Here is a 121,896-nt window from a genome sequence, read left to right as displayed (position 1 = left end):
TGTACTATAATATTATTTTGTGGCTGTAAATGGTCTGCCTGCATTTTCATATCAACAATTCAACATTATATCATACATAAAATTTGACAATTCTGAAAATAACATTGACAGAGGCATTTATTGTAGACTGGTTCTAATTAACATCAGTAGACTGATCCTACAGTATTTTTCAAATCCTGGACTGGTACTCATAAAAACATTGTCAATGATACAGAAAAAAAATATCAAGAAACAAACTGTTGGTGTGTAAAACAAACACTTCCCCTCAACAAAATTCAGACTTTTTTAGTAACCGGGCCAACTGTTTATATATAATATCACATAATTATGAACATTTTGTTCTAGTGCTGTGACCACTTTATCGTCTTCAAATCTATTCCTTCTTGAACCATCTCCCATAAAGGACTGAAATACAAAACAATGGGTTAAAAATTAACATTTAATAACAATGTTTATTAAAATATCAAAGGACCTAAATACAAAACAACAGGTTACAATTTAACATTTAATAACAATGATGTTTATTAAAATATTTCATGCCTTCAACACAAAACAACAGGTTAAACTTTAACATTTAATAACAATGTTTATTAAAATATCATGCCTTCAGCATTATATGCTCAATAAAGACTAAAGACATTTATTCTATTTTAGATAATATTTGCTTAATATTTTCTTGAAACATGTTGAATTTTTTTTTATTTATTGAACCATCTTTACTGCCTTCTCAGCAAATAGGTGTGCAACATTCTTCTTGCCAGTGATTTTTTCAACTTAATTGGGAGTGGCCTAAGACTCTTTGATTTTTGGACAAAATATCGCTAAAATTGCTAATTTGGGAAGTAAAAAAGCTGGAGTAAGTTAAGATTTTTTGTTATACTGCATGATTTTAAAGAAAATTTCTATTGGGAAGTGGCCTTTTATAGGTCTCTGATACATAAGGTGAAAAAATCTCTGGTTGCATATGTTACAGTCTAGAAATAAATTTACAAGTTGCCTGCAAAATGCATTTGAACTCTGAAAGCCGCTCCACAATGTATCAAAATCTGACAATTTCTGATTCCAGCCTCAAGTCTGGTTTTATATTTTCTTACCCTCTAACCCCCAACCTGCTGAATTTATTACAAAGACTTGTCCAGTTCCTATTTTGGAACTGTCCTTTATCAAATTTGGGGAAATCAAGATGAAAGTATAAAGTTGGTCAGTCAACAGTATAGGGCCTCGTCTGACTGCACAGATTTTCAGACTCGCCTGGCTCAATACTGGTGGCAAAGGTTAATTGCTCTTGGTTCCAGCAGCTTGAGGCCATCATGTTGAGGAATTAATCATGTTCAAATAAATATATAGAGGATATTCAAGTTTCTTCTGTAAAAATACAAGATTTATTTTCATAAAGTGGTATAAAAATAAACATTTTACGAGTGGCAGTAGCCACAATTGAAATATGATAATTTTCATACCACAAGATGAAAACAAGAGGGCCATGATGGCCCTGAAGTTGCTCACCTGTATATAGGCCCCCCGGAGCGGGGCCAGTTTAAACCCTAGGGCTTTTATTTGAACAATCTTTGTAGACACTTACTAAAAGATGTTTCATGCTTAATATCTAAACTCTAGCGATTCGGGTTTTTTCGAAGAAGACTTTTATGTTTTTGCTATACACATATAAGGCAAATCAATGTCCCCCGGGGCGGGCCAATTTTGACCCCAGGGCTCTTATTTGAACAAACTTGGTAGACATCCATTAGAACATATTTCATGCTAAATATCTTAGCTCTAGCTCTTTGGGTTCTTTAAAAGAAGATTTTTAAGTTTTTACTATATTCATATAGGGAAATCAATGACCCCCGGGGCGGGCTCATTTTGACACCAGGGCTCCTATTTGAACAAACTTGGTAGACATCCATTAGAACATGTTTCATGCTAAATATCTTAACTCTAGCTCTTTGGGTTCTTTAAAAGAAGATTTTTAAGTTTTTACTATATGCATATAGGAAAAATCAATGACCCCCTGTGGCGGGGCCAATTTTGACCCCAGGCCTTTTATTTGAACAAACTTGATTGACACCCATTAGAAGATGTTTCTTGCAAATATCTAAGCTCTAGCTCTTTGGGTTTTTTAGAAGAATGTATTAAAAGTTTTTTCTTTTGGTTGCCATGGCAACCAGAGTTCTGCATGGAATTAAATTCTTTGAAGAATTTTCAAAGGTGACCACCAAAGGAACATTCCTGTGAAGTTTGGATGAAATTGGCTTAGTGGTTTATGAGGAGATGTCATTTAAAGTAAAAGTTTACGAAGGCTGGACGAAAAGCGATCACAAAAGCTCACCCTGTCACTTTGTGACAGGTGAGCTAATAAATCCTGTATTTGAAGAAAAATCTTGAATTTTCTGATTATTTTAAACTTTTTTTTCTCTTTTGTTAACCTCATGAATAGGACGAATTTTCTTTCAATTTTGTGTATTGGTTAAATTTAAAAGAAAGTAGTCTGTCAAGACACCAGTGAAAATATGGAAAATATCTTTCACTGCAGTGAAAAATAAATTTTTACAATGAAAATATGGAAAATAAAAAATATGCATTTTATTTCATCAGTTTTTCTCAATATTTCATTTATAAGTATATACTATAAATACGAACCTCATTTCTCTTAATCTGGTCACATGTTCAATACATTTATCAGCTGTGTAGTCTATCTCTGCTTGGGTTGTAAATCTTCCAATACCAAATCTGAAATGGTTTTAAGAGTGACAATAAGTGCATGCACTATCCTATAGTTTCTTGCATCAACAAAAAAATAAAATAAAACTTTTTAAACAATATTTCATGTACCTATGATACTTCCTCTTTGAGCAAGTGTATAATGATATACAGTTCACACTTGACTGTAAGTTTTGGGCCACTGTTCTGTTTTCAGTATGAATAATATCTGTAGTACGGTACAGAAAGGCATTTATCTTATATGATAAACAGAGGTTTTGTTGAGTTTTACGTTGCACCAACACAGTATAGGTCATATGGTGACTTTCCAGCTTTACTGGTGGAGGAAGACCTAAAGTTTCCCCTTAATCTGTGCATTATTTCTGACACAAACAGGCAGCTGAGTAGAACCACTGACGTTCTGTAAGCTACCCTGAGAGCTCCATCACACGAAATAATCCAAATCTCTGCCGAAATTGCATGCTTATGTTCTCACCTGTTGCGATTAAGTAAAAAATATAATAATAACAAATTTGTGTCCAACTTAATTTAAAGCATCAAGCATGACTACCCTATATCATGTACATATTTTTCTATAATAAATAGCTCCTACACTCTTTTATATAGAAACTGTAAAGTAACTAAGTTGATAACCCTAAGACTTAAATTGGGGCAACTGAATATACTCATGCCACCAGTGCAGACCAAGATAGTCTGGCACATCTGTTTGTACTGAATATACTAATGCAACCAGTGTAGACCAAGATAGTCTGGCACATCTGTTTGTACTGAATATACTCATGCAACCAGTGTAGACCAAGATAGTCTGGCACATCTGTTTGTACTGAATATACTCATGCAACCAGTGTAGACGAGATAGTCTGGCACATCTGTTTGTACTGAATATACTCATGCGACCAGTGTAGACCAAGATAATCTGGCACATCTGTTTGTACTGAATATACTCATGCAACCAGTGTAGACGAGATAGTCTGGCACATCTGTTTGTACTGAATATACTCATGCAACCAGTGTAGACCAAGATAGTCTGGCACATCTGTTTGTACTGAATATACTCATGCAACCAGTGTAGACGAGATAGTCTGGCACATCTGTTTGTACTGAATATACTCATGCAACCAGTGTAGACGAGATAGTCTGGCACATCTGTTTGTACTGAATATACTAATGCAACCAGTGTAGACCAAGATAGTCTGGCACATCTGTTTGTACTGAATATACTCATGCAACCAGTGTAGACCAAGATAGTCTGGCACATCTGTTTGTACTGAATATACTAATGCAACCAGTGCAGACCAAGATAGTCTGACACATCTGTTTGTACTGAATATACTCATTTATTACATGCTGTTCGGTGGTTTATAGAAATATATCAGTGATATAAAACTGGTAATTTCACTGTTTGAAACAGTGAAATTACCACTTCGATAATTTCACTGTTTTGAATTTAAGCCCCTTACGTTGTTTCAGTGAAATACCAGCGTGCACAGTACTGGGTACCAACTTAATGACGTGACGTCGAAAATGACATCACGTTGTATTATTATTTGGCGCGCTTTTCATTCAGTATTAGGTTAAATGTCTTTTTAAAACGTTTCTTTGCATGTAATAAAAAGAAAATTTGGTTAGTTTAGTGTAAGATTGAAATATATTTCACCTTGTGAACACCAAAAGTTCATATTTCACTCGTGGCTGCGCCACTCGTGAAATATACCTTTTGGTGCTCACTCGGTGAAATATATTCCGATCTTACACTGAACTAAACAAATATCCTCTATGCAACCAGTGTAGACCAAGATAGTCTGGCACATCTGTTTGTACTGAATATACTCATGCAACCAGTGCAGACCTAGATAGTCTGGCACACCTGTTTGTACTGAATATACTCATGCGACCAGTGCTGACCAAGATAGTCTGGCACATCTGTTTGTACTGAATATACTCATGTGACCAGTGCAGACCAAGATAGTCTGGCACATCTGTTTGTACTGAATATACTCATGCAACCAGTGTAGACCAAGATAGTCTGGCACATCTGTTTGTACTGAATATACTCTTGTGACCAGTGCAGACCAAGATAGTCTGGCACATCTGTTTGTACTGAATATACTCATGCAACCAGTGCTTACCAAGATAGTCTGGCACATCTGTTTGTACTGAATATACTCATGTGACCAGTGCTGACCAAGACAGTCTGGCACATCTGTTTGTACTGAATATACTCATGTGACCAGTGCAGACCAAGATAGTCTGGCACATCTGTATGTACTGAATATACTCTTGTGACCAGTGCAGACCAAAATAGTCTAGCACATCTGTTTGTACTGAATATACTCATGAGACCAGTGCAGACCAAGAAAGTCTGGCACATCTGTTTGTACTGAATATACTCATGCGACCAGTGCAGACCAAGACAATCTGGCACATCTGTTTGTACTGATTATACTCATGTGTACAGTGTGGACCAAGATAGTCTGGCACATCTGTTTGTACTGCTTGATCATGGTCTGCACTGTTTGCTATTCAATATCTTAACATTTTGAAATTTTCAATAAAATCTATGGTTTTGTCCTGATTGAAAGATGGTAAAATCCATTATAGCTATTTAGTTTGATGAAAGTAAAGTAACAATAAAGTTTATACTCAGTACAGTATCATAAGCTTTTTGTTGAGGCACATATGACAAGTTTAGCATACAATTACACCCTTCCCTTGAAATACCTTACCCAAGGAAAGCAAAACAATGACAATATTTCAGTTTATTTGTGTATATTTGTAAAGAAAATAAAGAAATCTATTGTAACTACCTTATTGAGGAATGAGCCAAATCTTCGTCAGCTCCGATTGCACGTAAAACATAAGATGGTTCTAGAGATGCTGATGTACAAGCACTGAAAAACATTTATCCATAGGTGCTGGTTAGTTAACAATCAACATATATACAAACGTGCTTGTTAGTAAACAATCAACTTATATCCAAACGCCCTGGTTAGTAAACAATCAACATATATACAAACTGTCAAATGCTTTTTAAGATTGAGTCCACCCACCAGTAGCTCAATACAGAGAACATTAGATTTGTAGTCCAGAGGTTACTAGTTTGGTCCTGAGACAAGACAAAATGTCTCTGTGACAACTGATACCAGGCATCAAGTGTAATGGTCATTTGTCTCTAGCTACACCAACTATTAAGAAATAATTCTGGGATAAGTAGTTGATCACTTGGGGAGAAATTGTTAATTATATGTGATAAAATCTGTGTAAAAACCTGATAATCAAACAATCTTGTCTTAAGAAGTACCAGTACTGAATGTATAAACAAATATCATGGTTTTAACTTCGTGTTTTAAAGGGTATAAAGCTATAACTTATGAATAAATCATTTACATACATGTTTAACTTTAAGAAAATATACAATCATGATTTTTATACCATTATGGTGATTTTGTAAAAATAAAGAAATACTATATATGCTCAAATTTGATGTTAGAAAAATATTGATAATTGCTAAAACAGTCTCTTTGTTAATATAAAATAAACATGTTTTGACTGCACACAAAGTAGATATTTTATGTTAAAAACTCCACAAGCTGTAGGTGGTTACAATATAAATATATAGTGTCATTAAAAAAACTGGCATTTTTTTTTTTCAAAGGACCAACTTTACTTGACCTGTAATAGGGAAGTTTCTGTGATCAAAATATATTTCTCAAGGATGAGCATAGTATATCTTTAAACAAAAAGTATCTCTGTTATTTAACAAACATGATTACTATTTAAGTAATACAGAGTGGGTTAAATTTGCCCCCTACTTCACTTCAGTGTTGCTATCTTTTTCTGGTCCTTCGCGATCATTGATGCCAGCACTTTTAATTGAGTGTTGAGAATTGATATTGACCAATGTCAACTGTTGGTCAATCCCCCATTAAAACAGTCAATCTTTTGAAAGAAAATAAAACAAGAGGGCCATGATGGCCCTGAAGTCGCTCACCAGTATATAGGCCCCCAGAGCGGGGCCAGTTTCATCCCAGGGCTTTTGTTTAAACAAACTTGGTAGACACCCATTAGAAGATATTTCATGCTAAACATCTAAGGTTTGACTCGTTGAGTTTTTTAAAAAAAGATTTTTTTAGATTTAACTATACACATATAGTTAAAAGCAATGACACCCCTAGGGCGGGGCCAGTTTTGACCCCATTTACACATAAATAAAATCAATGACCCCCGGGGCGAGGCCAATTTTGGACCAAGGGCTTTTATATGAACAACAAAGGTGCCATAGTCACAAAATACGCCCGTTTACGAAAGCTTTAGATGGAGATGGGGGCATTATGGATAAGTGTTATCTAGCAAGCAAGTTTTTATTCTTGGCACTGTGTTGTTAAATGATATTTAAAACAAATCAGTAGGGAAGATATGCACAGGATGTGTGACCTTGACCTTGGTCGCAGGGACCTGAATTTTATGCACGGCACTCAGCCTCACAATGATGAACATTTGTGCCAAATTATATTGAAATCCCTCTATGCATGTAGAAGTTTTGCTCCAGACAAGCGTTTTTTCTATGAGCTCTAACTGTGACCTTCACCTTTGACCTAGAGACTTGGTTCATGTGCAGGGCACTACGTCTCATGGTGGTGAACAATTCTATAAAGTAACATTAAAATTCCTCCATGCATGTAGAAAATATGCTCCGGACAACATCTGGATATTTAATCATCTCCAGTGACCTTGACCTTGCAAATATTAACCTAAATTAAATGTGTCACACCTGTAGTCATAATAGTTACCATTTGTGCTACGATCCATCAATAAATGATGACTACATGGTCCCTATACACATCTTCAAATTTTTATCTGAACTTTGACCTCTATGTGTAACCTTGACTTTGGTCGCAGGGATCTGAATTTTGCATGCGACACTCAGCCTCACAATGGTGAACATTTGTGCCAAGTTATATTGAAATCCCCCTATGAATGTAGAAGTTTTGCTCCGGACAAGCGTTTTTCAATGAGCTCTAAGTGTGACCTTGACCTTTGACCTGGAGACCTGGATCAATACATATCATGGTGGTGAACATTTCCATAAAGTATTATAAAAATTCTTCCATACATGTAGGAGATATGCTCCAGACAAAATCTGGATATTTCACCATCTTTAGTGACCTTGACCTTGCATATATTGACCTAAAGTACATGTATCACAGCCGTAGTCATGATAATGACCATTTGTGTTACAATCCCTCAAAAAATGATGATTAAATCGTCCCTATCCACATCTTCATATTTTTATCTAAACTTTGACCTCTTTGTGTGACCTTGACCTTGGCTGCAGGGACTTGAATTTTGTGCGAGACACTCCGCCTCACAATGGTGAACATTTGTGCCAAGTTATATTGAAATCCCTCTATGCATGTGGAAGTTTTCCTCCCGACAAGCGTTTTTCAATGAGCTCTAAGTGTGACCTTGACCTTTGACCTAGAGACCTAGTTCATGTGCGTGACATGGCTTCTCATAATGGTGAACATTTCTATGAAATTTCATTAAAATCCCTCCATGCGTGTAGGAGATATGCTCCGGACAAAATCTGGATATTTCATCATCTTTAGTGACCTTGACCTTGTATATATTGACCTAAATTATATGTATCACAGCCATAGTCTTGAAAATGACCATTTGTATCCCTCAATAAATGATGACTAAATGGTCCATATACACATCTTCATATTTTTATCTGAACTTTGACCTCTATGTGTGACCTTGACCTTGGCCGCAAGGACCTGAATCTTGCGCTCGACACTCCGCCTCACAATGGTGAACATTTGTGCCAAGTAATATTGAAATCCTTCTATACATGTGGAAGTTTTGCTCCAGACAAGCATTTTTCAATGAGCTGTGTGACCTTGACCTTTGACCTAGAGACCTGGTTCATGTGCGCGACACTGCTCCTCATAGTGGTGAACATTTCTATGAAGTTTCATTAAAATCCCTCCATACATGTAGGAGATATGCTCCGGACAAAATTGGACGCCGCCCGCCCGCCCGCCAGGGGCGTTCCCATAATACGACCCGTTTTTCAAACGGGCGTATATAAATTGTAGACACTCACTAGAAGATGTTTCATGCTTAGTAACAAAAATCTAGCTATTTGTTTTTTTTTCAAAGAAGATTTTTTTTAAAGTTTTTGCCTTACACATATAAGGAAAATCAATGACCCCCCGGGGCAGGGCAAATTTTGACCCCAGGGCTCTTATTTGAACAAATTTGGTAGACACCCATTAGAACATGTTTCATGCTAAATATCTTAGCTCTAGCTCTTTGGGTTCTTTAAAAGAAGATTTTATAAGTTTTTACTATATGCATATAAGGAAAATCAATGACCCCCTGGGGCGGGGCCAATTTTAACCCCAGGGCTTTTATTTGAACAAACTTGATAGACACCCATTAGAAGATGTTTCATGCTAAATATCTTAGCTCTAGCTCTTTGGGTTCTTTAAAAGAAGATTTTATAAATTTTTACTATATGCATATAGGGAAAATCAATGACCCCCTTGGGGGGGGCCAATTTTGACCCCAGGGCTTTTATTTGAACAAACTTGTTAGACACCCATAAGAAGATGTTTCATGCTAAATATCTTAGCTCTAGCTCTTTGGGTTCTTTAAAAGAAGATTTTTTAAGTTTTTACTATATGCATATAGGGAAAATCAATGACCCCCAGGGGCGGGGCCGATTTAATTCTAGGAAGAAAATTTGAACAACTTTGGTTTTGGACCTATAGATGATACCATAGACCAAATATCAAAGCTCTAGGCCATTTACTTTCAGACCACAAGATTTTTCAAGTTTTCACTATATGTATATAAAGGGCGGGGCCAATTTTGACCTGAGGGCCATTATTTGAACAATTTTGATAGAGGTCTACTAAACAATATTTCATGCCAAATATCTAATCTGCGGCCTTTGCCAAATCAGAGAAGAAGATTTTTTTTAGATTTTACTATATACATATAAGGAAAAACCTATGACCCCCGGGCGAGCCAATTTTGACACGAGGGTCAAAATTTGAACAACTTTGGTAGAGGACCCATAGATGATACCATATACCAAAAATCAAAGCTCTGGCCCATGTACTTTCAGACAAGAAGATTTTTTAATTTTGTGTTTTTTGAAATCCTTTTCTGGCCCTATGACCTACATATGCAACAGACCGGAACCATTTGAACAACTTTGAAAGGGGACCACCCATAGATCATTTCTGTAAAGTTTGGTTGATGTGCAGTCATTGGTTTCAGAGGAGATGTTGTTAATGTTCAAAAGTTGACGACGCACGAAGACGGACGACAGACACAGGGCCATCACAATAGCTCACCCTGAGCATTGCTCAGGTGAGCTAAAAATGAGCGTAATGTAAATTAAAGCAATTGGTAATCACAATATCCCCATGAAATGATCATGGTTATCAACCTAATTGTGGAAAAGAACAAAAAAGTCTAATAATGAAAGAAAAGTATAATCATCACCTTCCTGATGAAAGAGCAATGTCTTTTAATGCCATCAGTAGACTCTCACCTTCCACAAACGCAAATGACAAATTCACACATCCTGAAAAAAAATCAATAAACTTTACTTTACCAGGACGATCACCAAAAATCTTAAGTTATAAATAAGCCATATACTAATATTTCTGCCCGAGCGCTTACCACTTCTATTACTCTTTCAAGAACTTTCAAACTTATTTCTAAATATACAATGTTTTAATAAGTGACTAGATGGCTTCACATAGAAATATCTTAGATCAAGTTGTCAGACAAATATTGACTTTTTAAATTGGGATTGAAAGTCTTTACACATGCCTTAAACAAATTGTCTCTATTAAACTCACAGAGTGGGCTAATTTTTAATCTTTCATGACAATTTACTTAAACCTTCATCTGCAGAATTTCTTAAATGAACTTATTCCAGAGGGGTAGAATGAAAATTTAAAGTTGGTCAGGCAACATTTCAGACTGGTCCAACTGGACAAAAGCGCCTACAGGTCTGGCTATACTTGTCAATAAGAGCTGATAACTTTTGTTTCCATTAGGTAATTTTGTTTTTTTTTGTTTGGATTTTACTGCGCAACAACACATTTTAGGTCATAAGGCACCGAAACAGGAAAGATGATTTTGGCTAACCTCTGGTGTTACAAACTTAAAGTAACACCATGCAGAGATACATAGACTTCAATATTTCGAACCCATTTACTCACCTCTTGCAATGATGCAGGGATAAACATGGTTGAAAATCTGGGCTGTGTTTCATAGAGAGTCTTAAGTCGGTCATAAATTGAGACAATTTTGCGTTTCAAAGAAAGTCTTAAAAAAAGGTCCTAACTTATGACTCCTATATTTATGACCAAAAACAGTCCTAAGTCTAGGAGTGTTTAAAAGGTATCTTAAGATTGTCCTAAGTCAAAACCACTCCAAAATCAAAGATTGCAGCATTCATGGTAGTGTTTTTAAAGACTGAGGCTGCGGGACAAAACCCTTCAAGACAACCCCATAGTTACAAGGGACTACAGCAGGGTAAAGCACTAGATGTTATAATAACATGTTCAAGCCCAGTCTTTTTATTTCACTGAAATTGAAATCCCTTAATCTTACGATGGCCCTTAAAACTGAAAAAAGTATCAGAGCATTATGCAACAATCCAACAGTTTAATGAAGGGACGGAATAAAATGTTTTTGTCTTAATTGATTATACATGTAGATTCACAGCATTTGTGTCTCCGTATAATGGTAGCATTTTGAATGCTCTCAATGTGCAAAACAGTTTTGCACAAGATGGTTGATTTATATGAGATGTGGTATTTGACCTTTACAAATTGTGGGAGAGAGAGATATAAAATTCTCAGAAAATAGAGATAAATGAACTTATAAATGAGCTTATCTTAATTAACCCTTACCACCCAAAATATCTTAAATGGACTTGTCCATATTTCAATCTGGACATCACCATTCATCATTTTAAGGGAAAATTTTCAAGTACTAACTGAATAGCAAACAGTGTAAAACATGATCACACAGCAGATATGGTTTGTATTAAACAGTCATGGATAGAACCTGTTGCCACCAGCAGACTATAGGTGACTGTATGCTATTGTATGTACTTAAGTCCATTTAAAATTTGAATTGACTGTATCCTATTGTACGTACTTAAGTCCATTTAAAATTTGAATTCAATATTTACATTACAAAATGAAAACCTGCAATTGTGAAAATATTATAAAAGTTTTCGATTTGTATATTGTTTAATGATTTACATAATTTGGTCATTTTATTTTCTCCTCTCAAAGAATTCACATTTCTTATTCTAAAATGTTGACTTTTTCAAGACTCTATCAATGAATTTCTAAAAACATTAAATTTTCCTTCATACACGATTTTTGATATAAAGAGGGAAAAATATGTTTTGAAGCGCCACACAGTGACACAGCTGTGTATATATATTTACACAATACATAATATAAAGTCATTTACAAACTGTTACAGGCCAATCAATGGTAACAAACAACAGAAAACAGATGTCTCTTCCCATACATGTATATACAGATTGTTAATTAATATTACTTTCCTCTGAAAAAGGCATTACCAATAATATCAAAAGGGAGTTAACTCTTGAGACTTTACTGTAACTATATTAAAATTTTGGTTCCTGGTTCAGAAGCTTCCTGGTTGACTCAGGACGGGGCCAGAATTTTTTACGAGTTATAAAAAGTCTTTCATATAGAAATAATGTTACATGTAAGGTAAAAATGAAAATATTAACTTGAAATTCATCTTTCCTTAATATCACTCATTAGGGTCCGAATCCAACCCCAAAATCAATAGAAGTCATCTACTAGTTATGACCAATCAGTATTTGAAGTATGAAGACTTCATGATAAATAGCTTTCAAAATAATTAGTGGAAACCATTTTGACAATTAAGGCCCCTGTGACCTTGACCATTGACCTAGTGACCCCAAAATCAATCTACTACTCGGTTATGACCAATCAATACATGAAATATGGAGACTTTGTGATAAATAGGTTTCAAGACAGTGAAGGCTAACCATTCTGTCATTTTAGGCCCCCATGACCTTGACCTTGAACTAGTGACCCAAAGTCAATACGGGTAATCTACTAGTTATAACAAATCAATATCTGAAATATGCAGACTTTGAAGATAATGAGCACTAACAATTATGACATTTTAGGCCCCTGCCACTTTGCGCTAGTGACCACATAGTCAATAGGGGTCATCTACTAGTTATGACAAATCAGTATTTTGAAATATGAGAATTTTGTGATATACAGCTTTCAAAATAATGAGCAAAATCATGTGGTACCGACAGACAGATAACTTTCGGTTCTTGGTATTGAAAATTCCCATAAATTTCCCATAAATTTTGTTGAATTTTAGCCAGTAGTTGCAAAGAAAAAGCACAGAAACAATTATTGCTAGTTTTTGGACTGAGAGACAATTGAGAAGTGATCCCTTTATGTCGCCGCTATTCTATAGCAAGCGACACAAAATTATTGTGATTATACCATAAATGTGTCACTCCTGAGTGAGGTAATACTTTGACATGTCACAAAGTTAACAAGACTGACAATACTGAGTGTGATAGACTGACTAACATTTTATGGACTAATGAATGCATCAAAGGCTGTAAGAGAGTATAAGGTTCCAAACCTGGGTAAGTCTTTTCTGGATCTCCATTCCGTATAACATGTGGAACTTTTTCTGTAACTCTGTCAATTAACCTCTTAGCAAGAGCTGATATACGTGTATGATCATACTGAAATAGATAGAAATAGATGTTTTTACTGTTTGTTTGATTAATTAATACAGATTTTAACACATTTTTGGTCATATTTCTATGGTCAGTCCACCTAACCAGCTTTCCTGGATAACTAACCAGTAAATACCAATATCTCCGCAAGTGACAGACTACTAATCTCACATGATTTCTAAACCAGAAATGAGAAATAAATGACCATAAGACTACTAATCTCACATGATTTCTAAACCAGAAATGAGAAATAAATGACCATAAGACTACTAATCTCACATGATTTCTAAACCAGAAATGAGAAATAAATGACCATAAGACTACTAATCTCACATGATTTCTAAACCAGAAATGAGAAATAAATGACCATAAGACTACTAATCTCACATGATTTCTAAATCAGAAATGAGAAATAAATGACCATAAGACTTCTAATCTCACATGATTTCTAAACCAGAAATGAGAAATAAATGACCATAAGACTTAATCACCAAAATCAGTTGTCATAGAGAAATTTCTCCTCGCCAATAAATTAAATCAACGACCCCTGGGTTACTAATCAAATGCTGCTCCCTATTGAGCTAAGCTTGCCGACATAAATAGATACATGAAAAATATCATAATTGATTAAATATAAAATAAGTTATCGTACAAAATATGATATAAAACAATTTGCTTCATGGTTATAATGTAAAATATAACATAAATAAATAAGTCTCATGACCACTGTTAGTCACATTTAAATACTGTGAAACATATGACGTAAATAAGTAAGTGGCTATTGTGAAAACATCTTTCAATTTCTTACTTGATTTATAGTGACATTATCAACATTTAATATCAACTCAGGGGCAATAACTCTTATAATGTAAGACAGTTTATTTATTCATTTGATTGAGCTTTAAGTCACATGGACACTGTATCAGCCTATTAGCCATCAGGGAAATTTAACCAGCTTTACTGGTGGAGGAAGACCTCAGGTGCTCCCATTTGTATTACTTGAGTGGAAACACCAACCCCTTGTAACCTTGCTGAATTCCTTCTTCACATGAAAGAATTTATAATCCCTTTAAGAATGCAAACTCACTGCCAAGGACATTTGCCACTACTCTTAAAATGCACAATTGGATATTTTCCCCAGTGAAAATATCACGTTGGACACTTGTCCCAGCCAACCCTCCCCTCCACTCCAAAATAGAAATATTGTCTTATCAAAAACTGAACACATTCACAGTAAAAATATTTCTTCAAGTTTGCCTATAGTCAAAATATTTAAATGTAACTAGAGCATTTTAAACAGATACTCTTTATTATATCTTAATATGTACTCTGGGATAAAAATATCTACCTTTGCATTTCTACTAAGGGACATTTAATTATATTCCTATGCTCAAAAATACATTCTTTTACTATGGGGCAAGTATCCCAGATTCCATGACAACAAATATTTCACAGACCATGTTTTCTTCAATTCATAAACATGATAACTAATATTTCACAGGCAATGTTTCCTTCAAGTGATAAACATGACAACAAATAATCCACAGACCATGCTTCCTTCAATTGATAACAGGAAAGGAAAGGCATTTAACTTGCAGTTATTTAGCATTGTTTTTCTGACCAGTTTTAACCATTTATTAAGCAGTTTTCCTTGACAAATGTGATTATGTAGAAAGCATTTAAAATGCAGTTAAAATGCATTTAAAATGCAGTTATTTAGCATTGAAAAAGCATTGAAATCAGCCGAAATATGTAAATGAGATGACATCATAAAACTGCCTCCAAATATGGAGATAGCATTTCCAACCATTTATATGACCTCATAAATAACTGCCAAAAAATTGTGTTTGCATTTTCAACCATTTATATGACATCATTAAAAAACTTTCAAAAAACTACTGAAGCCTTTATATGACCTCATAAATAACTGCAAAAAAACTTTCAAAAAACTGTTGCATTTATTTGAGCTAATATAATACTGTTAACAACTGTTCACATCTGAAAATAAATGTACATGTACATGGAATTTCTATTACATTGACACATATGTATGTACATAGATTTCTTACAAATCACCAAATCCCCTAACTTTTCATGAACTCAAAAGCATTGCCCTTTTAGTTTCATTAGGCAACCAGTTTGATTACTGTGTGGACTTATAGTTTTGGACACTTTTTAATGTATTTAACATTAGAAATTGTTAAGACGAACAACAGACATATTGAACTGTCAAAAATCTCACAATAAGCCTCTGGATCTTTTGAACTTTGAGATTAAAGGCCATATATGCGTTTGTAATGAGCAAAAATGTTAAGTACAAAAATCTTATCCAATGACATTGTTATGAACAAAAACGAAAAAGAAATCATAGTATTTCTCTTCTAAAATGGTCAAAATGTTGAAAAACACCATATAATTCTTGTAACGCCTACAAGACGTTACACCAAATAGTGCTTACATTTTAAAAGCATTAAAAGATTGGATAACATTTTAAAAAAGTTATTTTATTTCTTCTTTGATGGTGATATCTTTTATATTCTAAAGGCCTAGCTGTCTAGTGTACATCATTTACGTTATATTGCAATCCAGTGAATTGATGATCTCTGGTAATCAAATGAAATGTTGATCTTTGGTAATCCAACGACTTCTTTGCATTTTCACAGAATTATATACACACAACAGATAGGAAGCTCTAAAAATAGATAATAGTCAGATTCAGACCCACAATCCTTTGCAGGCTTCGGTGATAATTGGGTTTTCCCGATAGTCTCCAATTTTCGCATTCTCGTTAAACTTGGACGATATCCATGAATTATTGTTAACATACCCCTACATAGATTTTCATCAGAGAAATATTTGTATAGAAAAGTGTGTATAGTACCTTTTACAATAAATAACTATTGCTTCTTATTTAAGCAAAAAAATGTTTCATCTTCCTCCGGGAATTCAATATGACGGTGTTTTGGCTATTTTTACCCAGGATGCATCAAATCTCTGAAAATCCCCGACATATGATAACTTATAAGAACACAATTCTGCCACAATTCTGAACACAATACTGAATTTAACTGTGTGACATCACAGTTTCTTCTCCATGTATATTTAGCTCCATGGCATTTTGTACAACTTGCCCTCTTTCAATTAACTGAAGAATTTATGACAGTTTCTATATCAAAAGTTTTTGACCCGTTTTATAGATTTAAGCTCTCACTCTCCTCAGCTTTGAACATCATCCACGAGTAAGTTGAACTCCTCCCTTTGTGGCCTTGTGGTACCAATTCTTATCTGAAATCAAACAAATACATTTCTCTACATATGGAAATATACCAAGATATTTGAATACGAAATAAATACAAATCACTTGGCAGGACGTGAAGTGAATGCACACTTGGTTCAAGCGAGTAAAATCATTGCAAACTTGACAAAATGGTTTCTGTGTCTTAAATATTTACAAAACTCTCACATATATTTTCAGGTAAGTGGGTTTGTATGTTATTTGATTTTCTTTTTAAATGGCCATTCATGAAGGAAGTGTTTATGACACACTCTGTTCTGGGCCTCAGATTTGTAGCTTTTGGTTATACAAAGCTATTGAAGTTATAAACTGGTCATGTACATATTTTGAAATTTGATAAGTGAAAATCCAGGGCAGTTTTTATGCTCATTTATTCACATATGTGAGTTTTGAAGTTCACCAAAAAAGGCAAACTTATGAAAATATACTGTGTATTTTTTTATTATTATTTATTATCATTGTTATTCCTGTAATTTAGTGATGTTGATCATTATTTCTGTAAAGTTGGTTGATTCTAACTCAAGCACTCAAGGAACAAATAACACAACATAATGAAACGGTTTTTACAAAGTCAAGGGAAATAACTCTACAAATACGGGATAAATCCACAAGCGGAACCCAAGGTACACAACTAGTCATATGCTGACCGACCTTCCCGTAAGGCTTAATGACTAGGTCAAATCCTTTTTGATTTACATGCGACAAGTTGATAATTGCAAAAATTTTCTAAGTCAAGGTCAATAACTCTAAAAGATAATAAATCCACACGAAAATATCCAGTGCACAACTTCACATGCTGATCAACATTTCTGCAAAGTTTCATGACTCTATGTCAAACCCATTTTGAGTTACATGCGACACAAGTTGAAAATTGCAAAATTTTACTAAGTCAAGGGCAATAACTCTAAAAATACTATATAAATCCAGACAAAAATACCCAGGTGCACAACTACACATGCTAATCAACATTCCTGTAAAGTTTCATGACTCTAGGTCAAATACTTTTTGAGTTACATTCGACACAAAAGAGAACAGACGGACAAGGGTAAATCTAAATGTTCGCCACTAAAGTGGGGCCACAAAAATATCTTGTTCAAGCGTGTTCAACCACTACACGTCCTGCCCCCTAATACAATAACAGATTACAGTCATCGAATTAAGCACTGGCCCGGTGGCCCATGACCAGTGTAAATTTTAAGAGAATTAAATTAAATATATAGTAGAATAAATTCAAAACTGGAATTCGGACAAGTATATATTCAAAAATCTTAAATTCAATGACTGAGATTAAGGCAATGTATTCAGGTTAGTGCTTAAAGTATGACAGTCACTGTTTGTGCTATTTTTGTTCTTTGCAAATCATCATGTGGGATTTATTTTAATGGACCAGTATTCAGATTCTCTAGTATAGGCTTAGGCAGTGTCAAAGACAAACCATTTTAGCTAGGCTGTCACCTGGGACTGGACCACTGACCGATAAATTTTGGTGGCCTTGACAACTTTTTAGTGGTCCAATAATTCCTATACATGCACAGAAATCTAGAGATTAAATCACACTCAAACACACACATACAAATCAAAAACAAACAGAAAACATGATTTCTGTTTCAAATAAATTTTTGGAGGTATCTTATTGTGATTTAAAAATACAGTCAGTAATGTGTTATTTTAAAATACAGACATGATGTAGGCTTATTGAACATTATCTTTTCTTGTTGATCTTGTTTATCATATTCTAATATATAACTAGATCTACATAAATTAATGGTGATATAAAAATATTGTTTCTTTATGAAAAACTTTTTTTTCTAATACAAGTGCAAAATTTCTAAGGTAGTGAACTGTCTGCATACTAGGGTATTAAACTGTCTGGAAGTAAAAAAACTTGCTAACATGCATTTTTCAAAACAATATTTTAAACTTTTAGAGGGCATAAGCAAATAATTTCCTGCAGGGAAGCACAACCATCTTCAACGATGCTTTGTTTTTTTATTCATTATTATTATATCTTTCCTGTTCAACAAAGAAATAAATAAAAACAGGTCGCGAAAATATGTGACAAATGTCCGTTTACGCATTTTTTCCAGTAAGGTTTAAGTATCTTAACTGTAACTAGGAATAAGCTGGAAATACAATTATTATTTCTATTGTTACAGTCGGCAAATTGTTACAAAATAATGCTTTTAGAAGTGAAGAAAGGTCATTAAAATAATATCTAGACTCTTCATTTTTTCTAGGGGTCATAAACACGCCGGCTCTGTTTGGGAAAAAATCAGTGCATTTATGACAATACTCACAGTGAATTTCACCGATTGCAGCTTTGAAGGTCTTCGATCTTCTGATAATTTGCTTGAGCTATTTCACCTTCCTCGTTGTATGTCTTTATTGGGGAGACGATATCAGTTCACTGTTGATAAGAGACGAAGTGTCTGCCGTCTTTGAATATTGCGCGCACAATAAACCTGTGTTCTACGTAATAAACATGTGTACTACGTCAGTAACATGTGCTTGATTCGCAAAATTTCGTGTACTTCTGTTGTTTTTGCCGTCAATACAATGACTGAATAATTTCAATTATATCGTTGAATTTTATTTCAAAAATCTATTATTTTAAGCCCAACAAGCGCTTGAATTTCATACAATGCTACAGTAGTTTCCAAAACAATTGTGTTGCTACGTCATCAGTACTGTATACGTATCCAATACGTCATGAAATTATGCTCGTCTTGGTTAGCGTAAATATACGGATATTGCTCGAGTATAATCGTAAAGGTTCGCTGGTTAAGTAAAGACTAAGTTATCATCGTTAATATCCGTCAGCCTACTTTAATTCAGGACTCTCGATTGACGCGGGGATTCGGGTTTTGACTCGTGAAAATTTGGAAATGCACAAATATGACACGTGAAAAAATCTGCACAAGAGTCAATTTGCCACTTTGGATTTTCAACTATGCAATAATTATCACCTTGAATCCACCCCTAATTAGATCTACATATGTTCAAATCACACTCCATAAAAATGTCAACAGGCAGTATAAGGGGGCAGGGGACATATTCGAATGATGGCCCCGGTCAAATTTTTTAATAACTCAGACATGGTGTTTTGAAGGTACTGATAACTTCTGATATTTCTCTGTCATTGTAATTCTTTCTTGTTTGTGTGTAGGAAATGAGATATATTTTTGGGTTTTTACCCGAAACTAAGCATTTTGGTAGCTTTGTATGTATTTCTGACTCTCCGAATGGAGGTGAAAAAGTTAAAAATCAAGCTTTGACAGTTGGCGCCAAACAAGTAAGAAATTTCAGATAAATTTTGTGAAAAATCTAAACGTATGACAGACACTTTATTTGTCATTTCTGAAAATGCCATAGCTTGCACTGCGTGTTACTGATATTTTTAAAGGAATCGGGCGGATTCTGGAGTATGCTGCACCTTCATGAAGATTGCCTATATTGGTACATTTTAGGTGTGATTTTTGGCTGGGTGGGGGTAAATATAAATTGCTGTCAGTCATTTTTTGAAGGGGCAATGCATGCAAACTATTATTTTCTTCAATGTATGTCATATATCATTGAATAATGCTGTGCAACTGGTTATCTGCCTGTGAAACAGATTTTGAAATATTTGGAATTGTGTTTCTGGTCACACTGAACTACAAAATTTTTCATTTTTAGGTCCCCTGCCCCCTAATGTATAAAGTGGTTTATACACACAGCCTGTGCACTGAAGCATGACATCAGTGGATGCAATTTGAGAGCGCTAAAAATAGCTCTACACAACTGATAAAAATTACATACTTCAGATGTCAATTATTGATTTTTTTAAGGTTTATAATAATACGTCTTTGATTTACTTGGAGTGCCTGTACATTTGTTATTTCTTTTTGGATTATATACTCCTATTATCTATTAATTAAATGGCCAATGATAAAATTGTCAGAAATGCAGGTTGACCATTAAGGTCAATTGATTATTAAATTTCAATTAGAATCTAAATAATAATAGTAATCCTAGAAAAATATTATTAAATAGATCTAGATCAGTAGGCCCTATGTTGTTTTATTTAAAAAAAAAACATTTTTATCTTCAATTTTATTGTCTTCCTTCTTTATGTACTTGTTTACTTTCAACAAAGAGAATTCCTAGTCTTTAGGAATTTATGTAAGATTCAAGGAATTTAGCACAGATGTTAAGGATTTTGTTTCTACAAGATAAATTCTAAGTAATTCCTAAAGACTAGGAATTTTGCAAAATCTTAAGTCTTAGAAATCTCAGAAAATAAATTACAATTCCTAGTATAACTTAGAAATTGATGAGTTGTTTAAAAATTATCAGAAATGCCTAGTTCTCAGTAACTGGTATTTCCTAGGCCACACTAGAATAGCCAAGACTGGTTTTAACATTCTGGAATTTTCTAGATCATAACTGGGAAATACTGGGACTTTTTAAATACCAGTATATATTTCTGCAAGGGAATATTGCTATGATGCACTACAAGGTATTAAGTGAATATTAGTGTGCATGAATTATATTTTCCTAAAAGCATTTAAATAAAACTTGTAAAAACTGCAGCTTCTGTCACAATCTTTTAGCTTAAAAAAATGGTTCAAGAAAATAACTTGTAAAAAATGGTAATGTAAGTATTGTTTAACATCACCATTTATTTTTAAATGTTGAAAAACTGGTAAAAAATGCTGGACACAAGTTTTTTAACAACAAGTTTTTACCAGTTTTTTAAGAACTGCTGTTTAAATGGAATCCTACAAATTAAGATGAAGGGCAAAAAATTGTAAAAAAGGCATTTATTTGAAAAAACTGCTAAATAACTGCAATATAACTACAAGTTAAATGCCTTTCCTTTTCCTAAGGGTCGAGCTGTCTGTAGGACAGAACGCTCGACTATTCTAAGTGCTTAATAGTAAAAGAGCCTTGATAATGTTAAATTTTTTAAGTTTACAAAAGGGCTGATTTTTTTTATAAATTCTTGTTATAGGCCTTAGAGAGAGTCTAATTAAACAGTATTGACTTGACTATTCGGAAGGTAATGTCACAAGGGTGTTTTATTGAGTATAATAATACTAATTACCTATGAATACATAAATTTGACAGAAAAGGTTCAAAGGCTTGTTATTAAGATGTTTTATCAAGTAAATCACTGCTTTATTATTATGAATGCATAAAATTGTCCCAAAAAAGGCTCAGTAGTTATTGAGATAACAACTTACAAATGAATTTCTAAGTTGAAAAAGGGGAGAAAAATCAGCCTAAATGCAAGATAGAATTATGGATCTTTGTCAGTGACCTACAATTATGACCCTAAATGCATATGTGAAGTTTTAAATAAATATCTTTAATAGTTATTGAGATATGTAAAACTTGCATGTAAACATTAACCAAGAGACTAAGTAGAATCAGCCTTAATGCAAGATAGAGTTATGGTCAACTTGGTCAGTGACATACAATTATGACCCTCCAATTATGACCCTAAGTGCATGTGTAAAGTTTCAAGTAAATATCTTTGAAGACCTTTAACCTTTAACCAAAATTTTTAAGTTTCAAAGGGGCAAATAATTCTGCAAATATTGCAGGCAGAGTTATGCAATTTGCAAACTGATGTACATTGTTACTATAAAAAAGTATTTTAATTTTCAATTGAATATCTCAAGCAATAATTGAGATATTTGACTTTACAAAAAAACTTTAACCAAAATTTCTAAGTTCCAAAGGGGCAAAATTCTGTCAATATTGTAGGCAGAGTTATCCAAATTGTCAATCTGATGTAACTTGTTACTATAGATAAGTATTGTAAGTTTCAATTGAATATCTCAAGCAATAATTGAGATATTTGACTTTACAAAAAACTTTAACCAAAATTTCTAAGTTTCAAAGGGGCATAATTATGTCAATATTGTAGGCAGAGTTATCCAACTTGTCAATCTGATGTATCTTGTTACTATAAATAAGTATGGTAAGTTTCAATTAAATATCTCAAGCAATAATTGAGATATTTGACTTTACAAAAAACTTTAACCAAAATTTCTAAGTTAAAAAGGGGCATAATTCTGTCAATATTGTAGGCAGAGTTATCAAACTTGTCTATCTGATGTACCTTGTTACTATAAATAAGTATTGTAAGTTTCAATTGAATATCTCAAGTAATAATTGTGATATTTAACTTTACAAAAAACTTTAACCAACGCAGACGCCGACGCGGACGCGGACGCCGGGGTGACTACAATAGCTCTCATATTCTTCGAATAGTCGAGCTAAAAATGACAACACATATTTCACAGGCCATGCTTCCTTCAATTGATAAACATGATACCTAATATTTCACAGGCAATGTTCCCTTCAAGTGATAAACATGACAGCAAATATTGCACAGGCCATGTTTCCTTTAAGTGATAAACATGACAACAAATATTTCACAGTTCATGTTTCCTTCAAGTGATAAACATGACAGCAAATATTGCACAGGCCATGTTAATTTCAAGTGATTAACATGACAACAAATATTGCACTGGTCATGTTTCCTTCAAGTGATAAACATGACAACAAATATTGCACAGTACATGTTTCCTTCAAGTGATTTACATGACAACAAATATTGCACAGTACATGTTTCCTTCAAGTGATTAACATGACAGCAAATATTTCACAGTTCATGTTTCCTTTAAGTGATAAACATGACAGCAAATATTGCACAGGCAATGTTTCCTTCAAGTGATAAACATGACATCAAATATTGCACAGGCCATGTTTCCTTCAAGTGATTTACATGACAACAAATATTGCACTGGCCATGTTTCAATAAAAAGAAAATTGAAGAAAGAAAAAATTGAAGAAAGAAAAAAAGGTTTCCTTTTTTTTAATTTTTCTATAGCAGTGAGGTTTAAACTGATTTTTGATATCAGCTGACCTAGATACTTTGACAAAGTGACCTACTGGACCATGTTACAACTTCTTCATGAATTGATGGTAACAAAATAACTATGGTATCTCTTGTACAAAGTTTATCACTCGCCTACATTTGGAGGTTTTAAGTGTATTCTAGGTTTAATATTTATTACATCTTCAGATAATACCTTGTTCCCTCTTTATCAAGGAGTTTGCTGTTTATTTTATGAATCACATACATGCCTCCAGATAAGCCAAAATATTTCAATAAAAACAAACTTGGGAAAAATTTACTAAGATTTTAGAAAAGTAAAAAGATTCAAGATTCAAGTAATAATTTACATGTTATATGTGATTAATGACTGATATTTCAGAATTTATAACTATATTTCTATTGTGTTACGCAGTAAGGGTTATTTTTGCATATTTTTACCTCTTTTTGGTAATTTAGGTGGGTTGCAAGTGCCATTGATGATATGTAAATTGCTTCCTTCTGGTTATCTCAAAATATTATACATCTAAATACATTTTCAAAATTTCATGACAATTAGCATGAATCTGGATCGGAAAGCTGCTTTAATCTTCTTTTTCCTTATACTTAGTTGTTCCTTATATTCTGGAGGCATGCTGCTTTAATCTTCTTTTTCCTTATATTCTGGAGGCATGCTGCTTTAATCTTCTTTTTCCTTATATTCTGGAGGCATGCTGCTTTAATCTTCTTTTTCCTTATATTCTGGAGGCATGCTGCTTTAATCTTCTTTTTCCTTATATTCTGGAGGCATTTTATTTTAATCTTCTATTTCCTTATATTCTGGAGGCATGCTGCTTTAATCTTCTTTTTCCTTATATTCTGGAGGCATGCTGCTTTAATCTTCTTTTTCCTTATATTCTGGAGGCATGCTGCTTTAATCTTCTTTTTCCTTATATTCTGGAGGCATGCTGCTTTAATCTTCTTTTTCCTTATATTATGTTATATTTACAAAAATTACAGGAAATGACATCATTGATATCAACAAAACAAATTACCAAAACATTGCTGATATTTTCTTTGCAAATCTGTTTAATGAAGGAGTGGAGTATTATCACTAACTGTGAGTGATATTTTATTCAGAAAATAATGTAATTATGTTTTTCTTTAAAAAATATGTTTTATTACATTTTATATTATTTAAATAGACAGAATTATACATATAATTAAGCCTCATATCATCATGTGTTCTTTTTATATTGACAGAATTTTATTGAAATCTAAAAGGGACATTATTCAATTAACTCTCATGACAACTGTTAGTAAAAGGAAGTGAGTTATTTCCCTTTCATTTCATTTAAAACCAAAAGAGGAAGTAAAAATAACAAAATTTCCACTTATCTTGTCAACGGAAAAAAACAAGTTTTAATTGATTATTTCTATGAAATACTTATAAATCAAGTAAGTTTAAAACTTTATTTCATGTACATAATTTCACATCTACCGGTACTTGTATATAGAATGATTTATGTAAGAAACACAGACACATATAATATATATCTATATTTAGCTCCAAGGTAAGAAAGTAGTTCAGGCAAAATTTAAGACAGTGTTTTTAATTATTGTGTCTCCCTTTTATCAATCTCAAAAAAGAAAATAATTGTTTAAATCAATTATGTATTTCAATTAATTAGACATTAACATAATTATGTTTTACATTATAATGTTTATTTACAATATACATTGTATATGTATTGTGGTGTAATATAAATCTAAATTTCCACATATCTGGTCAAATGAAAAAATATATTTTCCCTTCATTATTAATTTTCAAGAAATTTAAATAAAAAATTCAAAGTAATTTTAAACTTTATTTTATATACACAATTTTTGTAATTTGTATTAAAGCAGCACGCCTCCAGAATCATGTTAATTTTCATGAAAATTTTGGAAATGAATTTAATCGTGAAATATTTCGAGGTGAACAAATATAGCAATTTACATGTTGCAATCGGCATTTACAATCCAAGAAAATTACCAAAAAAGTGGTCAACATATGCAAAAAACAACCCTTACTGCTAAGTTACGCAGTAGAAGTATGGTGATAAAATACTGCAAAATCAGTCTTAAACTAAACATAACATATAAAATATATAAAATATACGGATCTATGTATGGATCTTGTATATATACCTTTCTTAAAATTAAAGTACATTTTTCACAATTTTGAAATTCTTAAAATATTTTGGCTCATCTGGAGGCAAGGCAGTTTTAAATGAATTAGGCCATTTTTTTTTATATTTTGGTTTACTGATTTTTTCCAAAAAAGGTAGGGTCGGAGGAGGGAAAAAAAAAAAAAAAAAAAAGGAAAAGAAAAAAGTTTTCATAATTATCTTCATGTCTGGATGGTGAGATACTTTTATAAGTATCCCTTCTCTTATGATTAGCCCATTCCCATTCTGATAAATGTGATGCATATGTTGTACTTACGGAGAGAAATTAAATGACCGACTGTCTAAATTCCACAGTGCTTATAAATACACAAAACAACAAAATAGCATCCACAAATTGATAAAATATCATGTTGCTATTATTTAATATACACACGAGAGACCTCGCCGACCCTTCAAAAGAGTCGGTAAATCTTTGATGTTCACACACATGTAGTCCCAGTTGTTTAATCCGAATCATCAAAGGTGCCAAAACTCAACTGACTTGCACTCATTTATTTATATAACAGAAGTTTTAAAAAACTGACAAGAAAAAGATTACACATGTTAAATTATTGTCCAAGTCAGAGACATAGACATAATCAAGTTGAAAAATATTTCAATCGGAAATTAGCGGTCAATTACTGACATTTAAAAATTATTAATAGTAAGTGCATTTTTTTAATTTTGTTTGAAAGGAAACCCGTATCTACTCCTTTTTAAAGACTAAATTGTTTTTGTTAAATCTGTAAATAGTGATCTTGTCACTATATTTCTTTTTTTAAATTTAATTTAATCTGATTTCTCATTGAATAAGATTTCTCTCGCTGTATCCATGAAAGTGATAACTTGCGGTATTTTGGCCTTTTTTTTTTTTTGTAGTTGTTTTCTTTGACATTTCTACACAATTGGACCTTCAAAACATATGATTTTATACATACATACATGAATTATATTTTAAATATATAGATATTAACCTAATTAATTTGGCGAGAAATGGTTTAACTCATTTTGCAGACATTTTTCTTCATGCAAAATACATCCCCGTCAAAATTTATCTCGACGTTTCTTTAGACAAGTCTAATAAGTAATAAGTTGGGCTTCTATAATCTCCCATAGAACATTTAGATCTAAATTGATTAGCGCATATTTTGAGTTACTTTTTTTTTCGGGGCAAGATTTTTTTTTTTTTTTCATTTTCCCAAAAAATGGATGCGGCGGGTCAGTAAACCGAAATATCAAAAAATAATGGCCTTATGTAAGAAAGTGTAACATGAATAACTAGAACTATCGCTGAATGCGATTCATACCCCCACCAATGTCCTTGACAGAAGACAACTTGGAAAGGTGGTTAAGGGAATAACTTAAGTGACACAAATACATAAAAAGAAATTATCTCTGGTGAAAAAAAGTCTAATTAGTACAGGTAATAGTAAAAATATCTATTATCAAATCATGTTCGAAACAGTTACAAATAACCTTTCATTTTCCCAATATACTAAAAAACTTTTTATAAGTCAATTTTTTGACCTTCAAGTGTGGGCCTTGACCTTCAGCTGGCACAAGGGTGAGATGGGTTCTGCACATCGCCCAATTGGAGTGAACATTTGAGGCTAAAGTTTGAAGATAATCCTTCCATTAGTATAGAATTTATATTGAGCCGGACACAACATATTGTCTAGTATTGATTGTATGCAAATTTAAACTTTAAAAGGGGCATAACTTTGTCAAAATCCAATACAGAGTTATGAAACTTGACCTGCATATTGTAATTGGGACACCTCATATATCTTTTAAGTTTCAAGCAAATACCTATGCTAGTTTCCGAAATATTCAAGAACATGTTTTAATCTAAGAACATTTTCTAAGTCAATTTTTGACTTTCAAGTCTGACCTTGACCTTTAGTCTGCACAAAGTGACATAGATTCTGCACATAACCTTGTTTAGGTGAACATTTGAGAAAGTTTTTGAAGAAAATTCTTCCATTAGTATAGGATTTTATAGAGCGAACACAACATATTGTCTAATATGTGATTGTTATGTAAATTTGAAAGATTAAAAAGGGGCATAACTTTGTTAAATTCAATACAGAGTTATGAAACTTGACCAGCATATCTTTATTGTCCTGTGACACTTCATTTATATTTTAAGTTTCAAGCAAATACCTTTCCTAGATTCAGAAACTATTCAGATATATGTTTAAAATTAAAGAACATTTTCTAAGTCAATTTTTGACCTTCAAAATGTGACCTTGACCTGAAGCCAGCAAAAAGAAGTGACATGGTTCTGCACACATAACCTTGTTGAGGTGAACATTTGAGCCAAGTTGAAGAGAAAAATCTTTCCATAAGTGTTAAGACTTACCAGAGCGGACTACGACATACTGGTGTAATATTTGATTGTTTGATATTTGACCTTCAATTGTGACCTTCACCTTGCAGCTGACACATGAGGCAACATGGGTTTTGCACATCCCATTGTTGAAATGAACATTTGAGCCAAAGTTTGAAGAAAATCTTTCAATTAGTGTAGGGACTTACAGAAGTCGGACATGACATATTGTGTAATATTTGATTGTTTGATATTTGACCTTCAATTGTGGCCTTGACCTTAAAATGACAGCATGGGCAACATGAGTTCTGCACATCCCTTGTTTGTTGAGGTGAACATTTTTAGCCAAGTTTGAAGAAAATCTTTCAATATTGTCAGCGGACCTACAGAGCGGACACGACGATACTGTCTAACTATATGATTGTGTTTGAATAATTTTGACCTTCAATTGTGACCTTGACCTTGAGCTGACACGAATGATGCAACATCGGGTTCTGCACTATCCCCTTGCTGAGGTGAACATTTGAGCCAGTTTTGAAGAAAAATCCTATCAATGGTATAGGAGGTTTAGAGCGGACACAGAAAATGGAGACGGCGTACGGACGCCGACTGACGGACCGGACCGAGCGACAAAGCGCATCCATTATAGCCCCCGCCCCCACTTTTCGGGGGTATAATTATTGAATTAAATTTAATTTTAGTGTCTCCGTTGTATATCGAAATTCTGAGAACAAAATATTCAAATACATAATTGAGAGAAAAAAAAACACAACCAATTGTTCTAGTTCAGTTTGTTCAGACATTAAAGACATAAATAAGGTAACATGTGATAAAATTAATTATTGACTTGCTGAATAGAAAATATTTTCTCTCTTTACTAATATATTACCAGAATGTTTCAGAACCTCGACTATAGAGAAATTTTTCTTTGATGTTATCAGAGGTTTTACATTTGACATTTGGTGTCAAATGAAAGAATATGAGAGTAGGAGAGAGGCACATGCTTGTTAAGAGACTATGAAAATATCAGGTCAATTGATTAAACATATAACATAAATATTATCTTAGGGAGTCAAAGTGACGGTACAACTACTCTAGGGACTTCAATCAGACCTTGAGCACTATTTCTGTATACATGATTACATATAATACAAGACTGTCAGAGTGGGAACATGGCAAAATAAAATATCATGATACAGGAATGAGAACACTACTCGGGTATTGTTCTTACAAATGACTCAAGAGATTGAGACTCTTTCCCTGCAACTAAGTCACTTCCGTCATGAACAGCCATATTACTGATAGAAGAGGAAAGAATATTGTATAAAAACACAATGATCAAATTGATTTCCTATTTCAGGTGCTTCAATGCAGCGCATGACATTTCTATTGCTGAACAAGAGAACCTTGGATTCAGTGATAGAGACAACCAGTGATAGCTATCCAAAAATAGTAAATCATGCCTCAATCGCATAGAGCTTAGGTTAGATAGACAGGTCTTTGGCAGATGGGACCAACACAAGAAGGGAGATATGCAGCCAGTACTGGGTTTGTTGTCTCCAACTGGAAGTAAGGTCAGTGAATTATCATGAATTGAATGGAGAATTCTACATCATTGACAGAAAAGATGTTTGTGTTCAATCTTAAATATAACACAATAAGTGCTATGTTAGTATTGAAAAATGATTCTTAAGTTTCCTTCCTTCATCCTCAAATGAAATAACATATCAAGTCTTCATGTTTGTAAAACAGTTCTACTTACATCTGTAATAGAAAAACACAGAGTCAAGAATACTGGGAAAGATAACAATTATACTTACATGTTTAACATACTGCTTATTGAAAAAAAAAATTACACAGTTGTGTACAAAAATGACTGTTGTTCGACATTCATTATACCGAAAAATAATTTGATCTGGCAGGGCAATTTACAGCCTGAGACAAAACATGAACTTTTAAAAAAATCATTTGTGATTTTATACAGAATGCAATAGACAACAGCTAATTGAGATACATTGATATTGATGAGATTATTGGTCTACTACGCTACTGTGCAATATCCTGATCTTTAAACTGAACAGCCCGTGGTACCACATGGAATTAACTATTTTCCCTTCTTCTCTTTGAAATACATAAACAGTTGTCTAATGACGTTGGCATATATAAACATTGCAAAAAGACATAAGTTATCGAGTATATGAATTTATTTTAAAACATTCACAAAATTAAAAACATGAGAACAATAACAGCAGTGTGAAGTAAACAAAGATATCAATTCACAATGGAATAATAGATTGAAAATGTTGCATTTCAAGTTCTGCACCTCTTTTACCACTACGGATATATCCTAGCATCATCAGCATTGGATGGAAACAATCAAGTGTACCTCAGAGCATTGGTTGGAGTCTATCAGCCGGTTTAACTCAGATATCTCACTTCTAGCAGACTACTGCAGTTCAGTGAATTATTACCAGTACAAGAGATATGGAGAAATAAGCTGAACTGAAATTCGGGAGACACACAGAACAACAATAATATATTCCAACCCTTTTTACAATCCTGTAGACTGCCTGGGGCTGCAAGACTAGTCGAACAAGTAACAGGCTGATCGAGAGGACATGTTGAAATGAACAAAGTGAGGACTGTACTCAAACATATTACAAGGCATTCGTGGTCAGATTTATAAGGATGAAGGATCAACTTGTATCCTCTGAACTACAATATGAAATTTCAATCTACACAAGATGGACATGATACACAGCACATCAGAACCAAACTGACCTGTTGGTGGACCTGTGCTGTGTTGATTCTTACTCTCCTTTCTTCCTACATATAAGATCTACGACATCTACAAGAACACTCACACGAATCAACAACAACACTTTGTAAACTTAAGACATCATAGAAACAGTAAAAAAACCTCAACATAGAGAACACAGCTCTCCAACAGTTTATTAGGCAAATGTACCTGGCAACACACGAAAACCAGACTCAACATGCATGTAAAAATGCTAACATTGCTCTTACTCTTTCAACAAAGGCAAGGAACAACTGTAGCAAACTTCATAATGTGATGAGCTCCTTTTCCATTCACTGGTTAGCAATTAAATTGGATAAAAAGGATGTATGAAGACTGTGAGTTTCTCAACGGCAATATTTGAATTATCAAATAAACTAGATTCAATACAAAATAAATGCCTGCCATTATACTTCTTATCACATATCTATTTTAAACACCAATTAACATGTTAAATTGAAGAATGATTCCAACTTCATTGACTTTGAATCATCTGACTTAATAATTTAAGATGTTATGAGCATCTTGTGGTAGAAGGACCATATTGCTCCTGGAGAAAATGTAATTGTAAATTTTGGTTGTTTAAGCGTGAAAGTTTTGCCAAGCATTATTTTGTTCATACAGTACATCAAAATCAGTTTTAGGTAGTCTTCTATTTCGAATAATTTATTAAAGCTATGTTTTATAAAAGTGTACCCTTGTTATATAAATGTCTTGGTCTATTTTATGATTTTTGTACCCCCTGAACACATTTGTGAATCTAAGTCTAGTTTTTTATTATATTATAATGCTTACCATGGATACGAATCTGTATATGAGTTCTAGCGCTCCTATTTCTATATTTCTTGTTAGGCACTGAACACATACATGTAATATGCCATTGTGAGTTATTATTATCTTATGTTACCCTGTGTGTTTAAGTCGCATTCAACACTGCCCACTATTGTCTAAGTGTCAATAAAATAATTTTTGAAATTGTCAACTGTGCAGAACGCAAAAAAACCGAAATTACAAGATGGTAATATTAATTGTCCCTAATCACTCAACTATTTTCTAGAAAAAGTCCACATTCTTATAAATGCTTAAAAGATAGATCATTAAGCGGCATCCAATGTTACACATGAAAGGAAATTCAGCATACCCCCTACAGTTGGCGGGCAATTTATTTGAACAAAGGGCTATAAATTTGAACGAATTTAGTAGAGGTCTATTTTTATTTGAACAAACTTGGTAAACACACACTAGATGAGAGTTGATGTGGCCTTGTATGAAGACAATTCACTAAGAACTTAAAAAGTTATGATCAAACTTAAATTTTGGGGAAAGGCAACGGCAATTGGAACGCCTACATGCCACTTACTAAATTGTGTTTTATGCCAAAAATTTTAGCTCTAGCTCTTTCGAAAAGAAGATATTTTAAGTTTCTTCTTTCGATTGCCATGGCAACCAGAGTTCTGCTTGGAATTAAATTCTTTGAACAATATTTTAAGTTGACTACCAAAGGAACATTCCTGTGAAGTTTGGATGAAATTGGCTTAGCGGTTTATGAGGAGATGTTGTTTAAAGTAAAAGTTTTCGGACGTAGGCCGGACGGACTATGAACTATACCCTTTTACATTATATCTTTGTTTTATCATAATGTACAATTGAGAATAGCATTGTGAAATTAAATTTACCTCCATTTCCTGCATTGCGAGTTCACACGCGGCACCTATACCGACACACAATGGCGTGGGTAATGTGCCACTCCTCATACCACGTTCCTGGCCGCCGCCACTCATTGGTGCTTCAAGACGCACCCTTGGTCTCCTCCGCACATACATGGCTCCAACACCTTTAAATATATATATATGATTAAAATAGCATTACCACACCCTGTAATGACAAGCAATTCTAAATTCTATACTTATAAAAACCCTCCAAATCGCATATGTTGACCACTTTTTTGTAATTTTTGTGGATTGTAAGTGCCGTTTGCAATACGCAAATTACTTAATTTGTTCACCTCACAAAATTTTACTTTTAAATTCATTTCCAAAAACTTTATGTAATTAACATGAATCTTGAGGCGTGCTGCTTTAAAATTGAACAAAATTTAATAAAATCTCGGAACAATCAAACTTTGCAGAACAAATGGAAATTTTGAGAAATTTATCACTAATTGACAATCCCTGTAATGCTCTATATGCAAAGCACAAAATAAGAGGCAAGCCTTAAAATTATCTTTGTTTCCCCTCCCATCGCCCAATGTCAGATTGGGTTTGGGTAGGTAGGTCGATAAAATGTTATTCTTTCTTCTCATAGCTGTTCATATCCAAAATGTTTCCTTTCTATCAATATTTTAGGTCATTCAAACAAATTGTTGATGTTTAGCATAAGTTTAAAGATTAGAACCGTATTTTAAGTTTTATTCAAACATATATCCTAGATTGTATATTTACAATAAAAAAAAACATGAGACAGATATAATGATATGATTCTCATTGACACTCTCTGCTTCCATGTTTTCCTAGGCAATAAATTTATTTGAGGTCGCTGTGATTTTTATGTGTAGGTAGCGGGACGGGAAACAAACAATATTTTATTTTAGGCCTGACTGAATTTTTATCATTATATCTGTACCCTTAAACTAACTTAATGGTAACTTTTTATATTTAATTGAAGAAATTTATTTATTTTTTTATTTGGTTGGGTTTTTCATCACACCTGTTTGGGTTTTACTTTTATATAATATTACATCCAAAAGTGACAAACCTGCTTTTTGTTTATTAAATGAATATTGTTTGTCTCAATCTGAAATGATGTAACTGGACAAACTGTTACTGTATAGAAGAAGTAAAAATAGTTTTGAAAAATGTTCTTGAATATAAGAACTTGCCTTTTATGGAACCCAAATTTTGCAAAACAATTTAACTTTGACAGGGTTACAAAAGCCCTAATTGCAAAATGCAATGTCTCTAGTAAAGTCATTCTGATTGAAAAAATTAATGTTGTGCAAAATGTCATTTATGTCATTATTGCTGTTCAAGATAGAAATTTCTAATTTCTACATGGTAAATGATGTAAGTGGCACATTGGACACACACACACTATTGATCAGTATTTTCCAACTCACCAATATACAACTTTTCAACATGTGACATTTCTAGAGCTCAAATAAAAGGGAAGATACAAGATTTCACATGAAGACACCAGAATTTTTTATAAAATACGAAATTCTTGATATCATATTTTCAGAAAAAATTGTAGTTCAGTCCAAATTATATACACATGTAGAATTATTACTCTCACCTTTTGGTCCATATATTTTATGACCACTTATAGACATAAGATCTATATTCATTTTATCAACATCTAGTGGAATCTTGCCGACAGCTTGTGCAGCATCTGTGTGGAAAAATATCTTCTTTGACCTGCACAACTTCCCTACAAGCAGAAATAAATGTAATAACACCTATAGCTTATCAAATTACACAAATCCAACAATAAAATTAATATTCTGTCTAATAAACTCATTTTATACACAAATAGTAGCATAAATTAATGAAATAACAGTCTGTTTAACTCATTTGATACAGAAAAAGTATGATACTGAAATAGCATTATGTCTTATAAATTTCATTTGATAAACAAATACTAAAACACAGGTTGCTAAGGAAAGTCAGTGGTTGCTATGAATTTCAATGGTTTCTAAGGAATGTAAATTATTCCAATAAAAGTAACTGGTTTCACTGAAAGCCACTGGTTGCTATGGAAAGTCAATGGTTGCTATGGAAGTCACTTGTTGATATACTGTTTCAAAGTTCATTTCGTCCGAACATCACGACACTATTTATAACTCCGGAAACCACGTTAATATTTGTTGACAGTTATCATATTTATTCTGATTTATTAAAATATGTATAATACTTGATGTTTACGTCAGTTTGCCCATTTGTAATCCCTTATTTAATGCTACATAACTCATAAAATTTGTGTCATGCCTTGTTTTTCATCCATTTGTTGGTTCTGATTAGAATTTCAGATGGAGACTTAGAATATCTTCTGTATTTAATTGAGTCAAGATGGAGACAATGTGACGTCATCAAATAGATCACATGTCCCATTAGGGTACTCTGTGACGTCATTATATGAAGTCACGTTATACTGTTTCAAGGGTCATGTGACATTTTCCTATAAATACCCCAGATTTCCCCTTGAACTTTGTCAATAATTGTATTGTCCGCTTTACATCTACGCATGTCTTATAGAGAGTATCAATCTGTAGAGGTAGTACCCACAATCATTTAATAAATATATTTCCCATATTAAAATAACTATAATAAATGTATAAATTACAAGTATTTATCAACCTGTACATATACATTTATGTGGAATAGTGATGGAGGAGAAAGACTCCTAGTGGTTCGACTCTACCTTCAAGTGCTGAGAGGTAGTGGTCCTCAGTAGCCTCTTATATGTAGTATAACTACATTATGTATTGCTCCGTATTCATAAGTTTAGCATGCTAAAACCATAATTTTATGCAAAATCATTGTTGGATATAAATACCATGTATACCTATGCCTAGAGGAACTCTTATGGCCAGAGAGTATCTTCTAAAAAAACAATCCCAGTGTCTCAAATGTTCCACCAAACATCCTACAAAATAAAAATCTTTGTGTCAATAAGTGATTAATATGAGTAAATGATTATCTTTAGTTACTTTTATAGGTGCAACAGTGTGTATAAATGAGTAAATGTTTAGCATGTATTATTTTATATAAATTGTTCTAAGCATTATTGTGATGAATGATTACATTCTGATAATACCTAGAATTCATTGTGTTCGAATAATTCAGTCAATTAGAAAATTTGATATTCATTAACTGTATTTAAAACATTTCTTTTTGATACTATGTATGTAAAACATTTCTTTTGGATAACTACTGTACATGTATGTACCTAAAACATATGTTCAGACTATGTATGCAATTACAATTTGTATAAAAACTAATGTTTATTTGTTTATTATTGCAACTTAGGATAAATATCAAGGACACTCAGACTTACAGGTTATATGAGAAAAGTAATAAAAAATGTTAATAAAATTTTGTACGAAGTGAACTTCACACATGATAAATTCCCATTTATAAATTATACTTGCCTTATATTTTTCGATTCAGGGTCTGAATCCTTTGCGGGATGGGGGTAATGTTACGAAGTTCATTTCGTCCGACCATCACGACACTATTTATAATTCCGGAAACCACGTTAATATTTGTTGACAGTTATCATATCCACACACTACCAGTTTTCAATCACAACCACTTTTCAATCACCCCTAGAATTTTTTTATTTTTGACCTTATTTGTCATGTAACCAAACTGTAAGCACATCTTGTATTCCCCTTGACTAAGTTTATTAGCAGCAATGTCAATTTAGGCGATAAAAAAAGAAAATGCTAGCATTTTAGTTCAAAATATGTAAAACGTGTGTTTTCCACTAATCCTTTATTTACACAGTTACAAATCGCAATAATTTTCTAAAAATAATTGATATACAGACTCAGTTTTTTGTCAGTCTGCAGAAATGGGTATTAAGTTGGACAACTGTTTCAATATCATGAAGTCATAATGTATACTGCACTTCAAAAGCTGTAATTTTAATATGTACATATTTTACCATACAGTTCTTAATTTGAAGGTAATACATCAGTAAAGTAACAGTCACTTAACCAAGGAAAAACATTCTCTGTGATAACTTTTCAGTAAGCAGTCACTAGAATGGGGTCATATAGACCCTAACATTGATTCTCCACTAAACGTGCAAATTAGAAAATATTCTGTCCCTCGAGTATATTTTGTTGCACTGCAGTTGAAGAATACTTTTTGGGCATTCCATTGCTTCATTACATAGTAATGTATGTAAAGCATTCAAATTAATGACTTAGTCTGTTGGATTTATACGAAAATATTATTATGCAAAGGTGCTGTATAACCCTTTATGTAATGTCCCCAGGCTTGGGTCCGATATTACTGTTGGTTTTACATATTTTCACCTGAAACATGTGTTGAAGAAAAACTGCTTTAGTATTAAGTTTTAGTTTAAATGTCTAAGTGAGCGATTTTTATTGTTTTCTACAGTGAATTTGAAAAAAGTTACCAGCTGAAATGCATGTCCCTCATATATTGAACAGATACGTTACCAAACTTCAGGTAAACCTGTGTAAGAGTAATATGAACTTGTAACATATTAATAGTTTGCTATTGAACTCAAGTTTTATCATATTTCATTATTCAAAAATAATTTTGACGACAATATACATGCTAGAACCACAATGACTTTGCAATGATAAGGCAATATGGATTATACTTTAAAGTGAAACAGATACGTTACCATGATATCCCACTGAGAAACATTTACTATTACCAGTACTTAAAAGTAGGATCGCATTTATGCATTATTCAAATATATGCTTTACAAAACTTAATATTTCAATATATTTGGCAAACATGTGTGTATATCTGATATATTTTAGTTTTTTGACCAACAGATACGTTACCAACAGATACGTTACCAATATTTATTGTTTGAATCTTAATTGACGATTTTGCTCAATTTTGAAATGGTTTCATTAAAAAAATCACAGCTTAACGTACGTATAGCCAATAAATGATGCTTTGATCTCGATTTTATTGAAAAACTGAAAATGTGAATCAGGAATTTGAAATTCAAGGATTAGTTGAGTTTTCTAGAAAATAAAATGTTGAAAAACAAGAAAGAAACATATAAAGATTTGCTGTTTTATTTCCTGGAATAAATATATGTTGATATCTTTTTGGTTTGCAAAATTTGTATTAAAAATAAAATGTAGAGGACTGTATAACTTCTGGTAACGTATCTGTTTATCATTGTAACGTATCTGTTTAGAAAGAGATTTGAGTACTGTTTAATATATATAACTAAATCTTCAACAAAACTTTGGTTTAAATAAGTAATATATGGTTAGGCAATATATATCAGCACTGTAACTTTATGAAAAAAAAACATATTAAAGTATTTTTTAAATGAATGCCCGTTAGTTTCTAAATTTTAGTCAGGGTCGTATCAAGATTTTCTGTCTATGGTAGGGATGGACTAATTGGATATAGCTCAAAATCTTGGAGGTGCACATATATATGGATTGATTATTACTAAGTTGGGTTTTTTAAGCGGTACCATTGTTTCTGATATAATTTTGTTAAATGTAGATTAAAGCATATACATGTAGGCTTGCTCATATCACGAAGTATGACAAAATCAAGGATCGAGATTGTACCAGTATATAAAGAAAAAGTATATAGAAAAATAAAGACAATTGAACAGCAGATGAACCAAAAAGACAACAGAATGTCAATTCACACTAGTCTATGAAACACTCACATAAGTCTAGCTAATAAATATTCTAATAGATGAGTGTCTTTATTCAAATGTTCTTGTTAAGTTCAATCTGTTTCTTAAAGTCACATAATGTTATTTGACTATTTGAAGCTACACATAAAACAATAAAACCCAAAAAAAACTTTTAATGATATTGTGTGTTCTGTTTAAATTATTAAAAGTACTGGTTCAGACATATTATTTATTGGTCAGTTGTTTAAAAACCTTTATGGATATCTATCTATGTGGTCAGGGTTTTTCATTATTTTGTTCATAGAAGAACTGTGAAACAGATACGTTACTATGATTTAATATTTGTTTCCACTTAGCGGAATACATTTATAATGTTAAGCAAATTCGAGCTACATTGTGTCAATAGAGAAGTATGGAACATCAGTATATTTATTGACCTAAAATGCTTTTATAAGTAACTCATGTATTTGGAATAAACAAGTCTGATTAATAAGTAACATTTTCATCAGCTTAAGTTCACAAGCTATTCTTAGACGTAGATTCTTTTAAAATGCATATTAATGCATAATATTTTGTAATATATACTGGTGCTATAATGCTGAAAGAATGATAATAAATTTCTAAATCGTGTATATTCATGCTAATTATTTCTATCTAGTCTCTGAAAGCAATTGGAAAAATGGTAACGTATCTGTTTTTGTACAAATCTCGAATTCTTGGTAACTTAATTTCAGGAAATATTACAAGTTTTTTGGTGAAATGTTAAAAGAACCAGTATGTGTTCAATGTTATACATAGGTTGTACCAACTAAAAAAGGTGTCTGCATGGGTAACTATTTGCAAATGTCAATTATTCACTATTACTTACAGCCTAATTTGAATGTTTAGTGGAGAATCAATGCTAAGATCCTAAAAAATTCACAAGAACATGCTTTTTCTGTTATGCAAATTGAAATGTACATCCATACCCCAATTGTGACAGTTTTACCACTGCAAATAAATATCTAGATTGAAAAACAGCATTATAATTAGGTTAAAATTGTTTATTACCATTTATCTGAAGTTGAGTTTGTCAAAATTTCTCCAAAATACAGAACTAATTATATTTTAACATTGTATGACAATTTTTATGTGGTACAGTTTATATTTTGTTAACTGATTGAAAAGTGGTTGTGAAATTTTGAAGAACAGGAAAATGGGTCAGTAATGATTTGTCCTCGATTCATAGTAATAATTCAAGTAAAATTTTAAAAAGTTGGTGCATTTATTAGCTGAAATGATAATATTTGCAGAATTGAAAGAGAATTTTTTTTATATATAATTTATAAAGTTATTGTTGAAAAATCTGTTAGCTGATCAGAAAGAGGCAGTACGGGGATATTTATTCTGATATTTTAAAAAATGTATAATACTTGATTTTTATGCCAGTTTGCCCATTTGTTATCCCTTATTTATTGCTACATAACTCATAAAACTTGTGTCATGCCTTTTGTTCATCGATTATTAGTTGGTTCTGGTTAGAATTTCAGACGAGACGTAGAATATGTTCTGTATTTAATCGAGTCAAGATGGAGACAATGTGACGTCATCAAATAGATCACATGTCCAATCTGGGTACTCAGTGACATCATTATATGAAGTCACGTTACTGATCAAGGGTCAAATGACCTTTTTCTATAAATACCCCAGATTTCCCCTTGAACTTTGTCGAAGGGGCCTCCGTAGCCGAGTTGTTAAGGTCGCTGACTTAAGATCACAGGTCCCTCACCGCTGTAGGTTCGATCCTCACTCGGGTTGAAATCTTTCATGTGAGGAATCCATCTAGCTGGCTTACACAGGTGCCCACTCGTGCCTGAAATAATGTCCGGAGGGGCACCTGGGGTCTTCCTCCACCATAAAAAGCTGGAAAAAAAATCGGCGAAAAAATCTCGAAGGGACGCTCTAGGATGGCCCGTCTTGAGTGTACTGTCGCCCATATGGGCTTTCCGGCAGTGACCTTAACTAAACACATTTAAAAAACTTGAGGGTCATGATGGCCCTGAGTCGTTCACCAGAAACAAAATTGAGTCAAAAATGTGACTGTTAACAAGGTTTTTCCAAATTTGGGCGGTGTGACCTAGTGTTTGACCCTAGGTGCTTGACCTAGAAATCATCAAAACAAACTTTCAGACCAATTTCCAGGATATTTGGATCAAAACAGTGGCACTAGAGTGTTAACAAGATTTTTCTATTTTTAGCTCCTGCCACGTAGTTTTTTATCCGAGATGACTCATGTTCCAACTCATCCCAGCAATTACCTAGACAAGCATCCTGACAAGTTTGATAATAATTGAGTCAAAAATGTGACCACCAGAGTGTTAACAAGGTTTTTCCATATTTTGGCAGTGTGACCTAGTTTTTGACCCCAGGTGACCCATATTCAAAGTGTTAGCAAGGTTTTTCTATTTTTAGCTCCTGTGACCTAGTTTTTCATCCGAGATGACCCATGTTCGAACTCATCCTAGCAATTTCCTAGACAAGCATCCTCATAAAGTTTGATGATGATTGAGTCAAAAATGTAACCACTTAAGTATTAACAGTGTTTTTCTATTTTAAGCTTATGTGCCCTAGTTTTTCATCCGAGATGACCCATGTTCTAACTCATCTGAGCTATTACCTAGACAAGTATCCTGACAAAGTTTGATGATGATTGAGGCAAAAATGTGACCGCTAGAGTGTTAACGATGGACAACAGATGACGGACATTCAACGATCCTAAAAGCTCACCCTGAGCTAGCTCAGGTGCGCTAAAAATGTGTACATAGAAGTGTGACGACCTGATTCATGCCTGCCACACATTGTCATGATGCATATTTATACATAGTAATATATAAATACAAAATCATTTAAAAGTCCATCCATAAAAGAAAAAGACATGAGGTTGGGACAGACAGAAACTGATAAAGACAGACTCTACAAATACAATGTGCCTCCAGATTTCAGGCGAGCATAACAATAAAACAAGAGGGCCATGATGGCCCTGGGGTCGCTCACCTGAACATAGGCCCCCAGGGCCGGGCCAGTTTAAACCAAAGGGCTTTTATTTGAACAAACTTGGAAGACACCCATTAGAAGATATTTCATGATGTTAAGTTTTTACTATACACAAATAATGAATAACAATGACTTTTGCCCCCCTCCCCCTCCCCCTGGCAGGGCCAATTTTAACCCAAGGGCTTTTATTTGAACAAACTTGGTAGACACCCCATTAGAACATGTTTCATGCTAAATATCTTAGCTCTAGCTCTTTGGGTTCTTTAAAAGAAGATTTTTAAGTATTTAATTACTATATGCAATATAGGGAAAATCAATGACCCCGAGGGCGGGGCCAATTTTGACCCAAGGGCTTTTATTTGAACAAACTTGGTAAACATCTATTAGAACATGTTTCATGCTAAATATCTCAGCTCTAGCTCTTTCGGTTCTTTAAAAGATGATTTTTAACTTTTTACTCTATGTATATAGGGAAAATCAATGACCCCTGGGAAGGGGCCAATTTTGACCCCAGGGCTTTTATTTGAACACATTTGGTAGACACAACTTAGAACATGTTTCATGCTAAATATCTTAGCTCTAGCTCTTTGGGTTCTTGAAAGGATTTTTTTAAAGTTTTTACTATATGCATATAGGGAAAATCAATGACCCTCTGGGGCTGGGCCAATTTTGACCCCAGGCCTTTTATTTGAACAAACTTGGTAGACACTGATAAGAAGATGTTTCATGCTTAATATCTCAGCTCTAGCTCTTTGGGTTCTTTAAGAGAAGATTTTTTTAAGTTTTTACTATATGCATATAGGGAAAATCAATGACCCCCTTGGGCTGGGCCAATCTTGACCCCAGGGCTTTTATTTGAACAAACTTGGTAGACATCCATTAGAACATGTTTTACGCCAAATATCTAAGCTCTAGCTCTTTCGGTTTTTTAGAAGAAGATTTTTTAAAGATAAGAAGATGTTTCATGCTTAATATCTCAGCTCTAGCTCTTTGGGTTCTTTAAGAGAAGATTTTTTTAAGTTTTTACTATATGCATATAGGGAAAATCAATAACCCCCTGGGGCGGGGCCAATTTTGACCCCAGGGCTTTTATTTGAACAATCTTGGTAGACACTTATTAGAAGATGTTCCATGCTTAATATCTTAGGTCTAGCTCTTTGGGTTCTTGAAAAGAAGATTTTTTAAGTTTTTACTATATGCATAAAGGAAAAATCAATGACCCCCTGGGGCGGGGCCAATTTTGACCCCAGGGCTTTTATTTGAACAATCTTGGTAGACACTTATTAGAAGATGTTTCATGCTTAATATCTAAGGTCTAGCTCTTTGGGTTCTTTAAAAGAAGATTTTTTAAAGTTTTTACTATATGCATATAGGGAAAATCAATGACCCCCTGGGGCCAGGCCAATTTTGACCCCAGGGCTTTTATTTGAACAATCTTGGTAGACACTCACTAGAAGATGTTTCATGCCAAATATCTAAGCTCTAGCTCTTTGGGTTTTCTAGAAGATGTTTAAAGTTTTTTCTTTTGGTTGCCACGGCAACCAGAGTTCTGCACGGAATGGAATTCTTTGAACAACTTTGTTAAGGCTTCACACAAGGAACATCCCTGTGAAGTTTCATTATGATCTGCCTTATGGTTTCAGAGGAGATGTCGTTTGAAAAGTGTGAACCGACAACGGACGACGGACACCGGATGACGGACGAAGAGTGATCCTGAGCATATGCTCAGGTGAGCTAAAAAGAAACTTGGCCTTAAGTTCTCCTCTACATACATATTTTTTTTTACAATTTTTAAAACACCAAATTTGATATCATACATAGATCAGCTAGGGAACTTTAAACAGAAAGATATGTTATACATTATAAAAAAATACAGAATTACATTGAAAATCATTTTTTTGTGTGCTTTTCTTTGACCAATTTCAGTGAAAAACGGTTGCAACAGGTTTCATTTTCAGGATACAAAAACTTAATCTGAAATTTTGCACAAAAGTTATTGGTCTAGACCTACATCAAATGGAATATCAATCTTTAAAACTTATTTCCAGTCCTGTAAAGCCAAAAAACCTCAGTGGAGTCCCTTTAATAATTTGATGTCATAGAGAGAGAAAAAAAACAACAACACTTATTTAGGTAGAACAATTTGATTCAATAACATTTAGTTTTTACAAATTACACAAAATTATATATACATACACAATACATTTTTGACATTATTCAGCAAGCTACAAAAAAAGATCTATCATTTTTAAGATCTTGGAATTGTGGATTTAGTTCAGACGGTACAACAACATCTGTATCAACAATATTACAATATCAAAGGTATAAGTATAGATAACATATTATGTTATACATATTCAATTGACAAATCAAACATACAATATGGTAAAAAGTACTTTTCATTTGTAACTTTTAACGTACCAAAACAGTCACATAGCTGAGGCAATTATGAAAATGTTTAAAGGTAAGCCGTTAATTTATATAAACAATCTGACAGGAATAAGAAACAGAAAATTAACACTTTTCTAACCAATATTTCATTACAACCAAGTGCTTATTTTTGTGCTTATTAACTCACATTTACAAATAAATTTGGCCATATAATGAGGCGTGTGAAGAAAAAAGTCAATTTGTCTTTAAACAGGCATCTATAGTTAAAACTTGAATAGCTCAATAACGGATCAAATTAGTGTTGTTTTGTGAAGGAAAAAGTCAATTTCTCATGAAGTTAAAACTTGTTATCTATGTCTCTGCTATAAGCAAGCAGTGATCTAGTTTTGTATAAAATAGTGACTGCACATACTTTTAAGCCTTTTTCCCAATCAACAAACCAATGAAAATTTCTAATTTAATCTTGAAAATCTCAAATAATTGTCAATGACTGCTTTAAATCTTGTTCAAATGAACATTTCAAAAAGATTTTATGCTTTAAAGTGAAATGGTCACTAATGAAAGGTTTGTTAAACAAAAAATAATTATGTAGAAAGTATTTAGTATAAGATATAACAATTATATATGGATGTTGCTGGCTGGGACATACGATAACGTTATCGTATGTCCCAGTTGCTGCCAAGCTTAAGATATACATGATCCGATGTTACATATATTTATATAGCAGGTAATGAAATGTTCTAGAACAAAATATTATTATTTATCATATAAATGTTCATACTAGAACTTTATCCACATTTTTTTCAAACAATAATTTATTAGAATATCCAAATGATACATTTCTATTGTTTTGATAATTTTTTCAAATATTTATGGAAATGTGCAGATTGTAGACCAATCCACTTATAAACTATTGAATACTGAAATATATAAATAACATGTGCACTATGAATATAAATTGTGTGGCTGTAAATGGTCTGCCAGCATTTTCATATCAACAATTCAACATTATATCATTCCATAAAATTTGACAATACTGAAAATAACATTGTCATCTAGACTGTCATAGAGGAATTTATTGTAGACTGGTTCTAAAGAACATCAGTAGACTGGTCCTACAGTATTTTACAAATCCTGGACTGGTACTCATAAAAACATTGTCAATGATACAGAAAAAAAAATAAAAAAAAAACACTCAAGAAACAAACTGTTGGTGTGTAAAACAAACAAGTTATCGTACACTTCCCTCAACAAAATTCAGACATTTTTAGTAACCAGGCCAACTGTTTATATATAATATCACATAATTATTAACATTTTGTTCTAGTGCTGTGACCATTTTATTGTCTTCAAATCTATTCCTTCTTGAACCATCTCCCATAAAGGACTGAAATACAAAACAACAGGTTAAAATTTAACATTTAATAACAATGTTTATTAAAATATCACATAAAGGATTGAAATACAAAACAATGGGTTAAAAATTAACATTTCATAACAATGTTTATTAAATTATCACACCTTCAGCAGAAGATTTTCAATAAAGACTTAAGACATTTATTCAATTTTAGAGAATATTAGCTTATTATTTTCTTGAAACATGTTGAAAATATTTTATTTATTGCATCATCTTTACTGTTTTGTTAGCAAATAGGTGTGCAACATTCTTCTTGCCAGTGATTTTTCTCACTTAATTGGGAATTGGCCTAAGACTCTGATTTTTGGACAAAATATTGCAATAATTGCTAATTTGGGGAGTAAAAAAGCTGGAGTAAATATTTTGGAACTGTCCTTTAACAAATTTGGGGAAATCACAATGAAAGTATGAAGTTGGTCAGTCAACAGTATAGGGCCAAGTCAGTCTGCACAGACTTTTTTATGACTCGCCTGGCTTGAGGGAAATTTTGAGCCAGGCTCAATATTGGTGGCAAAGGTTAATCGCTCTTGGTTCCAGCAGCTTGAGGGAATCATGTTGAGGAATTAATCATGTTCAAATAAATATAAAGAGGATATTCATGTTTCCTCTGTAAAAACAGCATTGTTTTCATCGAATGGTATAAAAATAAATATTTCATGAGTGGCAGTAGCCATGAGTGAAATATGATAATTTCCAAACCACAAGATGAAAATAAACCCTGTATTTGAAGAAAAATCTTAAATTTTCTGATTATTAACTTTTTTTCTCTTTTTTAACCTTATGAATAGGAAGAATTCACTTTTTAGTTTTTAATTTTGTGTATTGGCAAAATTTAGAAGAAAGTAGTCTGTCAAGACACCAGTGAAAATACGGAAAATATCTTTCACTGCGGTGAAAAATAAATTTTTACAATGAAAATATGGAAAATAAAAAATATGGACTTTATTTCATCAGTATTTCTCACTATTTCATTTATAAGTATATAATATAAATAAGAACCTCATTTCTCTTAATCTGGTCACATGTTCAATACATTTATCAGCTGTGTAGTCTATCTCTGCTTGGGTTGTAAATCTTCCAATACCAAATCTGCAATGTTTTTAAGAGTCAGACAATAAGTTCATGCAATATCCTATAGTTCCTTGCATCAACAAAAAAACCCCAAAAACATTTTAAACAATATTTTATTTTACCCATGATACTCTGCCAGGATTTCATATTAATGTTCCCATTTGTTGTGATTAAGTAAAAAAACATGAATAAATTTGTGTTCGACTTATTTTAAAGCACCACGCATGACTACTCTATATCATGTACATATTTATCTATATTTAATAGCTCCTACACTCTTTTATATAGAAACTATAAAGTAACTAAGTTGCTAACCCTAAGACTATTGGGGCAACTAGATATACTCGTGCGACCAGTGCAGACCAAGATAGTCTGGCACATCTGTTTGTACTGCCTGATCATGGTCTGCACTGTTTCGTATTCAATCAGTTAACATTTTAAAATTTTCAATAAAAAAAATCTATGGTTTTATCCTGATTGAAAGATGGATAAATCCATCAAAGCTATTTAGTGCAATGAAAGTAAAGTAACAATAAAGTAAAGTAACAATAAAGTTTAAACTATCTATTGATGTGTCTCATATCAGTACAGTATCATGAGCTTTTTGTTGAGGCACATATGACAAGTATAGCATACAACTACACCCTTCCCTTGAAATACCTCACCAAAAAAAAACAAAACAATGACAATATTTCAGTTTATTTGTGTATATTTGTAAAGAAAATAAAGAAATCTATTGTAACTACCTTATTGAGGAATGAGCCAAATCTTCGTCAGCTCCGATTGCACGTAAAACATAGGATGGTTCTAGAGATGCTGATGTACAAGCACTGAAAAACATTTATCCGAACATGCTGGTTAGTAAACAATCAACATATATGTAATACAAACTGTTGAAAGCTTTTTAAGATTGAGTCCACCTGCTAGTAGCTCAATACAGAGAACATTAGATTTGTAGACCAGAGGTTACTGGTTTGATCCTGAGACAAGATAAAATTTCTCTGTGACAACTGAAACCAGGCATCAAGTGTAATGGTCATTTGTCTCTAGCTACATCAACTAGTAAGAAATAATTCTCGGATAATAAGTTGATCACTTGGGGAGAAACTGTTAATTACCGGTTAGTTATCCAGTTACTGCGAATTCACTTATATTTGTGTGGTTTTATAAAAACTAGCATTTTCGTGGGTTCTTAAATTTGTGGATTTTCAATTTCTTGTAAAAAAAAATAAAAATAACCTAATGCAAAGTAACCTTACACTTAATCGCCTTGCATTTCACTTACCGCATGTACATATATTTACGTATCACACAGTGCTTGTCAATAAATTTTATCCTAATTGCCTCTCGGCTGAAAAGCGCTCATGCATGTTTGTATTATATAAATATAGAAAAGAGACATGGCAAGAAGTATTTGTTGGGATAAAATTTCGTCGGATCTTAAATTCGTAGATTAACCTACCCACGAAAACCACATAAATTCGTGCCCCACGAATAATAATGATTTTAGACTAAGCTGTTTAACCCAAAAATGTGATAAAATCTGTGTTAACAAAATAATTAAACAATCATGTCTTAACAAGTACCAGTACTGAATGTATAAACAAATACCGTTAAACTCCTAATAAACGCCCCTCCCCTAATAAAAGCCCCCCAGGCTTTTTGATACGGAAAAAATCTGCTCATCAGGTGGTGAACTCTTTCATAAATCCGTAATTTTATTCAAATCCTTCAGAATCCATTTTATTTCATTTAACACAAATATGTATCACATGTACTTAAAAATCTTAACACATTTTAATGTTATAACCAACACTTAGTCTTGTTAACTTTCAATGATTTTTGGAGTTAGGAAAAAACGTGTTGTAATAATAGCCCCCCTTTTGGAAAATGTATAGCTACCGGGGGCGTTTAATAGGAATTTTAAGGTATCATGGTTTTAACTTGTGTGTGTTTTAAAGGGAATAAAGCTATAATTTGTGAATAATTCATTTTAATAAATGTATAACTTTAAGAAAATATACCAGAGCAACAGATAAGCTTTGAACATGAACAAAAAAAGTCTAATAATGAAAGAAAAGTAGAATTATCACCTTCCAGATGAAAGAGCAATGTCTTTTAAAGCCATCAGTAGACTCTCACCTTCCACAAACGCAAATGACAAATTCACACATCCTGAAAAAATCAATAAACTTTACTTTACTAGGACTATCACCAATCTTAAGTTATATATAAGCCATATACTGGCTAGTGGTTACCTAACCACCTAACCAATATTTCTGAACTTGCCTGAGTGCTTACCACTTCTATTACTCTTTAAAGAACTTTCAAACTTATTTCTAAATATACAATGTTTTAATAAGTGAATAAATGGCTTCACATAGAAATATCTTAGATCAAGTTGTCAGAGAAATTTTGACTTTTTAAATTGGGATTGCAAGTCTTTGTACATGCCTTAAACAAGTTATCTCTATTGAACTCTCAGAGTTGGCTAATTTTTCATCTTTCATGACAAAACAATTTACTTAACCTTTAATCTGCTGAATTTCTTAAATGAACTTATTCTGGGAGAGTAAAATGAAAATTTAAAGTTGGTCAGCCAACATTTCAGACTGGTCCGACTGGACGAAAGCGCCTACAGGACTGGCTTTACTTGTCACAAAGAGCTGATAACTTTTGGTTCCATTAGGGTAATTTTGTTTGCTTTGTTTGGGTTTTACGGCATACCAACACAATTTATGTCATAAGGCACCGAAACAAGAAAGATTATTTTAGCTAATCTCGGGTGTTACAAACTTAAAGAACACCATGGGTAAAAGATATCTCATTTGCAGGAATTAAGAGATACATAGACTTCATTATATTTCGAAACCATTTACTCATTTCTTACAATCATGCAGAGATAAACATGGTTGTAATTCTGATTCCTAAACCCTTCAAGACAACCCCATAGTTCCAAGGGGCTATAGCAGGGAGTGGGTAAAGCACTAAATGTAATAATAACAGGTTCAAGCCCTGTCATTTTATTACACTGAAATTGAAATCCCTTAAATCCAACAGTTAAACTAAGGGATGGAATAAAAACGTTTTTTGTCTTAACTGATAATACATGTAGATTCACAATATTTGTTTCTCTGTATAATGGTAACATTTTGAATTATCTCAATGTTTTGCACAAGAGGGTTAATTTATATGAGATGTGGTATTTGACCTTTAAAATTATGGGAGAGAGATATAAAATTGTCAGAGAATAGAGATAAATGAACTTATAAAAGAACTTATCTTAATTAACCCTCACCACCCTAAATATCTTAAATGGACTTGTCTATATTTCAATCTGGACAAAACCATTCATCATTTTAAGGGAAAAATTTCAAAATAAGTACTCACTGAATAGCATTACAGTGGAAAACATGATCACACAGCAGATATGGTTGTATTAAACAGTCATGGATAGACTCTGTTGCCACCAGCAGGCTATGGGTGACTGTATGCTATTGTATGTTCTTAAGTCTATCTAAAATTTAAATTGACTGTATGCTATTGTATGTACTTAACTCCATATAAAATTTGAATTCAATATTAACTTTACCAAATGAAATCTGCTATTATGAAAATATTATAAAGTTTTCGATTTATATATTGTTATAGAATATACATATTTGGTCATTTTATTTTCTCCTCTCACAGAATTCACATTTCTTAACTGTTGAGGTTTTCAATGATTTTCTACAAACATAAAATTTTACTTCATACACGATTTTTGATATAAAGCGGGAAAATATGTTTTGAAGTGTCACTTAGCTGTGTATATATATTTACACAATACATAAGCTAAAGTCATTTACAAACTGTTACATGCCAATCAATGGTAACAAACAACAGAAAACAGATGTCTCTTCCCATACATGTATAAACAGATTGTTAATTAATATTACTTTCCTCTGAAAAAGGCATTACCAATAATATCAAAAGGGAGATTACTCTTGAGACTTTACTGTAACTATTCTAAAATTCTGGTTCCTGGTTCAGAAGCTTCCTGGTTGATTCAGGATGGGGCCAGAATATTTTATGAGTTATAAAAAGCCTCTCATATATAAATAATGGTACATGTAAGGTAAAAATATAGATATATACTTGAAATTCATCTTTCCTTAATATCACTCATTAGGGTCCGATTCCAACCCCAAAATCAATAGAAGTCATCTACTAGTTATGACCAATCAGTATTTGAAGTATGAAGACTTCATGATAAATAGCTTTCAAGATAATTAGTGGAAACCATTTTGACATTTAAGGCCCCTGTGACCTTGACCATTGACCTAGTGACCCCAAAATCAATCTATTAGTAATGACCAATCAATACGTGAAATATGGAGACTTTGTGATAAATAGGTTTCAAGATAGTGAGGGCTAACCATTCTGACATTTTAGGCCCCCGTGACCTTGACCTTGAACTAGTGACCCAAAATCAATACAGGTAATCTACTAGTTAACAAATCCATATCTGAAATATAAAGACTTTGAAGATAATGAGCGCTAACAATTATGACATTTTAGGCCCCTGTGACTTTGCGCTAGTGACCACATAGTCAATAGGGGTCATCTACTAGTTATGACCAATCAGTATTTGAAATATGAAGATTTTGTGATATACAGCTTTCAAAATAATGAGCAAAATCATGTGGTCTACCGACAGACAGATAACTTTCGGTTCTTGGTATTGAACATTCCCATAAATTTCGTTGAATTCCAGCTAGTAGTTGCAGACAAAAAGCGCGGAAACAATTATTGCTAGTTTTGGGACTGACAGACGATGGAGAAGTGATCCCTTTATATCCCCGCTATTCTATAGCAGGCAACACAAAAATATTGTGATTATACCATAAGTGTGTCAATCCTGAGTGAGGCAACACTTTGACATGTCATAAGGTTAATGAGAGTGACAATACTGATGTGTGACAGACTGACTAACATTTTATGGACTAATGAATGCATCAAAGGCTTTAAGAGAGTATAAGGTTCCAAACCTGGGTAAGTCTTTTCTGGATCTCCATTCCGTATAACATGTGGAACTTTTTCTGTAACTCTGTCAATTAACCTCTTAGCAAGAGCTGATATACGTGTATGATCATACTGAAATAGATAGTAATAGATATTTTTACTATTTGTTTGATTAATAAATACAGAATTTAACTTATTTTTGGTCATATTTCTATGGTCATTGAGCCCTATTAAGCTAAGCTGGCCGACAAAAATAGATACAATAAAAATATCAAAATTGATTAAATATAAAGTAATTTATCATAAAATTATAAAAAAATATTATGTAAACCAATTTACTTCATGGTTATAATGTAAAATATAACATAAATAAATAAATAAGTTTTATGACCACAGTAAGACATACTTAAATATTGTGAAAAATATGACGTAAATAAGTGGCTATTGTAAAAACATCACTCAATTTCTTACTTGATATATAGTGACATTATCAACATTTACTATCAACTCAGGGACAATAACTCTTACAATGTAAGGCAATTTATATATTCATTTGCTTTAAGTCACATGGTCACTGTATCAGCCTATTAGCCATCAGGGCAATTTTTTAGCTTTACTGGTGGAGGAAGACCTCAGGTGCTCCTGTTTGTATTACTTAAATAGGAACACCAACGCCTTGTAACCTTGCTAAATTCCTTCTTCACAAGAAAGAATTTATAATTTCTTTTAGAATGCAAACTCACTGCCAAGGTCATTTGCCACTACTCTTAAAATGCATAATTGGAAATTTTTCCCCAGTGAAAATATCACTTTGGACACTAAATTGCTCAAGCCACCCCTCCATTCAAAAAAAGAAATATTGTGTATAAAAACTGAACCCATTCACAGTAAAAATATTTCTTAAAGTTGGCCTATAGTCAAAATATTTAAACGTCCCAGACTACATGACAACAAATATTTCACAGGCCATGATTCCTTCAAGTGATAAACATGACAACAAATATTTCACAGGCCATGTTTCCTTCAAGTGATAAACATGACAGCAAATATTTCAAAGGCCATGTTTCAATCAAGAGATAAACATGACAACAAATATTTCACAGGCCATGTTTCCTTCAAGTGATAAACATGACAACAAATATTTCAAAGGCCTTGTTTATTTCAAGTGATAAACATGACAACAAATATTGCACAGGCTATGTTTCCTTCAAGTGATTGACATGACAACTAATATTTCATTAACCATGTTTCCTTCAATTGATAAACATGACAACAAAGACAACAAATATTGCACAGGCTATGTTTCCTTCTAGTGATGAACATGACAACAAATATTGCCTATGTCATGTTTCCTTCAATTGATAAACATGATAACAAATATTTCACAGGCCATGTTTCCTTCAATTGATAAACATGACAGAAAATATTTCTAGGCCATGTTTCCTTCAATTGATAAACAAGACAGAAAATATTTCTAGGCCATGTTTCCTTCAAGTGATAAACATGACAACAAATATTGCACAGGCCAATTGTATCAATAAAAAGAAAATTTCTTTCTATCATTTCAATATGAGATTTTGACTGAACTTCGATATCAGCTGACCTAGATAATTTGCCATTGTGACCAGCTTTATTGTCCTTTTATGTACAGTATTGTCCTTTTATGTACAGCTATGACATTCAGACCATGTTACAACTTCTTCTTTAATGGATGGTAAGATTATTGAAACAAATTAAGTATGGTATCTCTAGCAAAAAGCTTATCAGTCGCCTACATTTGGAGATTTAAATGTATTTCAGGTTTAATATTTATTCCATCTTAAGATAATACCCTGTTCCCTCTTTATCAAGGAGTTTGCTGTTTATTTTATGAATCACATGCATGCCTCCAGATAAGCCAAAATTTTTCGATAAAAGCAAAAATTGGGAAAAACTAAGATTTTAGAAAAGTAAAAGATTCAAGATTCAAGTAATAATTTACATGTTATTTGCGATTGATGACTGATATTTCAGAATTTATAACTATATTTCTATTGTGTTACGCAGTAATTGTTATTTTTTGCATATTTTTACCTCTTTATGCTAATATACATGGGTTGCAAGTGCCTATGATAATGTGTAAATTGCTTCCTTTTGGTTGCCATTGATAATAGTGATAGGATTTGGGAGGTACATGGTATGCAAGCAAAAGGTGTCTCATAAGTCAAAATGGCTGGCCCTTTCAGTAGGGGTGACACTATAATAAACAAGACCTTTGCCTTTTGCATGCCTCTAGATAAGCCAAAGTATTTCAATAAAAGAAAAATTGGGAAAAATTTACTAAGATTTTAGAAAAATAAAAAAGATTCAAGTAATAATTTACATATTATATGTGATTAATGACTGATATTTCAGAATTTATAACTATATTTCTATTGCGTTACACAGTTAGGGTTATTTTTGCATATTTTTACCTTTTTTTGGTAATTTACGTGGGTTGCAATGCCATTGATAATGTGTAAATTGCTTCCTTTTGGTTATCTCAAAATATTATACATCTAAATACATTTTCAAAATTTCATGACAATTAGAAAGAATCTGGATCGGAATGCTGCTTTAATCTTCTTTTTTCTTATATTAAGTTATATTTACAAAAATTACAGGAAATGACATCATTGATATCAACAAAACAAATTACCAAAACATTGCTGATATTTTCTTTGCATATCTGTTTAATGAAGGAGTAGAGTATTTATCACTAACTGTGAGTGATATTTTATTCAGAAAATAATACAATTATGTTTTTCTTTAAAAAATATGTTTTATTACATTTTATATTATTTAAATAGACAGAATTATACATATAATCAAGCCTTATATCATCATATATTGACAGAATTTTATAAAATCTAAAAGGGACATTAATCAATTAACTCTCATAACAACTGTTAGGAAAAGGAAGTGAGTTATTTCCCTTTCATTTCATTCAAAACCAAAAGAGGAAGTAAAAATAACAAAATTTCCACTTATCTTGTCAACGGAAAAAAACCAGTTTCAATTGATTATTTCTATGAAATACTTATAAATCAAGTAAGTTTAAAACTTTATTTCATGTACACAATTTCACATCTACTTGTCTATAGAATGAATAATGTAAGAAACACAAAAAATACAATATATATCTATATTTAGCTCCATGGTAAGAAAGTAGTTCAGGCAATATTTAAGACAGTGTTTTTAATTTTTGTGTCTCCCTTTTATCAATCTCAAAAAAAGAAAATAATTGTTTAAATCAATTATGTATTTCAATTAATTAGACATTTAACATTATTATGTTTCACATTATAATGTTTATTTACAATATTTTGTTTGTGTAATATAAATCTAAATTTCCACATATCTGGTCAAATGAAAAGAAATATTTTCCCTTCATAATTAATTTTCAAGAAATTTAGATAAAAAATTCATAGTATGTTTATAACTTTATTTTATATCATAAAATTTCTCATCAATATTGGATGAATTATGTAAGAAAGTGTAACATGAATAATTAAATTAGTGTTTTAGTGTCTCTCTTATATGATATATTTTTGCAAATCTGTATAATGTAGGAGTAGAGTATTAATCATTAACTGTTAGTGATACTTCATTCTGAAAATACTATGATTATGGTTTTCTTTAAAAAAAATAAATATGATGTTTAAATACATAATATATTATCTAAATAGACATAATTATCCCCCGCCGATGGAATCGGGAGGGGGATATAGTTTTGGCGTTGTCCGTCCGTCCTTCCATCCGTCCGAATTTCGTTTCCGGAGTAGATCTCTGCAACTACTGGCTGAAATTCAACAAAACTTTATGGGAATCATCAATATCAAGAGATAATGCGCATATCATCGGCTTGTTCCAGTCCGACACTTTAACTCAAAGTTATGGCCCTTGATTAGTTATGCAGTATGCATATAGAGTAAAAATCGTTTCCGCGCTACTTCTTTGCAACTACTGGCTGGAATTCAACGAAACTTTATGGGAACCTTCAATACCAAGAGGACATGCGCATATCATTACCTTGTTATGGTCAGACACTTTAACTCAGAGTTATGGCTCTTGATTAGTTATGCAGTATGCATATAGAGCAAAAATCGTTTCCGCGCTACTTCTCTGCAACTACTGGTTGGAATTCAACAAAACTTTATGGGAACCTTCAATACCAAGGGGAGATGCGCACATTGTCGCCTTGTTATGGTCAGACACTTGAACTCAGAGTTATGGCCCTTGATTAATTATGCAGTATGCATATAGAGCAAAAATCATTTCCGCCCTACTACTCTGCAACTACTGGCTGGAATTCAACGAAACTTCATGGGAACCTTCAATACCAAGAGGACATGCGCATATCATTACCTTGTTTGGGTCAGACACTTTAACTCAGAGTTATGGCTCTTGATTAGTTATGCAGTATGCATTTAGAGCAAAAATCGTTTCCGCGCTACTTCTCTGCAACTACTGGTTGGAATTCAACAAAACTTTATGGGAACCTTCAATACCAAGAGAAGATGCGCATATCATTGCCTTGTTGGGGTCAGACATTTTAACTCAGAGTTATGGCCCTTGATTAGTTATGCAGTATGCATATAGAAAAATATTTGTTTCTGCGCTATTTCTCTGCAACTACTGGCTGGAATTCAATGAAATTTTATTGGAACCTTCAATACCAAGAGGAGATGCGCATATCGTCACCTTGTTCGGGTCAGACAATTTAACTTTGAGTTATGGCCCTTGATAACTTATGCAGTATACAACCAGAGCAATTCTCGTTTTCGTGCTATTTCTCTGTAACTACTGGCTGGAATTCAATGAAACTTTATGGGATACGAAGAGGAGATGTGCATATAGTCGCCTTGTTCCGGTCAGACACATATAACTCAGCTTTATGGCCCTTGATTAGTTATGCAGTATACATACATCTCATTGGCATTTCCAGATATTACTATTTAACGCAGAGTTATGGCTCTGTTAATGCCCTGAATATTTATCAAGTTCAAAGAATATTACTGTTTATGCCATGATAAATATATAAATACGGCCTTATGTCCTCAGTTGTTGTGTTAGTAATAACCAGTACTCGGCGGGGGATATAAATTCAACGAATTTGCTTGTTATACATATAATCAAGCAGGCCTCGACATTAAAGCGTCCGTTGGTTCGAGACCACTTGATTTTGGCAAGGACCACCTAATTTTAAAACCCACTGGTCCATCGGACCACTTGAATTTTCTTGTTGATGCAAGGCTCATTTGGGAGAATGGCGATTTGGTCAAAAACGTGTTATATAATTTTGTTTAAAATCTATGTCCGATGTACATGTATATGGTTCATTAATTTCTGATTAGTTAAAGAAGTTCTTAAGTCATCAATAACTTTCATTTTAAGTCGCTAAAATTTAGTTTATGCAAGTTAAAAGAGTTAAGAATTTGTGATATAAATTTAGGTACAAAATTCATTCAAATGGTGCTAGTAATTATGCATCGTCTTATAACCACGGCGGAACCATTAACATTTATGTTATGTTACATGTTAATCAACTGTGAGTATCTGATGATGGTAATTATATGATATTGGATAAACTTAAATTTCAGATACTTGAATAACGGCAGCAAACGAAAGGAACTGGAAAAAATACATCTAGTAATTCTATGCTATTTATCTTCATTTTAACTGTTTAACGATAAGAGATCTGTTTCTTCTAGAGTTAAAATATTTTAAAAGGTTAAAAATACCCAATGTCAAAAATGAATATCAACCAACAAGCAACAGGGAGGTAAAAATCTGTATTATAAATCTGTGAGAAAAATAAGATAAGTACAGTAAATAATAACGTTGTCATTATTTTAATAATTTAGATATTTCCTTGTTTTCAAAGACAAGAATAAGATAATTTATTAGTTCCATTAAAAATATTAATCTGTAAAAGATGCTATGTTATTAACATACCATGTATCACCAATGAATATTTGAATAACAGTAAGAAAATAACAGACACAAATGGCTTCACTATTCCCTAACTTGAGTTGAGGGAGAAATCACTTGAGTATAAAAGTTAACATAAATAAGAGCTCTGTTGTGTATTTTTGATTGAGATAAAAACAAATAACTCGAAGATAAAATACCTACTGACTTGCTCTCCCTTTTCTGATTAGATGAAAAATACCTATCTAAAAATATTTGTTTTCTTTAAAGGTTAATAATACATCTTTGTCAAAAAGTTTAAACATTTGTTTCTACATTTGCAGTAATATGATATAATAATGATAACTGACCACCTGACTTCTGGAAGGACCACCTAACTTTCTAATCTAGTGGTCAGGTGTACCACCTGATAAAAAATTAGTGTCAAGGCCTGTCAAGCCTTAAATCATCATGTGGATTTTTTTTAAATATATTGACAGAATTTAATAAAATTTAAAAGGGACATTACTCAATTAACTCTTATAATAATTGTTAGGAAAGGAAGTGAGTTATTTCCCTTTAATTTCATTCAAAACCAAAAGAGGATGTAAAAATAGTAAAATTTCCTCTGTTTTTGTCAAACGGAAAAAAAACCCAGTTTTAATTGATTATTTCTCTGAAATACTTATAAATCAAGTAAGTTTAAAACTTTATTTCTTGTACACAATTTCACATCTACTTGTATACAGAATGAATAATGTAAGAAACACAAAAAATACAATATATATCTATATTTAGCTTCATGGTAAGAAAGTAGTTCAGGCAATATTTAAGACAGTGTTTTTAATTTTTGTGTCTCCCTTTTATCAATCACAAAAAAAGAAAATAATTATTTAAATGAATAATGTATTTCAATTTAACAGAAATATACATAATTATGTATATTTATTATCAAGTATTTTTACAATATATTAACAACAGTCGTGTTAGTCATAAGTCATAAATCTAAATTTCCACATATCTGGTCAAATGAAAAGAAATATTTTCCCTTCATAATTAATTTTTAAGAAATTTGAATCCAAAATTTAAAGTAAGTTTTAAACTTCATTTTATATACAATCTTTTTTCATCAATATTGGATGAATTATGTAAGAAAGTGTTTTATGAATAATTGAATTAGTGTTAATTTTAGTGTCTCTCTTATATCGAAATTCTGAGAACAAATATTCAAATTTACGTAATAGAGAAGAAAAAATACCACAACCAAATAAAGAAAAATATGTAATATTCTTGATCAATTGATAACTTTCCAAACTTATTTATCTTATGTTTCACAATGTCCAGATTCAGGGTCTCCTGTTCTATACAGTTCTGGGACATAAAGGAAAAATAAGTAACAAGTAGAAGTATGTGATAAAATTAATTTGACTGCTGAATGAAACAGTTTTCTCTTTTACTAATATATTACAGAATGTTTCAAGAACCTGACGGCAGAGAAAACTTATCATTGATATTATCAGAGGTTTTACATGACATTGGTGTCAATGAAAGAATTGTGATGAGACAGAGAAGAGGACTCTTGCTGAAAGAGAATATGAATAATATCAGTCACAGATTAACTGATCTAAATAAAACATACTATCATCTAGGGAGTCAAAGTGAAGGTACAACTACTATAGGACTTCATTCAGACTTTGATATACTAATGTGTCATCATGTTGCCAATATAATACAAGACTGGTCAGAGTGGGAACATGACAAGTTAAACTACCTCATGATACAGGATGAGAACACTACTCCCGGGTATTGTTTCTTACAACTACTCAGACATGATGAACCTCTTCCTGCAACTGTCATTCCTGATGAACACCATATTACTGATAGAAGAGGAAGAATATTGTATAAAAACACAGTGATAAATGATTTTCTTGAGGGTGCTGATCAGCAGCATGGACCATCTATTGCTGAACAAGGACAACCTGGATTATGTGATAGAGACATGGTGTTAGCTTTACCATTGTAAATCATGGCCTCAATCAGCATCAGGTTGGTTACAAAGACAGGGTATTGGCAGATGGCCAACACAAGAGATGAGAAGATATGCAGCCAGTACTGGATGTTTTGTTGTTCCAACTGGAAGTAAGATCAGTGAATATCCTGAACTGGAATGGAGAATATCTACATCAATGGCAGAAAGATGTATTATGTACAATCTAAATATAACACAAATAAGGTGCTATGTACTATTGAAAATGATTCTTAAGTCCTTCCTTAATCCTCAAGATGAAATCAACATATCAAGTTTCATGTGTAAAACAGTTCTATTACATTGTATAGAAAACACAGAGTCAGGAATATGGAAAGATAACAATTTATATACATGTTTAACATACTGCTTATTGGAATTACACAGTTGTGTACAGAATGACTGTTGTTCACATTTCATTATACCAGAAAATAATTTGATGGCAGGGCAATTTACAGCTGAGACAAAACATGAACTTTCAAAAAATATTTGTGATTTTATACAGAATGATAGACAACGGTTACTTAGTATTGATATTGATGATCTTGGTCATAGACTTCAAGTTAAACTGAACAGGGTACCACATGGAATTAACTATTTTCCTTCTTCTCTTGAAATATATGAAAATGTTATGACGTTGGCATATATAAACATTGCAAAAGACATAAGTAATCAGCATATGTATATTTTAAAACATTTACAAAATAAAAACATTAGAACAATACAGCAATCTGTAAGTAAACTAAAGACATTCAGTGACAATGGTAATAGATTAGAACATGTTGCATTCAAGCTTCTAGCACCTTTTCTTTTTACCACATACGGATCTATCCTAGCATCATCCAGCATTGGTGAAAATAATCAAGTGTCACCTCAAGCATTGGTTTGGTTATCAGCTGGTTTAAACTCAGATATCTCATCTAGCAGACTTAAATTGGCTTCAGTGTTTTACAGTACAGGAGATATGGAGAAAGCTGAACTAATTCTGAGACACACAGAACAACAATATTATTCTTATCCTGTTTTACCTATCTGTAGCTGCCATAAACAGCCCCCAGAAGCAGTAACAGCAGAATTCAAGAGGGTATGTAATGAACAAAGTGAGGACTGTATCAAACATATTACAGCTTTTTGTGTCAGATTTATACAGGGAGAGATCAACTGTGTTCCTCATGAACTACAATATGAAATGTTCAGATCTACACAAGATGACATGATACACAGACATGAGTATAAAGACTGTTGGATGGACTGGGCTGTAGTTGATTCTCTACCTCTCCTGTACTTCCTACAATACAAGATCTATCGTCATCTACAAAGACATCAAGATCAACAACAAGCACTTTGTAAACTTATAAGAACCATAGAAACAGATAAAAACCTCAAACATAGAGAAACAGCTCTAAACATTTTAGGACAATGTATGGAACAAGAAAACAGACCTCAACAAGCATTAAAATGCTACATGCTTTCTCTTCAACAAAGGGCAAGAAACAATGCAGCAAACTTCCATATATGTAAGCTCCTTTCTGGCTTACTGGTTAGCCAATAAAATTGGATCAAAAAAGGAAAGTATGAAGACTTGAGTTTTCAATGATATGATTATCAAACTGATTCAAATAACAAAATAAATGCCTGCCATTACACTTTTTATCACATATTATTTTGAAATACCATTAAAGATGCGAAATTGAAAGAATGATTCCAACTTCATTGACTTGGAATATCTGACTTTACATTTAAGAGTTAAGAGCATCTTGTGTAGAGGACCAGTATTGCTTGTGAAAATGTATTTTAAATTTTGGTTTATAAGGTGAAGTTTTTTCCAAGCTTTTTTAATACAGTAGTCAAAACAGTTTTAGCTAGTCTTCTATTGTTGGCAATATTTATTAAAAGCCTTGTTTTATAAAATGTACCTTGTATATAAAGTCTTGTTCTTATTTTATATTTTGTACCCTGAATACATTTGTGTATCATAAGTCTAGTGCTTATTTATTATATGTACCCTGTATACATCTGTATATAGTCTAGTGCTTATTTTATAAAATGTACCCTGTAAACATTTGTATATAGCCATGTGGTTATTTATTATTCTATGTACCCTGTGTATAAAATGACCCTGTTTAATGCAGTCATCACCACTATTGTCTCAAGTCAATAGGAATAATGAAATGGTCAACTGCAGAATGTACAAAAAAAATACAAGAGGGCTAAAATGGCCCTATATCACTCAACTGATTTCTAGAAAAAGTCACAATTCTTAAATGCTTAAGCAAGTCATAAGGTGGAATCAATTTGGATCAAAGGGGTATGATTAAATCAATCTGTATAGCTAAAGATTTTTTGTTGTTTTTACTATATACATGTGAAGAAAATCAATGACCCCCCCTCCCCCGGGCTGCATGTGAAGAAAATCAATGACCCCCCCTCTCCCGGGCTGGGTCAATTTTGACCCAAAGGCTATAAATTTGTACAAACTTAAAAGAGGTATACTTTAAGTTGAAACAAGCTTGGTAAACACCCACTAGAAGATGTTTTATGCTAAATATCTAAGCTTTATTCCCCTAGGGTTTTTTTTTAGAAGATTTTTGAAGTTTTTTCTTTTGGTTGACATGGCAAAGAGACTTCTGCACGATGGAATTCAATTCTTTGAACAATTTTCAAACTTGACCTCCTAAGGAACGTTAAATGAAATTGGCTTACCAGTCTATGAGGAGATGTTGTTTAAAGTAAAAGATTACAGACATACGATGGCTGAACAAAAAATTGCAATCACAAAAGCACACCTTCTCACTTTCATCAATTTGGACTTGACAGTCAAACAATACAATACGTTTGTTTGGTAGCAAGTCTTCTTTTGATCAAGTTCATTGTATAAATCACATCCATAAATAACAAAATTATGACAATTTGTTAGAAATTCAATAATTTGGCCTTGATAATCAAGGTCATATAAAGCTCAAGTTCAACCTTTTTAGAAAGTCTTCTCCAAAAGGTTGTTTTATCAAAGTATGGAGATAGTCTCTATTAAATACCAAGGTACAGTAAATTACAAGAAAAATCAGTGAAAATTCAATAATTTGACCTTCAAGGTCAAGGTCATAAATGAGCCAAGGTCAATTTGAGTTTGAAATACATTTAGGTTTTATCTTAAAGAATGTTGGATCTTAATATGAAGTCAATCCATTCATTAGTAAGAATGTTGTGACTTAATATGAAGTCAGTCCATTTATAAATAACAAGTTATAGCCAGTTACAGCAAAAAAAAAAATGAAAATTTCAATTATTTGACCTCCAAGATCAAGGTCATTTGTAAGTGAAGGTCAAAACCTGTCTGATGAACTTAAAGGTCTATCCTAAAAGATTGTTGTGTTTAAATTTGAGGACAATTCATTCAAAAATAACAAAGTTATAGCCACTTATAGCAAAAATCAAGCAAAATTTAGACATTTATAAATGAAGGACAAGTTTAGTCTGGTTTACTTAAAGGTTGTTCTCCCAAGGGTTGTTGTGACAATACACTAAGAACTTAAAAAGCTACGATCAAACTTAAATTTTGGGAAACAGCAATTGAAATGCCGACATGACTGTAACAATACATCTTTTTTTATTTGAAAAGAAGTCGACAAAAAATATTATGAAGTGAACAAAGAAAGTTATTTGTATATTTCAAAAACCACTTTCAATCCACATAAATTACCCAAAACAGGTCAAAATATACATAAATAGGATGATGTTCTTTCCCAGTTGAAGTTACGGGGTTTATTCTTTTTGATCTTTGATTTACTAAACTCTATAAGCAACCTATTTCCACCCTATAAGCAACAGTTTGTACAGAATAAACATGAAAAGTTTTCCAATAAAGTCACCGCCAAAGTGCATGCAAATGTACAGACTAACACAATCACAGAATGTTCCCTCTTTGTAAAATATGTAGGAGGAGTTGCACACATATATTTTTATATAAAGAAAAAAATCAAAAAGGGCTAAAATTGCAATCAAAATGATTAAATAACAAACCCTCACAATATGTAACTGGACACTTAGTGACAATGGTTCTATGAAAGTTGGTTAAAATCCCTTGAAAATGTATTAGACAAGGTACACTCAGATTTAGTTTTTGACCAACATTCTTCAATCCAATTACTAGATTTTTCTTTTTGAAAGTCAGAATAAAGAAACATAAAATTCTTGTTATTCATTTTATTGTTGTAACAATAGTAACCAGTTGTAACTACAGTAACCATAACAGGATGAATTCCTGTTAATAATAATACATTACAATAAACAAATTTTGATAAGGGGGTGGGGGTAAAGACAGGTGAGGTGTTGCTTGTTATACCTGCTTCAGGAAAGTAATTTATTATGATTTACAAATGTCTCCTGCTGATTCAAAAGTATTAATAAATACAAAGGATTCTGAACTCTACCCTTTTACATTATATCTTAGTTTTATCATAATGTATAATGTACAATTGAGAATAGCATTGATGAATTAAATTTACCTCCATTTCCTGCATTGAAAGTTCACACGCGGCACCTATACCGACACACAATGGCGTGGGTAATGTGCCACTCCTCATACCATGTTCCTGGCCGCCGCCACTCATTGGTGCTTCAAGACGCACCCTTGGTCTCCTCCGAACATACATGGCTCCAACACCTTTAAATATATATATGATTAAAATAGCATTACCACACCCTGTAATGACAAGCAATTCTAAATTCTAGACTTATAAAGGCCATCCAAATTGCAATAATGAAATTCATACATTAGTTTTGTGAGTGAAATAACATATTCAGAGTGCACTTAGAATTCATTAAGTACATACTTAGGTCTACATAGAAATATTTTTTTTTTAAATAAGACTCCCATTATTGCGTTACTAACTTTGATGCTTATTATCTTAGAAATTTAGTTTTTAATAAAAAATATTTTTATGATACACTTAAAGAAGTGTAGCATTTTTTTCAATCTCAATATCACATAGAAAATATGCTTAAAATTAAAACAAAATTATAAACTAGAAATGTGTCCATGGGACACGGGTGCCCCCACCGCGCCACTGTTCTGTCAATCTTATGACTCTAGAGCAAAAATTTTTTGAAAATTTTTGAAAACTAAAAATCTTTTACTAATGAAAGGGCAAGAACTTTACAAATACTGAATAAATCCACAAGCAAACCCCAAGGTGCATAAGTACAACATAATGAAACGGTTTTTACTAAGTCAAGGGTAATAACTCTACAAATACTGGATAAATCCACAAGCAGTACCCCAGGTGCAAACTTAATATGCTGAACAACCTTACCGTAAGGTTTTATGTCTCTATCTCAAAAACTTTTTGAGTTACATGTGACACAAGTTGAAAATTGCAAGACTTTTCTAAGTCAAGGGCAATAACTCTAAGAATGCTAAATAAATCAAGACAAAAATACCCAGGTGCACAACTACACATGCTGATCAACATTCCTGTAAAGTTTCATGAATCTATGTCAAATCCTTTTTGAGTAACATGTGACACAAGTTAATAATGCAAAATTTTACTAAGTCAAGGGCAATAACTCTAAGAATTCTAAAAATATCCAGACGAAAATACCCAGGTGCAAAACTACACATGCTGATCAACATTCCTGTATAGTTTCATGACTCTAGGTCAAATCCTTTTTGAGTTACATTTGACACAAGTTGAAAATTGCAAAATTTTACTAAGTCAAGGGCAATAATTCTAAAAATATTAAAAATATCCAACAGAAAATACCCAGGTGCACAACTACACATGCTGATCAACATTCCTGTACAGTTTCATGACTCTAGGTCAAATACTTTTTTAGTTACATGCGACAAAAGTTGAAAATTGCAAAATTTTACTAAGTCAAGTCCAATAACTCTAAAAATACTAAAAATATCCAGACGAAAATACCCAGGTGCACAACTACACATGCTGATCAACATTCCTGTAAAGTTTCATGACTCTAGGTCAAATACTTTTTGAGTTACGTGCGACACAAAAGTGAACAGACGGACGCACAGTACAGTAATTATGTGGCTACTTTATTGTTCTCTCTATTGTTCTTTTTAGCCACACAAAAGAAAATATCCACATAAAAGCATTACGGAATGAATGACATCAAAAAGAAAGAACAGTTACCTTTTGTCCCTATAGCCACATAATTACTCTCCAGTGAGTGCCGATGGATGGAAGGACGGACAGACAAGGGTATATCTAAATGCCCGCCACTAAAGTGGGGGCAGAAAAATCTCAGAACAATCAAACTTTTGCAGAACAAATGGAAATTTTGAGAAATTTATCACTAATCCACAATCCCTGTAATTCTTTATATGCAAAGCACAAAAATACGAGGCAAGCCTTAATATTATCTTTGTTTCCCCTCCCATCGCCCCATGTCAGATTGGGTATGGGTAGGTAGGTCGATAAAATGATACAAGATTTCACATGAAGACACCAGAATTTTTAAAAAAAAAAACAAAATTCTTGATATCATATTTTCAGAAAAAATTGTAGTTCAGTCCTTTACAAATTGGATGAGCTATACACATGTAGAATTATTACTCTCACCTTTTGGTCCATATATTTTATGACCACTTATAGACATAAGATCTATATTCATTTTATCAACATCTAGTGGAATCTTGCCGACAGCTTGTGCAGCATCTGTGTGGAAAAATATCTTTTTTGACCTGCACAACTTCCCTACAAGCAGAAAAAAGAGCTGGTTAAACTGGGTAATGCTCCTCGACTAGGTTTTGGACACAGAAAAGTATATCTTTTGTAGTTTCAGAGTTATGTCCCAGACAAAGTTCAAAGTGTGATAATTCCAAACTTAGGCAAGGCAGAGTTACTGTTCTTCACTGCACTTCTACTCAATGAGATTTATCTACCAACTTGCGTGCAACACGTCATCTCAATATGGTGATCATTTCTGTGAAATAGTTGTAAAATCCGACTTCAAATAACAAAGTTATGGGCTGGACACGAATTTTGCTGCAAGGTCATGCTGTGACCTTGACATTCAAGGTAGGGACCCAAATAATGCGCCCGACATATCATCCCTATTTGGTGATCATTCCTGTGAAATAGTTGTAAAATCCAACTTAAAATAACGAAGTTATAGGCTGGACACCATTTTGATTCAACGCCATGCTGTAACCTTGACCTTCAAGGTAGCGACCCAAATGTTGGGCCCTACACATCGTCTCAATATAGTGATCATTTCTGTGAAATAGTTGTAAAATCCGACTTCAACTAAGTTATGAGCCGGACACAAATTTGGGCCGTACGGATACCCTCAATTACTCCCAAGGTGGGGTAAAGTTGACCCCAGGGATATTTATTATTGGTACAAACTATTTTCAATTTCCCATAATATGTCCCATTTTTCAAAACAGGCATATCAAAAGAGCAAGTGTGTAACTATGTTTTACTTTTTTAGATTTACTTTACTGTTTTCTTTATCTTACACCAGTAAAGAAGTGAAAACATTCAAGAAAGAGACTGAAAATTACTACTACATAATGTTATTTAATAACAAAATATCATCGGGCATCAATACTTTTATTATAGATTTAGCAAAGATGGACGTTATTAATTATACTCGCCTTTGAAAGAAATATTATTAAGTACATATTTTCTTGAACAGACCAGCATTGATCCTGACCAGCCTGTGCATTCCTGCAGACTAATCAGGATTTATGATGTCCGCTATCAGTTTCTACATGTAATCAGGTTTGTAAGCAAACAGCATGGATCCTGATTAGTCTGCGCAAATACAAAGCTTGTCTGGATCCATGCTGATGGCACACACACTATTATGCTTTTGATAGGGCGTGACTCTTTAATATTTCACAAGAATTAAAGGGTAAATACTGACCTAGGCGTGGCTCTTTAATATATCACAAGAATTACAGGGTAAATACTGACCTATGTCCTCTACAGGTTGACGTACACCAATTTCGTTGTTGACAGTCATCACTGACACCAGCACAGTATCTGGTCTCATTGCAGCTTCCAGCTCCTAAAATAAAACACACTTGTCACAATATATAATTATGCATCATCCCTAATGCCTATTATGTTGAAATTATCTCCCTTGCCAATCTCCATTGTCCATCACTTAGAAATTATGTCCTTTGTCCACCACTTAGAAATTATGTCCTTTGTCCACCACTTAGAAATTATGTCCTTTGTCCACCATTAGACATTATCTCCATTGCCCATCATTTAGAAATCATCTCCATTGCCCATCATTTAGAAATCATTTCCATTGCCCATCATTTAGAAATCATCTCCATTGCCCATCATTTAGAGATTATTTCCTTTGCTAAATATTATGAGATTTAAACCCTTGCAAAACATTTGAGCTCATCATTTTGAAATTATCTCCCTTGCCCACCATTTTAAAATTATCACCCTTGCCACCCTTTAAGAGCATTATTACCATATAATTTAAACCGTTATTTCTCAAAATAATAAACAACAATAAAAAAAATAAAATTTCATGCAAAGCTAGGCTTAAAGCAAAAAAATAAAATAAAATATGCCTCATTTCTATCCATGCCAATCAAATGAAAAAAATAACAAAGCACTACAGCAATTCACTTTATTAAGTGCCAAAACATTTTGCCACAAGGTACTCTTGCCACCATGGCAACTAGGGTCCTTCCACTGATTTGAACAAGATTATCAATGTACAAGAAGGTTTAACTAGACAACATGTTCATATTATGGTGATATGGTCATACACAGGACTGCATGCATACATTTGGGTAAGTAGGTGGCTACAGGAACAATAGGTAACTGTATTTTTTGACATCATTTATTCTGTAAGCTCTTAGGTTGCTATGTTTTCTCTTATGTGGCTAAAAGAACAATGGGGAGAACAATAGAGGAGCCACCTTGGTATCCAATTGTAAGTATGGACAAATTGACAGTAAATCATCCGAATTGATTTCTTGGAGTACATAGTTAGCACAAACACAGTATCAAAATTGCACGGAAAAAAAAAATTCTTTTATCCCATTACATATCAAACCCAAAAGGCAGGGTTTGATTCCAGGAACTTTTCTCTTACCTGTAAATCGATGAGCCCATTTTTCTGTACAGGCAGGTATGTGATTTCGAAACCTTCACCTTCTAGAGCTCTACATGAATCCAGCACACATTTGTGCTCCTATATTTATAAAAGAAAGTACAATTCGTTATACAACAATTTTCATATATTAAATAATGAATTAATATCTTTTAATGCCACATGTACTATAACTTTTCAGATATTTTTATTCTCTCAATGTTAACAAATTGGAGTAATGAAGAGTACTTATGATAACGATAATTTAATGTGTTAGATAAGAATATTTATTTCATAATGCCATACAAAACTATTTTCAGTTTATTTTTTTCCAGTGCTTACAAATCATTGAAATGGCGTATCAAGTATTTAATCTAATTACACAAAAATGATCATACAAAATAATTATTTTTTAAACCCCCATAATTATGTACTACAAATTCTCAGGTATTTTTTTTTTCTCGATCCTTACAAATTCATTGTAAAATACATTGTAATTCATTTAAATATATACACATACTAAAGTATAATGTTTTAATACCAATTTACTAAATTTTTTTGCAGATGATCACATCCTAACAAAAAAGTCCAATCTTAACCACAAAAGTACATTTTACAAACTATTTATCTATTAATTATTTTTTGATGAAGAAGGAAAAGTTAAATATTACAAAATCACATCTTTAACATAAACTGGACATAATCAGACCAATTTTGCCCTAACACCACCCCCACCCTCTTTAAAAAAAAAGACCATATATAATCATTTTATTTAAGAATATAATACTCCTTTTATGGTTTTTCTTTATAAAATCTAAACAGATAAGTAAGTTATTGACCTTTACAATCTAATGGTATAAAACTCTCGGTAACTATTTCAAAACGTGTCAAAAATCCCTTTAATGGTTAAAATACCCCCATTGCCTTACTTACTGTCTGTGAGGTTATAACATGCTTCTTTTTGCTTTTGTAAAAACGTGCCGTCCCCTTCACTATGATATTATTAGATTCAGTGGCTCCACTGGTGAAGATTACCTCCCTTGGATCAGCTCCTATGCAATCTGCCACTTGCTGCAAAAAGATAACAAGATCAAAATTTCGGTCCTTTTTAGAATACAATATCAAGAAATCTGTCAAGATTTTTCTATTAACACACAGGGAAGGTTTTGTACCATACAAGATTTTAGAGAAAGACTATTTATGAATATTTCATTTTTAAGAAAGGGCATTCAGGTAAAAGAAGATGTTTTTCCAAGTGTTACACATAACTTCATATAATTAAATAACTGTCAACACTAAATCATTTTCTCATCAATACATTGAGCTGCGCCATGACAAAACCAACATAGTGCATATCCGACCAGCGTGGATGCAGATCAGGATCCATGCTGTTCACTTACGAACCCTATTACAAGTAGAGAAACTGATAGCAAACAGTACATATCCTGATTAGACTGCGCGGATGAGCAGGCTGGTCTGGATCCATGCTGGTCTCAAACGCACTAAGTTGGTTTTGTCATGGAGTGGCTCAGTCATAACTTCCATACATACCTTCCTTGCTTTTTCAACAGCAGCCTCCATTTCCCATCCATAAGCATGTGTTCTTGAATGTGGGTTGCCATAGAAACTGACTAAATATGGCAGCATTGCATCAAGTACTCTTGGATCCTTAAAAATATATTGAATAATACATGCCATGACAAATTTATATGAGCCGCGTCATGACAAAACCAACGTAATGCATTTGCAACCAGCATGGATCCAGACCAGCCTGCACATCCGAGCAGTCTGATCAGGAACCATGCTGTTTGCTTACAAACCCTATTACAAGTAGAGAAACTGATAGCCAACAGCATGGATCCTGATTAGACTGCGCGGATGCGCAGGCTGTTCTGGATGCATACTGGTCGCAAACGCACTTCGTTGGTTTTGTCATGACATGGCTCAATTATATTGAATATACATGACAAATTTATATTTTTAAAATATTCTATTGAATTCATATTCATAACACATTCTATACATACATACTTTATCTTCATAACTTATTAGAAATTATTAATTATATCAATTTTACATATAGCAGCTGTAAATAAACCAAGATTAACAAGAGCTGTCTGTAGAACAGCAATCTTGACTATTCTCAATGCTTGATAGTAAAACGAAAGCCTGGATAATGCTGAATTACTTGGTAAGTAAGTAATGGCTAATCAGGCTAATACATTCAGTTTTCCTATCTTCCATGGGGGTCTGAGTACCGGTATGTACATAAAACATCAACTGTAAGTCAAAAAGAGCAATAATTCTGTCAAAATCCATGTTCGAGTTATGGGCCTTGGAAAGTGACCTATCATGATCTGCAATAAGTGTTTGAGTTTTCACCCATGCCATTCAGTAGTTTTGATAAGACCAATTTGCACGCAAAAACCTTACAATGCCTTGGTGACTATGATAAGTCTCCATATTCTTCGAAAAGTCAAGCTTAAAAGATTTAAAAATCATACCAAAAGAACAAAACTTTGAAATTAACAATGTCTGGAATGACAGTTCTATGTTTTATGTACAAATTACAAATAATAATTCAATTCAAATGAACACTTGATAAGAAATTTGCATAACTAATGCTTCCATTTGGTTTCAGTTTTTTAGCTTCATGTTTAATTTCTAAAGTTTTTATATAAAAAAAAATTATGTTTTAGAAAATAAATGGAAGTAATATACTAATAAACTAAAATATACACGGTATCAAAATCTCCCTTTGCTAAAAAAAAATCTTATATAAAACAGATTTTGGACCAGTTAATGTGACCCTGACATTGATCTGAGGAAGCCCAAACCTGTATCTTCCACATTGTCTTAGAACTATTAATATTTCTGCCAAGTAGTTTTAATTTTCTTCAAACAAATTCAAAGATACAGAGCCAACACAAAATTTTGAACTTATTTACAACTTGACTAAGTATGACCTTGACCTGATGAAGCCAAAACCTGCACATCTCAAACTGATTTATAATTCTGCTAAGAAGTTTCAATTTCCTTCCAAATCAGAAATTTTAGCGATAATTTTTTCCAAAATCAAGAGGCTCAGGCCTCTTCGAGAAAAATCACTGGTTATCAGACTGACTGGCAGACTGGCCATGTCCATAACATTATACATCAAAACAAAATTTCAACCATTCATGAAAATAATTAAAAACATACAAGAGGTGTTGTGGACTGAGCATCTAGATAAAGAGGACGTAACTCTTTGTCTGGCATATCCTTTCGAATGTTGGAAACATCTGTCAATTTATGTGGAGGTGAACCTGCAAATATAACTTCTAACAATTTCAACAGTTTACAGATATAATATCATATATTATATCATTTAATACATTTTCAAAGATATATGATCTTGGAATTTATGCTGAATCGCTTCACGGGTTTATGCATCCCCAGGCAAAATTAAGCGTACGTGGAATCCTTGCTCTGAAATATTTGCGTCCAGCTGTAATAAACATGCGTACCGGGACGCCGCCCCCGAGAACCTTGTATGATTTCAAAAACACTATTACAACTTGTCTATACATTCTGAAAGATGGTGAGGAAGAAATGAATTGTGCAACACTGTCCATTTAGCACAGGCCTTAGCAGTATAGAACTATTGAATCCAATATTCCCTAATAAAGTATTAGCAATTGGGAAACAGACAAAAGCCCTACCATCAAAAAAGACAAGGCGGACAAAAGCCTTCCCCTGAAAATGACAGGGCGGATAAAGCTATCCAAAGAAATTAACAAGGTGGTCCGCCTCGTCTCGAGTCACGGTCTGCCCTGGTATGGTCTGCCCTAGGCCATCCTTAAAAAGATGTATATGTTTGCAGTAACGCGACCGACTCACAAAATTTGCCCCTACTCAAATATTTTTTCATGGTCTGGATAAAAAAATTATTTTTTTGGTCTCAGAAAATTATGCCTTGTGCTTTGTTTTCGTTCTTTTAAAGGTTAATAGAAGAAATAAAATGTAGTTCTTATTAAATTAGAATTCAGTTATCCATTTATTAATTGTTACCAGATTATCAAAGCATATATTGTCTTCCAATTGTTTATTTGGGAAGAACAGTTCAAAAAAAAAAAAAAAAAAAAAAATCGACCTTAGTAACCTACCCAGCTTGAAAATTCTGGGACGGGTTACTGCAAACAAACATTTTTTTAAGGATGGCCCTGTCTCACGGTCCGCCCTGTCCGTAATTATTTTGGATGTTGATGCGAGTGGATTCGTCGAACTACTGGTTCATCAAACTGATCTTATATTATAAAACAGGTAGTGGTTTCAGCAACATTTATATAGTGCAAACAATTTAATATCTATTGTATAATTGGCACGCCAATCACACATTTTCATGCAATTAAAGACAAGATTTCGAAAATTTAAACCTATTATTAATTATTATCTTTCATAATATTTAAATAAAAGCATTACACAAAACAAAAGAACAATATCATAATAATATATACACGTATATATCCTAGAGTCATTAGTTTTGACGCCCTTAAGCTGTTTAACTAGTGCATTTCTTTATATTGAACTTGATCATTAAATAATATACAATATAAAGTAACTATGGCATGTTGTTTGTCACTGCAAACCATTTTTATGTTTGTTAAAATTCAAAATCAGTTAAGTTTTGTACTTAAGTAAACAGACTGTGGAGGCATCCATTGTTGTTTACAGTCATATGAAATGACGCCTTTTCATTGGGTGGTTATTTTAAAAGGATATTTCACTGTAATGAAGTATGAACAGCAAAAGAAGTTTTTAAATGAGCAAACCTGCAATGTAACAACATCGTGAAAACTTAAAATTATAATATATTTCATATAAAACTATCCATTATTTAGGAATGTCATACACCCTGGCAGTGGTCTTATTAGGTGCACCTGTCTCTTTAACCTTGAATGTATTTACCATTAATCTTGATGAATAGCATCTGTATTTGGCTTAAAGGGCTGAAAAATATATCTAAAATGAATGATGTTGTAAAGATATGTATATGTTTATTTGAAAAATGATTTTTTTTCTTTCTTTTTTAAACTTTATATACAATAATTAATCCATTATGAATTTTACTCAGTATCAATTAAAAACCAATTAACGTTTTCAAACAATATAAGCTGTACACCTTATGATACAGTGAATATTAAGGACACTTTGCAAAGTTTTGGTCACATGACACTCATTAGACATTTTAAAATGGAGGATAGAAACAGAAAAGGGCAGGTCAAGATTTTTCAAAGGCTATATTTGCAAAATTATGGCTTGCATAAACATCAATTGAATTTGCATTAGTAAAAAGATGAAAAAATACAGTACATATGATAAAGGTGAAGTATTTTCAGTGAAATATCTCTGTCTTTTCACATGTTTTAGTTATACGTTGTAAATACATGCTTGCAGTGCAGTCAGCAAATTATGACGTCATACGAGGTCGTTTTCGTCATTTTTTAGGTCAAAACAAAAATGGCGTCAAAATAGATGAGCGTCAAAACACATGACCCGACGATAGATAAAACCTGAAAAAAGAATAATAATTTAAAATTTGTAACAAAAAATTCATGATAAAAACACTTTATATATATGAACCGTGTTTAATCTGTCTTTATTTACTTTATAACATGAGAACGAAGAAACCACTTTCGCACCTCTTCATAAATTAAGTTCGCCGAACCGGTAGTTCGACGTCGAATGTCAGACGTTTCACTCCCAAGACGTTTCACTATTGAGACGTTTCACTCCCAAGACGGTTCACACCTAGACGTTTCACTCCCATTTTGTCAATTGTATGGACGTTTCACTCCCAATTTTTAAGAGATGTTTACTAGGAAACACTAAATTTAAATTTCATTAATATAAAACAGTGTATGAAGGAAATTCAATTGAATGTTTCATTTTGTGATTTCAATGGTATTGTAAATTCGAAGATTACTCATTTGATTATGGGTTGAGTGATTAGAGGTGTAAATGAAAGACAAATTTCTGAAGTATCACTTTTATTATAAGTGTAACAACCTGAGAAAATTCTGTTTATAGTAAATAAAAAAAATAATAGAATAACATAGAAAGAACAACAAAGACATATTATAAGTATCAATTTAAATATTGAAATCAATAACAGTAAAGTATCTGATATTATTCAAATAATAAAAAATATCAATATATTAAATATATTATATAATGATTATTTTCATTATAATGATTATTTTTTTGTAAGTCTTAAACAATGAAATGCGAAACATGTGTATAAAATAAATTATTTTTTAAATTTATTTTCTTCAACAATTTATTAAACAGTAGCCATTAAACAAATTTAAGTAATTGTGGTGTTATCTCATCGCCTAATAAGTTGAATAAACACTTAGGCAATCAACTAACAGTTTGACACCACTATTAAATCAGTTGTATAAACACTGCACTTAAAGCATCAACAGTTTACTAATCAGTGGTTTATTGGACCATTTAAATATTTTTTGAAAACAGCCAATTTAAACAATGTAACTTCTCCATAAGTTTTGTTTATATAATAATGAATTTTAATCACAAAAATGATTATACATGACAAATATTGAAAAAAGTCCCAATGCTTCTAATTTAATTTAAAGATATTTCTGATCAAAATTTTGACATATATATCACAAAAGCACTATATATACTTAAGCATTAAATAATTTAATGCCATATATAAATATTTATGTATATTTTTATTTTTTTTTATTTCATAATCTATTTTAATGTCCCCCTGAAAAAAATCATACTTAGTTCTAAGTTAAACCTACATACTGTTTGAAACTTTTATTGATTATATGTCATGTTGTTACTATTGTAAACTGACTGGAAAATAAAAGTGATTGTTGTTAAAAAAAAAAAAAAAAAATTATATTTTTTTAACCCATGTTTAAAATTAACAACAAAAAACACTTTTCTCAAAGTTAATTGCTGTCACAAGATTGTTATGCTTTAAATAAATTAAAATTGCCTACTGAGTCCATGTTTATAAAAGATCAATTAGTTAGTTATATTAAAGTATTAATTTAATCAAAAATGTTTTTTCATTAAGTGAAATAATGTGATAATTGCACATATGGATCAAAGTATAGGAAAAAACCTTATTTCAAAACAACAATAAAGAAGATAAGATAACTGAAATGATAGAACTTAAAGTACTGAGTTTAAAGTCATAGACAAAAAAGTGAAATCCCCCTTTTTATTTATTTTTATTAAATTTAAGGTCTACTTTTGTTCAATTCAATATAGTTCAATATTTTAGGTCAATTTTAGTATATCATAAGTATCAAAATAATTTTGGTATAAAAAGGGAGTGAAACGTCTTCAAGACGTTTCACTCCCATTTGGGAGTGAAACGTCTTGGTGTGAACCGTCTTAGTCTTTCATATTTAAATTATATATAAGAATGTATGTTTTTTAGTATTTTTATTTATTTATTTATTTAAATAATTCATTAAATTTTTAATTGTTTTACTCGGTATATTATGAACTTTAAGTAAATTTTTAGATACTAGACTTTGCTAGTGATGTAGATTTGGGTAAACTATCATTTTTTAGTTTTTTAGCATATGATTCGTTTTTATAAATATATCCTGAAAGGTCTATTTTATGCATGTGATGTATATTTAACATGTCTAATCATTTTTTATTGTAGCTGTTTTATATTTGTTGATCTTATACTTTATGTTATTTACAGTCGGTTATAAAAGCTCCTAGAGCTTATGTTGTATTGTTGAAAACTTGCCGACTTGAAATAAAACTTATCTTATCTTATCTTATCTTAACTGTCTCAATAGTGAAACGTCTGTCTACCTTCGACGTCAGTGATTTTAAGGTACCCCACCCACTAGATCATACAGATTAATGATCTGAAATAAATTATCTGATATATACCATCTGAACTTTCATTTTGAGTGTGAGTTTGGATTTGCATCATGCGGACATAGTAAGGACTCGATCTTAAACCAAAGGCACGACTGCCACTTCTGCAAATAGTAGAAAACATCGTGTATTTCGTTATGAAATAAGCGAAACGTAAAACAAGGGTTAACGCCGAAGAAACACGAATGAAAAGTTTATCATTGGTTTCGAATTTCCTTAATTTTCATTTGCTGTACATATGACAAAGACTCTCAATCAATCAATGTTACTTGTACGATTTTTTTTTCAACTTATTATCTAATTTAGCTGTCGCGAGTAGATTTATTTTACCAATCTTGGATTATCGAAACTACTGCTACTAACATTCAGCATAAAATGTCAGCCTCCACTGATGTGATATGAATGTCAAATTTATCTTCTCAAAAACGAATTGATTATGGAGAAAATATCATTGATGGCCACGTAGAATTATAGAAGATACAACTATGGCCCTACTTAAGGCTTTTTCAAGGCGAATGCACATCCTTAAATACCCTGTCAATCTTGGGAAAGATGCCGGGAAAAGACAAATTGTACAGAACAGATATTTTACATTTGACAATTACCCTAGGTTATCTAGACAACAAGTGACTTTCTACTTAAGATATCATGAGTACAACAGTGAAGATTTGAATGATGGTGCAGTAAAAAACTTTATGACAAACAAATTAGCCGCAAACCAACCAATTGAAGACCGTGCTGCTCAAGTGAGACTTAGATTAAATGAATCTGATAGTAAACCTGGGCAGTACATGTTTTGGGAAAAATTTTGAACGGACAATGGCAGTTGTGCTTTGTTGCTCAAAGTTCTTAGTGAAAGATTTGGGTTTGTTATTATAGCCGTTCTTTGGCAAACCTTATGAAGGATTTTGGACAAGAATACTATGCAAATGAATTGAAAACCCTTTGCAATGATCTAAATACAAAGGTTTTACTCATAAAGACAACTATCAACCAGTTCAGAATATGAATGGAACTGTAAATAGAAGGTTTTGCCGAAGCTTTTCCCAGTCAGAAAATGTTGCCAACTCCAATTGATGACAATACTGTAAGAAGAAAATCTCAAATAGCCAGCTTCTCAATGAAAAGGTTGGATCACGGAACATTTTTATCTTTGGATGCAAATGCCCGACAAATGCCTTAAACAAATCACTTATGTTTTGGAAAAATATACTAGCTTTAAATGCAAAGGATCTTGTTGCAACAGTTGCTTAATATAATAAATGAGACCGACCCCTTTAATGTAGCAAATGGCTGGAGATTGTAAAGCTGTTCTTGGACAGCAAGTAGAAAGTGAAACATTTGTTGCTAAAAACTTGTCCAGAGAACATTGTGCAGAAAATTTGGACGAAGTAGAAAGGTTAAACAATCAGCATCCTAACGAGCAAAATATCATCCTAAGGAATGGAAGGCTTCTTGGAGATCTTGCACCTCTTAGAGCATTTGGCGATGCTCGGTACAAGTGGCCTGCAAGAGTTATGAAACATGTATTGAATGTTGCAAATCCAAATGTGATAAGTATATATGGGGAAAATTTAATACCAACTAATTACAAAAGCCCACCTTACCTCACAGCCGAACCTGAAGTGATTCATCATTCTCTTAAACCAAATGACAAGTTTTTAATTCTCGCAACAGATGGTTTATGGGAACATCTAGATGAGCAACAAGTTGTGGATCTTGTAGCAGCTCACATGGATGAACGTCAAATTTTGACTGAATTTGTCTTGCCAAGAAACGATATAACACTGAGAGAAGTTAATGAAATTTTGAAAGTGAGAAAACGTAAGCTAGCAAAGAAACCTGAAGATGAAAATGTAGCTACGCATTTACTTAGGATGGCACTTGGTCCAGCTCATGGACAAATTTCTCAATATCTGACATTGCCAGAGTCTGTTGTGCGAGCTTACAGAGATGATATCACTATCACTGTGATATATTTTGACACAGATTATTTAGTAAAAAGGATCTCATAGATCTGTGTTTTTGATAAAGAAATATTGTAGAGTTTACCTTAATTCAATTATTAATATCTAACTGATAATACTCAAAATTAACAACAAGGGAAGCAAGAAAACATGCATATTAGCCTTAAACTTTATAAGTTTAAAAGTGTTATAATGTTTACATAAATGATAAATGTTATTTTTTGCAAAATCTCTTATATTTATTAAGTGCTCATCATTATTGTTTTATCTGATCTGTTTGTGTAACTTACTCAGGTAAGCACAAGCAAGGGCTTGCTTAGAAGTGACCACTATGATTTTAAATTTGAAAACCCAGCCTCATATATTTCAAGTAGAGTTTAAATTTATACATTGTCCCTAACAGAATAAGTTGTATTTGATTTTCTTAATTTTCACAATGTTCTTTTATAATGAAAACAATAGTAAATTATCAACAACAAAAAAAAAATAGAAGAATAAAAAGTTAATGCATAAGAATTTGAACTATAAAGAAAAAGGCATTAAGAATTTTACTCTCAGGCACTAAAGAGAAGAGAACAGCATGAAGAATTAGTAAAAGCTTAAAATTTCAATTGAAAGCGATAGATACAATGAAATTTAATAGTTATTCAAGAAATGGTTTTGTTTTGTTTGATAGTTTGTAACACTTGTAAGCATATCTTATGACTTTGATTTTTACAATGCACCACCAGTATTCCTCCAATTATCAGGTTGTTGTTTACCAAGCTAGCATAAAAAATTTTAGACATTTTTATAATTGTCGGTTATCCGCGGTATATATTCCATATATGTGATGACGATGAAATTTTATGTACATGTACTACATGTCAGTAAATCTGATTTTCATTGAACTATCAATGTATTAATATTACCTACATACAAGGTTGCTGTAAATTTATGAATTGATTTTGCTGTACTTTAAAGGCCCATTTAGCCTAAAAATGCAGAAAAATATATTTTTCTGAAATTTATATTTTTGGTGTGCTTTGACATTTTTTCATAAGGTAGCTCATTCAGGCCATAATACAAGTAACTGGGCCATCTTTTGCATTTTGGCAGTTAGTATATTATAATGGCTTGGTAAAGTGTTTTTTCCATATATTTTGTATTGAAGTCAAAATACCACACTGTTTACATTTTGCTTTCTTTATCACAAATTATTTTACATTTAATTTCAGTGTTATTTTCTCCAGGTGATCAGCTTCTTACATTTTCTAAACTCGATTTTACAACATTATAAAACACATGTGTGCTGACTTTATACATAAAGAAAAAAAATAATATCTGAGACCTAATGTGCTTTTAAGCTACAAAAGCAGTTATGTAGGATTATGAATTTGTTATACAGACTTGACAGGATAATTGACCTTGTTTAAATAGATGTTCGCCAGCAGTCTGAATTATGTTATAGAAAAATTACTAAGTTCATAAACTTACCACTGTTTTATACATATAACCAGTCAGATAAGTAATAATCAAAGAATTCCTTCAAATGTTTTTTTTCCCCCTGCTTCCAACCACATTGGCTCTGTTTATTCATTCAAACTACTAGTACCCTCCTCGTTTTAAGGGTGTTTTTTTTTATTAACATTGTAGAATATGCTGGGAACTGGAAGAAAATATTGTTTATGTCTATATTGTTAAGTAACAGGAGCACTGACATGTTTTGATGGTGGTTTAATACACCAATAAACAGTTTTGATATGAACTACCGGTACATAAATAACCGAGGTATATCAAGTGAAAATATATGAGTTGTTTCCCTTATCTTCTAAAATCAATATCTCTAATGCTTAAACAATACAAATTAAGCAGTTTTTAGACCGCTAGTTTGTTGTGATTTAATGTCTGATAATAAATTCATTTCACCAATGGAAAACTTTGGATCTTAGCTTCGTCACAGAATATACTTCAACACTTCTTTGACACCAACATATTTAAATTAACTGTAAAATGTTCCATATGTCCAGGTATTTATATTAACATTAATATACGTACCTGATATGTCAAACCATTATACAGTGAGATACTCAACTTGCAAAATTACTGATAAGAATAGCCTGTCGTTTGCAAGTTCAGAAACTGTTTATCGGTGTATTGTCTGATTTGTTACACATTTGTTTAAAATGTTTTAGAATGCTCTTGTATAATTTTTGATAATTACCTGCATCTATGTCTGTCTAAAAAGTTGTTTTTTTCTAAAATTGCCATAAACTATGCTTATATGTAGTATATGTAACATATATGTGCTGTGAAACTATTACGAGTGCTTTAATGTCAGTTTTAAACCTAAATTTCCCTTAGAGATAACATTTCTTGTACAATGGAACTATTCAAGAATTATTTTGTCAAGCTTGCATTATCTTTGTAAAATAGATATGTGAGTATACTTACATATTCAAATAATAACTCAGTCAATGGCAAAAGAGGTGGCATGGTCAAGTGGTTAAAATGTCTGACTAGTACTAATCTAAGGATGGATGTCCAGGCGGGTTCAAACCCCATCAAGAGCAACCCATTGTTTCCTTGAGCAAGAAACTTTTCACTCAAGCTCATTGCTTAGTGATGTTTATATTCCAGAAATAGATTTAAGCTTACAGTTTCTATAACAATCAAACTAAAAATAAATTGTAATGATAATGAATCAAGTAGAACAAACAATCAAAACAAGATGATTGTTTTTTAGCTCACCCTGAGATTGTTGAATGTCCTTTGTCTGTCGCATTGTTTTTTAGCTCTTTCTGAGATCGTTGAATGTCAGTTGTCTGTCGCCTGTCCACATTTTGTTCGTTAACACTAGCGGTCACATTTTTGCCTCAATCATCATCTAACTTTCTCAGGATGCTTGTCTAGGTAGTTGCTCGGATGGGTTTGATGGGTCAGGTGAGCAATCTAGGGCTATCTTGGCCCTCTTGTTTAATAATGATAACGGAAGCTTCGACTCTTACCAATCTTCAGCAGGGTTATAAAATATCAAAATTTAATATCTAAAAAAAAATTCTGTATTTATACACTGATAAGATGGCTAAAACGTGTACACATGCTATTTAAAGAAAAGAAAGTGCTATATAAATATTCGTCCATATTTTATTTACAGAAAAGAAAGTGCTAAACATGTTTAAATGTTCATACTTGTTAGAAAGGATATAAGAAAATTGGTATTAATATGACATGATAGTTTTATTATGAACATTTAGTTTAGAATTTATTTTTATCTCATTATGTGTCAATTTTTCCACATTTCAAGTTGTTTTGTTTTACATTAGAATTATATAATTTAGCAATGATAAAAACAGAAATATCACAACTACAAACAATATTTTTTTCTTCCATGCAATTTAGCACTAATTAAGGGCTGTATCCTGTAGTCAAAACAAATGATACTTTCAGATTCATGCAAATTTTCATGAAAATTTGAAAATGTATTTAAAAGTTAAAAATATTATGAAGTGAACAAAGAAAATAATTTACACATTGCAAACAGCACTGACATTATCTACATGAAATAACCCAAAACAGGTCAAAATATGCAAAAAAGATGTTTTTCTAGATTTGAAGTTATGGGATTAATTCTTTGATCTTCTTTGACTTCTAAAACCCCATAGCAACTTATTTCCACCTCATAAGCATTAGAAAAGTGATATTTTCCCAAATTTTTATTGAGAAAAGTGAGATTTCGTCATAAATAGACAGCAGCCGTGTATATAAAACTATATATAATGTCACGATTATCCAATGAAATTAGCGAGGTTACAAACGTGCAGTATTATAATTAGTAGTTCTACACTAATGCACATACTCAAATTAGTTTTGTAGCAAAATAATAACAATGTTAATGCCAGAAAATGAAATATCAATCAATGAAGCTCAAAATAAATGATTTTATAGAAAGCTTTATCTGATGAAAATTATAATTTTTAATTTTTTTTTTTTTTTCAAAAGTAAAATTGTTGCTTCCATAATCATGTTGTTGATGCTTGGAAAAGTTGTTATACAGAATGTCTTTGTTATTTTAACCAGTTAGTAAAAAAATTGTGCATTTCAATTTTGTTATTCACTCTTAAAGCATCACACCTGAAGATTCATCCTAATTTTTAGCTCGACTATTCGATAAGAATAAGAATAGTAGAGCTATTGTAGTCACCCGAGCGTCGGCGTAACCACTAATGTTAAAGTTTTTGTAATACCTAAAGTTTTTGTAATACCTCACTCATGCCCCAGAGGTCATTGATTTTCTACATATAGTAAAAACAGAAACTAAAGCAAATGTTTTCTGAAAATGAGAAAGCAAGAGCTTAGATGTTTGACATGAAACATTAATTGTCTGGTGGACCTGTATCAAGATTTTCAGAATTAATCCCTTGGGTCAAAATTTTGCCCTGCTCAAGAGGACTTTTTTGTCCTTTGTTGTACAGCTATGAAATTTGGACTATGTGCACAATTTTAAATGTAAAGTTGAACTTTGAGATCAGCTGAGCTAGATTTTGATGATGTGACCTCTTTTCTTGTCCTTTGATGTACAGTCATGAATTTTAGGCCATATAAAAGATGACCTTGACCACCAAATTCACTAGACTCAACTGCATAATGTTAAAGTTCATTTATATAGAAACAGAATAAACTCTTCTGTTTCTACACTACTATTTAGTGTTGTATGATATAATGCGGTGGCTTAGCATTTTTCACAAATGCAATCTCGCTATGATCATGCTTCAGCCTGAAAAAGGAAACTATAAACTGAATTCTGAAAGCTGCACGCCTCCAGATGAGCAAAAATATTTCGATAAAATCAAACCTGAGAAAAATGTTCTAAGATTTTAGGAGAAGTATATAAAGATTCAAAATTCTAGTAAAAATTTACATGTTATGTGCGATTAATGACCAAATTTTTCAGTATTTATAACTTATAATATTTCTACTGCGTCTCTTATAATTTCAGTTCCCTTTCAATATGTAACACCTTAAATGGCTGTGTCCACCTTTCAACCTGAACATTACCATGTCTCATTTTAGGGCATTTAAAAATATGTATTGACAGAATAGCTAACAGTGCATTTAGTGCTCGACAATTTTTTTAAGCCAATCACCGACGAGGATTTTTCAAATTTTCAGGTTACAAATCTTAATAGAACAGATTTTATATAAACTGGACGTTTTATATCATAAAACGCAAGTGGGCAGAGCACTAAGCCGGTTAGAGTGCATATTGGATGTTCTTCGTAAATAAGAAAGCTACAGTCGCTTCGCAAGCTCCGCTCCTTTTTAGCTTTCTTATTTACGAAGAACACCCAATATGCACTCTAACCTATACATCATGGATCAGATTTCACATGTGCCAACTGATCTTGGCTTGCACTGGGCGCATGGTTAGATTCAGTCCATGCCAAGCAGGCTGACGGTTACTTGTATGAATCCTTTATTTTTACAGGGTTACATTTACCACAGACATTTACTAGTATGCTAAATGTGCTGTTATTTATGTACGGAACACAATTGGTTAAAGGGAGATAAATACTATTTGACTAACACTTTAATATTTAGAGAGTTTTTGCCACTTGCTTAAAACTGATTTATTTAGGATTGTTAGTTTTCTGTTTTGTCTTTGTATGATTTTCTTTATAATAATGTTTGACATAATATTAGGATAAATGTTTGCTTGTTAAAGTACTTACTATAAGTGAAGTTTTCCAAATTTTCTTGTCAAAAATTTTTTTGCGCTGTCGGGGACAAGTCATTAAATATTTCCTTTAGAAAGAAAAGTTATAATCATTGCTTGGTACTTGTTAGTTCCAGTAACAGATCCAGTAGTGATCTGGCATACATGTAGTACATCACCATTCAAAAATTAAATTACACAATGTATAAGATAATGTTTTGTTAAATCGGTTAAAAAATACTCAAAACTAATCTTGGCTATATTACATTATCAGTTTTGTACTTTAAAAAGTAACAATTCTATAGTTTTGCAATGAAATAAGGAATTTTTTGTTCCCAGTGTCGAAGTAAAAATCTACTGCTCATATTTCAAAGTCCCTGCTTTAACCTACAATTTACCATATTGTAGACATCATGTAGAAATTGTTGCTTTGTAACAAAGTGTTATTTAATTATACATGTACATATATGTATATATAAAGTGATGGTTTAAATATTGACTCTTTAGTTTTTTGTTTGTTTATGTTTTGTTTTTATTTTATTGTATGTTCTTAATAATTAACAACAGACAATTAAATTATGATTTGAGCTTAATGTTTTTTTTGTATACCCCAAACTGATTAAACTACAGCTATCACTAAATGTGATTAATACCCTTGCATTAAGACTGACCCGGAAATGAGGAAGTTACAAGTAACAGAATACCTTGTAAAAGAATTGAAATAGAGAAATGGTTGTGGGAAATTAAAGATAGTTTTGGTTCTTGTACATTGCATTTCCTTTCACTGTAGCTGACTATTGATGAAGTTTAATTGAATTACTTTGTAATAAAACCAGATAGTTACAGTTTTTGAGCACTGCACTTCCTCTCATTGGGCTTGACCATTGTATGAAGTTGCATTGAAATCCAAACATAAGTTTTAAAGGGAAATAACTCTGCAAATACTGAAGATGGAGTTATGGTTATTCTATACTGCACTTCCTCTCATTGCGATTGACCATTGAATGAAGTTGCATTGAATTTCAACCATTAGTTTTCAAGAAATGCACTGGACAAGAAAAAGTAACAAAGGGCAATAACTGTAATTAGTCCAAATAGTGTTATGGTTTTTGAGCTCTGCACTTCATTTCACTGCACTTGGCCATTGTCTGAAGTTGCACTGAATTCCAACCATTAATTTTCAAGTTATGCACTGGACATTAAAAAGAGTCAAGAAAGAGTTATGGTTCCTGTACACTGTCCTTCCTCTCAATATACTTGACCATTGTACAAAGTTGTATTGAATTCAAACCATTATGCTGTGCTACAAGGAACAGTAACAAAGGGCAATCACTCTATAATTACTCCTAATTGAAGAAGATATATATTGAAGTAAGAATCTTTAAGACCAAAACAGTGTCAATGCTCAAGAATAGACAGGCCAGTTTGAACATGTATGCAGTTGGACCATACCAGCTTATTTGTTGCTACTATTTTTCACTCGGCATTCTGACCTGTGAACTTAACCAGGAAGGATTGTAAAGCAGGTCAAATTCATAACAGTCGCTACTGAATCCCCACCCATCTCCACCTCTCGCGTCAACAAGTGAAAAAGTGATATGGAAACCTCATGGAAGAAGGCTTTAGACTTTTCTTAGGTGTCCCTCTGTAAATTATTTCTTGTAAAATTGGATACCAGAATTAAACCATTCTTTATTGTATTTTCCATGCAAAATGGAGTAAGATTCAAACCAAATAAAAACAAAAATTTGTAACAGAGTTACCAACGTCCCCTGCCTTAGGGAAAACAAAAATTTGTAACAGAGTTACCAACGTCCCCTGCCTTAGGGAAGTTTTACTTGAAGCACAAAATAGTGCTATTTCAAAAGATTGAGGTATGGATCTTGACCTTCAGTGCAAAATTTTGATCAATTGCTAGATCTGCACATGCAAGTAACAATAAATTCATTAAAGAAATAATGAAACGAGAATTTGTAACAGAGTTGCCAACCTCCCCCTGCCCCGGGGATTTTTATACCAAGCATAAAATTGTGCTATTTCAAAAGATTGAGGTATGGATCTTAGGACTTCAGTCCAAAATTATGATCAATGCTAGATCTGCAAATGCAACAATAAATTTATGAAAGAAATAAAATGAAACACAGAATTTAAAAATTTATCATGTAAAGCTTTGATCTCTAAGTGTGACCTTGACCTTGGAGGTAGGGATGCAGGTGTTATGCATGACATATCATCTTATTATTGTAACTATTTGTGCCAAGTATTTTCAAAATCCCTTGAACTATGGAGAACTTATACATCAGACACAAAATATACCCTTTAACAGACTATGTAAATCTTTGACCTCTAAGTGTGACCTTGACCTTGGAGGTAGGGACACAGGTGTTTTTGATGACATATCATCTTATCATTGTGACTATTTGTGCCAAGCATTTTCAAAATCCCTTGATCTATGAAGTTATGGACAGGACACAAAATATACCATATATAACAGACTGTTAACCTTTGACCTCTAAGTGTGACCTTGACCTTGAAGGTAGGGGTGCAGGTGTTGTACTTGACATATCATCTTCTTATTGTGACTATTTGTGCCTAGTTATTTTAAAATCCCGAAGAAGTTCTTGATCGGACACAAAATATACCCTTGTACACCCTTAATTTTTGACCTCTAAGTGGGACCTTGAACTTGGAGGTAGGGATACAGGTGTTGTGCATGACACATTGTCCTATTACAGTGACTATTTGTGGCAAGTATTTACAAAATCTTTCGATCTATGAAAAAGTTACGGACCGGACACAAAATATATCCTATAACAGACTATGTTAATTTTTGACCTCCAAGTGTGACCTTGACCTTGAAGGTAGGTGACCGGTTGTTGCTCATGACACAATGTCTCATTATTGTGAACAATTGTGGCAAGTATTTACAAAATCCCTTCAATGATAAGAAAGTTATGGACCCGACACGACATATACCCTCAAATAGGCAATGTTGACCTTGAATGAGCAAGTGTGACCTTGACCTTGGAGGTAGGGGTCTGGTTGTTGAGCATGACACATCGTCTTATTATATAACAAACATTTGTGCCAAGTTATTTAAGATTCCTTTGATACACGACAAAGTTAAGGACCGGACACAAAAGTGTGAGGGACGGACAGACAGACGGAAGTTCTTTTTAGCCACACGAAAGAAAATAGACACATAAAAGCATTACGGAATGAATGACATCAAAGAGAAAGAACAGTTACCTACTGTCCCTCTAGCCACATAAATACCGTCCTGTGAGTGCGGACGGACAGACGTACTTACAAAATGTTACTAATGTGACTTTTCCTTTGATCTTTTTAGCTATTTTTAGTTGACACAAGGCTTTAAAAAAGACACACAAGTAAAAACGGAATGAATAGGATCAAAGAAAACTGTTACCTATTGTTCACACAAGTACCTCTGGGTTTGTACGGATGGACAGACAGACGGACGGAGCCTATTTCTACATCCCCCTTTTTTCTTCAAAAAGGCGGGGGACAATAAGAGAAATATGAAACAAGCAAATTTGTTGAATTTATATTCCCCGCTACTAACACAACAACTGAAGACATAAGGCTTTATTTATATATATTTATCATCATGTGTAAACAGAAATATTCTTGTACAGTAATGTACATGATAAATATTCAGGACAATAACAGAGCCATAACTCTGTGTTAAATAGTAATATCTGGACATGCCAATGATATGTAAATTGCCTTTTTGTATTGATGGTTCCCATAAAGTTTTTTATTGAAATCAATACAGCAGTTGCAAAGAAACAGCAATATTGCTCTATATGCATACTACATAACTAATCAAGGACCATAACTCTGTAATGAAGGGTCTGGTCTGAACAAGGCAACAAATTGTGCTCTTGGTATTAATGGTTCCCATGAAGTTTAATTGAATTCCAGCCAGTAGTTGCAGAGAAGTAGCGAGGAAACAATTATTGCTCTATATGCATACTGCATAACTAATCAAGGGCCATAACTCTGAGTTAAAGTGTCTGACAGGAACAAGGCTACGATATGCCCATCTCCTGTTGGCGTTGAAGGTTCCTATAAAGTTTCGTTGAATTCCAGCCAGTAGTTGCAAACAACTAGCGCGGAAACGAAATTCTGACAGACGGATGGAAGTCCAGTCATAAATCATCAACCAATGACAGTTACATACCCTGTTACAGTTAATTTTAGTTTTTTAACCCCCTAGTGGGACCTTTACCTTTGAGGTACGAGTCTAGGTGTTGTGCATGACATTAATTTTTTCGATGGTATGACCCTGAAGATTTCTATAATTCGCGCAATACATGTTTGAGATAGGCATCAAACAGTTGTGTAAGACAGGCTGTCTTGATATGCCTAAACAGAACATTTTAGCTAAGTAATTTCAAAATCCTTTGATGGGACAAACAGATGGAGTCCATTTCTACATCCCCCTTTTTCCTTCCAAAAGGCAGGGAACAATTAACCTATACGGAGTTTATCTCTAATACTTTTGAAGTTATTCTCTGAATATGTAAAACACAGACTCTGAAATCTTTTAATTGTAAGTGTGACCTTGTAAGTTTGAACTCATAATGTACCCTATAACAGACTATATTAATCTTTGCCTTGACCTTTAAAAACTGTAGGGGACTGGTTATTGCACCTGACAAAACATCTCATTATTATGAACATTTGTGCCAAGTATTTACAAAATCCCTTGATCTATGAAGAAGTTATAGACCGGACACAAATATACCATATAACAGACTATGTTAATCTTTGACCTCTAGGTGTTACCTAGTAGGAAAGGTTTTGCACATGACACATCATCTTATTATTGTGACTATTTGCAACAGTACTTTTTGAAAATCCTTTGATCTATGAAAAGTTTATGGACAAGAGAAATATACCCTTTTAAACAGACTATGTTAATCTTTGACCTCCGTGTGGTAGGTGACCAGTTGTTGCGCATGAAACATCGTCTCAAACAATTTTGACAAGTATTTAAAAAATCCTTTCAAAGATAAGAAAGTTATGGACCGAACACAACATATACCCTCAATTAGGCAATGTTGACCTTGAATGAACAAGTGTGATATCCCTGAGAGTAGGGGTCTGGTTTTTGCGCATGACACATCGTCTTATTAAAACAAGTATTTGTGCAATGTTATTTCACATTCCTTTGATAAATGACAAAGTTATGGACCGGACACGAAAGTATGACAGAGGAAGCCTATTGCTTTATCCCCCTTTTTTCCTTCGAAAAGGCAGGGGGGGGGGGATGGGTAAGTGCTTTGAACCCAGTTTACCAGAGACTACACAAAAACAAAGAATAAAAGCTATATCTATGAAATATTTTCATAAAACTTATAAATGATAAACGACCTTCTTTCCAAAAATCCTCGGTAACCCAGGCTATTTACCTTTTGTAATACTGCATGTTTGTAACGTTGTTTTTCCTTGGATAATAGTGACATTTATATAATTCTATATACACGACTGTTGTCAATCTATGAAGAAATCCAACTTTTCTTGCTTAAAAATAATGCTTGCCGTATTATAAATTTGTTATAAATATTTCCAACAGCTCTCGGGTGTTATTTCCAAACAACTGTTAAATTAGGGCCATAGAACTTGTCAAAAATCTTTATAACTAATAATATAGTATTAAATGTAGTATATACAGACTGTAAACCATAGGTTTGGATAATGGGTTTGCTTGTTGGGAAAACATAAATTTATGTTACTCAAATAGTTTCTATGACATGGCAAAAGTCAAACATCAACAAAATCCTCTTCTCTTATTTTTTATTTACAATATTAATGTTGGTACCAATCATACCAGCAATAAAAAACATTTTTACTGAAATTACTAATAGCAAAGTTCTTTATTAGTAGCTAACTATGGAGGTAGGCAAAAAATGTAAAGAAAAAAATCTAAGATAATTCATCGAAAAATGTTTAGTTAAGTTTCCTTTTTTCACATTTTTTGTTTGCAAAATGTAGCCAATTATTCAACATCTGTTTAAAACAAGAACACTACTCATAAGTTACAACATTTTGTTTACAAATTCTTAAAAAAACTATACCATTATTGTCACAAAAGATATATATAAGATTCTTAATTTTTTTCACAGAAAAGTTCAGATAAAAGATTCATGTTCATATATAGTTCTGTTTGAAAAGTAAGGTACCATAATTCATCTTATCCGACGAAAAACTTCTCAGAATGATCTTTGTTTTCCCAATTAGACATGTTAGCAATAACTGGCACTTCGATTGGACCACAGATATCCGATGTTCACATTTATCCCTGCATGACCAGAAGGTTCAGGTAAAACTTATACCTTAAGAACTTATATCTTAGAACTATAAAAATCTACCATAGTGTGCCTTGTTTATTTATACAATTATTTTCTAACCAATCGCACTTCAATGTATTTAAACCACGCGGAATGGATCTCCAAGTAAATGTCTATTTGAGCATACAAGTTAACAAGTTCAAAAATAGCTTACAATGCAAAAGAAACATTTCTTACCAGAACAAATTCAATGTGTATGTAATTCTATATGATAAGTACACAAATACTCAATTCCCAGATGATGAAATAAGATATGAATGATGACGATTCATTTGAGATAATCAAACCTTATTCTTGAAAAAATAAGAAGACATATTCATTGAAAAACAAAATCAGCATTCAACTTTTCAAAATCTTGAAGCGTTAGTCCAACACAGCCTTGGACTTTTGACAATTGAAGTTTTTAATTTCAGATACACAAAAAGTGATTATGATACTTGAAAATTAAAGTTTGTACACAGCTTTTACATGACTGATAATGTCTTGACCAAAACACATATCTAAAATGGCCCAATTTATGCCAATTCAAAAAAAAAATTGTTTCAAAATAAAAAAATTCTTCACAAGTTTCACAATAAAAAACTCAGCTACATGATGGTTTTAGCCCAGAAGAACATACCTGCGACAACATTTTTTTTATATAAATGCCTTTTAGTCATTTTTAGTTTCACAGTTTAACACATACAAATGAATAATGAATAAATGGCTGAAAAATAAAAAGAAAAGCAAACAATGCTACGCTTTTAACATGTTCACAGCAAAACTTACTGCTATACGTGTTTCTAAAAACATCACACTAATGCTATATATATTCCCTGTTTATACATCTTGTACACAATAACCCACAAGTTTATACTATTTTAACGCAGACAATACATTTTAGTTTTAAACCATAGCAGTGATTTTCTTTTTCATTATAAGACTCATACCATACTGCCCAAAATTGTGTCCTAAAATTCCCAATGACACACTATAAAAAATTCATGTTTTCTTTTTTAAGTTTTTTTGGAACTTGTTTTTTTTGCCCCTCATAAATTAATTTTATTATACATTTATTTTATATACCGGCTCCAAACTAGACCAACTCTCTAGAGAATGTTATTGCCCTGTATCAGCGTGGATTTAAACATTCAAAGAGATTTCCGCCTCGAGTGGGAAACGTCGCCATGTAACAGCGTGGATTAAAAAATTCACAAAGATTACGGCCTAGAGTGTAAAAAGGCCAATTTCTGTCTTCAACTTATAAATCAGTCCTTAGATTACAAGGGATGAACCCTTATCAAACAGTGTCAATACAATAAGTACTAAAAGGATATACAGTATAACATGTGTTAGCAACAATAAAAGACTATTTGAGCCGTGTCACGACAAAACCAACATTATGGCTTTGCGACCAGCATGGATCCAGACCAGCCTGCGCATCCGCGCAGTCTGATCAGGATCCATGCTGTTCGCTATCAGTTTCTTTACTTGTAATAGGGTTTGTTAGCGAACAGCATGGATCCTGATCAGACTGCGCTGATGTGCAGACTGGTCTGGATCCATGCTGGTCGCAAACCCATTATGTTGGTTTTGTCGTGACGCAGCTCATTTTACATAAACAATACATTTTAAATGAATGTTAAGATGTTATTTTCTCAGTATTTCTTTTTAACTGTCAAATACAAAACATTGGCTATGATGCTTGAAGAAAAAAAATATGACTTCTTAGTTGACATATCATATTAAGGGAAGCTAGTTAACACCTAGCCTGCAAGCTACAGCTGATATTATCCATGTGACCATTGCAGACCAAGAGCAGTCTGCACATATGTGATGTAGACTTTCCCTGTTCAGTCAGAAAATATTTTGAAAATATCCCCTAAATATAGATTATCTTAACTGGACTTGTCCATCTGTAAATCAAAGGTAAAACTGTTTATCATATTTAGAGGAATATTTCAAAATATGTTAAATGGTTTTACCCATGACTGAAAGATGAACAAGTCCAGTGAAGATAATTTAAATTAGCATAGTAAGGGTTAAACCATTGAAACTCAAAATTTTTAAATTTCACATCAAAAACTATAAATCACACTTCTTGAGTATAAATTATACTATCTAAACAACATATATTTCTTATCACTTAACATAAAAAGATCTTTCTTTTTTCACTCTTTAACCTTCTTAACCTAATGTTTTTGTATAATGACTTTGCAAATCAGAATATAATATATAAAATGAGCTGCCAATAGTATAGAGCCTGGCAAGATTTCAGGGATGTGCTGGCTGGCCTGGCTCTATATTGGTGACAAATTAGACTTGGTTCCAAAAGATAATAAGGGTTACTACATCTTCATCCCTTCTTGTCACATTAAAATTCTAACATTTCAATGATCTGAAAACAAACAAAATGTTATCTTTTTTTATGTATATTCAAGTTTAGTCAAAATAGATTTGCACAAAATTTTAATACAATCTTGTTCAGTTAAAAAAAAAATATATATAGTACAAAGTTTTACTATGCATTGTAAACTAATTTTTATGTTATGATGTTATTTTCTTAAAAAAAAACACAAAAAAAACAACCAAAAAACTTTGCGAGTAAATCAAAAATGTATTGAAAAGATAAATGCCTGAAAAACATTTCAGTGACAATATCAACAATGTTCTTTAACTGACAACATGGTCATGATCTAATGTTGTTAGAATTTTTTTTACATATTTGAGTAAAATATCTTAAGTTCATTTGTAACTCTCCAACACAAAAGGGGAAAAAAGCCAATACAGATTTGCCTCCCTTGACCGTTTGACACATCTTAATTATATACAATGCCACCATTCTTTCATTAGCCTGTTTGAATGCCAAAAAATTTGTAATTCTAAGTCATCCATACCATCTTACAGCCATCATGACTGGTTTTCAAATTTTATGTCAAACTAAACATGTGAATAAAGAGAAATACCCAAAAGGACGATACAGTCTATAGGATAAGTACAACAATCTTTTAAATAAGATAACACAATAATAATTTCTGCCTTGGTATGATTCTACATCACTGATAAACAGAGCTATTGAGGGATATAGTATATAATGATATATGATACAGAAAAAATGACTTATTTATAAAAAAAAAACTAACAAAAGAAACCAACTCAACTGTCCTTATTATCAATAGGAAAATATTAACAAAGTACTCAGGAAAGAAATGCATCACCAATAGTTTACACATTAAGCTTCAGCACAAAAATACATCACTGTCAAAATAATAGTTTGTTGCATTGATATCGTCATTCATCAGAAAAATGCCATTCATACAAAATTATCTGATAAAAAAAATTGCAAATTTTCATGTTCTTGTGCACCAACACTTTTCATTTTTTGAAACTTTCTTTTTTCTTGTTTACTTTTAAACCATTCAAAATCAAACCTTTGAACCCAAGTAAAAATAAATCACTGCATGTTTTGCTATTCAAAAAAGAAAAAAAAAACACCTTAAAACCCATAGCAGCTGGCAAATTCTTGCCTTCTGAACATGGTCTGCACTGTCTGCTTTGAAATTTTCCCTTGACCTAAAATTAATGAATGGTACTAAAATCTATTATGAAAGATGTCAATAATTTTTAGCATGGCTTGTTAAGAGCATTAAAGTGACACCAGTGTTTCCAACAAACCTGTTGATCAATCTTTTATGAAAATCGATGCATAAAAAATAAAGTAAATTCAAACTCAACTTCCATTAGAGTGTGCCAGTATATATACTATAAATGGTTTACTGCAATAATTAGGCCACGGTTAATTCCATGGTTTCACAAGTAATCATTACTATACAGTGTGACACAGCGCTGTCTTAATCACTGACCAAGACAACTTTTTTTTTCAAATTTGACAAATTGTCAAACACAGTGTCTTCAAGTCATCTAAACAAAACAAAGTTAAAAATATGTCTAAACTTGTCTCAAACATACTTTAAAGAGAGACTGTCCAAGTAACAGTGTGCATTCAAGATGACAACAAACTTCTTCTAGTGATAGTAATAAATCTACTGATTAAGTAATAATAATAGTAATAACTCTTTATTGACTTTAATTTCAGTGCATATAACAGGGCTTCCATTAGTGGAAGTTTGGGAATCGTTTACTCCTGACTTTAGGTTTTAATTTCCAAAATACAATGCTTTTACTTCTTTACCTATATAATGGGACTTTTTCAGACATTTTCAGTCTCTGACTATAAAAAATCTTAGAACTTAATGGAAGCCCTTATGTTAGATTCTGATTGTATCCATGGATATTTACATATCAGAAACGGTTCTTAAAATTTACACTTTGTTGCAAATGAAAATCAGATATAAAATTTAGTGTATAAATAATAATTCATATTGTGAATGTGTAACTCAAAATGTGTCAACCTTTAAAAACTAATGAGCACTTCAAAAGCTATTGCGTATTAGTAAATATATATAAAGTGTTCTGGTGTAATAACCAAAGTGTTGAAAGTGAAATGCATATATATATATATATATATATATATATATATATATATATATTTGGATTTTCGTTCTGCAGTTTGACCATTTGTTATCATACACTTCAAATACATACATGTTTATATCTTAGATTAAATGTTAAACTGAATATTACTTGCTTACAAGAAAAAGTACATCACGAATTCACAATGTACAAATGCATATACACACCCTCGTATGAAAATTTACAAAAAAATATTTACAATAATAATGATTTCTATGTACATTTGCTACAAGTATGTCCGTTAGTTACAGTTTTTTGTTTATCATTTTTTTCATTACTTTTATCAACAATACTACATGGAGTAACAGACTTAAGCAGAACATATCCACTTTGGAATATAAATGAAAAACCACTATAAAGTATAATCTAAATAAATGAATACACTTCCATATGAATTATAAAATTGAGAATTTTAAACAAATTAAAAATTTCAGCCAGAACTAATTAAAATTTACACAGATGATAATTTGAACTTAAAACTAATAGAAACAGTGATTTGCTCATTTTTTTATTATGTACAAGTTTACATAATCATAACTTTGACATTCACTGCTACAACTAGTATTATTCTGTTATACTGTTATAAAATCACTTTTCATTAACGCCCAGCAGTGCCTGTTGTGACTTGTGTAGATTGTGCTACTGCAGCTGCTTTCTGTTTTAGCATTGTCCAGTCAAAAGTGTAATCATATTGGTAATTCAGAGTGCGGAAAAGAATTCTGAAGAGCTGTCGTAGATACATGTAGTCGGGTGCTTCCTCAAATCGTAGACCTCGGCAGTAGTTGAGATACATGGCAAATTCAGCCGGGAATCCTTTACAAAGCACCTCAACTGGAGTTGACATTTTCTTTTCACTGATTTTCTCATACTTCTGCTTCTTCGTGTTGGCTTTCAGACCTTGCCATGGTAGACTTCCTCTGTTAAAGTACATCAGCACATATCCCAATGATTCCATGTCATCACGACGACTCTGTTCAATACCCAAATGAGCATTGATACTGGCATATCGGGCTGTGCCCGTTAGATTCTTATCTTCTCTGTATGCTATATGTGTCCTTGTACGACTGTCTCTGTACTTTTTTGCCAGTCCAAAGTCAATCAAAAACACTTTGTTACAGTGGCGACCAATGCCCATGAGGAAATTATCTGGTTTCACATCTCTGTGAATAAAGTTTTTGTTATGTACATATTCAATACGCCCAATCATTTGATCTGCAAGCATAAGCACTGTTTTCATAGTGAATCTTCGAGAGCAAAAGTTAAACAGGTCCTCTAAACTGGGACCCAAAAGGTCCATGACAAGTATGTTGTATTCTTTCTCTTGCGCGTAGTATCTTATGTGTGGAATACCTACTCCACCTTGGAGTATTTTATAAAGTTTACTTTCATATAAAAGTTGGGGATGTCTGGCCTTTGTGGACTCAAGTTTGACTGCTACTTCCTCACCATTTGTGATGTTGATTCCAAGATAAATATCACCAAACGAACCGCTCCCGATCTTCCTTACAAGGCGGTATTTACCCCCAACGAGAAAGTCACCCGATTTCCCACTCGCACTATCCATTTTTCCCGCCAGCTTGGACAGCTAATACAGTCAATTTATGAGATAAATCGTACACGAAACCTGTTGAAAACCAGTTTCTACTTGGTTGCCATCTTGGGTGGTTGCATCGCAATATATTACCCACAGTGCATTGCAAACTAATTTTGCGCGTGCGCTCTTTTGGCAATTTTCTCATTTCCTGTTCATTTCGACACCATACCGTTTAAAATTAACGTTTTCTTTTACGGAAACTTGCGGAAGCTCACGGAAATTTTGTGAAAACCGGAAAACTAGAGACTTAATGATACGGAAACATATATAATAGCTCTGTGACTAAACTAATCAGAATCTTTTCCTATAAATTTCAAAAGTGATTTATTGATTGTATTTTTAGACAAAAATGGTTATTTAAGCTGTTGTTATTTATATAACAAGAAGTTTCTCCTGGGACATAAAGTTATCCTATATATATATGTCCCACGTATCTTTCAAAAAGAGTAATTTATAAAAAATTTACAAGTTTATTCAGACAAAATCCGAGGAAAAGAAGGAGATTTGTTAAACCCTACTGTAATTACAGTACTACAGTATTACCCTACTGTAATAACTATTACGGTATTAAATTTTCTCCGTTCGTCCAAGAATTCGTCCCACCTATTTGAGATATCAATGTGAAACTTAATATACGACAGTTCATAGATATCATTAAGGATGAGTACAGTACAAGTGTAAGCATGATAACTCTACCATTTATTTAGTTTTTTAGTTATCGCCTTGTTAATTTCTAATTAATTCTGTTTTTCTCTGGAGCATAACTCAAAATTTTAATTAGAAACTTCAAAGGTGGTAAGAACTTCTTCAGAATGAGTACAGTGCGAGAATGATATGCTTTATGCTCTTCCATTCATCATTTTTAGTTTTGGTTTTGGCTTACAGTTATTATTTTTGTATTGCTTTATTTTTGTCCGGAGCATAGATTGAAAAGTATCAAAAATATAAACTTCATTTGTGAATGAATTTAAATGAAAAGGAAAAATAAGGCATACACAAGAATGATATAACTCTGCCGTCATAAATTTTCAGTTACTGCCCTATGTTACTTTTCCACGCTTTGTTATTGACTGGAGCAAAGTCTGAAACATCCAAGATATATAGATCTGAAACCTCAATCATTGAGGAGGAGTGCAGTGTTTTCTATCAAATATTTGAAAGCTAATTTCCCTTTGTTTGTATTTTTTATCGCATATCTTTTTCAGAGCATGTCTCGAAAAATGTTTTAAGCTATCAATTTGAAACTTAACAAGTGGTTACATTTTTTTTAGTTTTAGTGAATAATATAATTAGTGAATAATTTAGTGAATAATATTATAATTATCTTTGAAGTTTGGTTAAATCTGACTTTATAACAGTGTCTTTCAAATAGAATTTAAATCTTGATTGACATAATAAAAGGTTAACCCTTTCCCCCATGAGCATATTGTGAAAAATGGCCATTTTCACTGAAAAGCCTCCTGTTACAAGTTCAAACTGCTATGAAACTATGAAAAATGCTTCAATACTAATCAAACTTGGCACAAATGTTGACTGGACCATTGCCTTTGTAACGACATGCTCAGTCTTAAATTTCCTGTTACCATGGCAACGAGGGGACATCTCAAAATTGCCAAAAATCACTTTTTTGCCTCGATTTTTTCCATCAAAATTTATTTCAAAGTGATGCAACTTCTCAAGGGATTGAGATAGAGTCAAAGGCTTTTCAGCGTTGGTTACACGTTACCTTATGATCGACCTGGGGTCATTTTAAGCCTCTCACAAGTCCAAAATTTTCTTGGCGATGAGGGGGACTCCGCCCCCCTTCAAACCCCCCAAACAGAAGGGGACACATCCCCCTTCTGACAACCCCCTGATGTAATATTTGGATGGGGGACGGCGCCGAAAAAATGGTCACTTTTTTTAACAACATTTCTCAAACGAAAGACAGTGTTTGGGGCCTAAATAGGACATTTTTTCACTGTTTGAGGCCTAAAAAAGGGGGGGGGGCAAAAAGCCGTCGAAACACGCTTATATAAGGGAAAAGGTTAAAGAAAATACGCAAACCATACATATAAGATTGTATACGTCAAACCATGGAGTTGAATAGACTATATAGACTGAATAGATAGTGTATGTATATCTGTGGTCAAACCCAATTAATTTAAACTTAAATTTTAAGTGACATTACGCCCACCCAAGTGTAAATGTTGAGAGTACTTGCAAAACTCAAGATAAGTCTATTTTGCCATACGTTTGTTTCCAATTTCATATTCTACTTTTAATGAATATTCGATAACGCACGTGACACACAGACATAACGCACGTGGCACACAGACATAACGCACGTGGCGCACAACACACGTGGTACACAGACATTTCTTTGAATATCCTCCAGAAAGTATCAGTTACGCTCAGCTTATTTTTTGGATTTTTAAGGTGTCCCGTTAGTGCCATCGCCATACACGCATAACTCGAAACATAACGATAGTGAAAAATTTATAGGCCTTTATTTTGACATTTCATCATCATTTCGTGTTTTCGTTGTTTCAAGTCGTGTGTGTCACTCATCCTAAACATTTCTAATAATCAATTATTGGACAATCGCTATCAAATGAAATATACTAGTACTACTTATTCAACCCAGCCAGCCAACGAAAACCTAATATGACTGTATCAGACGCTTTCTTTATTTCTGTGCTCATTTTTCTCTCTTTCAAGTTTTACCTTTTCCAGAGGAAGCGCGACTAGCTATTATCAGTTTGACTTCCTGTAAAATTAACACGGAAGGACTGAATTTAAGCAGAATTTTCATTGGTCAATAGAAGAATTTTCATTGGTCATTATAAAATTACAAACTGAAATCGGTGTATCTCATTGGTCATTCTAAAATAAAATGTAAAGGATAGTTCTTACCATTCTAAAATAAAATTTTAAGGACAGCTGTAAGATAAAATTTAAGGGATAGTATTAGTTTTCACTTTTGCCACTATAAAATGAAATGTGAAGGATAGTACTAAAATAAAATGATGTACAGGAATGAGGATAGTTCTTTAACTTTTAGGTTAATTTGTAAATGATTACAAAAAATCTATAAAGTCAAAACGTAAATCAATTAAAAGGGTTATCTTAAATAGAAGTTGTCTTACTTTGAAAACTCATCAATATCAATATGCATATAATTTAATTTCAATGTTTACAAAATGGGTATTTTCTTTGCTACAAGAAACAATTATTATGTCATTGTTATGCAAGCATTGCTAAAAAATTTATATTAATAATTTAGGAATAACATAACTTTGCATGTTAACCAGTATTTCTTCGACCAAGTATCTTTGTGAAAGGGTACCTTTGAAACATATTCTAGTTTTTACACTTCAGGAACCGGTTATTATTGAAGTCACTATATAATTTTAGCATATTTATCTACCATACTGTACTGTGAACAAAGTTGAGGAACTAGTTCTTGGCTGGTAAACAAATCACTTTGATGTTACTGTAGTTGCTGTGCTTCATTTATAACTTAAAATACATAACTATTTGGCCATCTGAACTGAGAGAGCATGTATGAAAACACGTGTACCCATTTCTTTAGATAACCAATAAAAAACAATACAAGAAGTAAATTACATTTTTTTTATTTTTCTCCCATTAATTCAGATAACAATCTGAACATAAGCGTCCAATATAGAAACATTATTACACAAGATATTCTTTAAAAAAGTTGCAGATTTTTGTAAAATCCTTAAAACATATAATGTTATAAAGATCTAAAAAAAATCATAAAGTCTTGTATTGCAATATAAAAACAGAACGACACAAGAACAAAAATATTGATCTACAATGTACATTATCATGTTATAACATTATCATGTTATATATAACATAAATTGAGATCATAAAAGAATGAATGAATAAAATAACAACAATACATGATATTATGACCAACATTCAAAATGGATAAATATCATTACAAAATGTACTTTCATTATCTGATACAGATAAATACAGAATAAAAATACTAAAAGTTACAGTTACAAATTTCTTTCCCAAAATATTCAATACAAAAATAGTATTCTATAATTCCCAGATTATATTTTTTTACATCAAAAGTTACAAGAATGACACGTTAATGCATAATGAAAGGTGAATCAGAAAGTTTAAGAATATGATTTAAAACCAAATTATTTATAGTACAAAAGAAACATAAAGTATGAAAAGTAATACTGGTGATCAAATAAAAGCTAGTATATGACATGAATAATTCATTTAAACAATATGAATAATTCTTTAATAAATGATACGAAAATGCATTTGAATAATATGAATAATTCATTTAAAAGAAAATATAATTTGAGAGTAAATAATATGAATAATTCTTTAATAAATGATATGAATAATTCATTTAAATAATATGAATAATTCATTTAAATGAAAATATAATTTCAGAGTCATCACAGCTGAAGGGCATTTAATGTCAAATGTCTAATTATGTATTTTTCAATCTTTTGATAAAAATAGAGTTTATCGATTTTTCACTTTTATTCCGAACCTCGACACTCCCGTAATATTCCATATATCATTTTAATGTACAATTTATTACTACCAACCTTTAATATGATTGCAAACATCATCTATATCACAGATTAGTCACATGGAACACGTGTCAATAATATACATATAAATATATATACATATACATGGTGACAGGTGAGGGAAACATGGTAAGTATAAACATTTATTTTTATATTGACACCACCATTCACAATTACTGACCAGCAACATAGTGAACGCTTAACACAAGTCAATCACCAATATCAAAACTAAAACACCATATGCTTTACATCTGACATAAACTTTAAACAACAAGGTCAATTCTTAACCTAAAATTAGCAAACATTTCCGAGTGAAATAAATGTTCAGAAATTACCGAAGTCATTTCAGGGGAAGAAAAATCTTTCCCTATTAATAAAGAAATGTAGTAACTTAAGAATTTAAAATCCGCAGATACGGCAATGTGAATGGCAACCATCAATTTTCTTAAGGCAACTTGAAATAAAACATGATGAGTAAACTACTATAATTATATACCTAGCTAAAAATATATATTATTATTAATTTTTATTTACAGAAATTTTACTAAATCTTCCACTATCCTTATCCCCCATAATAAAAATATTTCAATTAAAAATTGTCACTGCATATTTGGACTAGTATGCATTTTGAAAATGCAACAATGAATCATTAAATCACTATGTGAATTTAACTCGTAAAGTCTAAAAATGTCTTTAAATTTATAAATCTCATAAAATAAAAACAAAAGATATTTAAAGCTTAGCAAGGAATGATAAAGAAATATAAGTATTTACAGCTCCAGATGAAATTAAGAAAAAATGAGAATAAAAATATAACACAACCTTTTTGACATAATAAAATGAAACATAAACGTCTGACTAAAATGATTAACCGATTAAAAATGCAACCAATGAAATTCATACAAACGTTCGATTCTGATGGAAGTTGAATGTTATGAGAACACAAAAAATATTGCAATAGCTGTTCAAAAAAACATATTGGTCATTACTTTTTAACTGTTCGAGAACATTTATCACCATGTCCGTTGTTGTCGAGTTTCAACTATAATTCTGTATTAATTCTCTGCTCTAACTTCTTCAATTCTTGTTGAATTTTCACGGGCAGATCTTCACCAACCTGATCTTCAAAATATTTTTCAAGTTCTTTCACTTCCATTTGCCAGAAAGCCTTGGGCAAATTGAAAAGTTCATCCATATCTACTTCCTCCTTCAAACCTGACAAGTCTATTGAGCCGGGTTTTGGAATGTAACCAACAGCAGATTTAACGGCACAGTCTTCCCCTTTTACACGTCGAAACATCCAGTCCAAGACGCGAGAATTGTCTCCGAACCCTGGCCACAAAAATCCATTTGTGCCCTTCCTGAACCAATTTACATGAAAGACCTTTGGTAATTTACACTTGGGATTTTCCTGGAAACTCAACCAGTGATCAAGATAGTGTCCAAAATTATAGCCGAAGAATGGCCGCATGGCAAATGGATCATGCATCACAACTTTGCCTGAAAATTAGAATAACAACATTAAAGATATTTATAGTAAAAAAAGTAAACAATCAAATTCAAGCAAATGAAATTGCAAAATTACAAAAATCGCAAAAAAACCTTTTTGAAATTTGATAAAAATTAAACTTTTTTTTGCAGCAAATATACAGAACTATTATATTCGTGCAATTTTGAATTAAAGACAAAAGTTCATAATGAGCAAATAAGACCAGAGAAAACAAGAAATAAAGTTAAAGTACCTGTGTGCTCTGCAGCAGCAGTTGCCTCTGATTTCAATGCAGCTCCGAGAAATACACCATGTTGCCAATCAAATGCCTCATAGACAAGTGGCACGCCCTCTGGTCTCCGCCCACCAAATATGATACCTTCAATTGGCACTCCTTCAGGACTCTCCCACTGATCATCGATAATTGGGCACTGACTAGCTGGTGTACAAAATCTCGAATTAGGATGTGCCGCGGGTTTTCCCATTTTTTTATGCCAGTCATGGACTCCAAGCCATGAAGTGATCGACACGTTATCAGGGAGATCCGACTCCATGCCTTCCCAATACACGCCACCATCGCTCGTACTTGCCACATTTGTGAATATTGTGTTTTTCTCGATTGTTCTCATGGCATTTGGATTCGTCTTCATTGACGTACCTGGATTATAAAATAACAATCATGTTCAACTGAAACTTTAAAGTGGTTTAAGCACATAGTACATGTAACATTAAAACAGAAAATATTCTATTACTAATAATCTAATGATAATTTAATTAGTAAAGTCAGTATGAATATTCTTTTCATTTTTTAACCACAGTAATGTTATAAATAATTCATACCTGGTGCAACACCAAAGAATCCTGCCTCTGGGTTGATGGCACGTAGCTGACCATTTTTATCAAATCTCATCCATGCAATATCGTCCCCAACACATGTTACTTTATATCCTGGTAACGTGGGCTCCATCATGGCTAAGTTTGTTTTCCCACACGCACTCGGAAATGCTGCCGCAAAATATTTCTTCTCTCCCTTTGGATTTTCAATACCCATAATCTGTAAAAAAAAGAATTATCTCTGTCATTTCAGATGAGCATAAGTTTCTTAAATGAAGGGAAACAGAACATGGGAAATTTTGCTAATCAAACTTTAAGGCAATAATTCAACACATGTAACTTTTTTAACCTCTTCATTATATTCTTCAACTGAATATTTCAGATTCAAATTAAAAAACTTTTAAAATTTTGATGTAAGTGAATTTAAAGGAAGAATTTCAATTCCAGTATTATGCATATATTATGTTTCAACTTGTGTTGCATTTATATACAATATGTTGACATTTATTTTAAAATTTGGCTTGAAAATAAAACCAAACTCACCAGCATATGTTCAGCAAACCATCCCTCTCTTCTGGCAAGAATGGAGCCGATCCTGAGAGCAAAACATTTCTTTCCGAGCAGAGAGTTACCACCGTAACCGCTTCCAAATGAGCAAATCTCGTTTCTTTCAGGCAAGTGAGCAACAATAGTTTCCTTTGGATTACACGGCCAAGCATTCCTAACCACTTCAGCTGTAAATTGAAAAATGAATTTATTATTCGCAATTCATCAAATTTAATTCTCAAAAGAAAGATTTCTTATGAAGTATTTTCTTTATATTTTTCTTATGTGACTGACAGATAATTGCACACAGCTCAATCTTTTTTGTGGACAGTGTTAAACAAAATGTCTTTATTTTATATTCCCGCAAATCTAGCTTATAAAAACTTAAAATATAGAACGCTTACCACTGCTTGCTGTGGTTATTGGTCGGCCAACGGAATGTAAACATTTGATGAATTCTCCGTCCTTTAGAGTGTCTAAAACATTTGAACCCATGCGTGTCATTACCCCCATACTGGCAACAACGTAGGCCGAGTCGGTCAGCTGAATACCGATCTTAGACAATGGGGAGCCGAACTGGGCCCATACTGAATGGTATCACGTACATGGTGCGACCTGAAATAACATAAAAATCACCATATTGAATATAATTTTACTTCATAGGTAGATTGTGATTAGTTATAATTATAAATTCAGAAATTATTAAATATTAATTTAATGTTATATTGATTAAGAAGATTTTATTTCCACTGTTGTATTTGTTTATTCCAATCATGGTTTATATCAAATCACAGATTAATTAAGGGAAGCATATTATTATACAATTAAATGTAAGAGCCAGACCAAAATCCAATTTTACAAAGGCAGTAAATAAAGGGAGGTAACTTCTTAAAAATTTTACAATAAAAGGGAGGTAATTTAACAATGTACCTTTCATGCAGCCTGGGAATCTCGAGTCAAGGGCAGTCTCCATATCTTCAGGTGACATCCAGTTAGCTAAAGTTCCTTTAACGCCTTCTTTCGTATGTGGGACGGTGTCATATTTTTCATGTGTAGAGATAAATGTACGACTTTCAACCCGGGCAACATCAGCTGGATCTGTGTTTGCTAACCAACTGCAAAAATATCATGATATAATATAGTATTTTCTCATTTTTGTTTGTTTGTATATTTTGCTATCACCTTTAGTAACTTATTGTATACACTGTGACATTTCAAGGTAAGCAGATAACAGATAAACAAGTCTTGTTGATTTAAATGAAACACCAGTCTGATCTGGTTACATAACATACATGAATCTTATCTAAAATTGACAAGCCTAGTTGATTTTTTTGTACATAATTTACAACATAATTGGCTGATAAAATAAAATAAAGGCCTTGAAGATAAAGAAAATAGATAAAAAAAATAATAACAAAAACAAAAAAAAATCTTGATATTTGATACATGTATATGTGCTTTAATATTACACCTACCAGTTTTCATATTTAGGTAAAGGTTTAATGGTCCCATCCCTCTGCAAAATGTAATACAAGAGTTCTCTTTCCTTCTCAGACCCATCACAAATGTGAACAGTGTCTGGCTGGCATACCTTCGCATTTTCCTCAACGAAATATCGGACCCTGGTAGGAAGTCGGTTAATGTTTCCGTACAGGACATCATACCGTTTCTGTGGATCTATTTTACCAGCATATTTGGCGGAAGATGCGGCTTCCTTTAAGATATGCGTAGCAAACCTGAAAACAGAGATGGTAATATTGGATCCATAATTGATTTTAATAAAAATTTCAAATACAATTTGTCAAGGCTGAAAAAGATGGTAAACTTGGTTACAATAAGTGCATGTACAATATTCTGAATTCAATAGTAATGCGCAGTATTTCATAGAGTATAACTTATAAGTAACCTGCCACATGTTTAAATAATAAGAAATATTTTCAATGAAGTAGATTTAATGAAATATAAACTTGTATTGATCAATATTTTTCTTCAGCTGTTGGCTGGCTAAATTCAACATTGTATAAATATTATCCCAATTTTCACAAACCTTTAGCATATGACTAAGAGTAATTAGGTACAAGACTTTATTTTTAAAGGATTTATATTGAATGTACATTGTAACAATGTACAGACCAACTTAAGAAGCTTTAATATTATCATTACATAATTATGAAAACAAAAGGATAAAAGGATATTGTGTAGCATATATAGTCAGATTTGTGAAGACTTATTTAACCTTTTCTATAGATAATAAAGTACAGTACAGTACATGCAGTGCTCTTGAAATGTTATTTTCACATTTTTTCCCCATGATATTTTCTCAAATATATATCAAATATCTTCATATATATTTATGTTAAATAGTTTTTTAAGATGAGAGGTGTAACGTATCCGGACATTAACTTTGAAAGAACGTGACAAATATATCAAAATGATAATAAACATGTTATAAAATCCTTGAACTTAAAAGACAACATGTCAACCTTTCATATTAATGACATTTTTTTCTTCTTTTTTTATTACTTTCCATTATATTGCAATATTAAATACAAAGTGCAACTTTTAATACTTAATGAAAATTTTATATAGTTGTAACATTTTCAATAAAATAAACAATTTTATACAGAATTTATTATCCTACTTTCACTTCACCCCTTATTGGGCCCCTACCACAATATCAGCTGTTTACGCGACGCTTTTAGTATTGACAAGTGTATACCTGACAACTTTGTATAAACTGTTTTCCTTAGTAAATCACTGAAAATCAAAGATTTTTTTGAAAACAAATTGTAAATTAAACATTACTATCGATAAATATGATGTATGATATTATATTTTACCGTAATAATCTCGTTACGCCAACCATGGCTTCGCCGGTAATTAGCCTAATGATGCACTGGCGTAGTAATATTTTTTTTACACGTGAAAATTATTTTCATTAATATCCTAAGAAAACTTAACAATTATTTTATATTAAACTGTAAGTTATTTACAAATATTGTCGCGTTATCATGTAAACCGGTCTTTACTTGACAAGTAACTGTCACAAATAAGATGACACCGTAAAACTACTTTTTATCTTTGTTGAAAGGTGTGTCGGGCAGTTTAGTTTTTCATTGGATAAACCGGTTTTAAGGTCAATGCCACGAAAGAAGGCGTAAGAAATTGAAGCACTTTCATTGGTTGGAGAGAAAATGACCTTGCCATTGAAACAACAGCTGATATGCGGAAAATACCCATGCACTTGTTAAATTAAAATTTAAATAAACATGTCAGATTAACATTAAAGATGGGACAGAAAGATTTTCAGTCCCAGTTAGAAAGAATTAACAAAAAAATTCATTTATCTTCACAAGCGGTACAGTCCATACAGTAAATAGCGAATGTTAAATTACAGCTATTTAACTTAAGTAGAAGCAGACGATATAAAAGTAAATTGTGTACTTACATATCTGTTGACTGCAAGAGCGTTGTTTTATTATCAACTCCCATTTTGTCTGTTCAGTGTTCTTTCACCTACAACTATCTTAACTTAGACATCGATCAGCAACTAGTGCTTTTAAGCGATTGATTTCCTTATCAAAATCCCAGCTCTTTTATACTTTTCCCGAGGTTTGTCCGAATTACTCATGCGGAACAGGACGTGAATAATACGTAGCTGGTTGTTATTGCATCATTGATCTAAAATTAGTCAAGGTCGATTCCTACTTACGTATAACAAACATGATATTATGGAACGCAGTCATTGTCATTGCTCGTTGCTCCTGTTGTAGGACAGTGACTGGCATTAAAGACTTTTGCTGCATTGGGTTTAAAATTAATGTTGTTGTTATTGTTTTTTGTCATGTCTTCTTGTTTTTTTACAATTTTAGCAGAAATAATTAACAAGATTTATATATGTCTTTAAACATTTTACATTTGTGACAATTTGCTAGAGTCTTCTAATAAATTATTAATATTGCCTTGGCGTAAGTAATGTCACTCAAGAAACGAATTTGTCTGCTCACATTGAATATTATGTATAATATGTTGATTAAACAAGAAATTGAATGCATTTTTAAGAACAATTAGGGAAACGAATAGCCAAAAGACTGGTATATCTGACCTCACAATTACATTTTCAGGAAGAAATTTAGTAGAGCTAGTACAAATGTTCAGATCTTTCTATTAAAAATTCAGTAAATAAAGGTCACACATCCGATCAAGACGTTCAATAAATCTTATATTGCAGTATTTTAATTTTTCTCCGACCGACGTGTTGGTAACTCGGGCAGGTCAACGACTGAGATTTTTGGACAGTTTGCAAACTATTTTGACACTAACAAATAAAATGAAAAAAAAAATCTTGACCTTGTTTGTGGACACTTACAAACAGGATTCTTACAAACAAGACACTTACAAGATAATGATAAGTCACATTCATACACGATCAAGGACAAACGTTGTACAATGTATTAAGAAAGATCTTGAACATTGAACATTCAATGTTGAGTTTTCAAATACAGATTTTAGTCACGTCTTTAAACCATAGTACGTACAAGTCATCTGATTTGAAGTGGCATTGAAACTATTACCCAGGACCTAACATTTGAAGTACATTGTACACCACTTGCACTTAAAAAATACATGTACATTGGTTTCAGTTTAAACTGAAGTAAATGCCACCTGTAGTACCTATAATGAGATCATTTTCTCTTTTCACAATCATATGTTTGCAATTCATTATTAAGTTAATCTGGGATATTATAAAACACAACAATTATTATATTATGTAATATGTCCCAGAGATAGGAATTCTAAAAAAAATCGCTCTGTTTTGATATTTCATTAGCTTAAGTTTGTTTGGAATGGACCGAAATATTTCCATACATACGATAACAAATAAAAGTTAAAAATATGTAATGTCTTGTTTTTACCAAAGAAACTGACCGATTTGTTACATTTTAGTAATTTAAGCCAAACAATTAAACAAACAACAATTTTAAAACGCGATCCGAAATGCGGACAATTTGTACCGTAACTATCTTTGGACGGAAACTAGGCCGCATTCCTATTTTTAACGCGGAAAACAAGATAATCCAAACAGTTTATTTTTAGCAAAACAGCTGATTGAAGGTTAAGGTAAACATATGAGCGTCACGTCGCAGGTAAACGTTATGTCGGTAAAGAAACTTAGACGTGTTCAACTACGTTTATCGGACAGTGACTTTTAGGTCATGATCTTGGGTGAAAATTCACATTAATAAAAGAATTACTAGTCAAAGAGAAATTACGAGTATGGGTGTCATGATTCAATGAACAATTATTTTTTTAACTTTTTTTTTTATACTCGGCACGCATCTAATTTTGCGTGAAGTTTAATCCCGCTGTTTTTCTTCTATATAGCGGTAGGTGACCTAGGTTTTTAATCAGAATCTTCAATAAACTTCTTGTTGGTAAGTTTATTTTTTTGTGTTGAAAAGTAATGCGGCCATGACCAGGCTTGCACAAATATTTGTACCGTAACCTTTGCAACCAGTATCGAGCCAGGCCAGCCTACTATTCCGTGTAGCCTGATCAGGCTCCGTACTGTTGGTAGCTCAGTTTATTTTGAAACCCCTTTAATTTCGAATGGACTGTTCCAAATCCAGTAGCGCACCGCAATAAGCAATAGCAGATACAGCTGCAAAAATCTACGTGACTTGTCACAAGAAATATGTGGTCATATCACGGCTTCAGACTTTCACCGATCGCCGCTTTGTGAATTGGTAAATGCGGTATATAAGCAGAGAAAAAATTTAATGAAAACATATACAATCAAAGGGCTGCAGCTCTATGGTATTTTCTGATCTTTGCAATCTAAATCATACTGACTATCTGTATGTACTTTCCTGTATAAGTTTATTTTTATATACTATAATTCATCTTACGCAGCGACAGCGTTTTGATTTTCTTCTATAACAGTTTGAGATTGATACATATGGAATTTTGCATGAAAAAGAAAATAGAATTGCCTCGACTAGGATTTGAACCATAGGCCTCTCACACCCTCAACGAGACCGCTTACCTCTGCACCACGGCGAAGTAATCATATGTACCTTGAATAAAAACGAATACATTATGTACATGTAATTCTAAATTGAGAATTTCCATTTCGTGTTTGCAATCCTTATTAATTTCGAGGTATTTTGTTCACGATAAACCTGTTGTTTAACACTGATGAAAATCTTCTCGCCAAAACAGTCCGACATGTATATATTCCACTACTCGACAGTCAGATTTATTTGTGTACTACGCTCTGGAGTATTCGGTAATCGACATAGCTAAAAATAGCATTTTCATTGATTAAAATGATATTCATGATAATCCGAAGCTTGACGGAAATAGCCGAACATTTTTCATTGGGTAAAAAAGATATTCATCCGCGAAATTTGTGATTGTAACCTCATATTTCTATTGACTAATCTAAACTTTTAATGCACTGTAATTCGTTAAATGCCTACATTAAAAATTATTCTTTCTTTTAAATTGCTGGTTTTTAAGCAGTTTTGAGTGAGAACTACTTTGCGTTGTTAGGACTGTGAGGAAATTTTGTGTAAGACCGTGGATGTTAGCTATGTATTTACTGATCTTACGATCAGAAAATACAACAACTAAGTAAGGAAACACGTCTGATCAAGTTTCCTGCACAGTAAGGTAAGGACTTTTATCAAATCATTATTTCAAGCACGGATTTGTGTGCTACGGTTTGTGAAAACGGTGAATTAAAAAAAGCAACAACAACAACCAGAACAACTAACTGAGCAGCTTGTCTTTGTATAAGTCTCTAGGTGTATGATTTGTGTTGCAGTTGACAAGTTTAATTGTGATTTGTGCGCACGAGCACCGCACGTGCATTGCGTAAAAACGAATATTTTTTTACTTGAATTAATAACCTTTAAAAATAGTAAGAGTCCATGTAAGTTGATTAAAATGTAAAAAGTAGTATTTTGACTAAGAAATATTAAATCACAATAACTCGGACGACAAAGACGGTTCAGGTAATCGACCAGTAAGTAAAAACAAACAACAGAGAACAACAACAACAACAAAAACAACAACATAAGGAAAAAATAACCCCAGAAGCATCGCAATGGCGCAATAGGCCTTTAATTCTGCTTCTATTCAATTAGACTAGGACTATTAGACTAGGAAAACAGCTTTTGCTGATATGGAATCCAGAAAATGGGACTGTTTAGTATATAATATGAACTTATAGAAGAAAAAAATACAATGTAGAAGAAACGATTGATTTTGTGACAAAATACTCCTTTTTACTAAATATTTGATGACAGTTTCATTTGATTTAGCGGTATTAGCTCCTGTAACCTTCATCCTATTGGAACTGGTCACCCTCTTGAAACTGGATATATATGATTCGCCTTCACTCTTGAAACCGGGCATGATTCGCCTTCACCCTCTTGAAACCGGACATTATTCGCCTTCACCCTTTTGAAACCGGACATGATTCTCATTAACCCTTTTGAAACTGGACATGATTAGCCTTCACCTGTTTGAAACTGGACATGATCAGCCTTCAACCTCTTGAAATCGGACATGATTCGCCTTCACCCCCTTGAAATCGGACAAAATTCGCCTTCATCCTCTTGAAACTGTACTTCATTAGCCTTTGTCAGCATTGTATAGAGATAGGTCTGTCTCTACTTACTTAAATATTGTATCTGTCATGTATGCGCAAACTGATAGAGGTAAAAGCTGGAAAAGTGGAGTCCAGAATTTCAGAGTTTTATGGTGTAAATAATCCGACCACACAGTCGTCTCGTTCGGACAAATGCATAACATCATAGGATGTTAGCACTGCTGAATCCAAAATAATCTTAACCCGGACAAAATTTTCGCAGAATAATCAATTGATACTTTCAGAAAGATTGTAACCTGCGCACGAGGAAATCGGTTTGTGACCTCTTATAACCGAAAGTAGGTGACTATTGAAGACGTGTTTACTGTTGTGGGAGAGATTTCGTCATACTGTGATGCAATGGCAGGTATTTCATTGAAATATCATAGGTAAAACACCGGTGAAATGTTCCATGACAGTAGGTGCTTATGCAATATGTTTTGTTATTTTTCCAAGAAACGCATTTTATGACAGATATACGTCACAAAACAGTACACGCCTGGAATGAACGTGGGAAAGAAATTATTCAGAGTTGTATCAGGTAATAGTAATGCATTTAAAATGCAACACTGGTATAAGATAATGGATAATCCCACGGGGAGGATTATCGCACGTGCAAGGAATTACCTTCTTGGATGTCACATAATTTCTCTTTAAAACTCATTCAAGTAGGGTGTCTACATTATCCAATACAAGAGAATATGATACAAGTTTGCATTCAAGACTTGGATAGGTGGAGACGGGGCCCTAAGGCGCACTGAACATAGGTCCAATGGCGTAGTAGCAAACTTGAAACATGACTTCCATATCATATTTGTGATGATTTATCCGAAGTGATTCTTTAAAAAATGTTATGTTTTTACTTTTTAGGTCAGGCAGGCTCTTTAATGATTAAAAATTCTTGTTCGCTAGAAGTTGCCGTGAACAATCCGCCATAAGGCCCAACTGAAGCTTCTTCAGCATGCATTATACATATGTGTGTGTGTGTGTGGGGGGGGGGGGTGCCCGCCACTGCAAAAAGGGGGCTAACGCCCGAGGATAGGGTTGGGTTTACCATTATATATCGTTGTCGCAGGATCTCGGACGCAAATTATCCAATATTTACAACCCATAAAGTTTAAATGGAAGTAGCATCAACTGCAATAGAAAGTAAACACCCCTATCCGTATCACTGGCAGAAAAGGGCAAGAGCAAAGGTGAAAATGGCATGGATTTGACCTAAAATGTGTTTAACCTTGTTATTTATGCAATCAAATATCCATATATTATATTAAAAAAATATTTTACTGTTTTATTGTCTATAACAATATAACAGTATTTTTTTCCTTTTTTTTAATATATGGATATTTTATTGCATAAATAACAAGGTTAAACACATTTTAGGTCAAATCAATGCCACTAGCACCTTTGGGCGAGAGGAGCAGGTTCCAATACAGGAATGGATTCGAGTCTAAGTCGGGTCGTCGGGTCACGGCCAGATTCCTCATATGACACCGGCATAAATTTCCATGATTTGTTTCACAATCGAGCTTGATCAAGTTTCACTGAACTATTAATATTTTAGGATTTAGGATTTATTGACTATTTTTAAAGCTCATGACCTTTAGATCGCGTGATCACTGTAACAGCGAGGCGTACATAATGTTAGTAACGAAAACTACACTAGTGACAGTGAAGGAAAAGTACCGTAATGATGTAAAGAAAACGACTTGACAGTGATATCTCTGTGAATATTTACGTGTATCTCACTGATGATTCTTTACTATTCGGACTAGTTCGCCGATTACATATATATAACCACGGAAAAGGCCGACTCTTTTAACACGTGGTCTCATACAGCAGTTTGCCATTACCAGCAAAATATTGTTACAGGCAAACCTGTGAAAGAAACCACTTCATATATTATGAGTATAGGGCATATAACAAAGGAATGACGTTATAGTAGTAATTTAATATTATTATATTCATTTTATACTTATATAAATGAAATACATGTATTGAGAAACATAGATGAAATAAAATGCGTATTTTTATTTGTCCGTATTTTCACTATAAAATTTATTTTTCATTGCAGTGAAACATATTTTACGTATTAACACTGGTGTCTTGCCGGACTACGTCCTTCTAAAATTCAGCCAATACATAAAAAAATTGACCCCCCCCCCCCCCCAGAAAATTATTTTTTTTTCTGTAAATAGACTAAATATATATACGTATAGACTATACATTGTGGTATGAAAATGGTCATATTTCACTAGTGCATGGCTACCGCCACTTATGAAATATACATGTATATTTTTTCATAGCACTCGACGAAAACAAATCCTGTATGTATAGGATATTGCATACAACTTGTTTTGGGAAATATTATATAAATATCGACAAATATAAAGAATAATTGCCTTGACTCATTAAATATAATTATAAACATGTATAATCAGCAATTAATCTATGATCCATTATTAATGGTGTTCGTTTTCGGCCATCGTTTATGGTGGCTGATTTGTAACACTTTTGTTATCGCCTCGTCGTCTTTGTTATCGCCTCGTCATCCTATTGCTAGCAAAACCCGCCAAATGGCGCGTTGTCTCGCGGCATGTTGTAGCGATGACTCATTGTCGGAGGAATTGGCTCATTGTTATTTTGAACACTTCACATGACTAATAGAGACCACACGACGAGACTACACACCGAAAAGATAAGACGATGCGCCTGTCAGGACGACGAGACGATAACGCAATAACACGACTGAACGATGCACCGGAGCGACTAAACAATTTGCCAAAGCAACGAACTATGGTGGCTGATTTGTAACTCTTTGCGCGTTTCGTTGTCGTTAGCGACGACGCAACCTATATTGTTATCGCCTTTTCGTCTTGTCGACTTGTCGCTAGCGAAACGCGCAAAGATACGGAAGCTTGTATGTACCCCCGCTATGAAGACATGAAGTCGTCTCCCTCGACTTATAGAACACAACACGTTGTCAAAATTACGACGACAAGTTTATATATACCATGTCATTTTGACAACATATATGTCATCATATCGAGATACGGTATCCCGACTTTCATGCGTTAATATATTTGTTGACTAGAACATGGATGTCGACATATATGTTACTTGTAGTCGACACATATATTTATGTAAGAAAGTCGGGATGCCGTATCTCGACATCATTACATATATTTTGTCAAAATGACATGGTATATATAAACTTGTCGTCGTAATTTTGACGACTTGTTGTGTTCTACAAGTCGAGGGAGACGACTTCATGTCTTCATAGCGGGGGTACATACAAGCTTCCGTACAAAGAGGCGCGTTGTCGCACTGTCGTCTTATCGTCCTGTTGCTAGCGAAGCACGCCAAACGGCGCGTTGTCGTGGGGCCAAAGTCGCGATGTCGCCCTGTCGCTTAGCTTATATAAATCCTTCGATTTGAGCCGAGCGACTATGTGACATCGCGACAACATGCCGAACGAGAACGTGCCGTTTTTGCGCTTTGTCGTGCTGTCGGTAAAGACAACACGACGTACAAAAGAGTTCCAAAATTAGCTACCATACGATACGTCGAAGCAATAGAGGAATTAATGATCAGACGATGCGCTAAAGCGATAGATGAAACGCCTTGAAAGCGAAGCGACGATACCCCGAACGAGGAGACGATGAGCCGGAGTGACGGCACGACAATCCGAGGACGATAAGACGATCCACGAAGCGAAGAAACAGTATACGGCGAGGCGATAAGACGATGTACCAAGCTATGAGTATGCACCAAAGCGACGGGGCGGTGAGAAGATTCGGGAAACAGAAATTTTTATCCGCGGGGTTCGTATCGTGCCGCCCGCTTCTGGAAAACGGGTTTATCGGGGTTTTTGGTTTAGGCCCGCCAAGCCGAGAAAATGAGGGCCCCGAAGGGAAAACCCCCGTACAATATATGGGATTTTTTTTTCCCTTCTTTCCCGAAATGGCCCGAAATTATTCATATAAATTTTCCCCAATTTCCCTTTTTAAAATTATTAAATTTCCGGTTATTTATAATTTGACAAATACGACATTTAAATAACAATATACAAAAAATTTGAAAATTCATGTAACATGTGTATAACTTTTTTGACAAAAAAAAATTTAAAACTGCATTCCCGTTGTTTTTGTATATACAAAATCTTTTTCTTTTTTAAACAAAAACAAAAATTAACTCTGTTACATTACAAACAAGTTGTTTATTAGCTATTTATGTCACGTGATCATTTACTAATAGTCTTGCGACTTCTGTTAAACATGCAGTTATTATCAATAACGGAAGGTATCTGTTTATTTATTTAAGTCTCGTCTGCATTCAAGGTCAAATAAGAATTTATTGAATGCCAGGATAAAGTTAAATTAAGGGATGAAAAAAACAAATGCCTACCAATGTATTCGTGCACGATATTCCCTAACTTTAGGTATTAAATTTCATTTAAAAGTCGTATATTAGTTAAATTGCTTGTATTTTTAAAACTCTGAAAGTGGCATGTAAAAGTTCAAACAAAAAGACTTCCCATTCGGGCCCCCTGAAAAAACCGAGGACCCGAAAACCCATCGATTAATCTTTTTTCCTTTGTGTGCCCTACTCATTTGGCTAAACTTAAAAATCATGTTTAAACCCCAAAAAAAACGGTAAAAACTTAAAACCCGGAAAACAATCGAAGCCCCGTTTGGGCTTTTTTTTAAAGGCAAAAAACCCTTGGGCACCCGGCCTTTAAAGCTAAAAACCAACGCCCCTTCTGAAAGGTAACCGGAAAGGCCTTCCATTTTGAAAAAAATTTGGGAAAAACCTCTTTGGGGGGAGCGGTAAACCTAGTGGATATGGGGGTTTGCCTCTAAAAACCCGGGGTCAGGGTTTTCGAGTCAAAAATGGGGGCACAAACCCAGGGTTTCTTCAATAAGCCCCCAGTCTGGTTGATTCCAGATAGCGGAAGTGATTAATATAAGTTGCAAGAACTGTTTCGCAATCGAGCTTAGATAAATACACATGTATGTTTAAACCAAATTCTCTGGCCGGATTCAAACATGAGGTCGGATGGACTGGACAAAAGCGTTTTGTAAAATTGGAACCAACAAATCCATAAAGTACCACACTCTAGTTGAAATAAAAATAATATAAGAAATATCGCTTGAGTTATTCACAGTCATTGCATCACCGAACAACTCTTTTTGCAGGAAAATAAACTCAAAATAACACAGCACCATCATTATTATTTCAATTATCTCAGATATGGGCCAATAGCTGTTTTGGATCAATTAAATTAACAAATATTAACACGCCCTTTTCATTCAAAGTAGCGAGGAAACTTTATAGTTTTATCCTCACGAGAATCAAAAATATGCTCCCACAAGTCTGTTTCAGACCCCCGCGAAGAGTAACATTCATTCTTCAATAAAAAAACAACGCACAAAATTGTGCATAAACATGCATTAATGGATGAATTTATTAGCTGCTGCATGTTTATTTTTAGTATGTGTAACATGTAATAATAGCTGATATAACATAATAGTAAAATGCACGTGAAAAGCATGACGAAACCGGTTTCTTTATACGGAAACGGACAAAAATTACCAAATCATACGATAATAGCGCTTATTACGGAATCCTGTTTCCACCAATAGGAAATTCGCGAAAACTAGAAATTATGCATGTAAAAACGAAAAGTCGAAACCTTGAAGATTTTCACAATGCAAATGGCTAATTTCCCGTTTTCCACCCATTTGTTTTGCGAAAATCGCCAGTTCGGGGACACGCAGTCCCGACTCAATTCCCCGCTATACCTACCCCGCCTTTTATAAGGGGCGTGGACCGGAATTGCAATTGATTGTTGCAAATACATTGTAGTTTTATTTTGAACACTAACTAAATTTTTCTAATAATTTGCATAATTTAATATGCCATGTCAAACAAACACAGAAATAGCATAATATCAGTATAGCGTAGAATCTACTTAAAATTTATAAGGGCAAAAAACCCATAACATAGGGGCCCCAAAGGGAAAAAATTTTTTCCCAAAATGAAAATAATTTTTGAATAATTTAAAACGATAGGCTTCATTAAAAAATTTTTAAAGTCTATGCATAAAGTTTAGATATTGGTTTTAAAATATCGTAATGGGAGGGGGGGAAAAATAAAAAAAAAGGGGAAAATTTGATACATCATTAGCAAGGGAAATAAATTTTGTTTGGGTCCTAAACTGTTTTCTTTTCCAACCTAAAATTTCCAATCGAACCCTACCCCCCATTTTAACCCCTATCCCAACACATTTATAAACATGTACCAAAGGGCTACTCGGCGCAAACTCGGTGGGCCTAGGAAAATGGGGGGTTCGGAGTCTTTTCCAAACCAAATGGGCCGGGGATTTGGGGGTGGTGGTTGGTAGTTTTCACTCTGGATCAGGGGCAGTAACCCCATTGAAATTTAAAACCAAAAGCCCCAGTTTTAGAAACCCCAAAAGATCGTTCCTTGGGTAAACTTTAAATTTTAATGCCCAAAGTGTGGGGGGTGGTGGGAAATTTTCACCCCCCGGATCACGGCAGTAAGCCACACTGAATTTACCAAAGCACAGTACAGCTACTGTATTGTTCCTGGGCAGGCTGTCAAGCAGTTTACCAGAACTAGTTGAATCCACTTTCACAAGGAACTGAAACTTCTGTACATGCCAGAGCAGAGGTACAGTGCGAGTGACTGCAAAAAGGATTTCATGATAAAGCACAGCGAAAGTGAACTGTACCGTCCGGGAATCGAACCCTGGTCGCCCGATTCACGGTCCAACACTTATTGAACGAACCGGACGGCTGAAGCGGGATTCACACAGTTGGTGTAATTTATTCTGATTCACCCCACCTCCACCCTCACGCCCACACCTCTCCACAATGAAAAACTTTTGAATAACATGTAGCTTAATAATTGTAATACAATACGGTTCTGGCGGTTTGACAAAAGAATTTGTTATAACGAAACCAAATATTGTTTTAAATTCATACAAGTGTGTTTTTTCTTCACAATCACAAAAAGATAATTCTTAACCCAAATATTTTAAAAATGTTTCCTTAAAGTATTAATCGTACAAGTTTTAAAGCAACTAAACCTTATCTCTTATTGAGATTATACACAATGTACCTTTAAATGAGCCGTGTCACGACAAGACCAACATAGTGCGTTTGCGACCAGCATGGATCCAGACCAGCCTGCGCATACGCGCAGTCTGATCAGGATCCATGCTATTCGCTAGGGTGAGTAAGCGAACAGCATGGATCCTGATCAGACTGCGCGGATGCGCAGGCTGGTCTGGATCCATGCTGGTCGCAAACCCATTATGTTGGTTTTGTCATGACACAGCTCAAATAGACTTACTGTACAAAGGAAAAAAAATATCAAAATTTACTATGACAGAAAATGAATTACAAAAGAATGATTTAATAGAAATATATGTGTATTTGTTATGATTTAATAACTCTAAAGGAAGGGTTTAGTTAAAGACCCATTATGCCCCAGAATTTTAAATTTTAATTTGCAAAATTTAAACATTTAATTTTTTTTTTGGGAAAAAAAAACAACAACAACAAAAACACAACTAATTTGCCATATAGATGATCTTTTTTTGCTTCTTTTGTTTTGTTGGCAATTGGTGTATGGATGTCAACATACTACATGTACTTTACTTTTACGACACATTACTGCACATTCAGCGCTATTTTCTTCAGCTGTTAAACATTTAACATAAATCCATTGTAAAAACATTATTAAACACGTTTGACATTTCTAAAGATTTTAATGAAATGAAGCACAATATGCCTTTAAATCGCATAAATGTTGAAAGATAAGTCTAGTAAAATGCCAAGTAGATTTGACATTATAATACATGTTGTTTTTATTTATCTGATGATATTATGGAAAGAGGAAAGAAATAAAATTAAAAAAAAAAAAATCAATATTATACATGATATCTAGATTTTTTATATTGATCTAAGGGAGAAAACCACTTCACAGTGTATTCATGTTTTGCACATTGGTAATTCCCCTTGCACTGAAATTCTCATATATTTGTACGTTATATTGTCTAAAAATTTATCAAATCAAATTTCTTATTCACATTATCTTAACTGCTGACACTTAAAGTCAAAACAACTGTTTGAAAGATGAAGGGTCACTTAAAATACATACTAAGACTTGTCTAAAAAAAAGCTTCTCTGAGAGTACATGTACAATGCCCAGATGTTAATATTTTGCATGTAGCATCACCTTGAGGTTCTCCACAAAAATATATACATAATGCATCTGGGGTCAATATTGGAAAACAAAAATTGTCGGTTGGACAGCACGCTCGACTATTCTTAGTGCTTGATAGTAAAAGAACCTTGATAATTTAAAATTTTCTAAGTTAACAAGAGGGCAATTTTTTCCATATTAAAGTTATAAGCCTTGGAGAGAGTCCTATTATGCTTTCAAAGAAGTGTATAAAATTTCAACTTGTTTTAAAGCCAGGTGTCTGAGGTGTTATGTAAACTTTAAATTCAAAAAGGGGCACAATTCTGTCAAAATGCTTGATAGAGTTACCACCTCCTGTCTACAGGTTGGGTCATGATGTTGAACAAGTGTTCATAGTTTTAAAGCTATACGTCAATGGACTTTGAAAATATTTGAGGTGGTACACAAACTTTAACGTAAATTCTAAGTCGAAAATGAGGCATAATTCTGTCAAAATACTTGATAGAGTTACCTTCTCCTGTCTACAGGTTAGGGTCATAATGATAAACAAGTGTGCTTAGTTTGTCAAAGCCATATGTCAATGGACTTTGAAAATATTTGAGGTGCTACAAAAACTTTAACATAAGTGGTTACGCCGACGACGACGCCTACACCAACGCTCGGGTAACTAGATTAGCTCTATATATACTTATTCTTATCGGAAAGGCGAGCTAAAAATCAACTCTTCTCTCCACAAAGTACAATGCCTAGAGTTGGATATTTGGCATTAAGCTGTGTAGTGAAGATCTACAAAACTTACATAAGTCATGCCCCTGAGGTCAAAACATGGCAACACCTTGGGGATAGACTTTAAGAGTAAAAATGTCTTTAAAAATCTTCTTCTCTGTAAGTACAAATCAAAAGGCTTAGATATTGTGCATGAATCATCACCTTGTGTTACTCTACAACAATTATATAAATCATGCCCCTTGGATCAAAAGCCCAATTCGCCTATATTTGACATTTTTTCTCTAGAATTTTATTTCCTTTAGCTATGTGCATTGTTATTTGATTTTCTTGTAACAATGTTTATAGTAGATCTGATAATAAATGTAATATTTTATATTTTTTTCATTTCATAGAAAACAAGAGTAGTACCGTTGCATGAAGAAGATTAGAAAAAAAAAGATCAGAATAAAAAAGGCTACACAAATTTCAGGCTTACAAAAGCTGAAGATATTTGCTTATTCTGAAATTGCTTATACTTAATAGCAACAACTGGTGAATAGTTTGAATTTGGAATACACATTTATGTGAAAAAAAAAAACAACACACCATTTTTTCTAAAAGTTATTTATAAATCACATGTAGGCATGAAGTATAATTGTGAAATGCGTAATAGGCAATGTTCTTGAAGGAATTATCTGAAAAGACATATGGCAATTCACTAGCGAAACTAACTTGAACCCATTTTCTAAAAAGTGTTTGATAAAATACTAAATCACAATGCACACTGGTGACAAGACCTTTAAAAATATTTTGAAATATGTGATTCAGAATTTTTCAACACAAAGTAGTCTTAAATCACATATGACAATTCACACGGGTGTAAAGAGCTATAAATGTGAAATCTGTGATAAATCATTTTCTCTAAGCACTGCTTTAAAACGACATATGACAATTTGTACAAGTAAAAGGAATTTTAAATGTGATTTGTATGATAAAGCATTTTTTTGGAAAGAGTAATCTAGAAACACATAATTATGGTGATTCACACTGGTGAGAAGAAATATAAATGTGAAATCTGTGATAAATCATTTTCTCGAAGGAGTAATCTTAAAACGCATATGACAATTCACACTGGTGAGAAGAACCATGAATGTAAGATGTATGATAAGGCATTTTCTCAAAGGAGTTCTTAAATTTCATAATGATGAGAAAAACTTTAAATGTCAAATGTGTAGTAAATCATTTTTTTTCTGAAGAGTGATCTAAAAAAACACTTGATAGTTCACACAATTGAGACGAATTATAAATATGATTTGTGTGACAAAGCATTTTCTCGAATGAGTACTCTAGAAACTCACATGACAATTCACATACATAAAAAGAATTTAAATGTGGAATGTGTGATTAATCAT

General features: G+C 32.8%; 5 protein-coding genes and 1 long non-coding RNA gene across 8 annotated transcripts; 2 read left to right on the top strand and 4 right to left on the bottom strand.

The window, feature by feature from the left end:
- Positions 1-236: 236 nt before the first annotated feature.
- Positions 237-76,492, bottom strand: LOC132723200 (cysteine desulfurase-like). Of its 3 annotated transcripts, none has more exons than XM_060707876.1 (13): positions 76,309-76,491; positions 71,575-71,678; positions 69,925-70,041; positions 69,307-69,444; positions 68,377-68,475; positions 67,227-67,320; positions 34,328-34,462; positions 32,713-32,870; positions 13,438-13,543; positions 10,243-10,324; positions 5,529-5,612; positions 2,641-2,730; positions 237-405 (listed from the first exon to the last, which is right to left on the bottom strand). In XM_060707876.1, the coding sequence occupies exons 1-13, from the start codon at positions 76,418-76,420 to the stop codon at positions 342-344; spliced, it is 1,383 nt and encodes a 460-aa protein (XP_060563859.1). In that variant the 5' UTR covers positions 76,421-76,491; the 3' UTR covers positions 237-341. The 3 variants fall into 3 exon arrangements, with proteins under 3 accessions (XP_060563859.1, XP_060563858.1, XP_060563860.1); XM_060707875.1 differs by lacking the exons at positions 237-405; positions 2,641-2,730; positions 5,529-5,612; ... (2 more) ...; positions 32,713-32,870; positions 34,328-34,462 and adding exons at positions 43,565-45,221; positions 46,251-46,340; positions 47,069-47,152; ... (2 more) ...; positions 63,789-63,946; positions 65,865-65,999; XM_060707877.1 differs by lacking the exons at positions 237-405; positions 2,641-2,730; positions 5,529-5,612; ... (2 more) ...; positions 32,713-32,870; positions 34,328-34,462 and adding exons at positions 43,565-45,221; positions 47,069-47,152; positions 48,416-48,497; ... (1 more) ...; positions 63,789-63,946; positions 65,865-65,999 and having other exon boundaries at positions 76,309-76,492.
- LOC132723199 (uncharacterized) lies at positions 15,477-19,845 on the bottom strand. Its single transcript, XR_009624711.1, has 2 exons — positions 19,130-19,845; positions 15,477-16,822 (listed from the first exon to the last, which is right to left on the bottom strand). It is a non-coding gene; the product is annotated as an uncharacterized LOC132723199 (long non-coding RNA).
- LOC132723198 (uncharacterized) lies at positions 53,918-60,513 on the top strand. Its single transcript, XM_060707874.1, has 2 exons — positions 53,918-54,395; positions 58,728-60,513. The coding sequence occupies exon 2, from the start codon at positions 58,729-58,731 to the stop codon at positions 59,278-59,280; it is 552 nt and encodes a 183-aa protein (XP_060563857.1). The 5' UTR covers positions 53,918-54,395; position 58,728; the 3' UTR covers positions 59,281-60,513.
- A 95-nt stretch (positions 76,493-76,587) lies between the features above and the next one.
- On the top strand, positions 76,588-84,543 carry LOC132723213 (pyruvate dehydrogenase [acetyl-transferring]-phosphatase 1, mitochondrial-like). The gene is made up of 3 exons (XM_060707891.1): positions 76,588-77,089; positions 77,176-77,263; positions 77,583-84,543. Exons 1-3 carry the CDS (start codon positions 76,782-76,784, stop codon positions 78,309-78,311), a joined length of 1,125 nt encoding a protein of 374 aa, XP_060563874.1. The 5' UTR covers positions 76,588-76,781; the 3' UTR covers positions 78,312-84,543.
- A 5,223-nt stretch (positions 84,544-89,766) lies between these two features.
- Positions 89,767-96,550, bottom strand: LOC132723197 (casein kinase I-like). The gene has a single exon (XM_060707873.1). It carries the CDS (start codon positions 96,409-96,411, stop codon positions 95,446-95,448), a length of 966 nt encoding a protein of 321 aa, XP_060563856.1. The 5' UTR covers positions 96,412-96,550; the 3' UTR covers positions 89,767-95,445.
- Positions 96,551-100,042: 3,492 nt separating this feature from the next.
- LOC132723196 (phosphoenolpyruvate carboxykinase, cytosolic [GTP]-like) lies at positions 100,043-107,492 on the bottom strand. Its single transcript, XM_060707872.1, is given in 9 exon segments — positions 100,043-102,515; positions 102,758-103,162; positions 103,345-103,558; positions 103,882-104,072; positions 104,289-104,457; positions 104,459-104,499; positions 104,815-104,999; positions 105,360-105,620; positions 107,333-107,492. Coding segments are annotated over 9 exon segments (1,968 nt in total). The 5' UTR covers positions 107,377-107,492; the 3' UTR covers positions 100,043-102,057.
- Positions 107,493-121,896: the final 14,404 nt, after the last annotated feature.

Source organism: Ruditapes philippinarum, unplaced genomic scaffold, assembly GCF_026571515.1.
Source record: "Ruditapes philippinarum isolate M1 unplaced genomic scaffold, ASM2657151v2 ctg721_1_1_1_1, whole genome shotgun sequence".
In the NCBI taxonomy this organism is placed as follows: Eukaryota; Metazoa; Mollusca; class Bivalvia; order Venerida; family Veneridae; genus Ruditapes; species Ruditapes philippinarum.
The sequence above is the reverse complement of the archived record's forward strand: the minus strand, read 5'-3'. Positions and strand labels throughout refer to the sequence as shown.

What these genes read in the sequence shown, in the direction of transcription:
- LOC132723198 (XM_060707874.1), top strand. Translation starts at nt 58,729, where the DNA reads ATGTTTCAAGAACCTGACGGCAGAGAAAACTTATCATTGATATTATCA.
- LOC132723200 (XM_060707876.1), bottom strand. Translation starts at nt 76,420, where the DNA reads ATGTTTTCTACTATTTGCAGAAGTGGCAGTCGTGCCTTTGGTTTAAGA. An exon ending in TCAACCTGTAGAGGACATAG is followed by an intron (nt 34,463 to 67,226) that starts GTCAGTATTTAC and finishes TTCTGCTTGTAG; the next exon opens with GGAAGTTGTGCAGGTCAAAG. An exon ending in TCGCAATGCAGGAAATGGAG is followed by an intron (nt 13,544 to 32,712) that starts GTAAATTTAATT and finishes TATCTATTTCAG; the next exon opens with TATGATCATACACGTATATC.
- LOC132723213 (XM_060707891.1), top strand. Translation starts at nt 76,782, where the DNA reads ATGGCCCTACTTAAGGCTTTTTCAAGGCGAATGCACATCCTTAAATAC. An exon ending in AGTAAACCTGGGCAGTACAT is followed by an intron (nt 77,090 to 77,175) that starts GTTTTGGGAAAA and finishes TTGTTATTATAG; the next exon opens with CCGTTCTTTGGCAAACCTTA. An exon ending in GCAATGATCTAAATACAAAG is followed by an intron (nt 77,264 to 77,582) that starts GTTTTACTCATA and finishes CCTTTAATGTAG; the next exon opens with CAAATGGCTGGAGATTGTAA.
- LOC132723197 (XM_060707873.1), bottom strand. Translation starts at nt 96,411, where the DNA reads ATGGATAGTGCGAGTGGGAAATCGGGTGACTTTCTCGTTGGGGGTAAA.